Source organism: Drosophila willistoni, chromosome 3R (assembly GCF_018902025.1).
Source record: "Drosophila willistoni isolate 14030-0811.24 chromosome 3R, UCI_dwil_1.1, whole genome shotgun sequence".
Taxonomy (NCBI): domain Eukaryota; kingdom Metazoa; phylum Arthropoda; class Insecta; order Diptera; family Drosophilidae; genus Drosophila; species Drosophila willistoni.
In genome coordinates, this window is record NC_061086.1 from 7,085,632 (window position 1) to 7,228,439 (window position 142,808).

General features: G+C 37.0%; 5 protein-coding genes across 6 annotated transcripts; all 5 read right to left on the minus strand.

The window, feature by feature from the left end:
- Positions 1-683: 683 nt before the first annotated feature.
- Positions 684-53,995, minus strand: LOC6651283 (ABC transporter G family member 20). Its single transcript, XM_023180132.2, has 9 exons — positions 53,964-53,995; positions 32,293-32,551; positions 15,555-15,714; positions 14,799-15,061; positions 14,621-14,714; positions 6,928-7,355; positions 6,641-6,860; positions 1,870-2,047; positions 684-1,799 (listed from the first exon to the last, which is right to left on the minus strand). Exons 2-9 carry the CDS (start codon positions 32,526-32,528, stop codon positions 1,045-1,047), a joined length of 2,334 nt encoding a protein of 777 aa, XP_023035900.1. The 5' UTR covers positions 32,529-32,551; positions 53,964-53,995; the 3' UTR covers positions 684-1,044.
- A 43,515-nt stretch (positions 53,996-97,510) lies between these two features.
- LOC6651284 (degenerin-like protein unc-105) lies at positions 97,511-99,222 on the minus strand. The gene is made up of 5 exons (XM_002073099.3): positions 99,081-99,222; positions 98,774-98,998; positions 98,543-98,717; positions 97,805-98,490; positions 97,511-97,742 (listed from the first exon to the last, which is right to left on the minus strand). The coding sequence occupies exons 1-5, from the start codon at positions 99,212-99,214 to the stop codon at positions 97,511-97,513; spliced, it is 1,452 nt and encodes a 483-aa protein (XP_002073135.3). The 5' UTR covers positions 99,215-99,222.
- Positions 99,223-118,511: 19,289 nt separating this feature from the next.
- On the minus strand, positions 118,512-120,832 carry LOC6651285 (fructose-bisphosphate aldolase). The gene is made up of 4 exons (XM_002073100.4): positions 119,925-120,832; positions 119,654-119,853; positions 119,405-119,583; positions 118,512-119,337 (listed from the first exon to the last, which is right to left on the minus strand). The coding sequence occupies exons 1-3, from the start codon at positions 120,721-120,723 to the stop codon at positions 119,488-119,490; spliced, it is 1,095 nt and encodes a 364-aa protein (XP_002073136.1). The 5' UTR covers positions 120,724-120,832; the 3' UTR covers positions 118,512-119,337; positions 119,405-119,487.
- A 6,087-nt stretch (positions 120,833-126,919) lies between these two features.
- Positions 126,920-127,167, minus strand: LOC6651286. Its single transcript, XM_023180435.2, has one exon. It carries the CDS (start codon positions 127,148-127,150, stop codon positions 126,956-126,958), a length of 195 nt encoding a protein of 64 aa, XP_023036203.1. The 5' UTR covers positions 127,151-127,167; the 3' UTR covers positions 126,920-126,955.
- Positions 127,168-127,459: 292 nt separating this feature from the next.
- LOC6651287 lies at positions 127,460-128,680 on the minus strand. 2 transcript variants are annotated; one of them, XM_047009347.1, is made up of 3 exons: positions 128,053-128,077; positions 127,828-127,900; positions 127,460-127,715 (listed from the first exon to the last, which is right to left on the minus strand). In XM_047009347.1, exon 3 carries the CDS (start codon positions 127,701-127,703, stop codon positions 127,518-127,520), a length of 186 nt encoding a protein of 61 aa, XP_046865303.1. In that variant the 5' UTR covers positions 127,704-127,715; positions 127,828-127,900; positions 128,053-128,077; the 3' UTR covers positions 127,460-127,517. The 2 variants fall into 2 exon arrangements, with proteins under 2 accessions (XP_046865303.1, XP_023036343.1); XM_023180575.2 differs by lacking the exons at positions 127,828-127,900; positions 128,053-128,077 and adding an exon at positions 128,387-128,680.
- Positions 128,681-142,808: the final 14,128 nt, after the last annotated feature.

The window sequence follows — 142,808 nt, forward strand, 5'->3', positions numbered from 1 at the left end:
CCGCTCTCTGAATGTTATTAAAGCTTCACAGAGTACTGAGAAATTATGAAGTTGAAAAATTAATTCAGCGGCAAGTCGGAAAAGTTTGAACTTTCAATTATGTGAAAAGAGTGTGCAGTTGTGGAGGTGGACCAGTCAATGTGCAGGGAGGGGAGCTAAAGGGCGTTAGCAACACGAACGTGAACATGAACATGAAAATGAAAATGAAAATGAGATTTTTCCTTTGGCTGCTGAATTTTCCAATTTATGTGCCCGAGTGGCGCCGTCAGCCACACTCTCGAGTAATCAATGATGGGTGACGACGGGCTCAAGACAACAACCTTGGCATATCCAATGCGGCAAATCTATACCAAGCTGTAAGTCTCATGGTGAATGAAATAATAGCAAATGCTGGTGTTGAGATAATATCGATTGCCGACGGAAATTTAATTGTAAATATACACACAATGGAAACAAAAGACTTGAAACATTCGTCAGATGACATTTATGCCAATTGAATGAATTGTCACATTCGTGTTGATGAAGATATTAATAATTGTTATTTGTTTGGTATTTCAATCGCTTTGTCTCTTTGATTGGCTCTTGATTCCAATCAGCATCTTCTTTTTACCTTTATAGAAAGATGAATTTTGTTTTACAAGCCAAGAGTTTGCAAGTTCGACCTTTAGTTTAAAATCGTTAAATTTTTATATTCAAAGTTTTATTTTTCGTTAACTTAATTTACATTCGATTTCGTAAGAATAAATGTTTGTGAGATAGAGATACGATATCTGTTCTCCATTTATGATCGATTGATTGTTTATAAAATCTATATGAGTCACGTGAATATAATGTGTGGAGGGAAATTAGATTATACGTAACTTATGATAAAGGCACAACAATTCCATGCATATGAAAAATACATATATTATATCCAAGACCTATACTAAGGACTAACAAAATGGGGAGAAAGAGACATACTCATCGATATTCTAGTTGTACAATCTATGCACTACCCTAAGAACCTAGTAAAATCATCAGCAGTATCTTCAGATGGAACACCATTTAGCCCTTCTTGAACTTGATCAGCAATATGGTTAGCACCAGGAAGACTAGAACCCATGATGAAATCGATATAAATCCATTATAGACAGCGGGATTATCAATGCCCCAACCCCTCTGTAGAATGGATCGCAATGATTCCGTTGGCTTGGTTAGAGGCAGGAAGGCAGTCACAAATTGCAGCAACGGGAACATGCCCTCAATGGGCCAAATAATGCCACACAGCATCACAATGGGTAAGAATGAGCCCATAGCTACGTAGGTGGCTGTTCTCTCGGTGTCCACAGCGCAAGAGATGACAAAGCCAAAGGTCATGCCGCACAAGCCATTCAATATGCAAAGGGCAACCACCAGCCAAATGTCTCCCACAAGAGTCAACTCGAAGAAATAGAAACTAACAATGAGCACGAATACGGTTTGGCTCAACATCACAGTGAACTGGGTGACCACCTGGGAGAGCAAGATTTCAGGTCCTGTGATGCCTGCCACAAGGCAACGCTCTAGCATGCCCTCATTCCTTTCAATCAACATGGCACCCGAGGTAATGGCAACCGAAAGGAAGAATATAATGGTCAATATAACACCGGGAGCAGCAAAATCGGTAAAGTTGGGATTGCGATAGCCATAAATCGGTTCATTGAAATCTACAGGAACACGTCCTAGCTTGGGATTCACATCGCATTCACTTAACATATTCTCCACGAAGCTGAAGAAAGTGAGCTGCAAGTCAGCGTAAAGCATCTGTGCGATTTGTTGATCTGTTAAGGAGAAGACAAAAAGGACCATAAGTAATGGACAAGTGCTGAAATGATTGTAATGAAAACTTACTCGACCCATCCATGCGAACATTCAGATCGGATGCCTCTAAAGTCTCGTTTTCGGCATATCGTCCGGCTTCCACTCGCTCCAACAATGTTGTGGTATAATTAGGTTGTATAACCAAAGCGGCCCAGGCATTGCCACGTCGCACCTGCTCATAGGCTGCCTCGTCGTCATTCACATAATTCTGTGTGGGCGAGAAGATGGAGGGAAAAGTGGAGGATTCAACATTAAATGCCAACAGTCAATCAAATGCTCATTCAATTAGCTTAAAAAGCCATTGCACCTTGCCAGACGGACAACAAAAACCGTTTCCATTTGTTGGCAATTTCAATGCTCTTTCATAGGGTGTAATTTTCATTTTATTTAAAGACTTCTGAGGAGGAATGGCAATTTACATGAATTCTGTTCCAGTGCTTTACCATTTTATACCATTCATAAGACTAAGCAATATGTAGCAACAGTTTCCCATCTGCTCCTGTGTGTTTGAGTTCTTTTTTTTTTTGGGGTTTGCCACAAATTTGAAGTGTCAAGGAGGGTATGCAAATTTCGGCTAGGTATGTGCATTGTTGGTGCACAATTAAAAAGACCCTCTGAATTATTGAGCAATGTCTGTCAGAGGCTTGTCTGCCTACCGCCAATTCTCCTGCGCTCTGTTTCTCTTCATTTTCCTGCCCTTGAGCACTTCCTTTCCTTTGGGTTCGCTTTGTGAGTTGACTGTGCTACGCTTCATTTCCTGTCGCATTGTTTGTTGCATGTAGCAACAATAAAAGTAACTCCCTGTAATTAATGTGCGTACTTTGCGCCAAACGATAAATTCAGGCCGGCAAAGGCAAACATGAGCAGCACCATCAACAAAAGGCAAAGGCAAAGGCATTGTCAACAATATGTTTATGTTATCTTTTACAATTTCATTGCGCAGTTGCTTACGCATCCAAAAAGCGCAAAAAAAAATAAACAAAAAAAGGAAACTGAAATAAGAACGGAAAATAAATAATGAAGTGAAAGCCTCCCCCATCCCTTTCTTAGCACAAATGATTCTTCCACTTATGAACAGTATGTACTACATATGCGTGCACATATACATACATATACATAGCACATAGAGCGATCATCATGTCCTTGGGCCTAAGCTAGTGGTAGTCATACATTGATGAAGTTTTGGTTACAACAAGAGGGGAAAAGTTTTGCCTAAACTTTTCGCCAGCCACTTACAGAGATTCCACAGGATCAAGGTGGAGGGGTATGAGTTGGTATGGTTGGTTCATGTATTGGCATTTGTATTTGGGCTAAGCTTTGGCAATTTTGTGGCCTCGATATATGTAGTTATTTAAACCATAGAAGACAGGCTGGCACGCAGGCACGCAGCAGGGCGGGCAGAATGTAGGGACAGGACAATAGGGCGTGAAATTTACGCAATTGCCGTATTAATGTTGAGACAAATGAAGGGATTCCATTTGAAGGGTTTTGGGTTCCGGTTTTTTGGGTTTGAGGTTCTTGCGGTCTTTAAGGGCTTCATTAGATTTTATGGCAAATGTGCGAATTTGCGGCCAGGTTGCAAATGTATCAGTACCTACATTCATACATACATACATACATACATACATACATTTATAAACAACAAACAGGCAATCAAATCCACAAAACTCCAAGAACTTTTATGCTTATAGTTTAACCTTAACTTCAACATTGTTTATGACAAACTTCAACCACACAAACTATGCGCAAATGAAGCGTTGTCTCTTCCTCCGTCTTACTCCTCGCTGTTTCTTTTATCCCTCAAAAGCATGCAAAACTTTTTACTTCTCATGGCTACCTTAGCAATTTTTGTTTCAACTTGGCCGCAAGTTTGCTCATAAAATCAAAAAACAAAAATAAAAAAAGAAAACTGCTTCACTTCAAGCTAAAACTTATGGCTAATCAAGTGCAACAGAAACAACTTGTCGGATGAGCATGAAATCTCTATCATTTTTCCCCATCTCTCCCACGACAGTGTCTCCTTGATGAGGCAACGTTGTCATGCCTAATGAACTTTTAATTAAAAGCAATGACAACCCGACCAAACAAACTGACCACAATACGAGGTTTTTCTATCCTATTTATTCTTTCTTTTCGTTCTTCAACGGTTCCTTTTTTCAATTTTCGTATAAAACAAAAAAAAAAAAAAAGAAACGCTAAGCCTTTTATATATTTTTGTTCTTTTTTTGGAGATGCCTGAAAAGTTTGTAAAATTATTGCCAAAGGCCGTTTTTTGGACAATATTTGCCCCTTGGCAACGCATGGGAAACAAAGGCCAATTTTTATGTCATTAAGATGAGGGTAACCGAAATTTGTTTGATCTAAAGAAACCACAAGGCACAACTCGACCAAAAGATGAGGCCAAGAGCTGAGGACATGATATTTGGTATGAGAAGGAAAAGATGTGAAGCTTTTCCTTAAGGCCTGCAAGGCAAATACATGCATAGCTTATACTGTTACCGCTTTTGTTGTGATGTCAACAGTCATGAAACGGTGAGCAAGAACTAACTGCCAACAAGATCAGGAATTTGAATACACCCTGTAATCCGTTTTTAAGAAGTAAATTAAACTTGTAAAGTTAAAAGAATTGGATCAGCTGTCATCAGGTTCACTTTACTAAAGCCAGGAGGGGTAAGTGTTAATAGTTAATACAATGATAAGTTTATTCATGTTTAAATCTTAAATACATAAGCCCTGAGAAATCTTCTTTCCTCTACCTTAGTCAAATAGCTTAAGCATTTGCCAAAGACAAACCAATCCCTACTCACTACCATTTAGTAAAGGAGATTTGAAGATAGTATCTTACACCATTAAAAGTAATTAGAACCCATTAAATTTGTTTACTCTTGTTAACTTTAAATGACTAAAGTGCTTATATACTCCATTTCCTTATGGGCTGAAAGAAACGCGAGGCAATTGAAAAAAGAGCAAAAGCGATGCGTCGTTTCACGGCAAATGGCAAACGGGCAACAGAATTCAAATTTTTCCATTGCCTTTAGCCTCTTCATTTGCGTGGGGGTGTCTTGTTCTCTGCACTGTCCTGTTCCTCTTATCTGTTGGCCTTGTCCCGGCTGTGTGTCCTGGCCACGTGCTGATGGCCACGCTGATACGCTCTGTTCATTGACCAAAATTAACTTTGGCTCTTTTCAGCTTTCCTTCCTTTCTACTTTTTTTTTTGTTGTTTGTTGCGGAGGGGTCAGAACTGCGGTCCACGTTGCGTATTTCTTTTTCTTTATCTTTATCTTAGTTAGAATTTGCACAAATTAAGCGTGATAAGGGGAGCAAAAGCAGAGGCAGATTTTCAATTTTGAAGGTAAAAGAATGAAGGGAAGGTGAACAAAGAAAGTTTTTCCTTACAAATTGGCCAGTTGAGGCCTGTCGATTGCCTTCATTGTGGCATATTTCTAAGAATTGTTTTCCCATTCGATTACAATAAGGCTTCAGTGAAATTGGAAATGAAATGCCCTTTGTTTACTTTTACCCTCTCCCTATCTCTTAGTGTTTTGTCTATCTCATTTATGACGAACAACTAACTAACTTAAGTATACCATTTTTATAAGCTTAATAATAAAGTCTATCCCAGTTGTTTATCAATTTTGCATGTAGTTTGTAGTCGACAACAACTTTGCCTGAGTTTACGATTATTATGCGAAACTCTAATGCAAAATGCATGAAAATTTAGCAGGAGCAACAGCAGAAGCAGCATCAATTCAAACTTAAACTCAAATTAGGCTACAAAGAGGCTTTGTTTTTGAAGCATAATTTGCAATAAATTGCCACCAGGGCCAACAGGCTCTCTCCCCTGAGTTTCTCCCCTCTTACTCATCGCTTTCAACTAGTATTTTTGCCCAGCAGCTGCGAGTAAATTTATTGATGATCTCGACTCTCTCTTTCTCTCTCTCTCTGTTTCGCCATCCCTGACCCTGTTCCTGGGTACTGTTGCTGTTGTTATTTTGGCTGTGCCAAAGATAAGCAGCTGTAATTTGTGTTCACCCAAGAGCAAGCCAAAGCAAGACAATGCCAAGTAGGAGGCATCGACGGGTTGATTTAGTAGTGCGGCAGGACGAAACGATGTGTGCAATAGATTGAAGACTCGAAGAACCCAGACCATCTAGAGTCCCAATACCATGGCACACGTTGCCTGCCTGCTTGCCTGTAAGCCTGGCAGCCTGGCTCTAGCATCTTTGCTGTCCACACAAATTGAAATAAATTACAGGAATGGTCAGCAGAGATGAAGGGGAAGAGGTCCTTGAATATCTTACAACTACCAACATGAGTGGTTATTGTAAAGTTCGCACTGCACAATTTAAACACACCGAGAAAAATTTAAACAAGCAGACGAATTCTGGAACTGATTATGTTTTAGTTACATATCAAGAATTAATATATAGTGAGTAATTAAAACTTTATCAAACTTTGAGAGATACCTGTAATAAAGTTGATGAATTTCATTCTTTTAACAATAACCGAAATGATAGAAACTATTATTGAAATTTAGTTTAATGTTAAAAAATATGTATATATGTAATATACATATGTCAAAAGATATGTAAATCTTTTTAAATAGTTTTCTAAAAAACCATCGTAAAGAACTTTGAAGTCTTTTTAGTTAGAAGTCAACTTGGGACTTCGTATTCAATTTCAATGTGGTGTTAGGAAAATTTGAAAGTTTTGTTGTCTGTTTTCCCCCAAGTGCATTCAGGGCTGCAGTTTTCTGTTGCCACTGACTACTGGCCAGGTAATTTACATTCGGACTACTTACCACAACCATGCTGTTGTTCTTGACCAGCATATCGAGATAACGGCAGCTCAACATCGTCTGATTGCATCCGGTGTGCACTGGACAGAACTGTTGCATAATCATTTCCTCGGACATCTCGTGATTTGCCACAGCCAATTTGATGCCAGTCGGATTATGGCCAATGGCATAACAGAATAGCAATATTTGCACCACAGGCAGTCCCACAATGAAAAGCATTATACTAAATCGTTCAGTGAGAAATAAGCATGTATTTAAGAACCATAAATAGAAATGCATTGCCAACTTACCCCACATTGCGCATCATCCACAGAAAGTTCTTCCAGATAAGTGCATGTAAATGATGCGATTGCATCACATGTAAATTGTACCAAAACGATGTGGGTATCTCCTGGGCTGGTGGCAATGGTGGTGCCGCCAGAGCTGTGTTACTGATCGGGTCTCGGGCAGCCGATGACATTGAAATATTATCCCCAAATTCACCAGATATTTCGGCCGCATGCTGCTCATCGGACATATCCAAAGCGGGATTAGAATTGGCTGGCACTGTTACTTGTTCAACAATTTCCTGGGCAATTGATGAACGTCGTCGTTTACCCATGTTTTGCATAACAGAAAGTTTGAGAAAAACATCCTCCAACGAATCGGCATTATATTGTTGTCTTAGATATTCGGGTGACTCTTCAGCCAACATTTTGCCACCACGTAGCAGTCCAATCTGAAGAAGAAAATATTCACAAAGATATTACAAATTGATATGGTACAAATTGTTGTTGTGAAGTCGATGAAACTTTTCAACTTCATTTGTCTGGTCTACTTGTCACGTCACATGGCTGACAATCTTTACTGGTCAAAGTTTGTGCCTTGCCATTTGGTCATTCAGTCTAGGAATATGCAACAATTTGTTTTGGCCGATGAAAAGTTTTATTGACCACCAATCTCCTTGGCCAACCCCACTACCAGCCACGTTTTGTGCGGAAATTAAGTTAATTGATTTCTCTGTTCGCACATGACCAGACAAACTGAGTTCGCATTTCAGATAGGAGATGGCTTCATTAGGCATGCAGCTCCATGGACTTCTTCAACATAGTTCGTAGTCGTTTCTACTCTACTTTCCCGCAATACCCGCCAATAAGCTGCACATGGAAATTCTATGCTAAATAAGCCACACACACATTCACACACACACATTCCCGAAAACTTTTGCTACTTGATTTGGCTTCAGCTTTTGGTAGGAAATCGTTCATTTCCGTAGGCATCACTCTTTCAGCCTTTTGGTTTTCCCAGAAGCCAATTAACATCTTAATTGAATGGTAATGCCAAACCAAATTAGAAACTTCCTGAGACAAGAGCAATTGTACATAATTGTGTTGGCCACAAATATCTCTGTGATATGCATTATTATTTCAATTTCTTTTTTGTCGTTGGGTTTTCTACTTTTTTTTAGTTCTTTGGCTTTTTCATTTTGCCATGCCATAAATATACATTTAAAATTTTCGGTTTTTTGCCGCTTGCATGTAGAGGAAATTGAAAATTTTACATGATATATGGAAGGCGTGTGTGGGAGTGGCTTAAAAGTTATTTACAATTTAAATGGTTTGTAAATGGAAAACTGATTCATTTTTTTCCGCCAGATATTTTTGAAGTGTGCATAAAACGTATTCTGCTTCAGCTATGTAGAGTAGATTTAAAGCGGACTATTTCAAGCTTTAGTAAAATGTAAATAATATGAGAAAAGAAAAGCCAATTTGATCGGAGAGTGTAGAATGAGTAAGTCTCTCTTCGGCTGAGAACTAAATCCCGTCACACTTCAGTTCACTAGAATGATTTTAAACTGCTCATATTATTAACTGGAATGCTAAGTGCTAAATGTCAATAATGTTTGCACAAATCCAATGGAATTTAATCAAGATACTCTTATATCAGAGTTGAAGTGCTTTAGCTAATTTAGGTTACATTTTATATTAAGACTAATTGCCTTATGAATGACAATAAATTTTATGAGACGACCTTCGAAGTTAAAAAAGATTCGATTTTATTTATACTTATAAATCAATTAAGATCAACGTTTTTTAATGCGCCAATGAAGTGCCCAGTTTCTGCCGTTAGTTTTATTTTTAAATTTTAAGGCGTTAGTTTGTATTTCAGTAAGTGGCGGGTAATTGTGTCGATAGAAATAATCAGCTGAGCTTAGAAGTTCGATAGTTTTACTAGTGCAACCCTAGCGAAGTAGCATCATGCGCGATCGCGTGCATTGGTCACACTCTTTTCTGACGAACTTTCGCCCTGGCTAGACGCCTAAACCACGCTGCTCCTCCAGAAAATATATAAAAATTTAAATCTGAAATTTTCTTGGCCATCAAGCCGAATTATTAATTAAATACTAATCTGGAGCATCTAGGACAACAACTATTATAAAGTTTTGTGAATCTTATTATCGTAAGTTAATTTTTTGTAGATATTTGAATTCTTGGAAGTTTCTAATAAGTTCTTTCGAAAACTTAGCCACAATCAAATTGAATGCTGAAAGCCTAAGCAAGGAATTTTATATTTGAATTCCGAGAATTTGCCATGGATAATTTTTGAGACACCGTGGGCTCAAAAGCTGCACACCAACAGCTGCCCGAATCGGATACGGGCAGAGAAAGTTTCTTCGTTGCGGATTGAGAGTCCCTTAGACCGTATTTGGACCTATCATGATCGTTCTGGTATTTCCCTGTTTGTATGCAAACAGAAAGCGAGTTCGGTGTCAAATATTCAACAAATAAGAAAAAACTCTCTCAAGTACCGTAAAGCTAAAACAAAATATTAAAGAAAAAAGAAAATTGCCAATCAGTGTTGAGAAATTAAATCGATATTAAGAATCGCCTTTGACTGTGTGAGCGAGCCTACAGTTATTTATAATTAATCTCGTAATTTAAGTGGAGACTTCCAAATTCCAATTGACATTTTCATTTTTGAATATCTATGAGTTTATATTTATCCACCTTACAATTAAGATTTCACAAAACAAGACATATTATCCCTAATTTGGCTTTTGGATGCCTGAAATGATCCAATTATTTAATTTGATTACCCCGTATATTATAAGAATCATCATTTTAGTTTAGTCAACTCGGATTATGTTTCCGACTTATTGAAGTATTTTGGTATTCCGTAACCCTCGTGAATAAATATCATTTATAATGTTTGAGTAAAAGTTATGTGATCTTCCTTGTAGCGAAATGTGAGCGGTGAGCTGAATTGTATTGGGATTTTCCAGAATCTTGCGAAAGGAAAATCATTGGTTGGGAGGGTTTAGACGCGAAGCTATAATAACATCCCCTTAGCTTCCCTATTCGTGCGATACTAATATACTCTTTTTCTGTATCCTTCTAGTTTATCTCTTTTGGTTAAATAATTGTGTAATATTCGTGCTCTAGGGACTTTGTTTTATTTTATGTACTACGGGTGTATTGAGTAATGCTGGTCCAAAGAACCCCCCCAAAGACTGTTTGCTAGCCGACAGCCAGAAGTCCCACCCGGACCAAACTTCTCGATACACTAAGCCCGTAGAAGTGTTGGCTTTGGCCTAATTTGTGGTACTCTTGCCCATCATAACATCTGATGATAAGGGACTGCGAGAGAGACTACCAATATAGGCTGAACCTGACCTCTTCTTAAATCAAAGAAGATTCTTTGACTAAGAGGGGATGTACATGATCTGGATTCATTCCGGGTTGTGTACATTACACCAATCAATGTTAATTATAATCCACATATTCTCAAACGTCAGCACTCACAATCAGTCTTTGCTTTGCTTTCATTTATTTGTCATTCATCAGCTTCAGCAATTATTCAACCGTCCATTTGCATTTTCGGCTTTTACTTTTCATTTGTATATTCTATATTTTGTACTTTTTTTGTAGTACTTGTTTTTTTCTTCATTTCTTGCTGTACATTAAAAGGCAACATGCGGAAAATTACGCGACAAAAAGTGAAAAGGGAAATGCAAGAGAGACAATATCTACTATTAAAAGGCACAGGCGAGAGAGGCACTCGTAACAATATATCCATCACATAATGTTACGCTCCCTGATTTCATTTATTAGAGCAGAAAGTGCTGCATGGTACAACTGGGGACAGAATAGGAATAGATACAAAGAGTGAAACAAAAAAACCCAAAAGGAAACAGAGTCAGTCTGGTGGAGTCTCGTCACACTGTGTGTGTCCATGTGGCGTATACGCGATTCGCTTTTATTCATTCCACTTTTTTCCCATTCTTTTTTTTGTAAGCCAACAATTTCCCTTGAGTAAAGGCAATGCTGACATTAAATTTGGGGGAGACATGTCAGTCAAAAGGAAAAAAAACGCACAGATATAACAGAAGAAACGAAAAAAAAAAAAACAATTGAAGCGCTGCACTGCGTTAGGAAACTGTTGACCTCAGTTTTTGTTCTGGATGTAAAGGAAATGTGCGGCGGAAGGCGGTAGATTGAATGCAGGGGCAAAGGGTCTGCGCTTGGCTTGGATGTTGTAGTAATAATGACACCATTGCAGGCGTTGATGTTGTGCCATAATGTTCTCATTGCTTTGATGTGGGTCGACTGTCTGGTGTGAACATGTTGGACAAAGTGCAAAAGCCAAAAGGAATAATGAAACTAAGAAATGAAAGGACAAGAATAACTAAAGCTAATGCACAAAGATAATTGAATTTGTTTGAAATCATAATTTAAAGCTTATAATGCATACAACTTTGTTAACAAGCTTTTTGTATGACATTTTTGAGTACCTCTTAGACTGGATATCCTTTCTCACTGAACTGAGAATAAAATCAAAGGATTTTGATTCCAGCTCTACTTTTAATGATTAAAAGTGTTTGTTTTCTTTTGTTGGTTAAAGCCTTTTGAATGGTTAACTGACAAGTGCTGAAATTTTTAAATTCCTTTTTTTCGCTGATTCGCTTAACTACTGCCGATTTCCACTTGATGAAAATTTTAACTACCAATTTTAAATGAACATAAATAATTCTGAATTAAAATAAAAACTTTTAATCGCACTTGGATTTTTTAATGCAAAAAACTTTCAACACTGAAATTCCCAAACACACTCACAGACACTGGCGTGTGAGCACACACGCACACAGTCATAACACACACCTACACAAATGCATTTAATGTACGTTTTTAATGCTGTTTTACTCCCACTTTTGCTTGCATCACCAAATACATATACTAGTAAATATATATTTTTATATAAAAACTAAAGCTATAATTTTTTACAGTCACATGAATTTTCAGCTTAAAATAAATCGCAAACAAACAACAATAATTTTTTAACAATCACCCAACTGGCGAATAGATCAAGAGCCGTCTGCAACATCTATATACATAGGTGTCAATTCGAGTGCCTCACTCAATCAGTGTTGGGGGCTGTGAAATTTATGTGGCCTTTGGTAAAAAGAGCCTTCCTCTGGTCACGCAATTCTGTCGAGTCAACAGAACACTGACATCGGAAAAACAAGCAAAAAGTTAAGGAAAGAAAAGACCACGTGACGTGCAGAATTGGCGGAAAAAAAAAATATGTGCACATACGTAACTACCTTGGGCTAAACTGGTCTGGACTGGATTTAGGAGAGGAGCCATCCAAAAACGAATTAGAAACAGAACCAAAAACCAGACTAAGGCGAGCAAAGATGAAGGAAGACAAAAAAAAAAAACGTGACACGAAAAAGTGACAAAGCTGAAAAAGCAATTTGTTGCCCATGGCCATAATAGTCAGCTTTAGCTAGTTGGAGCCGAAGTGCTGTTCTTTAGCTTGGAAAATCCACACGTGTTCAATATGAGCAATTAAACACTGTCACCAAAAGTTGCCTTCAAAAAAAAAACACCCAACTGAAACAGAACAGTCAAGTCTCTAGAGAGTGGGTGAGTTGGGCGTTTGCATATAGAATTGTATGTCTCGTTCCTTTTTTATAGACCCCCCAAAACAAAAGGCCATAAACCATAAATTTGATCTAACAATTCGTATTAAATTCACATTTCGACAGTTGTCGTTAGATTAACTCTCGAGACTGGCCTTAACTTTTTGGTCGATTGTTTTATGGACTGAGGACGCAAGGCAACTCGAATCGAGTCGATTGTTTTGTCCATAGCCTGAAGACAAAAGGCAATGCTTTCTATGGCTGACGGTGATTTTGTTTATTGGCCATAACTCTTTACCGCAATGACTTTTGCGTGGCATCCGTATCGACAGTTCGTTTGTGACAACGGTTTGGCATTGACCCTTGTTGCCTGACATAACCAAAGCAAAGCGAAAGCAAATGTGTTGGCCACAGTGAGGTGTAGGAATAAGTGGAAGTCGTTTCGACACTTGGTTTTAGGATAATCTTATTTATGGCATAATATGTAAAATATATCCATGTTGCTTGCTAAAATTGATTTTAAAACAAAATACTAACAAAAATAATGATGTATGAATTTAGAATACTAACTTTTGAAGTTCTATTTAATATCATATTTTATTATATCAAAAATTTCTCAAGCATTTCTTAAAAATGTATCGTTTTATTGATTCCCCAAACATGTTTGAGAAATCCTTTGCCAGAAATGTTTGGAAGTAGTATTTAAATTTCGTTACGTTGGTTTTCAATTGCTTACCAAAAAGCTTAAAAACCTCTGGTTTACCATTCTTTTTTATATAATTTCAAAAAGGAACAGGTAATCCTATTAGCTTAATAATCTTCTTTGCTTGACACAGTCCTTGAATATTGTAACAAGAGTAAATAATTTTGACTAGACCTACCTACGTTGGTTTCTTACTTACCTACTTCGACTTTATTATATCACATATTAAATTGACATTAAAGAAATGTTAACAAATTTTAAAATTTGTCTGTATATTGTAAGGAAATGAATATGGAAGTTAGTTGGGAGAACTGTTTGTATAGGAGCTACATCAATCATTCGATTTATAATCCTATCTTTAGTTAACTGACTGACCACAACTTTCTATCTGTTTCCTTAACGCTTTTGCACCACCTTTACTGCGGTTTGCTGTAGTTTTTTCGTTTTGTGCATCAATCTTTTGTTTCATATATTATTTCCTTTTATGCTGTGTGTGTGCGTGTGTGTGTGTGTGTGTTTTGGTTTATATGTCTGCCTGTATAGGCTGACCTAATAGAATGAGAGAATGGTGTTTGTTTTATATGCGCCTATGCGTGCTAACAGAGTGTCTATGTGTGTGTTTTTGTCGTATCCGTATCTATGTATATCTGTCTGTATCTGAATCTGTCTATCTAACTGTCCATTGTGACGGGCATTTGTTTGTGAGCTTTGTCACGCTTTATTTCTGTACTTTTTGTTCTGTTGTTTCATAACCAAGTTCATTGTTTGCTGCACGCATGGACTGGGAGCGGTGGGTATTAAATGACTAACCCCACCCGGCACCTCTGTCCTCTACCCACGCACCACATAAATAAATCTGAAGTAAATTTTGCAATGTGTCTCGCTCGGAAATGCCTCGTAAATCGTGTCCATGGGCCATGGGTCAACAGAGACAGCTGGATGTAATATGGTATTCGGGGGGAATTTTTTCTCTGAATTTTCTGTGCTTTTTTATTTGAGACAGGACACAGATTTGTTGCAGCTATCGCTGAAACAGCGCAGGATACAAATTTGCCATTGGAAGAGGAAACTGATGATGAGACAAGGGGAGGAGGCGGAAGCACTTAGCACCGCATGTTGACAGCGTTCACTTGAGCTGATAAGCGCGCTGGTTCTGTTGGTGCTGGCGCTGCTGCTGCTCCCAACTGACAGCTCTGAACTTTCACCTTGGCAACAGACACAAGAGCCAAAACCGAATATTACTCATACGACGCATATTACAAGCTGTGACCATAAATCAAGTCGAACAAACAATGCGTGGGAGCCAAAAGCCATTGACTGGCGCTTCTGCTTCTGCTGGCATCTTGTCCAGCAATCTTTCACATCCCCTCTCACTTACCATATGAGCCTGTGCACATTCGTCTATGTAATGTGTGGTGATTATTACAGTCGTGTGACCATTTCTTGTAATGTCCACCAAATGATCCCAAATGCTGTAATCAAAGAACATTAAAAAGGTGGAGATATAAATGAAAGAGTTGTGCTAACAAAAAAAAAAAGACAAAATGATTACTCACCTTTGACGCAGCACTGGATCCACACCCACTGTGGGCTCATCCAATATGAGGAGTTCTGGCTCATGCAGCAAGGCTACAGCCAAGCTCATTCGTCGCTGTTGACCGCCACTCAAATTCTTGACAAATTTCGAACCATTTGGCAAATTGAGCAATTTCAGTAGGAATTCGGTGCGATCCTCAATGTCGCTACGGGCAATGGCCGAAATGATACCGAAATAGATTAAAGTTTCGCGCATTGTGAATTCTCCATAAAGGGCAATCTCCTGCAAATAAAAAGCAACAAGAATAAGTGCTGAAAAACTTAACCTCTAACAACCCGACGTTGATATACTCTCTATAGATGGAAGTATGCAAAGTATTCACGTTTTAACATTTGACGAGTGGTTTGAACTTCCTTTTTGTATATTTTCCATGCAGAAATTAATAGTCATATATTTACTTCAGCTACAATTATCTTGTGGAATTGCTTCAACTCTCGCTTAAGTAAGGGTATCACAACTGTTGCCTTAATTTTGCGCTTTATTGCCTCAGCTTGTCCAATTCCAACTGGGGAATCTTATGGCCCTTTGATGAAATTAAAAGTTTTCTGCTGTGGCATTTAAAATTTCGACATTTCATTTCATTTCATTCTCTTTTGGCTTATTTCTTCTTTCGCTCTGTCTCCCTTTTTTTATTACGTTTATTTAATTTAGTTGCGCATGAGGCATGAGGGCAATAAAAACCGTATGAAAAATTCAACTGTCGAGGTCAACTCACCTGTGGCATATAGCCAATTCGCGGTCCTGGCACACCGGAACCACGCGAGCCCGGTCGTCCGCCAAGTACCCAAATCTCACCCGAATTGAGACGACGTCGTCCAACAATGCAGCTGAGCAGAGTTGTTTTGCCGCATCCAGAGGCGCCCAGTAGGCCATAACTGAAAAGGAAAAAAGGAAAATAAGGTGAAAATGATATTAGAGCGGCATGGTTTGCATAATAAAATGCAAATTAAATAACACATATGCACATATGTATGTATATATAAATTTACCATGGGCCAAAATCATTTTGTTAAACATACTAAAGTTACAATAGGTAATAATAATATTTCGATTTCATTTAATTGGTCATTTTATTTGGTCAATTGCATGCGAAGACAGCTTAGTTTACTAACTATACATCTATTTAATAAAGTCATGAACTTTAATATTGATATTCAAATGACAAGACTATACGTTGACTATAAACGTATCTAGGATACGAATTCTAATAGAATATTTCTTGGAAACCTTATTAGATATAACGGTTTATTCATATTTTTATGAAGGAATTTTTCAATTTGTGTACATCCAACATCTATCGATTCCTTTGGAGTTTTTTCTTTCCCCATTGGAAAAATTTCATGGGTCTGCCCTCGTTTGCCATGTTTTATATGGCAGCTGGCTTCCTGCCTGCATTTAACTTGAGCACCATAAAAGCGAAGCGGCCAGACATTCCACAGCTTCACTGGCAGTTGGGCAGACAAATATTTTAAGCACTTACAAATACACACATGCACACACGAATACACACATACTACATAGCTAAAGGTGCACATGCACAAGTAGACAAAACAAGTATGAAAAGCATCAGGTGAAAAATCAACTGTGAATAGTTTTGCAAAAATATTCAGGCGCAAAAGAAGTTTCATTGCTGCCTAGGCAGAAGTCGCGTTCCTATCCTATCGCATCCTTTTCTCTGCTCATGTGCGACGCTTATCTCGCTCCCACTTGCATCTATATAGCTGTTTGTGTATGCGTGTGTGTGTGTGTGAAGGAGCTGTAGTTGTTGCAAAATATATTTAGGGAATGTTTAGAACAGCTTAGCGCTGGCGTCTCTTCTATAGTTTCTCTTTTTCTATATTTATTTTTTTATTACCTGCACAGTGCGCGGGTTTAGAAAATTGTTGGTCTGGCAGTTGGTCCCTTAGTGGGTCGGTGGTTGCATATCGCGGTAAAGGTGGCTGTGTTTTCTTTCTGTTCGTCTGTATGTGTGTGTGTGTGAGTGTAAGTGTGTATTTGGCCATGAATAACATGCAGCTCGAACAAACTCTGTGTGTGTGTTTGGTAAAAACCCAAAGCCATAGTTGTTTAAGCCATAGCAAAAGCCAAAAGGGTTAAATAAAAAGACCAGCTTTGGCCCAGCCATGACAGCTTTAGGATACCAAGCCACGAACACCGCGAGCCGAATAAAAAAGAGCACTGGAAACCGAAGATTCTCTACTCTTGTTAACTAAATGTTTCTATACCTTGGATTTAAAGATATTGCATCAAACTGTACAATAAATTTCTTAATCTGATTCATAATGAATATATGAATGTAGAAATAGGTATTCAGGAGTCAATATCATTCATTGTCTAGCTACTTTAGCTTTATCTAGGGTATTAAAACAATAGCCACAGCTGTGACTAAACTTTAGCGATAGTGAAAACTGCCAGTAACAGACAAATAAATTTGTTCAGCTTAAATTAATAGTTAAACAAGTGCAGAACAAACTATTTCAAATAATATTTTAAGGTAAGAAAAATAAAAATTTCGAGACTTTAAAATGCATTTGAATAACTGGGAATTTCAATCGGCAAGGCAGATTGTCTGAAATTCCATAATAGTTTGCTTATTACCAATGCTGATATAAACATTTGACTTATATCCATTCGGCCCTATAATGTATGCTACAAATTTACTATAAAAACTTTTCATTTTGGTTAATTTTTTGTTTTTTCTTGTCTTTCATTTATGATCCCTTCTCTCTTTTTTTTTTTTGCTTTTATTTTTCAGTTATACCTTCTATAAACGGCATTCTTAGGTTTATTTCAGTTTTCCTGTGCTAAATTTCATGCTCTTAGCCAGCCAATCGCAAAGGTATTTTTCATCCTTTTTTTGTTGCTTGCATAAATCCCATTTGCCATAAAGCGTTAAATGGGCGAGTGTCGTGTTAGGGTCGACAACAACAAGAAAATTCTGCAACAAAAACTTTGCAAATGCAGCAAACACATAGACACATACACAATCACAAAGGAAAATAGAGGACATTTTGAGCCACAAATTACCAACATTTACCTGCGGCGTGCGCATATTTTAGCCAGCTGTCGCCTTTTTGCTGCCAAAGCAAACAATGCCAGGACTACAACGACCAAGTTGATGTTGATTTTTTAACCCATTAACCTTTTTCTGGTTTCATTTACCTTCTGGCCAATTCTACTTCCACTTGCCATATCTTGTGGTGCATTTCACGTATTATTATATTTTCTGCAGCCCGTTGTGATTGATGTTTTTGTTTGTGGCAGGCGCAAACTTTCAGTTGCAATGATATATGCACTAATTAATTGTCATTTGTACAGTCATTTGTCATTAAAACCGTTTACCAGTGTATATGTTTGGTTTAAAAATTATTCTGCCCCCCTCTTTCAGTATCAATCTGTCGGTGAGGCCAAAGTGTCAGTGGGTAATTAAATTTAATGTTTACTTATTTTCAGACATGATATATATATTGACGATTGCAGGCAGCAATGAGAACTTTGGGCGAAAACTTTGCACTTGACTTAAACAATTAGGTACCCCAGGTTGTTGTGAATGCTGCTGCCGTCGTTGAGCAGCTCGTCACAGGCAATTACAGGGGCGGTAATGCGTATTTAATTAACAAGCTTTCTTAGTAGTTTTCCATGGAAAATTAAGGGCATTGTTTGCAACTGAGTTAGGTAGTTAGCCAAACAACCAACCAACGAACCAACTGACAACAAACTGACTGACACTTCTAGACTCTTTTAGTCAACGAGTCAGTCAGTAGTCTTTGTCTGCATATTTGTCTGTCTAATTAAACGGTAAACTTTTCTTATGGGCATTCGATTCTCACACTAAACTTTCAAAGGAAAATGTTTTCGTAATAGTTTTCCTGTCAGCCCTTGTCTTCTTCCCCTCGTTTTAGTTTCGGGAATGTTTAAGTTTTATCAGGAATTTATTTCAACAAATTTTACTAAGCTTCGGTACTAATTGGGCAGGTATACAAAGTGGTTTATGTTGAATAAAATTATTATCAAATGTCTCTTTTTACGCAAGCACTCTATGGTCTATAAAGAAAGGCAACTGCATTGAGTGTTGAGCGTTGATTAAAATCCAAATATTGACTTAATGCACATTCAAATACTCTCAGCTGCTAGGAATTTGATCAGAAACTGGGGCAAATATCAATAGATACCATTTGTTCAAACAAAACAGTTATGCATACCAAAGAGGTACTTTTCTATGTTTGCAATATTTTTCAGAAAAATCAACTTTGAAAGGCAATACGTTTTTGCATCAATTATAGTCATAGTCTGGTCAATCTTAAATTGTGTCTTCGTATCAAAACTTTGTTTGCCAAAGGCCATATGCGTGTGTGTGTGTGTGTGTGGAATGACAGCAGCTGCATGTTATTGCCACTCAGTCGCAACAATGAAAGCAAGCATACATGTCGTATGCTTGATTCTTTTTCAATTAGACACAGGCCTACGCATTACGCATACGCAAACACAGAGAAAATCAAAATATGGTAAGGGGTAGAGCAATCAAACTCATAAAACTCAGGCAACTTGCCCCTTTTGCTAATAATTAAAATTTGCCTGGGTCAAAAGATAAAATCCCAAACAGAGACAGAAAGAGAGAGAAAGAGAGAGAGACGTGGTGGAAAGAAAGGGATGAAGAATAAAAAGTTATGAAGTATAACTGTTGGTACACAGTTTCTAGTTGCCAGTTCACTTGCTACGTGACTGACCCAAAACATTTGCCACAAACCGTCATAACAAGGCATAGTTGGCAAGGCGGAGGGGTTCCTTACCCACAACAAAGCAAAAAAAAAAACAAAAAACATTTTTAGAACAAGCAGCTGTCCATTTTAATTTCCCAGCTTGTGTAAATAATTTAAACAATTTCATGTTCAACTGTAAAAAAAAAAAACAAAAACACTTCGCTGTGTTTGCCTATAAATTGCGTTCTTTTTTTTTCTTCCTCTGCAAACAAATATTTTCTGCTAGTCAAGTGAACTTGCTCTGTCTCGCTCTCTTTATCTGTTTCCTTCTCTGGTTTTTTGGTATATAAGGGTGCAACTGACCATGCCCTGTAGAAGACCTTCATGTCCATTCAATGCTTGTGGTTGTAGTTGTTTTAGTTTGTTTGTTTATCTGTCTGTCTGTCGTTTTGACTGTAACTCTGTGTGTGGTTGGCAGCATGTCTGTTGCATATCAGTGGCCATTGCAGTGTTAAGCTATTGTTGCATGGCTATAATTTTAACCCACATACTCTTCGTTCTTTGCCAACTCTTCCATTTTCCATCTCTTTCAGTAATATTTTAATAGTTTGTCTCGGTTTTTGGCATGTTATTTTGCTTTTAATTAACTTTGCTTGGATTAAAAGCCAAACTTGAATTGAGTTTAGTCTGAACTTTTAGAAAAGGGCATTTTTTGTGCATCTTTATTTGCCCCGCATCTTACCCCCCCGGCCAATCCCCTTGATTTTCTTTTATCTACAATTAGGTTTATGGTAACTTTTTTTGACCAAATATTTGACTTTACTTGCTGGAAAATATTACAGAATTTTTAGAATTTTTCTATTTGCTTCGTTAACCGAACACAAACCCATACAAACAAAAAACTTTGTTTGCTGCTCTTCGTTGGCCATTATGCTAAACTAAACTTTCTTGCCAATTTTTTTTTAACATTTTTATTTTTTCTGTTTTTTGGTTGCCTTCGTTTTTTTTTTGTCAAATGCAGCACAAACCAATTATAAAAGAGCAAAAGAGATAGAAGAAACAAAAGTGGGGCACACACAAACACACACACAAACACACACACACACAGACAGACATTAAAACGAGATAGAGAGCTAACAAAGTTAGCTAGCAAACAATTGCAATTTATTAAGCCAAGAGCCAATGCCAAAGTAAAGCGCTAACAATGTCCAATGCGGCCAATGGACGTCGTCTGCTGTCTTCCCTCTTAGAGCATAATTAAAAGTAAGTTCAATGTGCCCAGGGCACAACGGCAAGGGCATTGCTTTTGAAGTGAGAATTTTAACTAGAGAAGCTAGTGTATTATCGACTCAACAACAATAAGTTGTGAATTTTATTGCATGCGACAAGAATCTATTCAGAATGTTTCCTATAGTGATAATTATTGATGGAATCCAAAATATGAAGATAAGTACAAATATAAAATTTAAGCAATAAGTATATGATTTTATTTAAATGAAACTAAACATTTTAAATTTAAGCCCCAATTAGGGCTAACTATACATTTTTGCCATCTCTAATTGAAAGCTGAAATCACTCATACGACACGCTGTACAAATTTATTATGCACTGCCAACGTTTACAACTTGTAATTCTGTTGCAATAATTTCTCCTCGGTTCGATGAACCACCATTCGAACATTTTCACAAGGATTTAGTGTTCGAAATACGGACGGAGCAGAGTGCGGTAGGTGCTAATATAAGCTGGCATTTTCATTGAGATATCATAAAAAAAACGACCACACAGAATACGAGAGGGAGATAGATAAAGAGAGAGCAAGAGAGCTAAACAATGGGACTACTGATTAGTTGTGAATTTACTGCTGATTAAGTTGCTTTTTATAAAAACGAGATTTTCACCAACTTTCCAAACAACTTTTTCCCCACTCGTCCCTTTTGCCTTGTTTATACATATGTACATATCTATAAATGTATGTTTGTATGGGTCTGTGTGTGCTTACCAACTTTCTGTTGAATTCGCAGTTTATGAAAAATTCAAGGACAGCATTAATTTTGCTCTCAAATTGTAAGATATTCCCTCTTGAAAGTTTTATTGATACAATACATAGATGACCATATCTCATCGATACTATAAATATGTGAGTTTATCACAAACTGTTAGTGTAAAGGCATAAGTTATTGGGTAAGTACAAATTCGTTGAACAACAACCAAAATCAATACTTGAAATGAGCAAACAAACCCAAAATGCTGAATTTGCGACTCTCTGTTCACTCGGCACGTGGTCGCAATTTTTAGTTTGAATACTTTTCTTTTAAACTAATGAAATTCTTTTAAACTTTACTGATTAATATGGCTTGAATTCATTCTAGTTCAGCTTAATTGAACAAAATATTTCTTTTTATTAATATTTTGTTAAGTATTGCTAGTATACTTTCATGTAATTTTAAGTAATAAATAATAAAATACATCTCATTTCATATCATGTCTAACAATAATTTCCACTTAACAATTATGGATTGAAGTTAATTTTCATATAATATAATTCTCAAAGTAAAAAAATTAAATGAATTCGTCTGGAAATAATTTCCATTTTGCATGTATTCATTATTTGAGTTTCAGTCAATTGACATGCCATTGGCTATATACATATGTATGTGTGTGTACCGTAAAACTGACGGTCTCACTTAAAAACAGAGGCAAGAACTTATATATTTTATTTTATATTGAACTCTAGTGAATATGTAAATATTTTCTTAATTTTGATTGTATAAAATGTGTTGTTCACATACAGTTTGAAAATGAAATCACTGTACAAATGCATTTTAAATGCTTTGTTATTTTGGAGGGTCCATTGTTTGCTGGCTAAATGAAATCGCGTGAATCAACACAAATTCGATGAGATACAAATTGTAGGCACACACACAGAGATATATACATCAGACATCTGTCAATTACAGTTTTCTTTTTATTGTTCGTGTGGCTGGTTGACCCATTGACAGTCTAAATGTTTAGTTTTACAAATTTATTTAAATTTCAACGCATTGGAAATTCGCATGCCTAGCGAAAATTCGCCTTATTTGCTGCTGTTATATTTAAGTGTAATTAACAATTTAACGCAACGGCAGCCATTTTATCATACAGACATGGAAATGGGAAAATATCGAATAAACTAAAATGCAAAGTTCAGGTTACCTAAATCCTAAATCACCAATCTAGATATTCCATGTGCATACCAATATATTGAAGGGCGCGGCTTAATTGATGTACGGGTTAAACAAATTTGAAATTAATGCAAATTTATTTCAATGCACAAATGAGTCTAAATAATTTATTTTTCATTTGACATAAAAAACGAAACTGAAAATAAATGAATTACCTGAGGCAATGCAGTCATAAGTAAGGATGCAAGCACCCCACATATGTACATCCTTCCATATTTTAATTGCCTATTTTTACTCGTTTCAGTCTATGCGTTTCCACTTATGCAACATTTTCTAACGGAAGTTGCGCATATGCCATGGTAAAGAAAAGGTCAACTCGGTAGCTAAATGGAAAAAAAAATAATATGGGGTTGCCTCCAGCTCAGTTGATGTTTGTTAGAAAGAAGCGGATGTTAGACTGCCAGGTACAAAGACACAGAGAGAGAGAGAGAGAGAGGGCCAAGTGGTGATAAGGGAAAAAGAACCCTTTTAGTAGCTGCATTGTTACACTATTTGCAGGGTCATAAATAGCTAGAGGCTTTTCAACTATGCTAGTTAGAGCTGCCAACCAAAACACCGACCTATTTGGCTTTCTATGGCAGTGCAATCGCCATTTATTTAAAGAAAATGTAGTTTCGATAAGATAGGATTTCGAGAGAAATATTAATTGTTATTAGATTACATATTATTTTTACATCTTCTTTCAAAAACACATATCGAACCTAAATAATGCCATTTTTCTCTTTGCCGATGAGGCCTCAATAGAGACTACTAAAATCATAATTATTTTTCAATAATTTTCAACTAGATAGTTCAAGCTTGTTTTTTTTATTTTTATTTTTTCAATGTCAGCATTCAAAGGCTTAGAGAGCACTCAAACTAATTGAATATGGAAATTAAGTGTATTTGGAATTTCAAAAAGTTTTGTTTTGGCAAAAACTATAATTTTCAGGTTATATGTATGTATATGTGTACGACTACAAAGTATAAAAAATATATTACATAAGCTGGGCTTTGCAATAAAGATGGTATGAAAAATCAACAAGCTGCATATGTGTTAGAGTGTGTGTGTGTGTGTGATGTGTGTGTGTTGGAGGGGTGGTAAATGCAACGCTTAACTTATTAAACGTGCACACTCTGTTTTAATTACTCACACAGTGGTAAAAAATAATGCTCAAACACATAACATGCATACACACACACACATGTGCTAATTGCGGACACACACACACATGCTAGCAGGGCACAATTTTAATGCGCACTTCCGTTTCCGCTGTAATGCCTGCACCATAGTTATTTTTCTTTCCTCAGTTATAACCGCCAGCCACCCTAGTAGCCGCCTTTTGTGGTTAATTTTCAACTGCGCACACTTTGAATGATGAACGACTGACGAATGGACGGGCCGACTTACTGACTGACTGACTGCCTGACTGATGCATGGTCAGGACACAGCTGTTTGGAGTCAACAAAAGCAACAGCAATAACAACAACATCAGACAACCGCATGGCTGACATTTTGATATTGCTGCGTTTGCAAATTAACAACATTTTAAGTGCGTGGCCTTTTGTGGTTATGATCAGGTCTGAAAGTGGAAGGGTGGATAAAGGATTGTGTAAGTATCCTGATAGGGATAATGAAAAATGTCAACACGAGTAAACATTGAGAAATGAAGTGCAGCTTCAGCAAATTAATCGCAAAATCACAGAAATGAAGATGGAAATGAAGCAGAGTCTGAGTTTGTGATTGAGACAGCTGCAAGAGCATTATGCATATTGAAACAACAATAACCAAAGAAAATTGAATACCAGTCAGTCCAGTCTTTCGTTTTCTTTCTCTCTCTCCCACTCTCTCTCTCTTTCTCTCTCTCTCTCTCTTTAATTGAAGCCAACAGAGAAAAGCCGCGCCCCATCACGTAATGTCCTTGATGAGAAAATTCATTTCAATTTCTTACATTTCTAACTTTGGATAATTGCTGCTTGAATTTCAATTTGAATTTGCGCGGTTTGCTTAGAGTAAGGGGGGTTGGTATTATGAAGACCAAAGATGAAGGGAGTTGAAAGAAGTTTGAGGGTTTGTCACAGTTTTCATGTAAATTTAATTGGAATAAAAAGTTCAAAAAAAAAATACGTTCAATGTGTCGAAACTTAAATATGCTTATAAAATATTTTACTAACTAAAGAGCGAAATTTTATTGAAATTTTATATATCACAACGAATTTAAAGTCTTCTTAGTCAGAAATCTGCAATCCAGTTCGAAAGTTGTTCTTTAATGTACATCATGTCGCAGCTAATACGCTCCATTTGGATGTTCGGAGAATATGGTAGTTAAATGAGCATTTTACCTCTTGGGCAAACTAATTTTCTATGCCACTTAACCAAGGGGAACAGGGTGGGTCGGTCATACCAATCGTAATTTTCTCTTCTGGCGCCGACCAGTACTTGAATTTCTTTCAATCAATTAATTATTGTTTTATGCCGCTTTCAATCCTTGAAAAGGGCAAACAACAAAAAGGAACCATGAACTAAGAACTGAGTACTGTGTGGGCACTGAGGGTTGTCGGCAATGGCAAATGGGTCTTCTGGCCACGGCGAAGGCAGAAACCAAAGCAGAGCAGAAATGTTGGCATACTTTACAATTTACAATTAATTTGCCATTATGCAGGCTAACGCGAGGACTTTGGCCACTGGCAGCTGCTGTTCGCCGGCATTTTTAATCGATTTTCATTACCGCCAAGCCACTCGGCTTGTCCTTCCGTAAGTCTGTTGGTCGTTGGGTCTGTTCGTCACTCACTTGACGCTTCAATTGGCCTCATCCAAATGGGCAAACAAACTCTCAGCTCTTGGCTCCCGGCATCTTTGGCATCTTCATCCGCAGTTGGTTGCCTAATTTGACTAATAAGCTGGCCATTGCAACGGCTGTTGAACTTCCGGATTGGTCTCTACGCGGCCGTAGTATGGGCCACTTTGGTAATTATATGCCAAAACAGTTTTAGGTCGTTGAAGCGGGTTCCACCATTTTCCACATTTTCTTATTTAACCATTTTACATTTTTCCTTAGCCACTTGGTGGCCTTTCGTCTACTCACTTTCCGTTGTTTTGATTCTTCCTTATTGGTTAATCATTTGCCATAAAGATTTTAATTTCCGCTTTTTAAGAGGTCGCCTCAAAAACTCTGGGGCCTAATTTTGCTTGACTTTCAAATAGAAAAAGTGGGTAATTTTATGTAGCTCACAGAGGATGAGAGAAAGAAAGAATGAAAGTGAAGGGACCGCCGTCAGTTATGATTAAGTATTTGAGCGTGGAAAGGGGTTCATCAGTTTAATTGGTTGCGATTGAAGTGGGATTAATGTGAATATATTTTTAAAATATTGTTTTAAAATGAATTAAGTAAATGATTCATCGAATAGATAGTACAATTGTACAACAATGAGGAGATGAAAAAGGTCAAAAGTCTTAAGTAATCTTAAAATGAGGTTTAAAAATGGAAAAACTGATAGATAGAGCTACTCCCATTATCTATAATTAGTTTTTGATAGAGTTTTCATTTGATTGTAATCATTGTGAAATAAATTTGAATACTGAAACCGACAGAGATTAAGAAAACATTTCGTTCTTCATCCTAGAGTATTACATTTTCAAATTTTCGCAACCTTTAAATCATATTTCCATCTTCTAAAGCTAAAATTGTGCGGAAAAGATCAAATTTAATTATCTTAAAACAATAATAATCGGAAAATGACTTCCTTTCTGGTTCTGACCCATTTGTGTATGTTTGTACCTAAGGCATCTGACTCCTGGCTCAAGGTTTGCATATCGACACCGTCTCCAATAACGTACACAAATTAAGCGAGTGTTATGATTACTTCCCCCCGTACCAGCGGCAAGAGGTTAACCTAAACGATACACCCAGGCCAATTGAATTTCAAATCGAAGGCACACCAAGGCATAACCAATACGATATCGGCATTGCATGGCCTTTTGTTCAGTGCTCAATATATGTATAGGAACAATATGGGTAAATATGATACTCGTAAGTATACTCAAATCGTAGTCGCACACGCATATCGAAATATCAAGGTAAATGGACAAACAAAATGGGAAGGCGGCTATTGATTGATAGAGAGGCGCATTCAATAATTTACTAATGTGGGCATAGCAATCACACCAGCAGTCAACACTAAAATTATAGTACACCGTTGTACGTATATGTATGTACATATGTACATATGTATTTATTTTATACTAAAACCGATACTAGTGCAGCTGCCTTAACTATGATTATTTTCAACGGGAGTCCGACATTTGCTTACGCAAATAAGGCCAATTTAAAAGGCGTTTCGTTCTGTACGTCAACAATTTGCTGTTGTTGGCCTAATGACTGTAGTAGTTCGGGTCGGCATTTAATCGCTGATTTGTGCATATGTACGTGCATATACATACATATGTATATACCTACAAATAGCATACGAGAAATTGTGTTGTAATTAGTGGCTAATGCTTTTAATATTGACCTCAAATAAATAAACAAATGGCATAAAGAAGCTAAAACTCAGACACGTGAAGGTAATTCCAATGATATCATAATTACATATATTTACAACCTATATATACAAATATATTATATATCTATTCCCATCATATCACATAGCTACAGATCTAAAACATGAGACTTAAATAAAAGTCAATTAATTTAAACTACATTAGTGTCTTTTTTTTGTGCTTTGTTTTTTGTTTTTAATTAATTAGAGTAGAAAATACAATTATTAAATTACTTAGTTAATGAATTTCACTGATATTTGAAACTTAATCGCTTTTCTGGTTAAACGGAACAATTATAAAACAAAATCACATAAACTAAATGCAGGCAACGAATGTTCTACATTCTTGACAAACTCATTTATTTCTTACTGTTTTTTATTTGTAAGTAGCTTGATCTGACTGCTTCCTTTTTTCTGACGTTAATAATAATCTCTGATAATAATCTATTACTAGTCTTATAACCTTAAAGCAAATTTACTTGTTGACATTTTCATTGTAAAAGTTCATAAGTAGTAAATTAAATTTGAATAATTCTCTTATAATGTGAAATTCTGTGGTGTGTTTGCCAAGCTTATAAATTAAATGTATTTATTCCACCAAAGTGTCGAATATTCTGTTTGAAAGTATATAAAATACAAAGGCATCAATTGAATTTTGCTATATAATTTGCAAAAATTTTTTCTTTGTAACTAAAGTTAGTAAAATATGCAACATTTCTGACCCCCAGAGAATTAATTACAAATTACTCAAGTCCATTTCACACACTCACAGGCAAGGTAATGAATCTCAGTCAATGAATTCTAACACAGATTAGTTTAGTTCTCCTTCAAATAATGACGGCAATTCGTAACTTGACTTGATCAAATTGATGGCTTTCTGTTATTAATATGCGAAAGCAACAAGAACGGCAAAAAATTATATTAATAATAATAATAATATAAGTAGCAATTAGTGGCAGACCTCAATGTACATAACGAGAAAATGGGCAAAGGGATTAGGTTCAGGTCAACTACAGAATTTAATGCAATGCTTTGTACTCTAACAAATTTTGTCTATTTTAATAGAGAAAAATCTTCGGTTTATTACATCTTACTGTGTGTGTGTGTCTGTAAAAGGTCAATTTAGCGTTACTCATGCGCCATTAATTGGCCATTTTCATGGCAGGTGCAAAGCAAAGCAAGTCGACAACATTGCAAGGACCCAGAAAAAGGGTCACTTCCACAAAGCAAAACTCACAGCAACAGCAAGAACAAGAGCAACAAGAGCCAGCGACCCCTCTCAACGGCCAATTACAACTAAACAGCTTTAATTTAATTTGGAGTCAGCCTACCCTTCTTTCCCTCTTTCTACCATTAGTTCGACTGCGGCTGCCACACCCTCGTTTCTGACCTCCGCCCACCGTCCACCTCCTTATTTTGCCTCTCTCTCCCTCTGCCACCAAAGAACAATGGCGCGGATGTAATGTTCGCATTATGCTCGTTCACAAATTGTAAGCAGCCATTATGTTTCTTCATGTTGCCCATGTTGCTTTCTCCTTCCTCTTCCATTGCTCTCCCTCTTGCCTCTGTCATCTCATTCCCCACGTGTTTTCAGCATTGTAATGTACGGCCTGCCCTCGTCGGCCATGGTCCAGGGACCGCCCTAACATCAGATTCCATCGGCATGGGCTTGGTACTGGGCTTTGCCGTGTTTTCCATTGTTCCACAGACCGCCTTTGCTGTCGTATGTCAAAATAATGGCGGCAACCGGCAGTCATTGTTATTACTGCTGTTGTTTTTGTTGTTGCTGCTGTTGCAACAGCCGCCAGCAATGTCTCGCAGTGGAATATAAACTGGATTTTCTAGTAACTACCTTTTGGGCCATCTTTTCCTATCAAATGACATTGCAGGCCATACTATTTGCAGTTTATCGAAACGAAAAACAAAAAAAAAACAGCCAGAATTGAAACTTAATTTGCCTTGAAACTTCTACAACAAAAATGTTAAACTATTCTAAATTAAATTTCAACACACATTACTCTTCTTAATTAAAGTCTCTATACTAAAATCTAATGATTTTTCCAAGTGTACCAATTATCGAAAAGTTACTTCGAATTTGACCACAAAATAGCTTGTCAATTTACTAAACTTTTCAATTTGCATTTGCAAAACAAACATCTTGCTTCAAACAAACATTCTATTGTAGTTCTAATTTCCTACTCAATTGGTTTAATTGAAAATAATAAAGCATGTCAGCATGGCCTTAACCACAAGAATTATTTAGACATCAATTTGTGGTCAGGAGCAAAGGCAACAAGTTCTACCTGAAGCAAAATATTGTGTGAAATGGATAAAAGTATTATTAAAGCCACTTGAATCATTTTATGATGTAGCTTCTTTAGGGCAATTGCTTTGACTCAACAAGACATAAATTAATCGTTTTTATTCCTGTAAAAGAGGACAATAAAATGGAATTTGATATATCGTAAATTGGTAACAATCTCCAGTTGGCACATTCTTCGGATAACAAGTTTAACAATCTTTTTCAAACTTTAAACTTTAAGCCATAAGTGGCCAAAATGATGACTAACAAATATCTGCGTTAAATGATTTTGATTAACTTAATGACAATATAAGTAAAAGGCCATTGAGACAAATGAAAATTAAATATCGGCTTACTTTTACGCATGAATTTGGTATTATTTTTTTCATTTGTTGGTCATAAATTCATCAACTGCAAAGTCCTAGCAAAAAAAAAAAGAAGAAGCGAATGGAAACCAGTAACCGCATAATTTCAGCGCTTTATTTATGCATCAATGGCATGATTTATTTGCAAACCAAATACACTTTTGGCCAGACCACACACACACATATGCATAACACGCCCTCACACACATCACTTCTAGTGTTCATTGTTGTCTACACTTGTCTTGTTTGTCTATATATATGTACATATATACATATATGTATATATTCTTCAATCCATGTATATATAATTTCTGCAGAAACCACGTCGAGCAAAAAAAAAAAAAGTAAGAAAAAACTATAATTCATTGCAAATAAAGCCAGAAAAACACAATTATTTATCACACACAGAGACAAAACAGGCGCAAAACAAACAAAAACATAGCAGAAACTCAACAAAACAAATGTCAGTCAGTCAGACAGACAGCCAGACAGACAAAACACTTCGAAAAACTGTGGGAAGGGGCCAAAACGGAACTCGAACTCAGCCTACCAAAAGCCGCTCAAAGTTTTCGTTTGGGGGGTAAGGGAAGTGATAAAAAAAAACTTTGTACTACAACACAGAGTTTGAAAGAAGATTTCTAGATACTCTTTAACAAATATAATTTAAAATTTGTACTGTTAGCATTGTCCAACCCATCAATACATTTAAGATGAGGCCAAACAACATCTGGGAGTTTTTTAAATGAAATATGTGTATAACAACTGTGGGAAATTCATGTTAGATCTCTAAAAATGGTAGACCAAACAAGTTTTTATGCCCTCTGGACTACAGGGTATGCAAATCTCCGAAACAAAAAAGTAGGCGACAGACATGAAGATTTTCATTTTCTTTTTTTTGTTATTTTTTCGCACTGACAGGACAGACTGCGTCCAGAGTGAAAAGCGGCTGGCTGGGCGACATATTTTGTGCTAAATCTTCTTGTTCACACTAACGCCCTGCTGACAGTTTGTTCACCCTCTTCCATGGCTTTTCCTTCTACTTTTACTTCTTTTAGCCAGATTTTTTTGCGGCTCCTTTGTTTGTTCTTTGTTTTGGTTGGAGTATTGTTGTTGTTATTGTTGACATTTTTGGGGATTTTCAAGTGTGACAGTCAGTCAGTCATTCAGTGAGTCTGACTGTCAGACTTGAGAGTTGTGTGAAATGTCTCACTAAATGGTCAAAACAAACACCCGCCTCAAGGCAATCCATATTACAGTTCGATCCGGTAACACTCATCGTGTTGATGGCCGGTTTGTGTCTCGGCTTAATAAACTGGTTTTCCCCCCTCATTTTTTTGTTGTTTTGATCATTGATCGATGCCGCTGCCTCTGACTCTGTCGCTGCTTCCGTCTCTGCTGATGCTGTGTATGTGGATATTAAGTCACATACGTTTATTTTCGTTTTTGTTTTGTATTGTTGTTTATGTGTGTGTGTGTGTTAATTTGGCAGTTTTTTCAACCGCTCAGCTGACATTGACCCACTTACTGTCTGACGTCGCTTTTGTTGTCTATCGTCTTCGGCATTTGCTGCCTCATTTGCCGCTTGGCAACTTCATATTCAGCTCCAGCGATGCTGCGAGTGCTAATTGCGGTCAATAACATTTTGGCGGCCATTCACAGCATTTTATTCAAACTCCCCCAAATAAAATCCCTTCCTTTAGTCGCAACCATTTTGACCCATCACTGAGAATTACATTTGCATATTGAATTTTCGGATTTTCCATTTGCCATCTGCATTTTGATTTTTGTTTGCCCACGTAGTTTTTGTTTTTCAAGTTATAATATTTTATAAAATTGAAAATGTATAGTTTATTTTGTAAATAGAAAAAGATTTTTTTTTCAGTTTGCTGATAAATTAGAAAATAAGTGATACTTTCTTTTATACGTTATAAAAAATGCATTAAATTTTTGTCGTTGAATAACAATATTAACTATATAATCCGTTAAATGAAAGCTTATTTGACTAATGAAAAACCAATAACGAGGAGTTCAATTTAGTTTTAGTCTATTTGGTAGTCTAGATAATTAATTGGTTCACATTTGACATAATGTCAAAAGTAATTCTTTAATAGATGATAAAAGTGATAAAATATGAATTTAGAGAACTGATGAACTCCACCTTTAAAAATCAAACTAATATTACCCATATTTATTTGCATTACAGCTTCACAACAGATTAACCTAATTTCTTTGTCGACTTATGGCTTTTTAAAAAGGCAACTATTAACTTACAGCTTTCAACTAAATATTTAATCTTTTTTTGTATGTCATATGTATATAAAAGATTTTGCTTATTGCATGTACTCACATGGAACCCTTGGGCACCGTCATATTCAGGCCATCGAGTACAATATTTGGATTCTTGCCACTGCCATACATTTTATGGGCACGCCTTACACAGACCGCCTGTTGGCGTCGCGTTGCCAATGTTGATGGCTGTGATATGAAGAGACGACGACGTGCCGCCAAGTCCAGATCGGTGCTGTTAGTTGCCGTTGCTGTTGATGTTACAGCTGGCGGTATACCATCGGCTTCGGCATCCATATTTATATTTTTAGTTCTGTTCACTGTAAATCGATAGAAACAGATTAGATACATATATTTTTATATATAGTTAGATATATATATATAGAAGTTTGAAATGAAAGCAAAACTTAAATTGGCGCTACTCCTTTTTGTTATTATTATTGCAGATGCCCATGTTTTTGTTGTGGCCATTGTCGTTGTCGATGGTGTTGCTGTTGCCGTTGCTCTTATTATTTCTGTGCACTGACAAGGAAAGTGAATCGATGGCCCCACGCAACGACAGTAGCTGAAAGTTAGCGCAGAAAATTGCGCTACATTAAGTTTACTGCGAGTGTCAATATAAATCAGAGTACCATTACTTTGGCATTTTGCTTGAACTTTTGAATATTCATCACTTGAAACTTTTTGCTGGTCCTATTTAAAATTGTCACTTGGACATTTTTGCTAGAAGCAACGTGTGCTAGTTACTATAGTTATTTGTCGTGCATTTAAATACTAAGACTAAGATAAAATTGAAATTCTGCAGCTATGTCTATATGAAATAAGTCTGTTTTAAGAGTATATATCACTTCGTGTATAAAAGATTCTAATCCATCTATGTATGTATATATAGTTGACATTGCCGTTGGTATTGTTTTTGTTGTTCTTGTTAGTGTCCCTGTATCTGCTTGTGTTGCCTGTTCCGACGCCTGTCAATATAAACTCTGGCCACGATTGTCGCTTGTTCTCTTGTTGTGCTTGGCTATTTTAGCTAGTGTCGTTGTCGTTGTCGTTGTCGCTGTTGTTGGTGTTGCTGTTGCTACTACTGCTGCTGCTGCTGCTGCTGCTGCTGCTGCTGCAGTTGTTTCACAGTTGATTAAACCAATTTTTGTATATCGTCAATAGCTGAAACTGAAGCTGATGCTGATGCTTTAGCCATCGTGATGGATATTGCTGTCATGTCCTGGCCTTTGCCTCTTTCCTGTTTCCATTGCCTGGCTCATCCCTGGCCATAGCCAATTTTACTTTCTCTCGTTTTTATTTTTTCCCTCACTTGTTTTTTGCATTTTTTTTTCTTTTGCTGGCTCGGAATGAAATCAAATTTTGAAAATGGCTCAGTGGTAACCTTCATATCCCCTCTAGCCGCTTGTCTCTATACAGTTTGCCCAGTTAACGACAATTTGGCCAAGTGCTTTGGTAGTTGCTTTTTATTTTCATTTGAAATTGACATTTTGCTAATCGAAAATGCAGCAAACAATTTGCCCGGTTTCTGTGCAAAAGTTTCGCAATTATTTTGTACAAAATAAAAGTGGCCGCCAAACAGGGGGTAAGACCCACCTACCAATAGAAAAGGGGTGGGTAAATAAGAGAACATAAGAACCTTAAGACCCGTGCCATTTTATTGATTTACTTTTGCACCAAAAATGGGCAGGCCAAATAAATAAAAATAAGCATAACAACAACTAAGTAACGGAAACAACAACTGACAACCTGTGGTTGGGAGGTTTCAAGGGGGTTTCGAGGTTTGTTGTTCTTATTTTTGCCTCTATTTCTGTTTTGGTTTGGTTCGGTTCGGTTTGGTTTAGTTTGCCTTTTTGCGTTTTTGGCCTGCAAGAAATAAACTTTCTTGATAAATGACTTCAATGTAATTAATTTCTGCTCAGCTCGCAGCTCTTGCGATACCAACGAAAATAAGGCAACAAGGGGGAGTGGAAAAAGCTGGAGTCAGAGTCAGACAATGGCCTGGTACGACGAGAGTTAAGGAGAGAAGAAGGCATCCTTGTTGTGGCAGCAGCAGCCACATACCAACACCAACAGCAAGCCTCTCTCTCTCTTCCTCATGAGCTATGTCCTGGTCCTGCTGTCATTGCTAATGTTAGTTGGTTTTTGCCTCACAAGTCAAGAGTTACCTTGCAGCATTTCAATTAAGAAATATTGTTTAAACACTGTGTAAGTAGCCACATGAGCAGACTGAAACTGATATAGGGAATGTAAGAAACGAGTCGGAAACTGAGAAACTAAAATTGTTTAACAAATTGCATCAATTGAAACTATTTTCTACTTCATGTAAACCAAGAAAATTATGAATGAAAATATTTCAATCAGAGGACTAAATCAATTAAACGTTTAATCCAATTAAAATGTAAGTTTTTCTTTAATATCAAATTAAAAGCCTAAGGTTTTTGAACTTGATTGATTTTAAAATGCTAAATATTTTTCTTCTGATAATGGGCTTAAATTTCTGGGTTTTTATTAGCTCTTTAAGATTCTTATATCATCTAAGTAATGAGCAATTAAGGAAAAAAGCACACAAAATGTTTTTAATAGACAATAAGCTTAGCATCACTAAACTTTTTTTTATCTCTTAAACAGTAGATGAATAAACATATAACTTATAAGTGTAGCAGGCTTGCTCACGTAAGACGGTAGTACCTCTCTCTCATGTCTCAGAGAGAGAACATGCTCGTCTCTAAATGAGAGCGAAGTACGAGAGAGCGTCGAGTCAGTCTGGGTTGAACGAGCTTGCGAATCGGTCGTGCTAACGAGGATAAAAATCATAGATCACATTTACCTTTAATAAATATATATGTAAACAATTCAAACGAAACAGCCTATTACAATATCAGAAGTGGTCCTAACCCAAAACTATGAGTAACGCAGTTCAACTATCCGATTTCACCCTCGACCAACTAAAACAATGGCTATCAACTTTAAACATGCCAACAAACGGCTCAAGAAACGAATTAGTGCTTCGTCTGTATAGTGTGCCAGTCGAAACACGTGGTCTTGCCCCACCTGGTTGGAACGAACATGATAATTCAGAGCATAATTTAGACGACATCCAATTGATGCCTAACCCAGACCAATTAAATGAAGCGTCAATTGGCGACGCAATTCCGAGAAGCGTACAACAAGAAGCGGTAAACTCCAATTTCAACAACAACAACGATGTCGCGTTGGTTCAACAATTACTACAACAACTTCAACTGCTGATTCCTAGAATCGAGCATGGCCACGATTTGGGCAGATCTTTCCAGAATTCGGAAAACAATGGCAACGCCACTGGCAATGTTATCGATAACAACGTAGCTAATGAGAATATCGATGACAGCAGCATTCCCATCAATGGCAACGCCACAGTCGAAGCCACCAACCAATACTCTGGCAACTCAAACGGCGAATCGATGGGTATAGCTTTTTCACTGGCGAAGGAAGTATTGATGGACTTCAATGGCGAATCGTGCTCCAAAAAGTGGGTGGCTCAGCTTAAAAATATCGGTGAAGTGTATAACATAGGCAACACTCACTTACGAATGCTATTCATTTGCAAGATGAAAGGCAAGGCGCATTCATGGCTTCATTCGGAGGTTACACGTATTCGCGAGCCAGTAGCAGTACTATGCGAACAGTTAATGGCAGCTTTTGGAGAGAAGATGTCCAAGTCACAAATGCGTCGTCATTTCGAACAGCGTAATTGGAAGTTTGGCGAAAAGTTTGCAGTTTATCTGGACGACAAACTAATGTTAGCCAACAATATTAACATCGATGAAGAGGAGCTCCTTGATAAAGTTATCGAGGGTATACCTGACAAGGGATTACGCACTCAAGCACGGATCCAATGTTTCGCCAACCCTAAGCAGATGTTAGCTGCTTTCGCTGAGATACATCTAGAGGACATTCGACGCGCAGCTAAAGATGAAAACGAAACTGGCAGAGCAAACAAGCTCCAAGAGATGCGCTGTCGTAGATGTAACATTAGAGGACACCTGGTGAAGGACTGCAACAGGCCGGACCGTGTACCAGGCTCTTGTTTCATCTGTGGATCCATGGAGCATTGGGCGGCCAAATGTCCAGATAGGAAGGGCAGCCGTGAAACTAATGGACTCAACCGTACGAACCAGAGCAGCAACAATTTCGTAAGAGAATTCATTATACATTTTGTAGATTCGCCAAGTAATTCCTTTATTGCAGCGTGCCTCATAGATTCGGGGAGTCCAGTTTCCTTAATCAAGAAGAAACATTTACCTAATCATTCATATCTTTATTCTGTCGAGCAATCTTATCAAGGGCTAAATGGAAGTCCTCTCATTACATTTGGAAAATTACTATGTTACGTTGTGAAAAATTCAATAAAGATTTACTTTTATTTACTCGTTATCCCAGACGAATCTATGAGTCGCGATGTAATTTTTGGAAGGGATTTTTTGACATCATGTAATCTTAAATTAGATTTAGATTCTTTTGAAAAAAGTGCGCTACTTACTTCTCAAAGCCACGATAACGTAAGAAAAGTTAATTTTAAAGAAATTGGAATGTTGACGTCAGAACATATGGAAAATGAAATTGTTAATATAAGTGTAACGGGTAATACAGAAAACGGAAATATTAGTGCAAATGATAAAATTAATACAGAAAATGTTAATGCAGATAAGGAAATTATTGAATACAATGTTATTAACAAAAGGACATGCATAGATAAAGAAATGACTTTAGAGTTTGAAAAGAATATCATTAAAGGTACAAATGAGGAAAAGTATAGGATTGAAGAAATTAAATTAAAGGAACCCCGTAGTGAGTCTGAAACAAATATGGAAGATAACTTTGAAAGGAGAATGTTAGAAATTTTTTACATCGACAATGAAAACCCAGAACCAGAATACGTGATCGGTGAAAACATAGATTATAAAAAGGCTAAGAGTTTTGATAAGCTAGTCAGGGATAGGTATGTGAATGCGCAAAGACCGGATAAACCGAATATCAGATGTGAAATGAAATTAAACCTAGAAAATTGCAAACCATTTAGTTACGCACCAAGACGGTTATCATATTCTGAAAAGGAAAAACTACAGAAATTGTTAGATGAATATATAAGAGAAGAAATTATCAGACCAAGCGATTCGGAGTATGCGTCTCCAGTAGTGTTAGTGAAAAAGAAAACAGGGGACATCAGATTATGCATAGATTTCCGAAAACTGAACAAGATGATTATCAAGGACAACTATCCGTTACCATTGATCGACGATCTATTAGACAGACTAGTCAACAAACGTGTTTTTTCCAAATTAGATCTTAAAAATGGGTATTTTCATGTATTCGTCGATAAAGAGTCAGTAAAATACACGTCTTTCATCACGCCGCTTGGTCAATACGAGTTCCTAAGAATGCCAATGGGGATCAAGAATGCATCACATGTTTTCCAAAGGTTTATAAACCGAATTTTTGAAGACATGATCAGAAAAGGGCAGGTCCTAGTATACATGGATGACATAATGATAGCCAGTGCAAATACAACCGAGCACCTACAGACTCTAGAAGAAGTTTTTGATAGGTTAGTAAGAAACAAATTAAGACTACGAATGGACAAATGCGAGTTTTTCATGTCAAGTATAAAATACCTGGGATATAAAATCACAGAAAACAAAATATGTGCTGACGATAAAGGTTTGGATGCAGTAAAAAACTTTCCAGTGCCAGGCAATGTACACGCAGTGAAAAGTTTCTTAGGTTTGTGCTCCTACTTTAGAAGATTTATAAAAGACTTTTCCATAATCGCTAAACCTATGTACGACCTGATGAAAAAAGACAAAGAATTTCAATTCGGAAAAGAGGAATTAGAATGCTTTCTCAACTTGAAGCAAATACTATTGGAAGCACCAGTATTGGCGATATATGACCCCAGAGACGATACAGAGCTTCATTGTGATGCAAGCGCATTAGGTTTTGGGGCGGTCTTATTACAAAAGAAAGCGGATAAAAAACTACACCCAATATTTTATTTTTCGAAGAGAACAAGCGAGGTTGAGTCGAAGTATCACAGTTTTGAACTCGAAACGTTAGCGATTGTGTACTCCCTGCGCAGATTTAGGATTTATGTCCAAGGAAAGAAATTTAAAATTTTAACTGACTGCAATTCTCTGACTCTTACACTAAATAAGATAGAATTAAACCCTAGGATCGCGAGATGGGCCCTTGAACTCCAAGAGTACGACTACGAGTTAGCGCATAGATCAGGGAAGCAAATGCAGCACGTAGACGCGTTAAGCAGATGCACCAATATCATGGTAATAGAACCGAATAGCTTCGAGCACAACCTAGTTATTTGCCAAGCAAAAGACTTAGAACTAAAAAAAATAAAGGAAATGCTAGAAAAATCAGAGCACAAATTGTTTGAAATGAGAAACGGAGTATTATACCGAAAGTCCAATGACAAGAAAATATTGTTCTACGTTCCAAAAGAAATGGAAAATCACGTTTTATACAAATACCACGACGAATTAGGCCATGTAGGTAGAGACAAAATGTTGGACGCAATAGGCAAAAGTTATTGGTTCCCAAGTCTTAAGGATAAAGCAACGAGACATATAGAAAATTGTCTGAGATGCATAGCATTCTCACCTAAATGCGGCAAAGGCGATGGATTTCTGAACAGTATACCGAAAGGCGATAAACCTTTCGAGTTAATCCATATCGATCACTATGGACCAATAGAAGCTGGAAGGTCTAAAAAACACATATTTGCAGTAGTAGACGGTTTTACGAAATTCGTTAGGCTATATACAACAAAAACCACAAAAACAAAAGAAGCAATAGATGCTTTAAAAGCGTATTTTAGAAGTTATAGCAGGCCGAAATGCATAATATCTGACAGAGGGAGTTGTTTCACTTCGTCTGAATTCGAATCTTTTTTGGTTGAACAAAAGGTGCAGCACGTTAAAATAGCAACGGGTTCCCCTCAGGCCAATGGGCAAGTAGAAAGAATAAACAGGAGTCTAGGGCCTATGCTGGCAAAGTTGACAGATCCAGATAAGGGGAATTACTGGGATACGGTTGTCGAAAACGTAGAGTATGCTTTAAATAATACAATTCACAGAAGTATAAAACAGTACCCCAGTATAATGTTATTTGGCATAGAACAAAGAGGAGTAGTTACAGACGAACTGAAAGAAGAGATTAAAGAGCTAAGAAATACAGAAAATCAAATAAACCTTGAAATGATAAGAAAGAATGCAGCGTTAAACCAACAAAAAGCACAAGCATACAATGAAAGGTATTACAATAGTAAAAGAACAGGGCAAAAAGAATATAAAATAGGGGACTATGTCATGGTTAAAAATTTCGACAGTACAACGGGAATATCTCGAAAATTAATACCAAAAAACAAAGGACCATATGTAGTAGATAAAGTCCTGAAAAACAACAGATTTTTACTGAAAGATGTAGAGGGATTTCAACTTTCCCGTAACCCGTATCAGGGAGTATGGTGTGGCCAAAATATTAAGCCCTGGTTAAGAACTTGAAATAGTTGACTTTAATGTAATCATAAGCTTTTGTTTTAATAATTGATGTAAGATATAAATAAAAGAAAAAATGTATGTAATAGCTTGTAAAATATAAACAAAAAAAATGTATAGCTCGTAAGATATGAAATAATGTATACCACCCAAGATCAGGAGATCTTATTTTGTCAGGACGGCCGAATTGTAGCAGGCTTGCTCACGTAAGACGGTAGTACCTCTCTCTCATGTCTCAGAGAGAGAACATGCTCGTCTCTAAATGAGAGCGAAGTACGAGAGAGCGTCGAGTCAGTCTGGGTTGAACGAGCTTGCGAATCGGTCGTGCTAACGAGGATAAAAATCATAGATCACATTTACCTTTAATAAATATATATGTAAACAATTCAAACGAAACAGCCTATTACATAAGGCATCTTAAGAGATTGTTCACAGACGGCCTTAATTATATTTTGATTGTTTTAGACAATCGGTTAACCGCTTTTGATTTTGGATTGGATGAACTTGTAATAAAGTTGTATTTTAATTAAATTTTTCTTTTCTTGTTTTGCTTCTAATTAAAAACTTTATATTCTTACCGCAAAAACCGCAAAATTTAATCCAAAACTAAAGAACTCAAAAGATAACCAGAACTACCTTACCAAAATCTCCTTAGTCTTCCTGCCCCCAATTTTTTGAGGTAGCTGCAAATTAGAAAACAAAACAAATAAAAGTTTTGTGCAATAATTTTTCTACCCAAAAGAAGTTGGTCAGGCACGAAAAAGAAGGTGTTGTTCGACAACGAAAAACAAAAAATAAATCCAACAACAAGCAAACTGGGGAAAAGTATCCTTTAATGTAATAAAAACAGCAAACAGAAGGCAATCCCCAAGCCCAGGAAGCAGAACAAGTGAATCTTTAAAGTTGCGTATCTGTGAGATACTTGTGTATCTACATCCTTATTGGCTGCACAGATTTGTATTCGCTTTACTTGAAATCTTTATGGTCTTTTGTAAGAGTTTTGGATTTGGGGCCAGAAGGCAAAGAGAATGACAGAGCTATTGGGGCGAAATAGGGAGAGATAGGCGGCAGAGTGAAACAGGTGGCAAGTTGGCAGGCAGGCAGGAAATAAATAAAATCACACAAGCAGCGCTCGCACATGCACGAAAAGTAAAATATGCTTATAAGTAAAATACATACATATAGAACCAAAAAGAAAAGAAACACAAAAAAATGAAAAGGAAAAAGAGGGAGAAATGGAGCCAAGTTTGAAGTTCAACAAACATAAAGAAGTGCAAATTGTTGCGTGTTGCGATTGTATCTATCGAATACAAAAGGTATTTCCTGCCAACAAATATATTGTATGTTGTGTATAAACGCCGCCATAAAAGGGAAACGCAAACAGAACGATAAAGCAACGAAACGTTGCGACAATGAGCCGAAAGTGAACTTCACACACACACACACACAGAGACACATACACACACATAAGTTTTGGGGCAAATAAAAAAAAGTTGTAAAATGAAATGATTATCTGCCGCCTTTGTCTGTCCTAAACTGGCATAGACATTTTGTTGCTATCTCTAGCCATAGATAGATATACACGTAACGTATCTAAAGTATCTAGGATTTGCTGTTTATGTCGGACTGCGAGACAGGTAAATAAGTCTATAAACACAGACAAAACAAATAGTCTAACTCATTCGAGTCACATATTTCTAGGGCATTCGGTTTACTGCCATTTTATTTGCCTGTGCGAGATGTGCGGCATATATTTATGATCTTTATGTTTTTATGGCGTCAACTATTATGGATTACTGTCCAAGGATAAGATTTAATACATGGAAGTCAAAAAAAATTATTGATTTCATCCAACCAAAAACCTAAGGCAGAAAATTATAAACAGATATGATGTATTTATCAGTTTATTTTGAAAACGTGTGACTTACATGTCAACCAAAATAAAAACTAAAACATGCTATTCATGCTATATATTTTAAATTCATTATAATCTTATTAGTCCATTTGCTTTTGTTTAGCTTTTGTATTATTTTATTTAAGAACGACCAAAAACATAGCTTCTAATGAAATGAATAAAAGAATTTATCAAACAACATAATTTTGCTGTATCTATCGAATTGATATTTAACCCTTGTAAATTAAGTATTTAATCATCATAGCCTTTTTATTGAGATTTTAATTTAAAATATTTGTATTTTATTGATTATTAAATTTTTAGCAAACTGGAATCTGAATAGGCAAAGTTTAAAAGATTCCCCCTAAAGCATATCGGAAGTTTGAAGTATTTGCCACTTGAGTGCTTGGTTTTATTGCTTTTAGCTGAATTTACTTACAGACCGATGTTGTCTCGAATTGGGATAAAACGGGTCAATGACAGCAGCAAACTAAACTACACAAAAAAAAAAAACAAAAAACAAATTGCAAAATCTCCAAAGCTCATTTACATATGCAAAAGCCTTTGAATACATGCAGAAACACAAGAGGAGAGAGAAAGAGAGAGGGCAGAAATAGGTAGAGGAGGACGCTTGAGCGGAAGCCAAACAATGCCCCTTTTGCCAAAGTAATAAATATTTATGTTTATTTTTGCACATACATATATGTAATACTTAAAATGGGGCCTACTTTTTATCCCACTTTGTCGCTTGAGCACAAAAATTTGCACAACATTTTACGCTCAATAAAATTTCACAACAGCAACCAAAAATCTTTTCGACGGTCAGCGCCAAAAGAGTGCTCTCATGTGTTAGTAATGAAGCTGAATCCTTAACAAAAAACAGAAAAAAAGAGCAACGAGGGGAAGAAACAAATCGAATAATGAATGGCTAAAGAATAGTTACAAAAAAAGGAATTTATTTGTCTGTATGGTATGCATTTATCAATGTAAATTATTTTGAAAAATAAAATACCACAATTTTATTTAAAGGAGTTGCAAGCTTTGAAACACGAGACTCTCTTGTTAGACTATGATTTTCGCTTCTTTGTTATCCTGCTCGCCATTGATGTTAGTCTCTAATATTATTTCATCCTGCACGTAGCATACTTTTATGCGTTACGAGTTTTAGCACAACATTGTTGGTCCCCCACCACCCACAAAACTACACTGTAAGAAATCACATATCGTATGCAATCAAATATGCATAATGAATATTTTACAGTTCATAGTTAATTTGATGTGATTTGATACAAATTAACCTGTCATAGCGCATAAGTTTCAATTATTGCATTAATCAATGACTCGTGCATTTGTGTTCTTTTTTCTGCCCTGTATGAGTATGCTTGTAGAATTTTGCAATTTGTTGCACTTTATGACTTGCACAGGAAATTCGCTTAGTACTCGCTTAACCCCTCGCACCCCCATCTTTTCTGTATACGTATTCATTTAGCCAGCTCGCTAGCTTCACTGTCTCTCTTACATGTTTGCCTTGACTCAGCGTATTTGTTGTCAATGTTAATTGAAAATTGAGAACTCAAAATTCTAGTTTACAGCTGCATAAGCATTGAAATTGCAATTACAAAATGGTCAATTTCAAAATGAAATCGAATCGTTACAGAGCATAGCAGAGCAGCAAAATACGTTTAGAGAAAGTAAATGTGAAATGTGCACTTACACACTGTATGTATGTATATGTATGTAAGTACATTGTAGATACCATTAATGAGAAATTTTACACATATTCTGTAAATGAATAGTTGGAAATTGTAAAGTTGGAAATGCAATAAACCAAAAACTATGCCAAATTATCGTATCAAACACAACAACCTAATATTCTTTCAAATTGTTAAGAGTTATGCATAAGAACTGAATATGGAAACATTACAAAGGCTATTTTAAAATTAAAATCACAATTCTATTTTGGTAGTTCTATATTTACATATGAAATATATAATGCTTGAGTAATTGAGCATTTAGAAGAATGCGGAATTGTCAGGGGTCAAATGACTTTACGACATCAGAAGATTAAAACTCATTATTTGAGTGAATCAGGCAACCATAACTAGCATTGCAGCTGATAAAATCGCAAACGATATATCACCTTGAACTAAATCTTTAATCATAAACCACACTACTTAAGTTTGCGTAGAAAACAATATAGTTTACTTACATATAACCATGAATACATGCCATAATGACTTTAAAATTGTTAATCTTTAAATCTATTTAATTGCATAACTTCAACTTTGTCTCAGTCGTGTCTAATGACAGGACAATTAACTGATTTTTTATTGATATATAATTAATCATATCTATTTGGTATTCTCTAGAATCTAGTTTAATTACTACCTTGAATATGTAATCCGCAAACTGGTTTAGTTTTATCGTTGAAATTTTATGTCCAATTTCAGATTATTTGGACATTGTACTTCCTTGTAAATAAGCAATTTGTAATCATTCGCAAAGTAAATAAATGAGGTAATAAAATAAATGGCTAATAATAACTATGGCAACTAATCTTTCTGAAGTGAACTTTCGCTGTGTTAAATAATTTATGCACTCTAAACTATAGAAAATTAGCAATTGTCTGTAAATTACAGCAAAGTCAGTGAAACCTCAGACTTTGCACATTCACAAATCACTTGATTCAAGTGGCAAGTTAATGGCTCAAGGAATGTGCATCCTCGAAAATATGGCAACGCGGAGAACTCATTGAATTGTTGGCTGCCAGCAATTGTTTCGCACTTAGTCACAGTTTAGAAGCTGAGTCAAAAACCGGATTCTAGTTAAATCTTAGTCGCTAATAAACTTGCCTATAACAGAACTTTAGCACAGAGGTCGTCAACTGAACGCCACCGCCTAGGCAAACTTTGTTTTTATTGCATTTAAATGAGTATTTGAGTTTTTTTTTTTGTTTTTTGCACCCCTCTCCATGTTTTGAGTATCTTGGACTTGCGACTCGAACTTGGCAATGAATTTTTTTTTAGCTGTTGTTTACTATTTGTGTAACAAATCAATGCGAGATTACAATCCATACTGCACATGCATAGGAGTATAAGCTTACAGATGGCTTTGCATGCCAACAAAACACTCAACACATAACATACTAACATTCAAATGCAAATGATTGCAGCTTCTCTATATCAGAATGTCTGTAATTTACACATAAATTAAAATAAATGCCAGTGCTTGAAAATCTAGAAATTTTCCGACCCCTTTCTTCTGCTTTATTCCATATGATTCAATTTGAAATTCAATCTGAAATGCTCAATGTGTGAGAAATTGTCTAAGGTCAGTTTGGGTCATGGCCTAATAAACATGGTCTGTCGGAGATGACACAATTTGTGATCAAAAATATAAATTATAGACAAAATACTTTGCAGAATTTGTTTTAAGTCAACACTTAATTGCAAAACTAATACAAAACCAAATACACTCAGAATAACACTACTTCAAAAAGTACTAAATTTGACAAGGCAACTAAGTATAGTTAAAATATCAACTAAATAGGCTATAAAACATATGCAACAAAATCTTTTAATGTCAACCACAGAAGAATCGGTTTATGTAAGCCCTTAGCAATGATATCAGCGATAATAACTTGGAACAGCCTGACACTTTAAGCGTTAAACTTGCTAAAATTATATAGAAAACACATTTTGAAGGCATTCAAATATTTGCTTTATAAGAAAATTTTGTTATTGAGTTGGAAAAATAACGTCACTTTTAGTGCACCATCTTTGCTTTTGGTTTTTGCCATAATGAAACAATTTTCTCACTGAAAATTTAATTTTTTCTTAATTAGTTAAACTTAGTTGGGGGTCAAGGCGAGCAGAGTGAGTGTTTGTTTAGAAGTAAACCTGTTTATGTACCACATTTTAAAGATAAATCTCTTCTCCAGAACGACAAACAAGTGCATTCCAATACTGGCATACTATGTATGTAGTTACGCCCCCTTGTATGTCTTTACAGTTTAACATCATCCAGTGATTTCTTTGGATATCATGACTTTACCTCTTCACAGGGTGATTTTCACACATTTCTAACACATTTGCTCACACCCACTGAAATATTTATGTCTTTGCATATTTCACAAACACATTTGCACATGACAATAACAGCAAGGAGAACAAGAAGAGCAGGAGCAACCAGCAGCAGCAACAACAGAAACATTGCCATCAAGGATTAGCGTTCAGGGGCAGACAGCAGACACTGAACCCAATGATGATGATGATGATGACGATGCTGCTGATGATACTGACAACCACTGCAAAGTAGCAAATAGAAGCAGCAGACGTTGCTGCACCCTCTGACATCGCCGTCAACAGGACCGAAACATAAAGTGCATTGCGTCTGCTGCACCAAAGAGACGCCAGGCAACTCTGATGGTGGCAAACATCATAACGACACAGACACGTACATACATACATACATCACCCCATGGGATATGGGATGTTCAAGTGGAGAGGCACAAATCTCTGTGACACCGACAATCACTTTCAAGCCGCAACCCAAAGGCAAAACCCAAGCCAAACAAATAAAAACCAAACCAAATGCAGCCGAAAGTTTTGCGCGAAATCGATCAAGTATACGCCCCGTATAAGCGTAAATCTCATATATTCAACCGTCTTCAAGGATGCCAGACAAAGTCACGGAGATGACTTGTCTCCTGTTTAGCATCTATTTGCATATATGTATGATTCGACGAAAGAAAGGTTTTTGTTTGCCTCAGCTTTCTGTTTGTGGGTGTCTGTGTATATGTGTGTTTTTTTTTTGCCTGTCTGTTTGTTGGTTTGTTTGCTCTTTTGCGTGTGAGTTGTGTGTAAATATTTAAACACTTTTATTGCTTTTATTACGCAAAACAGAATAAAATATATCAAGAGTCTTGAGATTTCCTGTACCAGATATTCAACCCTTTAATTACACTTTTCAATTCCCCTTTGGAATGAAAAAGTTTCTACACTTTTGCACATGTCAGACATTTATTTTTATTCACCAGGGTTAAGGGAATGTTTATCTCATAGCTTTGTGTTACTTGAAAAAATATATATTTACTTTAATTTGGCCAGAGAAATTGTGTAGCCGTGTGTTAATAAAATCAATCGAAATGGTCCCAAAAATTTAATTGGCCTAAAGAAAAATAAATAAAACAATAATATAAAAGAAAAGACAGAATGAAATAAATAAACGGGCCAGTAAACGTAAAACGAATGCAGTCCAATGCACACACACACTCATACACTCACACACACATACACACAAATGGAAAAGTCAAAAGGCGTTTTTGGAGTTGTCCTTTTATATCCTTACAAGAAAGAGCATATAAGGCATCAAAAGCCAAAACTATCCTATTAAAGAGAATAAAAAATTGTTGATTGACTGACATTTAAATTAATTATTCCAAATTTAGTTGGTAATAGAAGAATAGACTAATTGAAACTAGTACAGCCTAATGAGTACACAAATTTCGATCATATCCATAGTTTGTCTCAATTTTATTATTTCGTTTCGAAAATACAAATTTTTTTGACTCTGCTTCATTTTTCTCATATTGGCATATTGATAGAGCCATGACAAACGTTGCCCGTTATTCTCCATATATCTTTATAACATATCTATAGATATCTGTATATAAATATATATATATATATATATGTATATATGTGTGTTTGTATATTCGTTTTTACAATTGACTGTCGCCGGCAATTGTTTGGCTATGATTTAACTAACATGCAGTTTTTCTGGGTCCTGCATAGGGTCCTGCAAAAGCTGAATGCATGGGAATAAAGGCCATTTCAATATTTGTCTGAAAAACGCATAATTCATTTGTATTGCTCGCAGGCGCATCGTGCATTTAATTTATTTTTATTCATATTATTTTTAGGTTAGTTTCGTTTTATTGGTTTTTAAGTAAAAGCAATTAAACAAACATGTAGAGGATATAGCATGGAGGTGGGGTTGAAATAAAAGCAAACCTCATAATTAACACGGTCTGGCAAAATTGCGCAAACATTTTCCAGCCAATTATGCACAGATTTTTCATGCTCATTTTTCCAAGGTTTCCCACCAAATAGCAACCGAACAACTAACTGACTACTTTCAGCTAAAAATTTAGTCGACAACAATAACAATTAAAAATGAGCCACCATTGCATTTTATGCAAGTTTTACAGTTGAGCGGATTTTCGGTTGAAATAGAAACTACAAAAAAAACAAAAAAAAAAATAAAATTAAAACTAAAGCAAACCAAGCTCGAGTCTTGGTTTTCCAGTCACAATGACGTTGATAATGATAATAATGTTGTTGATGTTGATGATGCCTCTTCTGGCTTAGTGCTTAGTCAACTTTGTTTGCTTTTCCAGCTGGTGAGTAATCGCAAACTGATTTTGTTCAGCCGGAGACAAAACGCGAAACATCCAACTTGGTCTGACTTGTACTTGTAGTGAGGTGGTCGGTCGGTAAGCGGCTTTTCTGTTGTTGTAAGTGAAGAAGTCCGCATCTTGACTTACTCTGCTCCGTTCTCCTTCAGTGACCAACTAAATGACTAACAGACTGACTGACTGACTGGCTGACTAACGTGCCTGATGTGCCTTCTAGTGTCAGTTGCTGGTACAACAGCATAAAGAGCCATCAGCCCGAAATAATCTGTCTACAGCATATTTTCAATTTGCCCGCTTTAAGGGGATTTACTTTAATGACAAGCAAACAACAAGATGGGCAAAGAGTTAAGATCAAGGCGCAATGACAAAGTCTCTTGCACAATCATCTCAATTGTATGAAAATTTAAAGCAAATCATCTAACTGAAAATCCAATCAACACCTTTTTCATTTGCTCTGATTACTTAAGCATTGTATTCAAGTATCCAAATGTTTGCATTCTGCTAAATATCTCTTAAGTCTAAAAACCCATTTTCTTTGATGTTCACTTTGATAAAAGTAACTCGACCTAGCTTTATTGTTAAATATTGTTTCCCTTTTGTAATTAGAGAACAAGTTTTTGAAGTTTTACAATATAATTACTTAATTCATTTCAGTTCTAATCCTGATTCATACAATTCATATGTAATTGATTTAAATTTAATTTACATTATTAAAAAACTTTTAGAAATAATTGACACAAGCGAGTTCTTTCACCCTTATTATACCCTTGCAAAAAGGGTATATTCATTTTGGTCAAAAGTGTGCAACGCATAAAAGGAAGCATCTCCGACCATATAAAGTATATATATTCTTGATCAGCACGACGAGACGAGTTCAAATAGCCATGTCCGTCCGTCCGTCCGTCCGTCCGTCCGTCTGTCCGTCCGTCTGGATCAACGCAAACTCCTCCTAGACCGTTAAAGCTACAGAGCTGATTTTGCATGTAGGCTTGTATATACTGCAGGCGTTGTATATCTCGGATTCAGCCGGATCGGATCACTATATCCTATAGCTCCCATACAAATGGCAAAGTCACGAACAGTGACTATTCTTAATACCTTCGTTATTTTCTGAGCTATTGTCGTAAAATTTAATATTGTCAATTTCACATATAAACGACTACGCCAAATTTGATCAAGATCGGGTGACTATATCATATAGCTCCCATAGGAACGATCTTTCGAAAACAGTGACTTTTGTCAATAACTTCGTTACTTTTGCCGCGATTGCTTTCAAATTAAACATTTGTTAGTTTAATATATCTGTTAATGACTGCGCCAAATTTGATAAGGATCGGGTAACTATATCATATAGCTCCCATAGGAACAATCGGTGGAAAACAGTGCCTTTGATCAATATCTTCGTTATTTCCTATAAAGGCCGTCCTTTCGGAAACATTAGCCTTTTTAGCTTAAACGTGTTTCCACTTTGATGGCTATAAGTAAGGAAAGAGTTACCAAAAAAATTGCAAGGGTATACAAACTTTGACGCGGTCGAAGTTAGCCCCGGCCCTCTGGTTAATTATAAATTTGGTGCTTAATGCAGTGACTGTGTTTTGGATGGCTCCGCCAATTAAAGACCATGCCAATCGCAGTGGAGTAAATGAAAATATGTGAAAAACTCATACTCAAACTCAGGCACGAGTTTTTATGTGCATATATACATTCGAAAACATTCATATATATGTGCCCCCAGGTTGGGCAACCTTTAAAACGAAATGCAAATAAGTCAAGAAAGAAGAACAAAACATTATACAACAAGAAAAAAAACGTGAAAAGGAAACCACGTTGCAACATCAAATGGCAAAAAAAAATCAGTTACATATGCCTGTTTATATGCAAATATCACTTGTACATATGTGCGTAAACATTTGGCAATTACGCGAGGCAACATTTTGGTTGCTTTTTCTCTTTTGTTGGCTCTTGGTTGTTTTCGCCGCTGGGCTACTGTTTGTTGTTCTATTTGCTGATATACAATGGGAAAAAAAAATCCAAAATATGCGAAAATATTGGGAACAAGGTCTTGCTTTGCTTGTGGGGATTTTCAATTTAAATTGTGATTAAATTTTGTGCACATCAATGGATAAAGTCAAACACACAACCAACACACCTTCAATATAAAGATAGCTTCCCAGTAGATATATTCATATTTTTATTGATTTGTTGTAGACTCTAGATTTCCACTTCTTTCTCAAGTCTCACTTTGAGATTATTGCTCATTTTCCCTGTCCCATGCGCTTAGCTTGGCATTTGTTATGCAAATTTATTTTCGATTACTTGTTACCAAAGATTTGCTTCAGATTATGCAAATATGCCAAACGTAAGACAGACACACACACACATACACACGCATACACACAAACAGAATGGGTGAGCAAGTTTGATGAGGAGAGGGTGGGCGGTGTTATAGACTATATCTTCCCTGTCGATCTGCCTTACAAGTGGCTTATTACTGTTAAAGCCAGGAAACTGTACAACAACAACAACACAATTTTTGCATATTTTCTCATGTTATTGTTATTTTTTTATACTTTGCTTATTTAAGGCATAAAAAATGATGACTTGGAAAATCTATTTTCATATTCGATGATTGTTTATCGTTTTAGTTGTCAATTGATTTAATAGGAAGTTATATCAACTTTGGCAGTAACAAAGGCAATTTACCATAATTAAATCTAACTGGATTGTTTGATTTTATTGATATTTATTACAATAATGGCAAATGGTTGAATACTACATCAATTTTTATCTGAAATGAAGAAAACTTTTGCTTTTCCTCAATTTATTTTAATTCATTCAAATGGTTTTCATTTATTTTAATATGTAAGAGAAGAAAAATATTTTCATAAAGTGAAAGAGTAAGAGTACTAATATTTTGGAAAGGCTCCTGTTATTCACATATTTTCAAATATGAACTTCTACTTAGCAAGCATTATCTTTGCGTGGTATTGATTGCGTTTTGGATCTGTTCAGAGAATAAGAACAGAATTCATTAAGGGTATCTATAATTCGATGGGTAGGTCTCTCTTTTTCTGGTAAAAATTAAATCACAGAGATAAATTAAATGTTGAAAGGACTTTTGGTTTGGCTCTTGCCATAACGTACAACTTTGATTGCAATTGTGTGGTGGCGTCTCATATCCGTTTTACATATCACATTTTTCAGGATTTTTTTTCGGTCTGTATATATTGTCGCTACCTTTCAGTTCTTTGTATTTGGTTGACTATTTTTATTGGTGGTTGCCTTTTGTATGTGTGGTCGTTTAATTGAATAATTGTATATACGCCAACATATTATGTATACGTATATGTAGGTATATATTGTAAAATGATGCTCAATATTTTTATTTATTTTCGCTTAGTCTGTAAATCAATTGGCAATACAAATGGCATCCGCGGCGGATACAATAAAATACAAATATAACAAATAACCCCAAATGTTCCACCCATCACGACTTTAAAAACTTAACAAAAGGAGGAGAAAATGAGAAAATGCGTTGACAGGCTGACGACAAACAAAAAATAAAAATAATAAAAAAAGGGGGAAAAAAAGGAACGCGCAAAATTAAAAAATTGCAAAAATACAAATAAAATTCCATTCAATTTGCTACAAAATTACAAAAGGCTACAAGGAAATGAAACGACTTGGCATTACCCTGCGAAAAAAATACGATTGGATGTTCTAAAGACATCCTTTGGATCATCTTAGATGAATTGATGAGCATGTGTGCATCGCACGGGAAAACAGAGAGAGACAGAGAGAAAGAGTCCCTTTTAATTATTTAGTGTAATGTATATACCCCACATTAAGTTATTCGATTTACCGGGTATTACAACAGAATCGTTCAGCTGTTGTCGTTTTGTCATTAATTGCACTTTAAAAACCCCAAACAAGTGCCAAAATGTTAAATGCAATTTATTGCATTCAAATTACGAGTGCGTTTGAATACATATAACTCGGCAAGAGCGATAAAAAAAGGATTCACACGCACACATACACAATCAATGAATGAATGTGAACGAGAACGCGTTTAATATAACATAGTCAAACACTAATTAGAATTTCTGGGTGAAACAATTAGCACTGAACATTCGGCAGGAAAATTATTTTCAATTTGCTGCCATCAACAACAAAAATTTGACAACAAAAACGTAAACGAATAAAAGACAATTTAATTTTTCTTTTGCTCTATTAAAGCATCTTTCACACGGAAATTTTTGCGAATGTGTTTGCTATTAAAGCAAGAGATCAAAGATCTGTGATACACACGAAAATTTACATTTTTTAATGGGAATTCACATCATAAAAGAATATTATTTATACATTATATTGTCGAAGCATGACTTGCCCATCTGTGAAGGAGAGCGATGAATTTCCAATTAAAAGTAGAACCGAATCGATGACTAAGTTATATTCTTTTTGGTCATAATGTTGAAGGTCATTTTCATTGACTGGAAATTCACTTGTTTTGGCTACTTTATCATTTTTTCATTTTTGGCAATTCATGTGAAATAATTAAAAGTCAGACGATGTCCAAGTTGGCAAGTTGGCCAAGTTAAAATGCCTCATAATTGTGTTGCATAATTTAATTATGATGAAATTAGTCAGAATTAATGCCTACCACAAACGGTACTCAAATTGTGACCTTTTCGCATGCATGGAAAACCTTTGTACACAAACCTACATATTTTCATGCCACAGCAACTAAGGTGTGGAGGCGGGGGCAGCGTGGGCAAAGAAGGGGGTAACGAGTTAACTACAAAGTTGAATTGTTGTTTATGCTGCTGCCTGTTGGGTTATTTTCTTCTTTTTTTGCGGTTTTAATTGTGCCAAGTAATGCGGCCACCTCAGCGGTTTGCTCTCATTGTTGCGGTTTGTGTGTAAACTGAAAGGTTAAGTACCCCTTTTTCAATTCCCCTTTCACACCGCTCCCCCAAGTTGTTTGAACCAACAAATTAAATCATTATAAATGACTCTGTTGTAGACGATGACGATAAGAAGTTGTTTTGGAATTGATCAAGTGTTTTTTTTTTGCTTTTGCTTTGCGACTGCAAAATTCGAATTGATGGACGACTGATAAGCCAATAAACTTTACCAAATGAATTAGTTGCAAATGCGAGATTTAATATTCCCTTTTATCATTAGTTTTTGAAAGGTGCAAGTTGAATTACAAATTCCGTTCCTTTTGTATTACATGACCTCCAACCCCTTGAGCCCATTTCATTGACTTTGTGTCATTTAAAAATCAATCAATGGAGTTTTCAGTTTAAAGCTAATTTTTAGGCTCTCTTTTGTGGATCATTATAATAATTTATTGATTCATAATTCCTTCATAAGATGCGTCTTTAATCAATGTCTAAGTTGCTTCAAATCTATGCGTTAACTCAATGAACAAACATAAATGCCCTTCTACCAAATATGGCTGTTGTTTCTTTTCAGAGTTCAAAAAACGCAAAAACGGCAGAAGCAACAACTGAGGCTATGGGCAGAAGCAACAGCAACATCCACATTGACAGCAGCAGCTTCAGCTTATGGCTGAGTTTGCATTTTAAAGCTGTTGCTGTTGACCTTGGGCTGCATAAATCGAATTGGAGCAGGTCGTTGACGAAGTTGCTGCTGTTGCAGAGAATGTAGAGCTCTGGCTCTGGCTGTCATTATTGTATTGTATTTTTATTTTTTTTTTTCTTCTTCTTTGCGGTTAAGGGAATCCTTGAAATTAAGATGAGAATCTTGTTGTATGTGATTATTGATGTGGCTGGAAATGCCAGCATTTAGCTTCTTTTGAAATAATAATGTGGTCTTTGTTGTTGTTGTTTATATTGTAGATTTACCTTGAAGTTCTTAAAGTGTGCTGATGATTTTCCACAATTCACACAGCTAATAAGAATGTTAATGATTTTAAACAATATAGAGAAATACACAATTTTTCCTTTGCTTGTTGATTTACTTTTTTCTCTTTTTTATTATTATTATTATTATTATTATTTTTTGCTGACTAACTTTTTGGCTTTGCGTTTGCAAAGTAAACAAAAAAACACACAAAAAACTGTAAAGAACACGTTTGCTTTTAGTTAACTAGTTTTGGCAATGCCCAAAGATTGCGATTGAGCAAAAGATTGAAAACACAAATACACACACCTTTACACTTGGACAGCCAAAACACGCACACTAAGATAGACAAATAGCAAGCAAACTAGGTAAACCGAACGTTGCTTTTGTTGTTGTTATTGTTGTTGTCGTTGAAGTTGCTGCTGCTGCTGCTGCTGCTGCTGTGGAATGGACTACTTGCACAATTAACTCTAGCTAATATTGCTTCACATGGAAAATTATATTTTATTTATTTCACGCACTAATCAATGGATATTTATTTAAAATACGTTGGACAAGTTGTTTTTCCTTTTTTGTTTTCGCAGCTTAAGTTCTCAACGTTTCCGCGTGTTGCTGCTGCTCGGCTCAGCGACAAAAGTTAACTGATCGCTTGTATTGCTGATGGTGCTGACAGATCGACAACCGGAGACTTGAAGCTAGAGCAACCAGCAGCAGCAACCAGCAGCAGCCGTAGTTGTTATTGGCGTCGACGTTGACGTCGGCATCGTATTATAAAGTTGTCTAAAAAGATTACAGCAAAATAGTAAGTGGTCTACCTTCTGGCTTGTTGCTAGACACCTGCAGCAAAGTATAAAGCCCAAAGTCTACCCACATATGGGAACAGTTTACTTCTGACGGGAACACTTTAGGCATAAAACTCGAGCTTGTACTCAAACTGGTTTGTGTCTGAACTAAAGCTTGAAACTGATCAAGCTTCATATAAATGGAAGTTTCGTTGTGTAAAAGGGAGAGAAAAACATAACAACAAACTGATATTACTGACACTAAGTAAGATCGTTTTTCCTTATTTAAAAACAAACAAAATTGCAAATCCTACTTAAATCTTAATATGCAAGTCAATAAAGAAATCAGTTCATATACATATGTAAAACGAGATAATTCTAAAGTATGTAAAAAAAGGGTAAAAGGGGGTAGCCATTGTATATCGTTACCAGGTTAAAAAGGGGTAGCCATATATTTTTACCAAAATGGTTTTTGTATACCTAATACAGAATTCTTCCCAAACGTAAGGTCGCTTTTATAAAGAGATATAAAGATACAGCTGTTTTTGTTAATATTAATATTAATATATTGGCTTAAATTTAGCTAGGAATACGTAAACACACAAACCTAGTTATTCTTCCTTGGCCAGTATCGAGTCCAAGATTCATTGCCAAGTCAAACGAAACGTCAGCTTCATATATGGATATATGGATTTAGCTTGAGCTTCTAAACTAACATTCATTCTTAATGGGCACAATGCACGCAAATTGGTTATTTACTGTAATAAAATAATATAAATAAGTTGTGTACACTTTTATCCTTTAGATATCTCATGCATGTCTGTTGGCCAGCTGATAAAACCATCGCTCTAACAATTGAACTCTCTCAGGGCTATTGCCAGCCAGCCTCTTCTCCGGAGCCCTTTTTGTGGTGGCTCTGCTCCAAAAGATAAGCAAGACCATTCCATGGTTCATTCCAGTTTGTGCTAAAATAACTTGAACTAAAGCCACAACAAATAAAACGCCTATTAGTTATTGTTGTTTGATTTGCAAAGCGCTTGTCATTTGTTAAATAAATTGATGGCCATTGCGGTTCCAGGCAAATATCATAAAATGGAGTGCAAAGAACGAAATCATCAGCAAACAAAAATAAATGGACAAAGCTGAAAAGTTTGCAAGTAAAAATTTAATATTTAAAATATTTAGAAAAAAAGAATAAATAAAAATGGAGAAGATGTCGGACCCACAATCAGCAGCTGTCAGAGCAATGAGTAGAGCATTCAGCAACGTACTCAAAAAAAAAGGAAAGGGAAGAAGCCAACAAAAAGTATGAAATGACATTGCCATTTTGAATAATGACATAGCAAGGCGTCAGTCTCACACACACACACACAGACAGACACACAAAAGTCTTAGGAATGGAAAATGCCAAAATGGTACGCTCAGCAGGGAAGAAATGTGCTTATCCAGCCTGATGACAGAGATAAGCACCAACAACTACTACTACATTTTTGAATGCTTCCCCCAATTGAGAATTGGCCAACAATTTTGCTCCCATTACTCTCAAATGCTAATGAACAATGTCAAGGTGTTGTCAAGTGCATTTTAAATTGAAAGCAACAGCCCCAAAATGGACTCCCAAAATGCAGTGGGGTACTTACGAGAAGCTGGGTTTTGAATCAAATAAAGTTACTGGAAATTGCTCTGATATATATTTAACAATAAAAATTCATTGAAATATTAATTTAACCTATCTATTCTATTTATCTAATCTCTTTATCTATCTAATCTATTTAACATCATCATCTCATTTAGTTTTACTATATATCTACATATTTTCTTTAAAAAAGGATCACTTTTGTATCTGGACTGTTTCTTTTTGATGATGTCAGGCCACTGTCGTTTGCACTACCCTTTAAATGACTTAATGAACAATGAATCTTCTGGTGCACCTATTCCCAGCCATGAGGCCATAATCACAGAGGTGCAATTTCTGCAGTAAGCAGAAGAAAAAAAAACTCAAGAAATGCTCTGGCAACATCATCAGCAATAACAACATCAAGAAATATAGGGCATTTTCTCTGGCAAAAGTGGCAAGTAGACAATAAAGACCCAACAACGCGGCAGAATAAGAAAGAAGGCGAAATAGTTGCAAAAACTAGAATTAAACTTGCTGCCATTGCTGGTGCTCGTCCTGCTGCTCTTGTTGCTGCTGCCACTGCAGTTTTTAATAAAATTTCTTCTTTTTGTATGTCCCCTTTCTTCCTATGCTCAGTCACTCCACGTCTTAGCACCCTCACTTTCTTGAGTGTTGAAAAAACAACTTGAGATTGTAATTAGTTTTTGTTGCTACTGGGTTTAACTCCTGCGGCAAAACGGAAACTTTCAAATTGAACTGCCAGTTTCTTCACCCTCCTTACCCTGTCATGAAAATATATACCAGACTATATACATATTTATTTGCGGTCGCTCCAAATTATAAATATGTAGGCGCAGGGTAAAATAAAAACCTCATTAAATATGCGAAATGTTATACCCACTCATAAAAAAAAACAGAAAACTTCCACAAAAATCTGCAATTGGAAAACGTAAACGGGAATACGAGGAATAGGACATAGCGGACAAAGTACTGTAAATAAGAATTATGAATGTCCTGTAAGCCACAAGACCTACAATGAGAAAAAAATTATTTAACTTGGTCTTAAAGCCAAAATAAACAGAGAAAGAATTTCTTAACTTGCAACAGGTAAATCTCTACTCAGCGATTTGATTCTTGCTCCTTACATAAAAAAAGTCTAAGACCAAAAAATGAGGCCAGGACCGTGGCCTAACGAGCCATTTGGGAGGACATTTGGCGTCCAGAAATGAGTTCTATAATATGCGTAATTTGCCTAAAATGAACTTGAGACTTCTTCGAGTTTTATGGCAGATTTGATAGCTTGTAAAAAGAAATCATTGTGTAGAAAATATAAATTGAAAAAAAGAAGACTGCAAACCAAATATATAAATATTTGACTTTCTAATTTTTGCACTTTGCCATGTTTAATTACAGCGTAAAGCTAAAAAAAAAGTGGCTCAATTAAAATGGCAGCACGAAATGGCAGCAGCACACGATGGCAGAACAAAATTGAAGCGGAATTATTTCATTTGAGAGAAAAGTCGAGTCAAAGTCAAAAACGTTTTAACTTTTTAAGCGCCAACGTAATGCGACCTAAAGCTGAATGGACCATGGCGCAGGGTAGAATAGTGGTGGAACAAGGGGCAAGGACATGATGGAGAGGGAAAAGAAGGCAAAAGTGGAGGCCTCAGAGATGAAATAGAGCGCTGGCTGCCAAGGACATGCTACTGATTCTCTCATACAGATTCTGATGCTGATGTGTTTGCAACACATTGAGGTTACGCGAAGCGAAAGGCAGTCCGACAGACAGACATTTAGACAGTTGAAATTCGCCAGCATCAGTAAATGTGTGCGTGTGTCTGTGACTGTTTGTGTGTGTGTGTGTGTGTGTGTGCGTATGTGTTTGTGTATGAATGTATCTCAACGTTACGAGTTACTTCACTGAACTGAGATTGTGGCTGCCAACTTGACTATGACTATGACTCTCTGACTATGGCACAAGCTGTGGCAATGGTAGTAGGCTATGGATATGTGGCCATACAATGATTCAGAATCCGATTTCAGGCGTAAGCCTGACACTCGGGTCATTCACACAAAAGGAAGTGGAAGAAAACCAGGGGGCCGGGGTGGGTAAAAGTCTTTCATCAATCTCCCCTACTGAAATCCAAAGGCCATTGCTAAGATACATGTAGGAACCGGTGATGAGGTACCGATAGACAACAAAAGAACCAGAAGCGGTCATCGTTTCTGAAGCCAGTTCGTGGGGCTAGGCCGGCATAACCTAATAATAAATGACGGTCACACTGGACTTGGAAGTTTGCAACGAAAGCGAGCACACGCTTCGGGACAGACCTGGAGCCAATTTCTTTTCTTTTTTATATCAAAGCCATAATATTCAATTGTCAAACTAACCGCCAATAAAAACCCGTAAAATAAATACCACAAATTGGGGGCTCGTCCGGGATGGCAGCTTAAAAGTGAAACAATTGATATTGGCTATTGAATTTTACAAATTCGTTAAAACTTGTAAAATTCTAAGAAGGAGGGAGACAGCAAGTGACGCTGCCTCGAAGAAACGTTCACGTGAGAGGAAGAGAGATAGCTGCAGTAAAAGCGCGGTATCGGCGAGCAACAAGAACTAGAAAATTTGGCCGACGAGGGAGACAGCAAGTGACGCTGACATAAGGAAACTGCAGAAGGAGTGAGAAAGCTGATCAGAAAGGTGGTTCTGGAATTTTCGCAGCACGTGACGAAATATTCGTGAAGTTTGGCCGAAGAAGGTACCATTGAGGTACACCAGCAATAATAAGGCAAGGCAGGAACGGATCGAAGGGCAACAACGATTCCGGTTGCAAGATTGATTCAAGGTTGCAAAGGCGATACGAGGCTGCCACAACGGAGGCTGTGTAGATTGCTGGAGAAGTGTACAGTAGTTTACCAGTGTTGGTGGCAACAACGTTTCAAGGTTGTGATAACTGCTGGAGAAGTGTACAGCGGTTAGCCAGGGCTGGACGCAACGAATTTGAAATTCTACAGAGACTAGCGTTGAGTTCTAGGAGTGAACTGCGTTAGTAGTGGACAAAATCTGGTGGTGACGGCGTGAACAACGGAGACTAGCGTTGAGTTCTAGGAGTGAACTGCGTTAGTAGTGGACAAAATCTGGTGGTGACGGCGTGAACAACGGAGACTAGCGTTGAGTTCTAGGAGTGAACTGCGTTGGTGGCGGTGGTGTGATCAACTTCTGGTGGCGGCGGCGTGAGAAAATTTTGGCAGCGGCAACAACTCAAAGGTTGGCGAGAAACTTCAATATTGTTGCTGAGAGAGGATTTGTGAAGGAATTTGGCGATAAGACTAATCAACATCGAAGACGACGACAAAGCAGGACGACGTGGGACCAACGAAAGACGGGAAAAGCGTATGTTATTCAGATCTAGCGAAAACTGATAACAATTTTCAAAGCTAGAAAATAATACTAACATAGTATAAGAAGAATTGTACGTTATTTTAAGTTCTTGTAATTGAGATGGAGCTTGCAGAGATTCTGTCTCTAAGCGTGGTGGCTTTGCGATCGAAATTATCCGAACTAGGGCTACCTACGACTGGCAGGAAACGGGATTTGCAGAATAGGTTACTCACCCATTATGGTGTGCAGGAGGAAGATGAGGAATCAGACGATCAGTCAGTGGTAACAGCGAATGGGGGACTAGAGATTGCAGCAGAAAACGTAGTTAGACCCGAGAGATCATGGTTTACTTTGAAAGATGTTGAGGACAGTGTGTCACAGTATTCTGGTTCAGATATTCCTAACATTGCTCAATGGATTGAAGAACTAGAAGAATGTGCAGCCACGGTACAGTGGAATGAATTACAGTTATTTGTGTATGGAAAACAGTTATTGTGTGGGGCGGCAAAATCTTTCATAAGGAGTCAGAGAAATATTAAAAACTGGAGTTCTTTGAAAACAGCTCTTCAGGCTGAGTTTAGTGTAAAAATATCTTCAGCTGCAGTACATAAAAAGTTAAATCAGCGCCAACAGAAGAAAGGCGAAACTCTAAATGAATACTTATATGCATTGATGGAAATTGCGAAGCCGGTAAACGTAGATGAGGAGAGTCTGATAGAGTACTTCGTTAAAGGTATTCCGGATACAAAAACCAACAAAATGATGTTATTCCAAGCTCGCAATATTTCAGAGTTAAAGTTTCAAATCGAAGTTTATAAGAAGGGGCGTGATTCATACAGGGCAACGAACAGATTTGAAAGTAAGGCATATGGTTCAAGTGAAGCACAGGCAGTACAGGCTCGAGAGAGAAAATGTTTTGGTTGCGGAGAGGCGACTCATTTAAGAAAAGATTGTCCTAAGTTCGATCGAAAGTGTTTTAAGTGCGGTCAGCCAGGTCATCGTGCAGCTCAGTGTAGTATCGAAACGCAGATTAAACGAGAAAAGCACGCGAATGTTGTTCAACATGACAAAGTTGAAGTTAGTTCGAGTACGTTCACTCCGTCTGGGTTAGAGCTAAAGAAGGTTAGCTATGAGAATATTGAATTTAAAGGGCTCATAGATACAGGAGCAGATATGTGCTTGATTCGTCGAAGTATTTTTTGGAAGCTAGGAGTTAAACAACTAACAGGTCCTGGAAAGTGTTTGGTAGGAATAGGAGATGCGAAAATTTTAACGTTTGGTAGTTTCTCTTTAATGGTGATCATCGACAAAATCAAAATAGTAGTTGAGTTTCATGTAGTTCCCGATGAGGACATGGGGTTTGACGCTATTTTGGGAAGAACGATTCTTGATAGTGTTGACATGAAGGTAACAAAAAATGGCACTCAGTTTTTGATTAGCAGTAAGCAGAAGTTAGAAGAAGAAAATACTGAATCTGTTGAGGATTGGATGAAACAATTTGAAGATGTCTGCACAGTTTTTGAAGGGAAGGACGAAATCGGTTTAGAGTTGTCTCATTTAAGCCAAGAACAGGCTAAAGAGGTCGAAATGATAGTTGAGCGATACAAGCCAAAACGCAATCCTGATGCGAAGATTGAAATGAGAATTATTTTGAAAGATGATATTCCCGTATACCAACACCCAAGACGGTTGGCCTACTGCGATCAGCAGATTGTAGATAATCAGATACAAGAATGGCTTGAGGAAGGAATTATTCGAGATAGTACATCAGTGTATGCATCCCCTATAGTATTGGTAGCAAAGTCAAACGGAGCTAAAAGGTTGTGCTGCGATTATAGAAAATTGAATGAAAAGATAATTCGCGATAATTTTCCGATAGTATTGATGGACAGTGTAATTGATCAATTGCAAGGAGGAAAGGTTTTTACTACACTGGACTTGAAGAACGGATATTTTCATGTACCAGTAGAAGCAAGTTCGCAAAAGTTCACGGCATTTGTTACCCAGAAAGGACAGTACGAATTCTTATATGTACCGTTTGGTATCTCAAACTCTCCAGCGGTCTTTACGAGATTCATGATGGCAGCAATGCAGGAGTTGATTCAGAAAGGTATAGCGATCGTATATATGGATGATATCATCATTCCAAGCAGGGACATTGAAGAAGGTATGTCAAGAATTAAATTAGTTTTGGGGGTAGCCGAGAAGAACGGATTACAGCTTAACTGGAAAAAGTGTCAGATTCTACAAAATCAAGTCAATTTTCTAGGATACGTGATTAGTGAAGGGATAATAAAACCGAGTGAAGAGAAAATTTCGTCGGTACACAATTTCCCAAGACCGCATGATAAGAAAGCAGTGCAAAGGTTTCTCGGTTTAACATCGTATTTTCGAAAATTCATTGAGGGATATGCCTTGATGGCGAAGCCACTTTCCGATATGCTAAGAAAGGATAGTAAATTTGTGTTCAGCGAGATTGAGGAGTTATCATTTGAACGATTGAAGGCATCGTTAACTAGTGAGTCGGTATTGAGGTTATATAATCCGAAAGCGCAAACAGAGGTCCATGCTGACGCATCAAAATACGGTTACGGAGCAATTCTAATGCAGAAAGATACGGAGGATAATTTGTTCCATCCCATTCAGTACATGAGCCGGAAAACAAAGCCATGTGAGCAGAATTATCATTCATACGAACTAGAAGTTTTAGCCATAATTGAGGCTCTAAAGAAGTGGCGAGTTTACATTCTTGGCTTGCAGTTCACTATAGTTACAGACTGTAATGCATTTACTATGACCATGAAAAAACAGGAAGTTCCATTAAGAGTAGCCCGGTGGGCCATGTTTTTGCAGGATTTTAGTTACAGTCTAGAACATCGGTCAGGATCAAGGATGAGGCATGTAGATGCTTTGAGTCGTGTCGCCTGTTATTCGATATCGGATAGTATTATTCATCGTCTGAAAGAAGCTCAATTGGTTGATGATTGGATAAATGCTATAAGAAGTTTAGTTGAAAAGGGCGGGTATGAGGATTTCTATATTTTGAATGAGGTCTTGTTCAAAGATGCCAATAAGCAGTTAATCGTAGTACCCGAGCAGATGGAGAATGAAATTATCTTGCTTGCCCATAAACAAGGACATTTCTCAGCAAAGAAAACGCAGTTATTGGTCGGAAAATCATATTTCATTCGCAAATTGAAAGGAAAAGTTACACGATTAGTTGAGAGTTGCGTACAGTGTATTATAACAAATGCGAAATTGGGTAGAAAAGAAGGGTATCTGACAGCGATCGATAAGGGAGATCAACCTCTAGTTACATATCATATTGACCATGTGGGTCCGATGGATCTCACTAAGAAGAGGTACAATCATTTGCTAGTAGTCGTCGATGGTTTTAGTAAGTTCGTATGGTTATATCCTACCCGAAGTACCGGAGCAGAAGAAGTCGTAAATCATTTGGAAAAACAAGCAATAATATTTGGTAACCCAGTGAGAGTAGTGACCGATAGGGGAACGGCGTTTACGTCACATTTGTTTGAACAGTATTGTAAGGACAATAACATACAACATTTATTAATTACAGCTGGTGTTCCGCGGGGAAACGGACAGGTCGAACGAATGCACAAGATCATTGTACCCATGTTAACGAAATTGAGTTTGGAAAGTCCAGTAACCTGGTATAGGCATGTAGGCAAGGTGCAACAAATGATAAACAACACTGAGCCAAGAAGTACAAAAGTGAGTTCGTTTAAGATACTAACAGGTTTAGATATGAGAGTTCCTGAAGATGCAGAGCTAAGAGAGCGTATTTTAGAATGCATAGTGAACGAGTTGGATGAGGAGCGAAAGGAGATCCGAGATAGGGCGATTGAAAATATTAAAGTCCTACAGGACGAAAATCGAAAGTCCTATGATGCAAAACGAAAGATCGAAAGGAAATACAGACTTAACGATTTAGTAGCGATAAAGCGGACACAGTACGGGGTAGGTCTTAAGCTTAAAGGAAAATATTTGGGGCCGTACAAGGTAGTATCAGTCCAGAAACACGGAAGATATAAGGTTGAAAGGATAGGAGATACGGAAGGGCCCACTACAACATCCACTGTGGCCGAGTTCATGAAACCTTGGGGATCTTCATTCGAGTCGAATGAAACGTCAGGAGGGCCGAATGTAGGAACCGGTGATGAGGTACCGATAGACAACAAAAGAACCAGAAGCGGTCATCGTTTCTGAAGCCAGTTCGTGGGGCTAGGCCGGCATAACCTAATAATAAATGACGGTCACACTGGACTTGGAAGTTTGCAACGAAAGCGAGCACACGCTTCGGGACAGACCTGGAGCCAATTTCTTTTCTTTTTTATATCAAAGCCATAATATTCAATTGTCAAACTAACCGCCAATAAAAACCCGTAAAATAAATACCACATACATACAATTTTTTTAATTCTTAAAGCATTAAGCGGAAACTAAACGGAACTCTAATACAATTTCAATGCTAATTTTTGCGAAATAATTCTTTAGCTCATTATGTATGTATATCATGTAATTAGTAAAGTTAAATAAGAATTGCAATTGAGCAGGATATATTATTATATATTATAAACAATTGACGTTAGCTTGGAAAATATATAAGAAAGCCTATCTAAAGACTTTAATTAGCTAAAAATTTAACATTTTTTATCTACAATTGTAGTTTCAAAAAACCTTTTTGCTAAGTCCTAGGAAGAAACTTTATAAAATTCCCGAAATATGGATGACTTTTGTTGTGAACCATTTCTAAACTTCTTTATTGAGCTTTCAGCTTAGTACCAAGATTAATATTTTTTTCTTGTATATTGATTTTCTAGTTTCTCTCAACAATGAAATCATTTTCCCCCGTTCAAGTGGATGTCATATTGCCTCCTGAAACAGCCACAAAGTTGACACCTCAGACAGCAAACAAACTGGTTGGTGGAAAAAAAATAAAAATCACAAGGATAACAACAGGAGCAACAGTAGCGGCAGTAGCAGTAGCAATAACAACAACTGCAAATGCTGTGTTCGACAACAATCAATCAATATTTTTGTCCTCAAGCGTTTAGTAGCTAGTTGTCAGTCAAACTTCAATACACACATATGTATTTATGAGGATATATGTATGTGTGTGTGTTTGTGTGGTGTCTTAGAGATGTAGATTTGTATCTTGGCAACAACGACACACTCTAATGATAATGACAAGAGCAATAATAATCACAACAACATGGCCCCAGAGTTAAAACAACTCCAGCTGGGTAGAATATTGCTGCCACAAAATAACTTTGCCCATTTACACTACACAGATTTATGCTCTCCGTGTCTCGTGGCGTTGATTGATGTCTCTCCGTCTAAGTTAATTACGTGACTCAAAAACAAAAGCGAAACTATAAAAAAACCAAAATACAAAAAAAATAACGCCCAAAAAGCAAAAACTCAAAAACTTTGCAGTCCTTGGCTAAGTGAAGCAATTAATTGATTTTCTCTAGGTAGTGTTTTCAATGGTGGTGGTGGTGCTGCTAATGCCATAGTAGCAAGTGGCAAAGTCTGTTGTTGGTATACAATAATGAGAATAATCTGAGTTGCTGTCATCATAATGATTATAAGATTCCAAGTCCCACAGACTGTCTGCAAGGCGTTGGCAGAGATTACGCATTAAATAAATCATCATCTTAGCTCGAGCCCATGCCTACTAACACTTCACTTCACTTCACTCCAGTTCAGTTCAGTTTAAGTCTTGTGTTGAGATTTATTGTAAATAAGCATGATTATCATGGCATCACGTATACGCCATGTTGAACTTGGCCTTCTATATTCGTTGAGCTCAAACGAAGTTAATGGCAAGGGCCAACAACAATAAGAATCACTGACAAAGACAGAGACAGATAGAGATGGAGAGTGTGAGAAAAAGCGGGCTAATAAAATGTGAATAATATACATTTCATTCTAGCCACAAAAAGGAAATATGAAAATGTTTAAAGCCCAACAGCTTTTAATGATCACTCCCACTGCCTCAATCATTCATTTGACATATACACACATACATAAAATTGCTCTCCTGTGGCCTACATTCCATTCATAAACCATTAATCTATACTATATACAATATATACTACATTTATATAGTTATGGTTGGCTTGATCGGCGTGCAAATTGCGCACATCAATCATGACATAAATTGTCAATAAATTTTTAACGACAATGCCAGGATATACAGGACATCAGCTACCTTATGTCGCTTAAATGCAATCAAATTGAAAATCAAACCCTATAAAGACATTTCTGTTCACAATTGAAGTCAAAACGGTCGAACAAGAGGGCACATTCTCCATCTGACGCCCTTCTCCTTCACCTTCTTCTCATATATTTTTGCTCTCCCCTTTGTTGCATTAGCTGCAGCTTAAGCAGCAGCAGCAGCAGCAAAAATAGAAAAGCAGAAAAAAATGCCAACTCAATGGGATTTACATTTTTCCAGCTATTGAACATTGGCGTACGTCGGTTGGTTTAAAAGCAGAACGAGAGCCAGGACGAAAATGGTTTTGGCCGCGGTGCTGCCGGAGATGCATGGTAAGTGGTAACCCACCAGTTAAGTCAGCATGCCCCAACGAACAAAGACTTTCCTCCAACACCAGACAAAAAAAAAAAAAACAAAAATGGGAAAGAGAGCATAAAGAAAAAAGGAAAATGTAAAAACTATTAAACGGCATTAGCCAAGCATAGAGCTTTGTATTTTTTTGTGCCACTGCCCTACAAATCATTCGCCGGGCATAAGCCGTGTTCAACTTTAAAAGTCCATTTGCCACAAGGATAGGATAATAAGTAAAAATAATATTGGTGGGAGAAAAGACCAAACTCCCAGATATGAGTAATTAAAACTAATTCAGATGTAAGCCAATTTTTTTTTAATTAAACCAACTAGTAAAAATATGAAGAGCATTTAACTTTCCATTTGATTTCTTTTAGAAGCGTCAATCCCACTATGGCTGCTGCTGGTGGTGTTGCTGTTTTAGCTGTTTCCGTTCGAACTTTTGATCGAATGTCAAGTCATTCCAGTCAATGACGGTTGCTTGCCTGGCTTAAACTCTGTCCTGACCAGCTGAATCCTTGTCCCCCGCCCACAATCGAGTCTCTGGTGTTTGGTTTCGCGTACATTAAGGGTTTTTTGTTGCTTTATTTTGCCCATCCTTGGCGTTTTTTTTTCCTCTTTGCAGGTCTCGTTGGTCGGGCAGCTTGCAAATCTAATTTCATATTTTATGAAGTGCCAAACCCCTTGCTTTCTCCTTCTACTCCTCCCTCTCTCACTCTCTCTCTCTCTGGCTCTCGCTTGGATGGAGCTTTCTCTTACTTTTCACGCCTTTTATTTTACCTCTGTGGTTGCATTTACCCAAGTCTGGGTCCGAAAATTGAACTGGAAAATCAATTGTTGAGCACATAAATTTGTTAGTACGAAAATTGCACCGTTGGGTAAAATTTATTTTAAAAAATGCACTCAAAAGCATTGAGAACCGCAAATAGTAAAAATGGTATTGAAGCGAAGCCATAGATTGGCATTTGACAAGGACCACGACAAGAAGCAAGGACCACATACATATATAGCAGATGGAGAAGAAGTATATAGTTGCACTTCCATTCTGCTGGTTGTCATCGTTTTTGAAGATGAAGCTGACGTTGTAGTGTTTGCCTGCCAGCATGAAGCTGCGGAAATAGTAGCAGTAGCAGCCTTCAACTTCATTAGTGAATGAATTGCAATCTCGGCAAAGCGTAAAAGGACAAAAACTGGATAACGCCTGACTGCCTTCTATCTGGGTTAATGCGATGCACAAATATTTTGTAGACACTTAAGCAGCTCGAAATTGTTGGCCATGTGAGTGGAACGAGTTGAGTGAGAATGGAATAGCAACAATTTATCTATATAAAAGCCAGTGAAATGGCAGGCAACATTTATGTATTTTGCATGGCACAGAAAGACGAGCACGAAGCACACGGAAACGACACGACCAGCGCCAAAGGTAAATGCATTGGCAATGGCGACATTGTTGAAAACATGTAAGTACGTGAAACTTGTTACGAAGAAATACAAGCAGCTATGCAGCTGCAATGCTACAAATGCAAGAAAATCCTTACAAAAGAGGCGGCAATTCATTTTGGCATTCATCCTGGCATCAACCAGGGTAGGACCCAACTGCAACTGCCACCTTCACCCGGGACTTGCTCATACATACATATTAGGTGAATAGCTGAAAATACAACATAGTTGGCCATTACTTTTACGTACCCAACTATCAGCCGGATATTTGACACAAGTTGGCATTTTGTACAGGAATTTGGAATCGGTGCCCATCTACCTAGTAATCTTTAACCGTATATCATTATCTTAATACATGTAAAAATCAATGAAATGCCACGTGTTTACAATGCAATTGCGATGCAATCGCCTTTTTGCCCTTTCATGTGGCACGTGGCACTCATTTATTAGCCCATGCCACATAATAAATAAGCATGAACATCAGCAATTCCACAAAAAAAAAAACATCGAAAAAAGGGAATTAAATGAAATCCATAATGGGATTGTGGCCAATTTTTAAGTGCGCATTCAACATATTGGTATAATCAAAATGTGCATATGGAATATTGGAGATTATTCAAGCGTTCGAGCAACCAATGAAATGTAATAATCTACATGATAACACAGCGAAAGGCATTCGCCATGGACGTAACATCACTTGCAATTCGAAACTAAATCCTACTAAAAAAGGACAAAGATACTTTGCCTTTAATTGAGTAGCTCCATAATCTTGGCCTTAATGGTGGTTAAGTAATTGCTTTTGAATGTCATGCTAATAGTCTGATTAGTCAGATAATTTGTTATATGTAAATTAACGTTAAATGAATTCTTAATTTTCTCTTCCTTTTAGGTTTTTTCCTTCAATAAAATAAGATTTCTATGTGCGATAAATGTTAACTATATATATATCTATTCTCGAGCTCTACGATTAGTTATGTAGGGAAAAATTAAATAAAAACCTGAAAAAATAACAATTTCTAGCAAATCTGAGATTATATTTGGTTGTCGGTTTTCATATTTATATTTTTTAAAACATTCAGAAAATCTTGATCAAATTATTTTCCCCAAAAAATAAAATGTTTATATTTATGAATTAAGAATCATTTTTAGTTTTTTTTCCTACTGTCTTGGCATTTTCGACTTAAAAGCCTACTACGCCTATGATGTCAAATGGCTTGTACTATGAACGTTTTTTAAAATCCCCTTTATGAATTTGTCGTATTTTATGAAAATAAATTGAATTTTTTAAACTCTGACTTGGTTATACCATAACACCTGCATTCAGTGTAAGATCATCTGCTTTGTATTGATTTTCTGGCATAATGTACGTGTTGTTTCTATTTGTTTGGTTTAACTGACCCAATTCAAAAAATTTTGTTAATTGAATTTTTGAATGCCATTGAATTGCCAACGAATTGCACAAAACTGCCAATGATGATTTTGCCGATGGCGATGATGATAAAGAGGATGTGGATAACTATGATGATGAAGCTTATCGATGCACATGATGCGCATGCAAAGCACTTTTAAACTATCAACAGAAATTAATAATGAACGGGAGAAAAAAAAAAGATTCGAAAAGGTATACTCATATTGTAAATGTGAAGAGAAGTGGGCCGTAGAGATTGAAGGACGTGCCAACGAGGCAGCCCCTTACGAAACTTTTGATTATTAAAATGTAATCAGAAGAATTAACTTAATTAACGGCGCAAAAATGCGTTGAAAATTTTATGGAAAATTGTTTTGTTACGTCAACAGCAGCGAACAACAATAACAATACATGGGGAAATGATAATAAAAATCAAATATAACGTATACGCAATGTGTGCCACCGAGCATGACAATGACAAGGCTGGCTGGTTGTGCGTGTGTGTGTGTGTGTGTGATTGTAAGTGTGTATCGTCTCATGCATAAAAATTACATATTAAAAGATATTAGTGTGAAAATTGATATAAAAATCAATGAAGCAGGCACAGGAGAAAGGGGTGTTGGGGCTGCTGATGGGGGTCTGTAACTAGGGGATAACTTTAAAGGGTCACACTGTCACTCACTTGGCCACTAGTGTTGTAAAACGTCGACATGACCGTGTAAGTGTTGACATAAACATTAAATTTGATGGCCCATGTTTTGTGTGTGTTCGTTCGTTCTTTTCTCCATTTCGTATTTGGTTCTCTGTCTCTGGTTGTATTTCCACATACTTTGCACTTTAGTTTTCATGTTGCGAATTAACGAGGGGTCCTACATCCACTCTACCCCAGTTCCGCACAGCTTCAATATAAATTAGTTGCCATCCGCACGCATGAGATGTCTTGAGGCGCGTCCTGTTGGGCAATAAAACGTATTTTTATGAGCCTTGCCATTTCGAGTGCCATCGCACACACATTTTGCATGCACACAACGAAAAGAGACAGACAGATAGAAAAAAAGAAAGATTGAGAAAGTGAGCGATACGTAAGAGTTGGTGGACAGAGACGAGATGGTGAGGGCGGTAGGGAACGTGCGATGCTTAACCATAAAGGGAGGAGTCATATGAACGACAAATAGTGCCACTAAATGGCCACGGATTATAATGATACAACCAACAGGGAGTAGCAACAGCAAACGAAGAACACGGAGTGAACCATTAAAAGTATGCCTAGTCCTGAGCTAGGCAGCAGGATAACCATATCTCCTTCTCCCCCCACACCACTCTTAAAAAAAGTCAACAGCTATAAATGTTAGATTTTACGAGCCTAGAGATACACACACGTCTGAATACGGTACCATATATACATACATATACCTATATAAAGCAAGTCCCGCTCCGGGATATGTGGCAATAGTTTTTGGTCTGGCAGACATCAATGTCAATTGATTGCAACCCTTCAACCCGAGCCAAGTAGAGACCAGTCGGCAACTGAGGCACATAGTCTCGTTTTCCAGCCTTGGTCTAAGTGTTTTGTGTTTGACCAGCATCCGCATGGTGATCCCATTTCCCCCATTTGCCAGTCACTGGAGCGCTAATTTTTTTCACTTGTTCTCTTTCTCTCTCAAAATGCCCTGTCTCTTTTTTTTTGCTTGTATGTGTCTTTGTATGTGTGTGTGCTTCTGCGCCACGGGATGCTTAAATAATTGAGCAGTTAATCGCAGCAAATTGCTTGAATAGAATTCTTCTTACTCGTTTATCCATGCCCCTTACTTTGCTTTCTATTGCTCTCTTTACCCAGTATTCTGGTCTTAGTACTGGGCCACGTGCATTATTATATGCCAGTCCATTGATTGTAGTGTATGCTTATTGAATTATGCAAATGCCAAACACAAAAAAAAAGAGGAAATTGTCAATGCAGATGTGGTTTCCATACATCGTTTTGTATGTAAGAAAATTAAATACATCGCCAGCATAAAAGAAAGAAAATTGATTGCCCTGAATCCAAACAAAAAAGTGGCTGACATGAATTCTTTTCAAAGACGTTTCAATTTCAGAAGCTGGGTAATTTAATCACACAGCTCTGAATTTACAAAAGGTTTTTGAAATTTTGAAAAGCGAAAAGGATTATGTTGCATATCTGATCAAATTTGCGTAGCTATCAGTTTTTGCTAATTAGTGCTATTGTTTCATATCTGGGATATATGATGCCACATTTTAAGCCACCCCTTTTGTGGTTAGCTACTAACTTTAACATGATGGTCCAACTCTCTGTCCCAAAACTGCGCTCACACCCCACACTCATACACACACACAAACACGATACATAAACCAAGAGCACTCGATATGCATGCCACCTGCCCATTCGCACTTACGCACTCAGTCAGGCCAATCACGTTTTATATACCAAAATCCAAAAATGATTCTCTACGGGAGTGGCAGCAGGAACAGCAAGAACAATTCAATTGAAGCCAAAAATCCAGCTCGTATTTGTTTTTCAATGATGGCTGATTATTGAAAATCTAAATTCCAAACGCTGTTGCTGCTGCTGATGATGATGATGATGCTGGGGATGCAGCTGTGCATGATCCTGGTTTTGTGCTGGTTTTCTTTTTTTTTTTTTTTTTTTGTTGGTATAAGTTTACTGCGCTCTTCAGCATTTCTTTTTGGTCATAAAGCTGAACAAGGGATTTGTCGGTAAAATGGGAAAACATCACAGGTTGATTGGAAAATGGCTGCAGGTGATTGAATTGGCTTAACCGTTTTCATTTTCATTTATGAGTGAATTCTGTTCGCGTTTTCACTCATGTGCTTAGGTACATATGTAGTAGGTACATGGCTTTTGCAATCATATTAATTAAAATGCCAAACCCTAAAAAGTATGCAACGGTTTTGATTAGATTAGATTATGCAGAGTTTCAAAGCCTTTTCGCTCTCGATTCTCAGCTCCTCAGTGTCTGGGAGTACAACGCTTTTGGTTATTATTTCATCTCAGCCAGTTCGTGTGTATAAAGCTGGCAGCATATCATTTAAAATTCGTGTCATTTATGAGACATGAGTCAAGCGAGCATAACGTGAGAGAAACTGCTCTTGCCTGTGTGTGCGAGTCCCCTACACAATCTGGGCTTAGTTGTTCTTATGAGAAATTCAAAAAACCATCATACTAGGAAATCAAAAAAACTTTACAATATATGTATATTATATATTTGAGAATAATGGCCCTGGCAAGTGTCTGCTTAATGTTGTCAACCAGAAGTTGTGGTAGTAAGCAGTTGCAGGTTATATATGTATGTGTATGTATGTATATGTATGTATATAAGTAGTGCATACAGAATGAAAGCCATGATGAACTGTGGCACAAGGAGACAATGTTGGAATTTTTATTAACCATCAAAAATCCGCGCTGACTGTGGCTGCCCTAAAGGAAGAACTAACCAAGGACCAAAGGATGCTTGGCGTGTGGCACGCACATAGCCCAGAGATTATCTCATGCAATGCCACTGCATGCCAAACTTACATACTCTCACATACACAAGGAGTGTAAGTAAGAGCGAAGTATAGAGGCAGAGAGAGAAAGAGAGATATCCAGACGCAATGCAGCAATCAACTTGCCTTGGTAGTCATCATAATGGTAGCAAAGCGACGGCACTGCCAGTCCCTGGTATGAGCTTGAAATAGTTAGTGGAAGTAGGCGTTTGACTGGGTGTGGCACTTGTGGTCTTAATATAAAAATCACTTTGTGTGTTGTGTTTGCCTCGCGAGCTGCTTTGCATTTCTAAACAGCAACCACAGCCATAGTCGTAGCACCAGCCGCCGCCTCCGCAGCCTGGCTACATTGTTGACGTTGTGCAAAGTACAAGGAAAAGAAAAGAAAGCAAAAACAAAAAGTGAATTGCAGTTCCCTTTTGTTTTGCGGCCCCGCAACGGAAACGGATGTAGAGCTGGAGCTAGCTGAACTTGTTCATCAGTCGACGAAAAGTGGGAAGAACCTGCATATGTTTCGCACTCTACACTTTTGCTGCACTTTAAGTACTGGACTCGCCTAGTCTGCCTCATAATGACAATGCCAAAGGTCAGCGAGGCGTATGAGTAATGTCATAAACAGCTGCGGCAATCAGAGTCAGAATCACAGCTAAAGTAAAGAGACATTTCTAAGCCACATGCAGTCAACTGAAAATGTCGCCAAGCAGCACACACCGACACACCCACACACACACACACCATAGACCCATTCATGTCCATAGAAGACAATACAGTAAACGCAGCAAGGCTCCAACTTTTCTTTAACCATTTGTTTCCCCAGTTGCCAGCCTCCATAGCCCCCAACTCCTGCCTCCGCTGATGGCTTAAATGGATAAAAGTTAAGTAGCTTTGAAGTTGGCCAGATTAGCGCGCATATCGCAAAAGACAACAAAAAAATGAAAACAAAACTTTAAGAAATAAGAAAAGATAGAACATGAAATACCCTTGCGTGGGAAATTACTTGGAAAAAGGAATCCAAAATTCATTCAGTTTCACTGGCCGAACTTTTTATACCAAATTATCGACGATATCAAAAATTATTTAGTTTCAATCAAAGTCTTTTTAAAAATAAAAAGAAGTACGCATTTTATTTTTACTAAAATAAAGTTGGAAATCTAATATAGCTTATAATTATTCTGACTTTAATAAACTAAATGTGAAATTTGTGCAATAAGTTAAAAAAAAAAATTATGGAACCCATTTCGATCTTTGAAAATCTTTTGCATTTTAATTTGATTTAATAAGAAACAAGCAGTTTCATAGTTTCTTAAGAAAGGTAAGTTGTTTCATACGTTAACAACCATTTATAATTATCGACTATATAGTAGAGACATCAGTTGTAAATTTATAGATGTAGGTACTTTTACAGCTCTACAAAGATGAAAAGCCATTTTTTTTTTTTTCAACAATAAATGTGCACTAAAGTTTCAAGCAACTAAACACAAAGCAAAAAAGAAAAAACAAAAACAAACTGAAGCGGGCGCAATCAAAGCATCAGTCAGTCAGTCAGTTACTCACGCAGCTAGTTAGTCATTCAGTCATTCTTTTGTTTTCTCTGTTGCCGTTGAAGCTTCACATTTTCTCTTGTTTGTTTTTGTATGTGTTATTTTTTTTGTTTTTTTTTAGTGTACAATTTTCATGAGCTTCATGGAAAGTTTTTCATAAGCCGGCGACTTGAGCTTCTGCTGTTGCTGCTGCAACAAAACCGAAAACAATAAACAATGCCACTGGGCGCTATTTTTAAAAGTGCGGGGGCATAGTGAGTAGGAGTTGGCAAAAAGGAGGCCATAAAGACTAACTGAATTTTTAATTATTCGATATTTCCACTTAATGGAAGGAGCCGACTAACAGCAAAATATTGTGTTTATGAAAAACTTTTCAATTATTTACAACAGCCTGAAACCTTGTCTAGAGAAAAGACATCAAAGTGTAATATCAAATGATTATGTGTAAAGGTTAAAATTCATAAAAGACGGAATTTTATCATCCGAGTCAGTCAAAAATGTGGAGGCACCTCATCAGGCATACTAAAAGGATTTACTAATCGCTACCAATCGAAAGCATTTTATTAGCCTCATTTGCAAACAAATTATTACCAGGACTGATCATGCGAGTGCATAAAGCTGATTTAGCACTGAGTACAAAAGTTATGCTTAAATAAAATCGCATAATTTGCATATTTATGCACTTGCAGCGAACCAAATTGCCAGCAATGTGTATTGTCAGTCATACATATATACATACATATGAAGTAGGTATGATATGTGTTTGTTATTTTAAATAGTTAAACAAAACTGAATTAAAATTTTATTATTTTCTATGATATATGTATAGTTTCTCCTATTACATTTGTTCCTATTTGACTTTTTCATTCACACAGTTCGCCTGAACTTTTACTGATAAAGTTTATTTTTTGAATTATGTTGACTGAACTGAAAAGTAAATTATGTAAATAAAGTGCGAAATTAATGGGAATTATTTCTTTATTTGTAAAAATAACGAAAAATATATACGCAAAATTTATGAGTAAGTTAGGACATCAGGAAAATTGCGAAGGGATATGAAACTTGCTAGTTGTTCAAACCTTTTTTTTTTGTCAATATAATAAGATATCTTATATCTATATGTTTTGTTAGAAATCAGGTTAAAGGGGCTTTAAGTAATGCTCCGAGAATTTCTTTTAACTTCCACTGACTTGAAATTTCATTTCAATTAATTTAAGCAATTGTTGATGTATTCTTTAAAGTAATTTATCAAATTTCCGATTTCGAAATCATCCTACTTGGCCAACTTCTTCTAATTGAAGAATACTAATTGTGCCTTTGTCAGATATTCGTTCATCATCATAACCACACCAAAGCGAATGAATTTCATATTATGAATTGTTCTTAGAAATGTCACCGAATTTGAGCACAGGTTGGAATTCTAACAATTAGTAACCAACAATCGGAGCATTATTAAATGCGACAATTCATTAAGGCTGCATACCTTTTCCTCTTACCCTGACATAGGGACTAACTTAATGAAGTTGGCCTACAAATACAAATGGCCAACAACGAAGAACAGGGAATAAAAGGAGTCAAATAGGGAAAAAGGAAATGTTTGCTCACTATTTGTATTTGTTTTCGTGGCTGTTCTGCTTGTTTTTGGCATGTTTGTAATTGGAGTAAAAAATACTTAAACACCTGCTGGGAGCAATGTATTTGTAAGTGTGTGTGTAAGAGTATGTCTGTGTGTGTGTTTGCGAGCAAGTTATGTCATTAAAAATGTTGATTTTACACGAGCAATGAAAGTAAATATTTTATATGTATTTGCATTTTTGACGCTAGTTTTTCCCCTTCAATTTTATCCCGTTTTGTATATTTTTTTGTTTTTCTCTGCCAACAACAAATTTGCATATTTTTTTGTCATAGTGAACGTTGATTTTTTCGAGTTTTTTTTAGAATGCGCGCTTAATGAAGTCAAGGCAGGTGCAAAAAAAAAAACAGTGGTATATTAATTTTAGCTAACGGAAATGCTTAAGCGTGCCGGAAAAGGGGTCAGAGCAGCTGCCACCTTTTGTGTGTCTGTATGACTGTAGTCATGATGTTTGTTGGCACAACTAAATATTTGTTATAAATTATGTTCTTAATTAAGTGACTAGCACACACACAGTAGAAAAACACACGCATACATACAGATAAGGCACTTGGAAGCAGCTACACCAGAGAAAGCCATTTCATTTGCCATACAAAACACAAACACAACCAAAAACGAGGAAGCACTCGTAGAAGGGTAACGGACAACGTGGTGAAAGGGTGGAGACGCATGACAACCGCATAAAGCTTTCGGAATGAAACACAAAAAAAAAACCAAAAAAGAAAACTGCAAGCCCTCAGCAGCACATGCGATACATTCAGAGCAAGGACCAGGTGCTGCTCCTCTGCTATTTTTCGACTCTAGATACACAGGGACTCGGACGCCAATTTTTTTTCCTTTTCGCTTAAAAGTAGGCACCATTTTCAAAAGAAGAGCCATAATGCTATACCCTGTTATGAAAGGGTGATAGGATAGGAGATAAAATGTCAACAGTTCGATAAGTATTTGACCAACAATAAACTATACATTTAGATTTCGAGAGAAGCTGTCGACATTGAAATATTGTTTTATGGCTTGGTTATTTATGTGTGCCAAATGAAAATTGGCAGCTTGGGCAAACCCGTGCTATTTATCCAGCTCATTTGTCAGAGTACATTTATAGTCGGTGTGTGGGACCAAGAGTACACTTCATTATTTCTTGTAGCCAAGGCTGGGAAACCAAATTGGCAACGTTTTCGTACCGGTACGTGCCGTAATGAGTGAGGAGCGAACTATTCTCCATTCAGCAGGTAGGTAACCTTCAATTAAGCTCATCAGTTTAATGTGTTCTCTGTCGCCGGGCATTAATATGTGTCACCCTTGGCCATTGGTCCTGGTCATGGGACCAGGCCCAAGACCAGGCCACGTAACAACCATGTCGACGCTCAGAAGTACGTGCTTGTGAGCTAGCCGGAGCAATAATAAGGGCAAAAAGAAAGGGGCAAGTGGCTTAAATTTCAGTTGGACTCGAATTGGGACTGCGGACTGGAATATAGAGAGTGTGGACTATTGACACGTTTAGTTGTAAACTTGGCATTAAGGAGGGAAACGCCAGGGCATTGCTCATAAGCCACCTAGCTAGCCAGACAGCAGCACATGGAACAAGCATAATCCTTTCGTATCCTGGTGCACACACTTACACTCACCCACACACACACACACACACATGTTCATGTACACATACACCCCACCCATACACATATGCATAGCAGATTACCAACGGTTGCCATGTGTGCGTAATGCAGAGATGGGAATTTTCTCTCTGCTCTCTTGTTTATTTTGCTACCCATTTTTAGTTGCTTTAAATTTGCAGCTTAATGGCAGTTCTTCGTTCTAGCAAACCAGTGTCCTCTCGACCCATCTAAAAAACAAGAACCTTTACTCCTTACTGTTAGACTTGTTTGTTTGTTCTCTTTGTCGTTTGTCGCCAGGCGGTTACTAGGTCCTGTTGGTCTTTGACAATTTTCTGTATATGTGTCTGTGTGCTCCTTAAACTCTACATTTTGATTAGTCAATGGCCTGATGAAAAATCAATTTCTCTTTTCGGCAACAGTTATAAATGTAAGTTTAGTCAGACTTTGATTTCCGTTTCCGAACTTATTGACTTTTGTTTCTGAATGGTAAATACAATTTGAATTCTTTCAAAATCTCTTCCTAGCTTTTTGTTGATGCAATTATCTTTTACTTAGATTAGAAGTTTCAAAATACATATTTGTTAGTTAAACCAATAATACAATTTTTTTTAATAAGAACGATTTTCTTTTTTATCAAATAAAGTAATTATAAAACAATCAATGAATTCTAAAATGAACAATTGAAATGATCTAAGTCATTTGTTATTTAACACGATGAGAAGTTTTTTACTTCGATGTGCATAAATGACGATAAAACATGGCTCGTTTATACAAAAAGAAAGAAAGAGTATTTTATTTAACTAATATTTATTAGAATCTTTTAATTGAGTTCCTTGATATAAAGTCTGAAATGGGCTAGATAAAAATCTATGAGTCTATAATACTAAATAGGTTTATAAAAATATTTAACATTTAAGTCGTAGTCGGGGATTAAAATTAATCAACGTTTTTGGCAACTGTATGCTTAAAAAATTAGGCAAAGTTCCCTGTTTATTTATATTCAATTCGTTTTTAAAGCTTGTGCTATTTATATATATACTTAAATCCCTTTTGTCCTTTTTGCTTTACATACCCCAGAGATTTGTGATATCTTCATTTGTTTCTCTTTATAATGCTGGCTTCTTCTTTTCTTTATCTTAATTCTTTCTGTGCCTTCTGCCACATCCTTGCCTATTAGGAAATTGAATTATAATTGCCCTTTCCTTTTCCTTTTGTGCTCTTTCTATTTTTTGTTTTTTGCCATTCCACACAGAAGACGCATTAAATTCATTAAATTTTCATCAAAATGCTTGAACATATTTAAAATTCTTCAAAAAATAAAAGAGACAAAAAAAAAAAGTTGCCGCTGAGTGAAAATGTTTGCCCGCATTACATAGATAACAATTAGGGTCTGGTGTGACTCTGACTCCACAAACAGCAGGGGCAGAAAGGGCAACAGGGCAATAACGAAACAACAGCCAGCAAGCGAACAAAAAAGCAAACGGCATTAATTCTCATTTCGCTTTTGATGGAAAAATTGTTAAAATTTGCAAATTTATGCATCCAACGGAGAGAGAAAAACAGTGAAAATATTTTCGTGAAAATTATAAACCAATTTTTAGTAAATTACAAAGACTCGAGCTCGAGCTAGAGCTCGATTCTCTGTCTACCACCACGCTTGGGCTTTTTGGCGGTTTAATTAGGTTAAATATTGGCGGGACAGAGGCCATTGCAAATGTTGCCCCGAAGCAAACAAATTACGCGGCTTTAAAGCTTTGTTCCAAATGTCGCGCTCCCTCCCCGCCAACAGCATTCTCGTTCTGCTTCTCCCCCAAGCGTACCTAAAGCCATTAGATCAAATAATGCTAGCGGGACACGTTGCAGCAGTCTCCTTTGTAGTATCTGGAACAATGGCATATTTATTTTTGGCCCACCAACAACCAACAGCAACAGCAACAACAACAACCAGAACCTTAGAGCAATGCCAAAGCGATAACGTGGCACAGTTGCTTATCCGGTTAAGTCACCAGCCAACCGTTCTGGGCCCCAAGCCCTTTTCACGTACAAATCAGTGAAATGTGTAGCTAAAGGAAAATATTTTCTTTGGCTATAAATACATTTGTGGCACGTTTTTGCGACATTTTTCAATTGTTGCCACAGCATTAGATAATAGAGTTCTGCCTTTTGAAAGAAAAGTAAATACATTTTTAATGATTTATATAGCACAACAAAAAGATCAGATGGCCAAAGAAAGTTGTAATTACAATTATACAATTTATGTAGATAATTTCCTTAATTTTCTTACAAATATTCTCATGTCTTCATGACCTCCCCTCGAATCAAAAAAACCAAAAACAGACCACGGGTTCAGACTCTTGACGACCATTTATGGCATCTCAACAATTTCAAGTAGTTGCCAAGAGGTAAACTCAAGCCGCAACGTTGTTGTTGTTGTTGTTGTTGTTGCTGTTGTTTATGTTGTAAACACATTCCCAGCATCAACAGCAGAGGCAGCAGCAAACGAAAAAAAAACAAGAAAACATGTCCTTTGTCAATGGCCGGGCGGCAAAAGCAACAACACGCAAGTGTCCTTGCTCTTCGCGAATGGCGTCGCGTCCCATTCTCCCATCCTTTACAAGTCTGTTAACTGTTGGTTAAAAAATTTTTGGTATGCTCTTTTTTTTTTGTTTTTTTTTGTGTTTTTCTTGCCCATTCCTTTGGGTTCCCTACTGTACTGTAGTCGGGGCTTTAGCTCCGTTTCCAACATTTCCCTCTCATTTTTATTCTTCTTTGAGCACATTGACGATGCCGTCGACCCGTCGAGTGTGTTTACATTGCTCTGGCACATCTGTGTTTTATAATCGGAGTCTAAGCCCAAAAAAAAAGAGAAGAAAAATAGGAAAGAGGCCAAACCAGAACTAAGCTTGAATCCCTTCTAGAAGAAGTTGCAGGATTAACGCTTGGAGACCTACTAGTTACATTCAGCGAAAAACATAACTGAATGTGCATACTTGTTAAATAATATAAACAAAAGAGAAATGCGATAAATATTTTTTTAGTGATAGATCAAAGTAATATAAGAAATTCTTGCAGTAAATATATTTAAAATTAGTCTAATATTTAATCAAAAATTCCTGAGAATTTCAGGAGCAACTGCAGAGGTTTAATGTAAGCGAAACATAGTTTTATTTATAATGAACTTTCTAATACGGACTAAAAGAAAAAAGAAATGATTTAATTAGCAAAAACTAAACAAATTATATACAAAACTCTTAAATTATGGTTTTACAATTTAAACACATTATATTTCCTTAAAAGATAGCCATAGAAAATTCTCTTATTTTTCTTGATAAGAAAAGGCCTATTAAATAATAAATTGTTTGTTTAGCTATAGGATTACCCAACTTGTAACTGTAAACCAACCTATGTTAGAATATATACCAAGTAAAACTCACTCTGTAGAGAAAAAAAATATGTTTCACCGTGGTAAAATTAATTTTGTGCTTGTAGTAGTCCGTTTACTAACATTCAATTTTTCAGTTGGCTAAAAAATTTATGCTAGTTCAGATCTCTGCCATTTTAAGCTTCAAAATTTGTGCAAGTGTAGTCAAACAGCGAAGTGGAAGAGCAGAAATATAGAGGAAAAAAACTAAAGTAAATTAGTGTTTTGGCACTTTCGGCAAACAAAGCGACCGAGAGGTAGAGTCAGAGTCGCAGCCAGCACCACCCACAACACCCCATGACCTAGCCAGGTGCTAGTTTATGCTGTCGGCCTCGACTGGGCGCTGAGTTATCATGCCGTCCATTCTCACTGTGCAACTGTGTAGGTCCACCATCCTGTCTGTGCCTTTAGTTAGTTAGTTTCTATGTCCTTTAGCGGTTTTTTTTTTTGTTCCGTTGTTTTTTGCTGCCTTTTGCTTTCATTATTTTGTTGCTGTTTTTTTTTTCTTTTGTAGTTGTTTGACTTTTGACGCTGGACATTTTGTTTGGGTTCTTGTTTTTCATTTGGCGCCTCAAATTTTGTTTTTGTTTTCGTTCGTTCTTTATTTTTGCTGCACTTTATGGCCAACAACAGAGGCCAGAATCACGTGCAATGCTTAGCAAGGCAAAGCAAAGCGATCCAAAAATATGCTTCAACTTTAGCTTAATGGAAGAGTTATGAATTTATAACTAATACGCATTAGCACCGTAGCCAGACCCAAAGTACACCCGCAGGCTCAACCCCAAGGACTTGTAAAATAAATTAATTAGCCAGATAAGGCAAAGATCCCAATGCCTACTGCTCCTTTAGCGTTTGCTCTCGATGCGGCCGCTTAAATTAATTTCAAATTAGGCGGCTGGCACAAAGAAAAAAATTTGAAATGTATAACAGACTGAGAACTGAGAACCGAGAACCTGAGTGCATAATTTTAAGCTTGCTGGGCTAAGCGAAGGGAAGAGCAATTAACAGTGAAGGTCCCTGGACCTTGGCACATTGCCTTTTGTGTGGTCACAATTAGCGATAAGCCACAAACCAAAACGCGGCCCAACTCAGTCTCAAGGCTTTTGAATAAAATAAAGTTTTCGAAAATCTAAAAGCGGTCAAAGCATCTGCTCAAATTAATGCGCAAAGGTGAAGGCATACACAATGGATTAGATATAAAACATAATAGATAAGAGATTTCGGTATTTAAACTGTTTTTGATAGTGTTAATGGTTCTAAGAGGCAAAATGAACCACTTGTTAAATTCTAATATAAATGAGATTAGGACTTGTTTGTTATGGAACAATTTTATAAATCCTAAGAGAAACTTATTAATACTTAAACTCCATATGGGGATGAGATAAATTCAGCACTGTAGCCTTATTCATTTTAAGGTGAAAATTATGCTTTACCCGCTTACGACTGATTCTTAGATAATCAGCTACTTAGCGAAGAGTATAAGTGTGCATAAACTGTGTCCTCGACTTCTTGGTAATTGGAGCACTTTCTTAAATTTAATACCTACCATCAGAAACAACATATGTCTTTTTTTAATCGAACTAGTTCAACTATCCAGCCCTCTAAAAAAGTGACGATTTGAAGTTAAAATTACAGTGAAACCTCGATATAACGAACTTCGTTATAACGAAAAACCCAATATAACGAATTTTTTGTTAAGTCCCTTGAAAGGACTAAGGTTTTACATTTCAGTACCTATAGCGAATCAATAGATATAACGAATAATTTTGCGATCCCCCTCAGATTCGTTATATCGAGGTTTCACTGTATTTGTTTATTTCTTGTTCCATTTAGATATATGTATGTATATTTATACCCTAGCAAAAAGGGTATATTAATTTTGGTCAGAAGTGGGCAACGCATAGAAGGAAGCATCTCCGACCATATAAAGTATATGATCAGCATGACGAGACGAGTTCATATAGCCATGTCCGTCCGTCCGTCCGTCCGTCCGTCCGTCCGTCTGTCCGTCCGTCCGTCTGAATCAACGCAAACTCCTCCTAGACCGTTAGAGCTACAGAGCTGAAATTTTGCATGAAGGCTTGTATATACTGCAGGGGTTGTATATCTCGGATTCAGCCGGATCGGACCACTATATCATATAGCTCCCATACAAACGGCAAAGACACGAACAGTGACTTTTCTCAATAACTTCGTTATTTTCAGAGCTATTGTCGTGAAATTTAATTTTGATGAGTTTATTATACATATAAACGACTGTGCCAAATTTGATCAAGATCGGGTGACTATATCATATAGCTCCAATAGGAACGATCGGTCGAAAACAGTGACTTTTGTCAATAACTTCGTTATTTTTAACGTTATTGCTTTCAAATTAAATATTTGTTAGATTAATATATCTATTAATGTCTGTGCCGGGTCGAGTAACTATATCATATAGCTCCCATAGGAACGATCGGTGGAAAACAGTGACTTTGATTAATATCGTCGTTATTTGCTATGCTAAGATTGTAGGCCGTTCCTTCGGAAACAGCTTTTTTAGATAAAACGTTTTTCCACTTTGATGGCTATAGGTAAGGAAAGAGTTACCAAATCAGTTGCAAGGGTATACAAACTTTGACGCGGTCGAAGTTAGCCCCGGCCCTCTAGTTTTTATATAAGTTTAATGATGGCGTTTGATTTTTAGCCTGGCTTGAAAATAATTAACAACATGATTAAACATAAGTTGTTAACTACAAAGAGTACACTTCCTACCCGTTTTAAAAGGCTTTAAAACTAGAAACTTAAAAAACTAGAAGGACGGGGCTAACTTCGACCGCGTCAAAGTATACCCTTGCAACTGATTTGGTAACTCTTTCCTTACCTATAGCCATCAAATTGGAAAAACGTTTTAGCTAAAAAAGCAGTTTGCGAAAGAACGGCCTACAATCTTTGCATAAGAAATAACGAAGATATTGATCAAAGTCACTGTTTTCCACCGATCGTTCCTATGGGAGCTATATGATATAGTCACCCAATCTTTATGAAATTCGGCACAGTCATTAACAGATATATTAAACTAACAAATGTTTAATTTGAAAGCAATCGCGTTAAAAGGCACGAAGTTATTGACAAAAGTCACTGTTTTCCACCGATCGTTCCTATGGGAGCTATATGATGTAGTCACCCGATTTTGATCAAATTTTGCACAGTCGTTTATAGGTGTAGTAAATCATCATCAATCATCAATATTAAATTTCACGACAATATCTCAGGAAATATCGAAGTTATTGAAAAAAGTCACTGTTCGTGACTTTGCCGTTTGTATGGAAGCTATATCATATAGTGATCCGATCCGGCTGAATACGAGATATACAACCCCTGTAGTATATACAAGACTATATGCGTTGTAGCTCCAACGGTCTAGGAGGAGTTTGCGTTGGTCCAGACGGACGGATTACTCATTTTGTTTACTGAAAAATGTATTTTATTTGCATTTATATAAACAAAAATATATTATAGCCATTGGTGTTTAATGGAATTTAGAAGCACAATGAGTCAGTTAGGTTAGCAGGTCCTTGCCCTCGTCCTTTGCCTTTGTACAGTCATTCACACCAGCCAGCCAGCAGCGAACGCTTGACAAATGCCTTTTTAATCCATTTGCACAACAATTACATGTAGCTGTCTGTTATAAGGGATACACAACCAAAACAAAAGCAACAAACGAGATGGGAACGGAAAAAGGGGAAAGTGAGCAAAATAGCAGCCAAACAAACAGTCCAACCAAAACTATAAATCCATGCATGACAAATCTGTGTGAACGCCACAAAACTGTCAGCCTGTTTTTTTTTTTTAATATTATATATATATATATAGAGAGAGAGAGAGATATATATGCTATATCTACATATGTCCGCCTATCTGTCTGTGTGATAAGCAAATGGCACACATTTAGTTTTCCCCGCTTTCCCAGTACTCTTTTTTTTCTTCTCTTTTTGTCCTTACTACAGCCTCTTGGTCTGGTCTCATGTGTTGGTGAATATTTATATAAATAGCGTGGTTTGGTGACTGCATGACAGACTGTTAAAATGTCAAAATGACACATTTGCCTAGCGTGTCATTAATATGCGACAGTTTTTCTTACCCCCGCCGTCCCCATCAGCAGTCCGCACCATCAGACCACTCCACCACTCCACTTCACCGCATCGCAGGACATGAGCGGTTTTAATTTGCAGGCATCGGCAACAGCCGCGTGGCACATTGACTGCTAACCGACTGACACAGAAACCAGCAAAATTGGTAACGATATTCGGCTAACAAACGAATAGACGAAGGACTCTGTTCCTTTGACTCTCTCTGGCTCATTCTCTTTTGTATTTCCCGCTCCTACACATGCGCTCTTCATATAAAATTTCCCTATATTTTTTGTTTTACTCAATTTCCATGTTGTTTCTCTTAAAATTAAAACTTAAAAGATACGTAGCCAGAAGAGGAGACCCAAATGGTTGAAGATGATGATAATTATGGGCCGAGAAGGGGGATAGGATGTTAAGGCGTTGCAATTTTTGGCAGTCTAAAAGCGTGAATTCTCTCAGCTCTCAATTGACACTTTTTGCATTTGCTATGTAAACTTATTAAGTAAACTGACTTACTACAATGGCAGCAACAACAAAAACAACAAGACTAACAAACATATTTCTCAAATGCATTGCAATTTCGGGTGCAAAATTAGAAATTATGTCAAGACTTTTTGTCTACATTACGCTGTGTGTGTGTGTGTGTGTGCCCTGTGAGTGCGTGTTTTCTCCAAATTCAATTTAGTTAATGACATCATCAACATTTTCACTTGTATTTGTTACCTACTTCCTACCACACAGGCTCATACACACACTCACACACAGCCAGATGTGAAGCTTGTATACTCTGCGAATGATATATATGTATTTCCTTCTAGATCAAAGAGTAACTGTAAACTGTAATGGAATACAACATACTTTAATATCCAATATGAAATTTATTCCTATATATCTATTGGTTCGTATCTAACACATAAATTTCATAACTACAATAATTTAGTATAAGATCAAATACTGAGCCACTTTTGTTTTAATTGTGATAATATTAAGTTGTCTCAGCAATGTTCTAGGGAAAGAAAATAAAACTTGTCAAATACATTCAAATGTACCAAAATCTTAAATTCATTTTATTTTATAAACAACAATTGTATTTGTTTTGTGAAGGAATTGTTATCCAAGCTCAATTAAGGTTAAAGACTCTCTTAAAATGGCCTATAGCTGGCTAATGGCTTTCAAATGGATATAGAATTTTATATTTTGTGAAACTTTTGTAACCGTATCATCAATCGATTTTGTCTGAACTCAAACTGATAAAAATTTGAAACTGATACAGTTTGTCATTTTGGTTTCACTTCGCTGATAAAAGTCGCCTCTTATTTTATTCCTTTGTTTCATTTCATTTGTCGTTTTATCATTCTAAGCACTCGAAAAGAACTCGTTCCCCTAGCACAAAGCAAATGTCAAAGGCAATTTTATTGGATTACCAGAAATGCACTTAACTTTTCCAAAACCAGGAAAAAAAAAATCAACAATTGTTTTTTCTTCAGTAGACGAAAAAGTTTCTCCGGTTTTTGTTTTGGAGTTTTATTTTTGTTGTATCCATTCTGGTTTGTTTTTTCCTTATTTTTTGTTTTGTTTTTTTTTTCTTTTTGTGTTAGGGCATCTGGTGGTGTGTGCAAACCCCAAAGACTAAAAACCCCAAAAGCCTCCTGTTGCCCCCAAGACAAAGCAACATTTTCATTTCTTACAGCCATAATTCTTAACAAGAGCAACAACAAATGGATGAAATGAAAAAGCGACGGTTGCCTTTCGGTTTGGTTGCAATTTCAACATAACGGCCGACTGCCAACATTTTCCATTTTGCCGTTTTTTTTCTTTCTTTTTTTTTTTTTTTTGTTGTGTATTGCGAAACGCTAATAATTCATTTTTAGCGAAATTTGCTTAGGCCCCAGAATTGGTTTTGGTGGCGGTAGTGGTGGTGGTGGCCATGGTCCTGGCCTTATCTTGGCTCTTAGACTCCACAGAACTGAGTTGGCTGACTCGCTTTGATCTGGCACACAAAACAGGATTACCATCTTCACCTTCACCATCATAATTTTCTTTTCACACGTTTTCAACGAGTTCATGAAATTTTTAAAAACATCCAAAAAACAATGCGAGTTTGCTTTTTTGTTGTTTTGCGTTTATTTTTCCTTTTTTTCTGTATTAAGCGCATAAGTAACATAAAGCTTAAGTATAATGCATGGCAAAGACACGCACACAAAACGTAGATATGGAATGAGAGTGGCAAGGAGTGAACAAGGGGCAAGTGCCATGGCAGTGGGTTGGGTCTGACAGATGGAAGTGGGGAGTGTGGAGTGGAGAGTGAGTCAAGGACTTGGGTACAAATTGCTTTTCAGCTTGTTTGTGTCGTAGTTTCTGCCTTTTACATTCGAATTTTCATAACAATGCCTGTCATTATAATGATTATTTTTCAAAATTCGTATACAGGTATGAAGATAGGGAGAGGTTCACGGCGTTGGATGCGGGTAACGATCCCGCCTCTTATTGTTTTTGTTCTTGTTGATGTTATCCTTGCACTAATCAACAATTTAAATCCATATCTTTTTTTTTTGTTTTGGTCTTTTTGTTTTGTTGCTTCTCGTCCTGGCTTGGCTCATCATTCATGGAAACACACGCACACAAACAGAAAGAGAGAGAGAGAGAGAGAGAGAGAGAGGGAGATAGACTTACTCGTGTATGTGCCAGCGGATATGCCGCTTTAATGGCTCCAAAAGGAAGTCACGCGTATTTTGTTTATAACGCAAAACTTGGCCTCACTCGTCTTGGCCGCGCTTCTGTTCTGGGGCCTACTGTCCTACTCTCAACAACTAATGCCGTAAGCATCCTGCATAGCATCATCGTCACCTGAGCAACAAGGATGAGACAGCAACAGCATTAGCAGCAACGGAAGGCACCCTGAATCACGAACGGATGTACAACGTGCCAGAGTCACAGCATCAGCAGCAGTAACTTCAGCTCTTGCCGCACTTTGACTCTATTGGGCATAATTAGTTTCAAATATTTGCACAGAGGAAATTTAATTTTTCCTTACGCATTTTCCTAATTTCCATTTTACGCGTAAAGTAACTTGACATTCCGCCCACACACACACACACACATACACATACACACTCTCTCGTGTGAGATTGAAGTGAATGTGAGTGAATGGGATAGGCAGGTTAATAGAGAATGTTACCATAATGAGTACAACATCACATTACTAGATATGATGTTGGCCTACACGTTGTGAGATTTGCCAATTTTCAATTACACACCCAGGGATTACACGCGCTTGGCTGTGGCATTTGAGAGATAAGAAAGCATCTAATGACACATGAAATTGAAAATCTACGAGTAAAGTATTTTAATTCATTTCCCCAAAAGTTGAAAATACAAATACAAATACAAATTAAATAACTTAACTTAAGGTCAGTAAACAAATGTCTAGTCAATCTGATCAGCTTTCACTATTTATCAATAACAACTGAATCAATAATTGATTTAGAAATAATTAGTGTGTTTAAATACGCTTATGAGGTATCATTTCCAAATTGCCACTGAAATTAATCTAAATAAATTGTTTGTTAGGCTCGATTAAGCTTACAATACAAAAAGATTATAAAATCTGACAATTACTTCGACTTTAAATTTATTTTCAATGGTATAAATAATAGATGTAATCAAATTGCAAGTGTTCATGTGAAAAACCATTAGTTAAATTGTTAAACAAGTTGTGGGTAAACCAACAATTTCATAGTCAAATTTAACCACACACACACACGTAACCGCATTACTTCCATTGACACACACACACACACACAGGGACAGACGCATAAATATTCAATCAAAACTACAACCAAAGAGAAAGAACTTTCATTCAGAACTGCAAACAACAATAAAAACTCTATTAAATACGCATAAATTAAGGTAGGGATAGAGTAAGCAGAGGGAAAGAGGGAGAGATGAGAGAGAAAGAGTTTTGTCAAACATCTGAGAACTCTGGATATCTCAGATTAGTGTCTGTGTTCACCTGAGTTTATGGCAAAACTGAGTTTTTAATGTGCCCCTCACTGCCCGCACAAACACTTCATGTCCCGTGACTCTGAGGCAAAAGTTCATGTAGGAGAAACTTTTATGCCTTTTTCGTTAGTGCCTCTCATTCGCATTCAAATCAAATGAACATATCCCTGTGAGCAAAGCCGCAAAATGAATGAAATGGAATAAAATTCAATGGCAAAACTTTTATTTTGGTAGGATGAGAAGGTTTTAGAAGCTTACCCACTGCACTTAACACACCTGGACAAAGCCACAGCTAAGCTTGAACGCCTTCTAGTGAGTGTCCGAATGGCCTTTTGTGGATCGTCGTAGGCAAAAAGTTCAGACAAATTATGCATTAGAGCGTCAGTTAGTTAGCTAACCCAGTTAGTTGGCCACTCACGAAAATTCGAACCAGATTTCTGCGGCTCTGCTTTTACTATTTTCACTTACTTCCACATTTTCCTTTTTTTTATATGTATTTTTGAGGTTCTTGTGGGAAAGGGAGCTCAAATTGCATGCATCAGTGGCTTACCTCTGGCTCAGATGGTATGCTCCAGTGATGACGCTGACGATGATGGACTGGCAGCTCCAAAGCGCCCTCAGCATGGAAAGGTTTTGAATGTTGAATGAAATTGGCAGCCATCAGATAGATGCATTAGGTTTTTTTTTGTTTGTTTGTTCAACAACTTGCAAAAACTTGAAACGACGTGTGCACCATTCGGAGAAACATTAATGTATAGGTTACCATTATTCAGTTGATAAACTACATATATACATATTTTATATTAGGTACCTAAAGAAAATTTTATGTGTAATTTCTATGCTTTGATAAACACTAGTCCTAAGCTTTTTACCAAAAAAAAGGGCTTCATAGAAGGAAACAAATATCTAACACTAAAAAGTTATCAAGAAATTGTGTGCCATTGAAAGGATTTATTACGCTTGTCCTTTTAACAAATTTTGCGCATTATTTACGGGTTGATTTTTCCACTTTTTCTGTATTTCGCCATCTTCTTTGCCATTTTTTTCGTTTCCTCTTCTTTTTGGTCCTTATTTGGCAAACCACAACTTTAGTACGTTTCATTTCACTTTTTATATTTTCTGTGTGTGGAGCTTAAACATTTTTTAAAAGTCACCAACACGCACACATTTGTCAATCTCTATCAAAAAATGGTGGTAGAGGGTTCCAAACTGAAGGGGGGCATTGTGGGATGAGGTGGGGTTGTAGGAGATGGGTGTGGGAGGAGAAAATGAAATGGCAGGGCAAGGTTGATCCAGCCAGGCCGCATTCTGTGGACTGCCAATCGAATCCTTATTGACAGGCAGCACACTTCCGCTTTGGCAGCCAAAATAGCTGCGACTCCCATAAATTAAACTCATGTGGCAGCACATTTTCTTTTTTCCTTATTTTTCTTCTTTTTCATTCTTTTTTTTTTTTGCCAAAGTGAAAAAGCGGAAGAAGTGAATCGAGTTGAGTTGAATTGAGTAAAGGAACTCAGCCATCACAAGTGGTGGCATTGCACTGGCCACACACACACAGGACGCACTTGGCATAAGTCCTCTTACAGTTTAGTATACGGTAATTGACATGTAATGCGGTTGCGATTGACAACAACAACATCAACAAGCACACAAACAACAGGAGCAGCAACAACAACACAACCACCGGCAAGTAGAAGAAGCAACTTCTCAGGACGAAGCGATTGGCAACAATGTTGCTGAGTTCCGGTTGCCCATTTTAAGTTGGCGGTCGCTTGAGCGCAATTCACTTTGGTTTGGTTGTGTGACAAAAATTACCAAAAAGCCGCAAAAACGTAAGCCCCATAAAACTGGAAGCACAGTGACTGCTAAACAAATTCGAACACATAACGTTAACTAAATGCTGTAGTCCTGAAGAAAGAATCCTTTATGTAAAGATCAAATTAATAATATTATTTGGTATATTAACAAAGAGGAAATCCAAATTTTTGAATGCCCAAAAGTATGCAACACAAAATATAAAACTATGCAAACAAAATGCCTAAACAGATACAAGAGAAGAGATTGATGATTGATTTTACCTTAGAGTAATATAAAAGCCCGTAGCAAATATAGTGCACTCACTGTACATTTGAGTTGAGTCTTCTTGGCTGGCAATAAAAAGCAACTCAAATGAAATGAACCCCATGAAAAATGGCCAAGTGTTTGCCAAGAAATGTTTGGTTAGGTCTTTCTCTCACATATTTTTTTTTTCTTTTGGTTGGTTGTATTTTTTGTTCGACCAACCAACCACCTGACCATTGAGGCGTGTACATGGCCCCACGACAGCAACAACAACAATAACAACAACAACAATGATGATGGTTACAACAAATATAAGGAACAAGCAGCAACAACCACAGCATGTCAACATAAATCAAAAGGCGAAGGCATCCCACAGACTGTGGGCCATAAGAAATCATTTCTAATCCCAAAAGTTTTGTACAAGGCAGCTATCAGCAGCACTCACTCTTTTTCTAGTCTCTCTTTTTTTTTTGTTGTTACCAATCTGGCATAAGGCAAAGTTAAAAAAAAGAAAGAGGAATAAAAGGCCAAACAACCAAATCACTACAACAAATTTTCTGTTACTCTTTCTTTCTCTCTCTCTCCCTCTCTATCTTACTCTCTCTGTGTGTGTATATTTGACTCACATTTACCCAAGGGGAGCGCATAAATTGGACAACCAATTTAAGGCCTAAAAACCACTTTTTTTGCGCTTATATTCGAGCCGCTCAGCTCAGCTCACTATAAATGCCGGGCAGGATACTTGCTGATCCTAGAGCCTGTCAGGGATTTTCGTCTCTTATGCTTGGTTTATGGACCAAGGTAAGAACGTGCTGGCATTTGTCGTGGTTGTTTTGTTTGGATTTGAATCGTTCTGTGTAGTTTACAGCCTGATGATGGGACCCGTCCTGACACTGATAACTCTGGCAACAAGAGTGTCCTGCCGAATGGCTGCAAAACAAAATGGCCACGTGTACACTTGGCCTTAACTTGGCTTTCTGCGTTTTCTTCTTCTTTTTTTTTTTTTTTTTTTTGATTGCTGCGTTAATAGTCGTGGCGATAAGATTACTCCTGCCTTCTATCTCTTTCTACCCTGACTTTGTTTATGTGGTGTGACAATATTTTCGTGAAAATCGCCAAGCAGATGGTGGCAGGGATGGCGATTAATGAGCCACAACATTTTTTGAGCCCTGAAATGAGAAGAAAGAAAAAAACACTACATTTTATTGATAAAAAAAATAAATTAAATATGAAACATTCTCAAATTCAGTAAAACTAACAAAATTGAAAGTATAGAAACATTGTATTTTTTCATTCAATTTAATATCAAACTATGGCCATACCACACATCATTTAAGAAAATTCTTCGAGTTAATCCGAAATTGTTAGTTCAGAAACTTAATTAATATCCTAATAAATGTTCTACCTTTCTTTCACTTTTCACAAGAGTTTTATCCTTCTCATTTCATTTCACACCGTTCAAAATGATTAGCTTCAAATGGTTGCCACTAAATTAAACCGGTGAAGTTGCTTGCAAGCTTAAAAAAACGAAGTTGTAGAAAACTAAGGATACTTTTTCCCCGTTTTAAGACATATATTCCTTTGTGCTTGCTTGCAGTATTTTATATATGGCTTACACCCTTTCTCCCTCTTGCAGTTTATGGGTTTCATTCTTGGCCCATCATAGTCACAGAGAGATAACAAGCCATGCAAGTCATAGACAAAGTTATTCATATGAGTATTTTTGCCAACTCTTTTATCCTCACCTCTTTTACAGGCATCAGAGGAACTAACTGTGTATACATATACATATATAATGCAGCCCACAAAGCACTTGCCACTTGCCAAAACAAGTCGCGCACTTTTGCTGGCTTCGTCTCAAGGATACCCAAAGCATGAAGCTGGCTACATCACTTACCATTACATATATTTGCGTATGAGGATTCACGTATGTCTCTGTGTGTGTGTGTGTTTTTAACAGCTGATATTTAACGCTGGCGTGAACATTAAAAGCTAGAGAGGCCGTCGAACCTGGCAACCTAAAGCAGGCAAATTGCGATGCATTTTGGCCCCCTAGTTGGAATTTCAAGTATGCTTTAGCCTATGATTATACTTCTGGAGCTTTTTTATTTTTTTTTTTTTGGCAACCTTCATCAACATATTCATAGAAAAGAAGGGTAGCTTCTAACAAGAACAGGGAAATATAGAGAGAAAAAACCGTTTTGCTCTGCCTTAATTTGAGTATAATAAGTGCTCCGTTTGGGCATGATGGCGTATGATGAATATTTATAATGCAAACAGCGGCGTCTAGCAAAACCAGATGCAGAAGTACAAGCATCTTTTTCTGAGCTAAGAAAACAGAGAGAGAGAGAGAGAGAGAACGGGATTTTTGAAACTTTGCACAAACAAATGAAAAATGAATTTCCTGCTTATGTTTATGCTTGGCATATGCTGAAAATCCTTTCACTCTACTCTATCGGTATGTGTGTGTCTCTGAGTGTGCATCAAGGCAGACAAAAGAAGAGCGTGAATAAATAAATATTACTCATACGAACTGCTGGAGCACTTATTGTTGTTGTGCAACATTGTGAAATGCCAGAGGCAAGTATTTACACCTACCTAGTGAGCACAATCAAAAGCTACATGAATGTGTGAAAAATGCATAATATGCATAAATATCTACAAGTATCTCTATCCGTGTGTGTATATGTGTGAGTACTGGGAATGCAGCAACAATAGCAGGGGCAGCAAAATGCCGTCAGCAACAGAAACAGCTGCTGCAACTATAGCTTCCACTCATAATGATTATCCATTGAAATGGAAATATCAGCCAAGGATTTAATATAATTCTCAATGCGTAAAGTCTGCAAAACTTTTACCCAGACCTTTACTCTCGCCCAAAGATGCATCCATAACTATACACCCACATGCATCTCACACTCACACACAGATGTACATACAGATCCACTTTACCTTGAATAGAATTCAATTTAAATAGATTTCCGCTTAGGGGAAATTTAAAAAAAAAATAGACTTTGCCAAGAAATGGCAATTGTTAACACTTTTACTCAGAAAGATCGAGGGAAAGAGTAAGAAAGTAGAACTTTGGTGTTTGTCATCTCATGAGCCTGTAGGCGAGGCTGATTGAAAAACTACTAGCAGTCTTCACATTGAAATGAATGTAAAAAGTCGAAAAAATCAACAATTTCCCTTTTACGATCTTTATCCATTGTATGGGAATATATATGTAGAATACATGAACTTAAAAACTTAAATAGGAAAAAAACAGTGCATTCTGCAGTAGCAATGAATAGGATATCTTGAAAATACTTAAGTTTTAGTTAACAAAAAACAGAGAAAAAAAAGAACAATGCTTTTCAGACAACTCAATTTGATTTCGAGCTGCCAGTCTTGCATTGCCTTTCCCGTGGGACTCAATGAGACATTCAAACAGCAAAGATACCGTGTTCTCCTTAAACTTACATTTGGAACAGAAGAAACTTCTTAAGACCAACTACTCTTTATTGAAGCCTCATTTAAGAATTTATAGACGAATTTTCAATAGAATAGCCATAGAAGCAAATTAATGTGTTTCGATCTGCTTACGTACATAGTTCAAATCATTTAACCTCAGTTGTTCGTATTAAAACTGATCAATTGTTACACAACAATTACACAAGTTTAGTATACCTTTTACCATATAACATACAGGGTATGACAAGTGCATAGAACCTGTCTGATGCACAAGGGAAATGCTAAGCAAACGTGCGTGCGAAAAAGGTAATTGAAAAATAGTTACCTTTCTCCTATCCTATCCTTTTTGCATTTTCCTTTCAATTTTACCCTTCGACTGTTTACTCAATTTAAGCCATTTGCCTCAATTCCATTGCCAATTCAAATAGAAATTGCATTGCATTTTCTTTTACTCGTTTCTTTAGTTTCATTGTGCACGTGGACTGCATGAAATTTTAATAAAGTTATTTTGAATTTTTAATTATATTTTGGCGCCACGTAAATCACTGACCGGAAAATATTATGATGAATAAAAATCGGTTTTTTATATGCATGTGCTTAATATGAATTTGCATTTAAATGCAAATGCCCGTTGGCAAATGATTTAAGTTGGCCTCGTTGCTACCACATGCTGCGTTTTGTCGGCTGTATGTGAGGCCAAAATCAGGGCTTTATAGAAACTGTCAGGGTAATAAAACATCATAATTAACATAGTGATAAATGACAATGCGGCGGTCTGTGTGTGTGTGTTTGTGTGTTGGTTGTTGCATTAAGCGTATATACATATCTTTATATGTATAGCATACTTTTGAGCGTTATGCTAATGGCTAGAAAATCTAGAGAAACGAACAGAACAGAACAGCGGACGGGCAAAAGGAAAACGGAAAAACAGAAAAACTCAACCGCAGACTGGCATGGGTAACTTTTAATTACATTTCGCACACTGAGTGTGACATGTGTGAGTATTTGTGTGTGTGTGTGTGTTTTTGTATGTAAGTATAGGTGTGTCCTTTCCTCTCTGTGTATTGTATGTTGCATTTGCATGAGACTGACTGTTACGAAAGCATATGAAGAAGAAGTAAAGAAAGACGAGGGGACGTGGACGGAGGGAGGCGAGAATATAAGTAATGACTAAATGCGCACTCTGACAGTTTAACATGACAAAAATGTTACTTTTTCTTCTTCCCTTTACATACCCAACTCACGCCCGACTTACACACCCCATACCCACCCGCTGAGCTTGATAAATGATATAAAACTGAAAAAAATGCGAATCAGAAAGGAAGGAAAAAAAGGAAAGCACAAAACAGCCAAAACAACAAACAACCTTTCTGCTGGACACTTTCACTTTCCGCTGATGTTGCACTTAGAACCTGCTTTGAGTGAATAAACGTTGGATTTCCATCATAAATACACAACACAAATATGAATAACTATGAACGTGAATGTGAATGCGAATATGAATGCATAAAAGTAAAAGGCAAAACAAAAAGTTCAACCATCTAACCAAAGTGAAATGAAAATAAAACGCTTCTTTTTTTTCTCCGAATGAAAATAAAAGTGAATAAGTACCACACATACAAAAATTTGGCCAACTTTGTGGGAAGCATCTATAAATTTAAAATTTTGTTCAAATGATGGTGATCTTAGCTTCCGATTGCAGTAAGATAAATTTCCTAGATATATATACAAAAAAATAAAGATCAAACAAAAAGAATATTTTGTTAGCAATAAGTTAATAAATTGATTCAAATATCAAGATAAGTTAATGCGTATTTCTCTTTAGCTAAAATTCACGTTTTCTGTCTTAAATTTTTAAACTTCTTTTTTCTAATATTCTCAGTGGCATTTCTTTAAGTGTACACAAATATAAAAATATGAGAGCATTATTTATGACCTTTTGTGTGAGGAAAAAGCTGACTTTTTTCTTACTTTGTGGCAGCGAAAAAGATTTGTCTCGTTTCTTGAAAATTTTTGGCTTATTTCTTATGGGTTGTGCTTTTCGGAATGAAACCGCATGCAAAACTTTCATACTTAAAGGTAGGTAATTTAAAGTTAGAATAAAACAGCATTTCATTTAATTTATTAATATAAAAATGTGTTTATTTAATGCAATTATTCAAACATTTGCAAAACTCTTTAAAAAAAAAAGAATTTACCTTTGAAATGGCATATACTAAATGAAAATATTTTCATCTTGTTTTGTTTGCATTTTAAAGTAAATAAATTAGATTTGACCATCAGCTTAAAAGCATATGCCCATTTGGCCAACTCCTTAATTGGTGTAGCGCATAATTAATTAACCTTTTTTGGGGTTTTTTGTTTTGTTCTTTGTTTTGTGCTTTTTGGTTGACCGAATAAGAGGAGAGACAAGAAATTAATGTGATTACATTTCTCTAACCTAGTGTGAGAGCCTACTTTTGGGAAAACTCATTCTATTGTTTCTGGGACTTTTAAATATTTAAAAAGATTGCAAATGAAATTCTCACATTAAGCCTGAAGCCGAGTTGAGTGCCAAAGTGCTAAATGGACAGCAATTGGAGTCGGAGCAGCAGGAAATAGTAGCAACAGAGGAGGATGCAGACGAGAAGAAACTAGAGAAATGCAATTGCCGTTGGGTCTCTGACTTGGCGAAATATTGTGAGTTTCATTGATTTTCGTTTCTCTTGCTTGACCTCTCTTTCTCTCTTTCTCTTTCACCATTCTGGTATCCTTGGCATCCTGATGGCATGCCACGGTTGCATTTTTAATGCGCATTGCAGTGACCGGAGAACCAACAAATATTTAATAAAAATTTAAAATTGCGCATACGCCACATGTGACCAAAGCGAATGAGTGAGGTCATAGGATACTTTTCTACTTAATTCAACTAAAAAATTGAATGCATTTAGCCAAATTCATAAATTTATGCTAGAAATTGCTTATTTCTGAACAGATGCTTTAGCCATCCTTAGAGTATTAGCCGCTCGCAAAGTGAAATAGTAGATAAATTCAATGGCGCTCAGTATACTGGCACCCAGAAATAGGCCAAGCATTCCACCCATGGTAACGACAACATCCAGACGAGTGCGCAGAGCCTGTCGTCGATATTGATCGGTTGGCCAAACTGGCATTGTCAATGTGACATTGCGAGCTTTGCTGCTAGAATTAAAGCTGTAAGAAGTTTTTCAAGTCCACATCATCACACTAGCTATAGAAAGTTATCTCATACTCACTCTGATACCGATTCATAAATGGTTTTTAAATCACCCTCACTGCACGAGGGCAAACAATAACATTTCTTTTTCCCTTTCTTATAGTTGAGCAACAGCTTAGCATCTGGCTTAACAATCGAATTACTTTCCAAACATAAATTTCCATTGTAATCGCAGTCGGGATAACGAGGATCGCCAAACGGATTCATTGTATACGACGAACAATTGCAGATCTCCATTTGAAAACGCCTGGCACAATCACTGATGCATGTTGTGAAACTATATGCTCTGAACACACTTGTCGCTGGCACCTCTTCGGTAAAATAACAATTTCTAGCTAGTGGATCAATTTCATGAACATCCGGATCATTTTCCATGGCTTCCATTTGAAAATGGAGTGTCTTATGCTGGCCGGGATCGCTAATACTAACTCCTACACCAGATAATGCCGTATGCGGTATATCCTCTTCGTTGTGTAAGGTTATTTGCATTGGTCGATGTGTTAGCAATTGCATAGTTGCTGTCTGTGTCGCTGGATCCAAAATCATGGGCAACCAATGCTCGGAATTTCGCTTGTTATTTTGTAACGAATTGAGCATAAAACATCGTCCGAAGGGTGTGATCAATGGTAGAAAATATTTGCAACAATCGAACATCTTATTCGATAGCTTACACTCAATAAACATATCTGTGCAGTTGGCTCCAAACTATGAATAAATCATTATATTAAATACTTAAAAGGAAAGGAATATGTGTTACCATAAGGACCATTTTTCTATAATCATTTCTCGGACACTTTGAACATTCGTCGCATTTCTCGTACGGATAGCAGTGTGATTTGATTGTCCCCTCATGATATTGATAGGGGAAGAACATTAAGGATATATATGTTTCCACATCATAATTGTATTCACCATTTTCATCGGTGCCCAGACTGAAAATACACGTTAAAATTGTTATTTGTTTTTCTCATTTGACCATTCATCATACCCTTTGACATACTCTACTACATCACGACCCAGATCATATTTATACACTATTTCACAGACACTCACTGTGGGAAATTTCCATTTAGCGAATGGAGGTAAACTCTCATAGACAATGCTTACAGCACGTATTGGAAAATCGCGTTGGTATTCGCTTATTAAATGATAGCAACCCATGGCCGAAAGTAAAACACAAAGTAACCAGAATATCCTTTCCGTTGGATGCAAACTGCGTGAGTTTGTGTGAGAGGAAAGATTGTTTTCATAATTTTAAAACAACCAATATAAAAAATAAAATAAAAAAAGTTTACTTGCTATTGGCTATATAGTTAAAGCCGGCCAAGGTGCAGTTGCTGCTGTAATCTTTTAAGTAGGCTACAAATTTCCAGGCCATGACGGTCTTGCTTCTTGTGATTTCCTCGTTCCCTTTGTTTGACTTGCTCATAGTAATGCTTGGTTGGATAGTTGGTAACTCGCACTGGTTTTCCCTCTCAACGTGGTCGTTCAATAAGCCGATCGCCAGGTAACTGTTTCGGGTACACATAAAGGACCGGCCATTTAAATGGTCTGTAGCTTGTACGCGACACTCACTCTTGCTCACTCCCTCACACACTCACACACACTCATACACACGTCCATGCCCACACTATGTATGTAAATTTGTTTGTCGCCATTGCAAAGTATTTCCAAGGTGGCAGAACAAGGGAGTGTGGTTAAAGCAGGCTCTAGACCCAGACCAATAACGTGGCTCTGCATGTGAAAAGCCTTTAATTGGTATTTGCTTTGTACAGGTGTCGCAATATGGATTTAAGCTCACCCAAAACATACAGACGCTTATAAATATATATATTTGAACATGCATACACTCAAATATGCATTTAAATATCAAATCCAAATGACAAAATCGTCCAAATGAATAGGATTGAAATTTTGATTCAAGGTCAAGTTTTCTACAAATTTAGCATTTTTTACTAACAAAATTTTCAATTTATTACTTGTAGCCAAATCTCTCCCACGTCCTTTCTTATACTTAAGTATTTCCAGCCCACCTAGTTTAACTCACTTATGGTTGCTTGGCTGTTTAACGACCCAGCAATCTTAGACTAACACTGAACTATCAAGTAGAGTATAGCAAAATGCAGTCCACTGTTTTAGAAACACCCACTTAGGAATTAAATATGCCAACACTTTCTTTGGTAAGGACACATAGATGTCTGCCTTTAACTTAGTAAGGAACTTAGTAGAGGTTTTAGTCAGAATTTTATGAAAAATAAATCTTGTAAGATTTTAATTTGTTGGAGATTATGGTAGGGTAAAAGTGGCAAAGTATTTAAGGCGGGATTTTGCGGTATTTGAAATACATAACATTACATAATATGAAGAAATATTACCAAAAGGCAGTTAAAATTAAGTTATTTAAGTACTTGATTTTTTTATTTCAACAGAAGATCATATTCATTTGTGGCAAAAAAAAAATAATCTTATTTAAAAACTCAGTTCTAAGACCAATACATTCGTTTTAAATTGTTAACCTGTCCAAGATGTTGCCTCTATATGTTTGTTTATATTTGTATACATTTTATTATCCTCTTCTGTTACGCCCATGTACATACCCATGCATTTGCATAAATTGTAGACAACATGTTTTTGGTGCTTAGAACTTGACGCTAAATTAGAATTATGCAATTACGGCTCATTTGCGTTGCAGTGAATTGTTGTTGTTGTTGTTGTTGCTGCCTGGAAAAACACTTAAAAACAATTAGAGTGCTCATTGAAATTTGAGCTGGCAACATGACTGAGCGAATAGGAGGTGGGTCGAAGTGATATAGAGAGTTGGCGAGAGAGAGAGAGAGAGCAACAACTAATGCGAACATTTTAATTATTTATGCGTCTAAACATGCAGGAAAATGTTCGTAATCGCACAGCACACGGCAAATTTGGTGGAAAACAATGAGCCATGACATGCCATGCCATTTGCCGTTATTCATTTGGGTATAAAATCAGTGTGAAATCCGTTATGGTTAGCTAAAGTCCAGTCCACAGTGTATATTCAATTCAAGTGTGGTTTTTTGTTTCTAACACTAATCTACATTCAAGACATCAACCTTACCCAAACTAAAGCACGCAGTAAAAGAGCATTCATTCAATTCATTCATATTCTATTCTCTGCGAAACTTCTTTATTTATTTTAACATCAAGTATTAAAAGCACTCAATTTAATGGGCAGCAAAACAAAACTTTGAAGTTATTTTACCACTAGCATCTTTTAATTTGTGCAATTTTTATCAATTTTTCCAATCGACATGACAGAGGCCAACGAGAAAAGGCCTTTTAGCATTTCAAACGTAACAAAATTTTAATTTTACAATTCAATTGTTTCCTGTGGCTTATATTTTTGTTTTTGTTGCCATTAGAGAAGAATTTCTATAACGAACATAAAATTTCTTGAGTCTTGTCTTCATTTTATTCATGTATTTTATCAATATTAAAGGGTAAAAAAATACAGATTTTAATTGATTTGCTTTTAAATAAAAGTTACTTACCATATCCTTTCACTGGAGGGAGTATTTTTGTTATCTAGGATTTTTCAATGACATTTGCAGGATATGATAGGGATTAAATGGAGCCATTAATTCAAGAAACTATAGAACATCTTAGATCGTCTCCATGTCATTATTATATTTTTCTTGCTTAAATAAATAAAATGATGATTTAGAATAAATATATTAGAGTATAGAAACTTTGGAATGATTCAAATCACTGATATTGCAGCTCTTAATTCTATTTAATTTTAGCTTTGTTTTCTGTTTTGTTATTGTTTAGACATTTCTGACTTTTGGCGTTTTCTATTTGCTATTTGTTATGTTATTTTTTTTTTTTTTGGTATATTTGCAATGCGTGGCAATAGAAAAATTGCAGGTGTAACGATAAAATGTCAACTGCAGCACAGCAGCAACCAATAACATCCATTGACAACGGCAACAACTAAACAAACGACAAGGCAATTTAAATACTGGACAAAACAGAATATTCAACAAACATGTGTATTGAATGGCGGAATTCGGTAGCCGATACTTGCAGCAGAAAAAAAGGAGTGAGTATCAGCAGATGGGGCTGATAGGGTGATGGCGTAACTGGGGGGAGGATTGGCGGTGGGTGTTAAGAGTTGACATCGACACACAATTAACTTCAAAATACTTGAAGCCATGTTGAGTGTCAATTAGCTGAAAACTGCTTAGTGACACGTCGCATACAAAGTTGTTCATCTGAAATATCAGAGTACATATATATACATGAATTATCTGCATATAATTTCTTTGTATAGATGCGAATATCTTGCAGTTGTATCAAATTATTGCGTATGCCAAATGAGTTTGAAGATTATATTTAGATAATGATAATGTAGACGACATTGAGCGAATAACAACGAATAAATTAATTGGAATAAGTATTTGAATAATGTTTAACACCTTCTTAGCCACTCTTTGCTATACAGCATACCTATGAAGATTAAAATACCTTTGGGCTACACAATGAAAACCGAAAAGTAAATAAAATACTTAAAGACATCATTCTCTCTATTTTAAAATAAACATTCTTGAGTCAATAAAAATCTTTATTTTTGGAAAAAAAAAAGGTTCACTTTTTTCCCCAGCAGATGATTTAAATCGATTATGAAGTCCTTATGCTCATATGGGCCCATTTTGCCTCAAGTAAGTATGTATTTGCCCATCTTAACTTTTGAAATGCCATTAAAGACAGCCGTAGCAGCAGCGACAGCCTCTGACATTCATTCAATATGTATGTATGTATGTAAAGACATACACATACGTGCTTTAACTTTTACATTTTGTTTAAATAAATATGCATAGAATATATTGAAAAACTTTTGCCTTTTGGAGCCTTCAACTCACAGCCATTAAAATGTGACTTTTTTGCCATTGAATTGAACTCACATAAACAATCACACAGCCAATTCGGGCAGCGCAAAACAAAATCGAAAAAAGAATCTTTAAATTGAAAATCAATACAAACCAACCAAAATAATATTAGGTAGACCAAAAATCAAAATTGAGCAAAATAAATATAAGCGAACAAAAAACAAAATTATTAAACACGAATTGCCCAAATATAATATGCGGACCACAAAACAATAAAAGTGGACAACCAAAATAAATAAAAACCAAACACAGAAAACAAAAAAAAACCTCATGTTCAAGTGCCACGCTTTTGTGTAAGTGAAGAGGCGGTGGGGGGCGTGGCGTACACAAAATGTTTTTACTTTTGCATGGGCAACAATAATGCATAAAAAAGCAAAAACCAATAAAAATTCTTTCAAGAGTCGACTAATGGTTATCCTCTATAAAGTGATGATATTCTTAATTTATTTTTTACTCAAATTTTTTTGATCTGAGCAACAATTTTAAATCTAATTTGAATTCTAATGTCTAATTTCATGATATAAACTGCTAATATTGAAACTGATTTCGTTTGTCTAGAATAAGAAGATTTTAAAAATCCTAATACATCAATCTGAGACTATTTATATGGGGTATGATAAGGGAGACAAATTATAGTAGGCTCTGAACACATAAACAATTGGAGGAATGACATTAATGTTTGTACACAGCGAGTACTATTTTCCATAGGATTCTACGACAAGAACAACAATAAATATATGCAAACGCTTAAAGCCTTAAAGTAAGCAAAGACACAAGAAGACAAAACAAATGCAAAAACAATAAAAAGCCAATAACAATGCCATAATCATAACAGCAAACCAGACAGGCCACAATGTTGCTGCCGGAAAGAGTACTAACAGCAGCAACTACCAGCAGCAACAACAGTGGTAAGTCGGCAACAGTTGCTGGCAATATCAGCAATAAAAGTTGTAACAATTATCATTTGAAAGTGCATTGTTCCAGTTGTTGTTGTTGTAGCTGCTACAGCTGCTGTCAGAGATGCGGTGAACTCAAGTAGCTGCAATTGCAGCTCGTGCCAAACCACAGCAACACAAGAGCAGCTACAGAAACATTGTCTACGTCAGCTGCTTGGGAAATTAATATGCATAAACTGCTGCAATTGCAATTTGTTGTTGAAGAAAACAATGAGAAGTGACGCCAGAAAACCAAACAAAAAAAAAACAGAAAAACAAAGAAGAAATATTTTACATATTGCCGCATAAATCTCGCAGCAATAATCACTGAAGAATATTAATTAGATATGAGTGTGGGCAATAGATAAGGAACGTGCGGGTAAAGAGTGAGACCTAAGTATTTGCTTAATATAGAGCAGTCAGACGTAATGAGTTATAGAAATTGTCTTTTTTGACAAGGCTTATTAAATGATAAACGACCATAGAGACGCAAGCACACAAAATGCAGTCTCAAAATGCGTTTTGCATACCAAACAAACAGGGTTGGAATTTGAGATCGATATGAGGCCATCATTAGAAAATACTCGAGACTTGTAAGCCATGAAGAAATTTTTTTGATTCAATTTTGATTAAAGTACATAATTCTCATATATAGAGAACACTCAAAAGTGTTTAAAAAATTATCAAAATTTAGATACTGGCAACGTATTCAGCGATAGCTGATCAATTTATCTAAGAGAAGTCAATTTATAATTTAAGGAAATAAAATTATTATCCTTCAGGGTATACTATGAAGTATGAGCCAGTTGCTAACGCACAATTGCAAATTACTGAGCAGAGTTCCATGTAGAAATGATTATTAACAGACTTTATACTTAATAAATATTGCCAAAGAACTTAATAAATAAATGTGGTTAGACAAATTTAATATTTAATTTAATAGAAATCATTTACTCAACTTTGATTTCAATTCCTAACTTTTACTTTACAACTTTATCGCATATTATGTACTTTCCCTTAAAGCCCCGCACACAAACACATCATTAAAGGCCAGCAGGCAATTAGACCAAAAATCTGTATGCATTTGTATCTACTTCTTTCCCCACTTTTATCCCTCCCTTTCTCGGTGTCATGATGGTTTTGCTCTCTTTTAATAATGCAACCACATAAATCTTTTCATTAAAGTTCAATTAATCAACATAGCTTACTCTCACATACAAACACACACTCACCCACAAAAACACACATTGAGAATGCAGTACAAAATGATGACTGTATTTGGAGGGAAACGCACGGGTAGGGTACGGTAGGGATTCTAGCAAACGTTAGGGTAGATGTAGACCCAATCCAAGTTATTTGTCACCATTTCTGGCTTTGCAGAAAACCAAACAGAACGTTCTGTTTAAGTTGCACTTGCAACAAAATTTGCCACGCCTTCAGCTAACGGGGCTTGGCAATCGGTTAGCCAACCTATTCTCATTTGCTCTAGTTGCATATCCATCCGAGCAGGTAATAACATTGCCGGATAACTGACAAAAACCTTAGAGATGATGGCGTGAGCTTTGACCAAAAAGCTTGAATAAATGAAATAAAGTACTATTTCAATAGTAAATACACTAGTCGATGTAAGTCTTAATTAGAATATTATTATTAGTTGTAAGATTTTTAAAAGGAAAAAGTCAGAAAACATTTGATAAAACTTCTTCAGGATCGAATAAAGTAAATTGATTAGAGAGTTTGAAAAATACAGCTTCCAAAGAATGGATTCAAAATAGGATATAGGAAAAAAGAAACTTTTCCAAAAAAGGACTGACACGATTTCATTTCTTACTTAATAAAGGATTTCCATACGTTTTCCTGACCACAAAATTCAGTCTACAGGCTAAATACATTTTCAACCATAACAACAACAACCACAAGTGCCACGGCAACACTTTAGTCCAGGCAAATGGCAGGAAAATACAGAAAAGTGGGCGTGTCATGGCATGGGCAGGTGCATGGCATGGGCGGACTCTGCTTGTGCTTCTGCTAGGCAATTAACAAGCAATAAAAGAGCCCAGAGAGCCAGAGAGTTGATAAATGTTTTGTCGCACAACAAAAGTGCAGCTCAACATGCAATTAACAAAAAGATTTCCACACGCCCAATTAAATTCACTTCAAGTCTTTTCAATCGCTTTCTATCTATCTCTATCTTTCCCACTGATTGATTTCACGTCTTTGTGAAAATGCACTTGCACTTTGAATGCCAAATGAGGCGGAGGAGTTACTCAACACCTGAACCAGAGACCCGAGCTTGTTTTATGAATGAAAACTGAGTCAACCGGTGCTAATGCTGCAGTGTGGGTGGCCTAACATGAAATGCAAATTACAAGCAACAACAAAGCAAAGGCAAAAACAAAAAAAATAAGAGGAAAAAACCAGTGTTACACGACTTTACGAGGCGCATTCATTGACTGCAAATCGAAACGTGCCCCAGCGTCAACATCAGCTCAACAAACGCCAACGCCAACGGCGAAGCCAAATCCAATGCAAACGCCAACGCTGACGCCAATGGCAATTACCAGGTGACTGCTAACTGGCAAGGTTATGGCTCTGAATCTGCTTGCTGCCACGCAAATGTTTGGCATGCCAAAAAACTTGCCAATTTTTCCGTTTCCCTTTTATTTTTTGTTGTTTTTTGTTCTTTTCGTTTCGCATTACGCATAGGCAAAAGAGCAGCTGAAAAACAAAAGAGATGGAGTGAGAGAGTCAAAACTCCATCGTTGGGTTTTTCTTCTGTGCCAGCAAATTTTTGCATTATTGAGTGTGAAAAATTTATAAATTTTCGAGTTCCAGCATCTGGCCCTCACAAAAAATGTTGGAAATATGCCGCTCACCTAGTACAATGGGAAAGAATAGACCAAAACGGAAGTTATCATATCAGCAGCAGAGTTTTTGTTTGGTATGACTTTAGAATGGCTATGGCTCAATCCATATTTTTAAAGCTAAGATTTTTAGTGAATTATAACAAAAGCGGACAAATATGATAAACAATATTGTGTCTATTTATAAGCATACCCTCTTGGTAATACATAGATATAAGAATTATGAATTAACATTTAACATCTCTTGGAAGCTTTAATTTAATAAACATTGTGCACATACAATCATCATCAAATTTCGATTACTTTTGGATAAGTATTAATCAAAATCAATTTAATAGAGCACTTGATCAACCACAATCAACCACTGTACACAAAAAGCGAATCGCTGGCATTTGAGTCAACAGTTTAAAATAATGGCCATCACGAGGAGGTTGCCACGGTTTACCAACGCCCCCCACCCCCCATAAGAACCTTTTGGTCGTTCAGTGCTAAATGTCACACGCACATAAGCGAAATTATGAGAAGCATTTTAACGACTGATATGCGCCAGGCCGATATGGACCAACAAGGGGGCAGACAAGCAGAGGCAGAGGCAGAGAGAAGGCCGAAAAGCCATAAAAAGCAACGCGAAATTGAAAGCGTACTCCACCAGTCCTTCCCACAGGCACCCCAAACCAGGCCCTCTATAAAGAGGACAAACGCATGGCCGATGTACGTGAGATTGCGCTCCTGTTAATTGGTAAAAATTGGGCAACCTCCTCAACTTCAACCTCCTCGCTTCATAAGTATTTATGCGATAATGCGTAAATTTTTCTTTTATGAAAAAAAAGAGCAAAGAAAAAACAAAAAGGCGAAAAACGAAAGGAAAAAAATGAAAATCATTTACTTTGCGGCTCGTAAAGTTTCTTTGGCTCTCTGTGCAATCGCCTGGAAGTTGATTTAATGAAGATTTCTACCCAAAAATGGCGTCTGACATGTGGGGCTATATCTAAATGAAAATTTGAGCTGGAGCTACTTGAGAGGGACCAGGAGTACGTGCTCCAATGATTGAGATCTCATTGAATGTTTGCTAGTCTTGGCATGACGAAGAATTTTTAAAGTTAAAATTTTGTTGTAGAATAATAAAAACTTTATAAATTTAGATGGCTGGGAAACTGAATCTGAAAAAAAAGAAGAATTATCTAAACTTATAATTAAAATTGTCAAAGTCTATAAATGAGCATCTAGTCTACAGGAATACTAAAGAAGCTCATTAATTAAGGAAAGAGTTCTTCAAATTCTAACTGATTACTGTTCTATAATCTTCTAGTTCTCTCGTAAAGACGGGGACTAAATTTTTGAAATTTTCCGTAAGTTCCATAGGCGACAAAGAAACATAGATTTTCATTTCCCAAACATAATTCATCTAATAGGATGACACACATACAGATACACACATACACATACATGCCGCGCTCGACTGCTGACTCCTTACTCAAGATGGGAAAAATAGCAATAGGATGGACGCTCTGCCCGATTCGGGAACGGCAATCAAAGCAAAGATGCTACAAATGCTTAAACTTCGGCCACACGGCGGCAAAGTGCAATAGCTCAATAGATCGCACCAATTGGTGCCTCAAATGTGGGGCGACAGATCACAAGGCAGCCTCATGCAGCAACTTTCCAGTCTGCTTCAACTGCTTAGACGCCAAACGACAACAGGTGGGGCATTACACTGGCAGCCGACGTTGCCCAATGGCGAGTGCAGGAGCGAAGCAGCAGCAAACGCTATGAAGTTTCTACAATTAAATCTGAATCACTGTGCGGCGGCGCATGATTTACTAGCGCAATCAGTAAGGGAGCAAAATATAGACGTGGCGATTCTGAGCGAGCCATATAGAATTCGGCCTGGCAGCTCATGGGCAACAGACTCTTCAGGGAAAGCTGCAATCTGGTTGTGCGGCAATCGTACTCCGCCTTTGCAGCACATCTACGCAAATAGAGGATTTGTCAGAGCATACATAGGCGACATATGGGTGTACAGCTGCTACTTGGCACCAAGTCTTACTCTCCAAGAATTCGAGTCGACACTGGACCAGCTGGCTCTGGATGCAAGAGGAAAGGGCAAAACAATCGTTGCAGGCGACTTCAACTCGTGGTCCACTGAATGGGGTAGTGACCGAACAAACTCCAGGGGCCGCACAACTCTTGAGAGCCTCGCCTCACTCGAACTTGTTGTGATAAACACGGGCAACAAACACACGTTCTGCAGAGCTGGCTACGGATCAGTGATTGACGTCACATTTGCAAGCCGGCAGATAGCAGCACAGACCAACTGGCAATTGAGCAGCCACTATACGGCTAGCGACCATCAAGCCATTTTGTTCACTATCGGCAGCGGTCCCGCAGAAAACGTAACCACAGACCAAAACGCTAAAATGTTTAGAGTGGATACTCTAAATATTACAACATTCGAGGAATCCTTCAGAATCCCAGAATTCACTGGCGACGCAAATAAGTTCGCTAAAACGCTAGTAGACGCCGTACTAGCAGCCTGTGATGCCAGTATGGCTGCCCGTAGATGCCACAGCAAGCAAAAGGCTCCTGTCTACTGGTGGAACGCATCTATAAGCGAGGCGAGGAGGAGGTGCCTTCAATGCAGACGACAATACCAGAGAGCGCGTGGAATGCCAGAGTTCTCTAGCCTCCAGGCCCAATACAAGCTTAGGCGAAGAGAACTAAAACTCGCGATTAAGGAGAGTAAACGCAACTGCTTCTTAGAAATGTGCAACGCCGCCGAGAACGATATTTGGGGGGCTGCTTATAAAGTGGCCATGAAGAAGCTCAACGCAAACAAGCCCGTGACTCCAAACGAATCCCAAATGAAGCTCATCGTGGAGACACTGTTCCCGAACTGCTCAGCTATATCGCCAAGACCCACTCGGATCGCTACCACACGGGACGTATGCGACATTAGCCCCGATGAAATTCTGGCAGTCGCCGCAAAGTTACAGGATCGAAAGGCTCCAGGCCCCGACGCGATACCAAACAAGGCGCTAAAACTGGCCGCACGCCTCCAGCCCGGAAAATTTGCAGAAGTTTTCAACAAATGCATGCACGATGGCATTTTTCCAGACATTTGGAAATTACAAAATCTGGTGCTTCTACCAAAGCCGAACAAGCCAGCCGAGGACCCATCAGCATACAGGCCAATCTGCCTTTTAGACTCGATCTCTAAACTGTTTGAGAAACTGCTGGTGCAGAGAGTTGAGTCCGCCATCAAGCACTCTGGCGACCTCTCACCGATGCAGTTTGGGTTTAGACGCGCAAAGTCCACAATCGACGCGCTACAAACGGTAGTTGGCATAGCCAGCAATGCCATCGAGGGCCAGCGATGGAAGGGTGGCAAGAAAGAATACTGCTTGGTCACCACTCTAGATGTGAGAAACGCGTTCAACACCGCAAACTGGAGTCGGATCCTAAGCTCCCTTCGGGAGTTTCGGGTACCAGAGTACCTAGTTCTCATGGTGGAAGACTATTTCCGAAATCGAATCTTGCGATACAATACCCAAAGTGGCTGGCGCACCCATGTCGTCAAAGGAGGTGTCCCACAAGGCTCCGTTCTGGGTCCAATCCTATGGAACGTGATGTATGATGGCGTGCTTAGGCTTTCTCTACCATCTGGAACCCATATCGTCGGCTTTGCAGATGACGTGGCGATAGTGGTGGTAGCGAAGCACCTACATGAGACGGAGGACAAAACGGCCGTGGCAGTCGACATAGTCAAAGGATGGCTAAACAATGTTGGCTTGCAGCTTGCAGTCCAAAAAACCGAAGCTGTCTTGATCAGCAGTCGCAAAGTCGTGGAGGTAGCCGAAATTTCTCTGGATACGTGCAAAATAAAGTCATCCAGGGCAATACGCTATCTAGGCATTTTAATAGACACCCGCCTTAGTTTCAAGGAACACTTGGAGCACGCAAATATAAAAGCTGCAGAAATAGGCCGCTGCATTACGCGGTTCTTGCTCAACTCCAGAGGCCCAAGCCAACGGCAACGGGTACTACTGGTAAACGTCGTGAGATCAATAATGCTCTACGGAGCTCCTATTTGGGCAAAGGCTTTGCGGCAGAAATCATATCGCCAAGGGCTCGAGGCAACGTATAGATTGGGAGCCATACGAGTGTGTCGAGGCTTCCGAACAATGTCAGACGAGGCTGCGCTAGTAATAGCTGGACTGACACCTATCGATCTTCTGGCGAAGGAGTCCCAGTTCATCTACAATAGACGGCAAACTAGCGAATGGACGCCACTGGCAAAACAAGAGGCCAAAAGAGCAGCCAGAAGAGCGAGCTTAGAAGAATGGCAAGCAAGATGGTCATCCTCAACCAAAGGCAGATGGACGTTTCGGCTGATCCCGAACCTGGAGCTCTGGCTCTCGAGAAGTCACGGCGAAGTCACGTTCGAGTTAACCCAACTGCTAAGTGGGCATGGATGTTTCAGCTCATATCTACACCGATTCGGGCACGAAAGCAGCCCAGTATGCGTTCTATGCCAAAACGGCGTAGTAGAGGATGCCGAGCACGTGCTTTTCTGCTGCCCAAGATTCCAGAGTGAACGCCATGAGCTCGAAGAAACCTTTGGGGAACTACCTACGGTCGAGAACACTGTCAACAAAATGTGTGCTAGCCAAGAAAAGTGGTCTGCGGCCTGCTCATTTGCTAAAAAAGTTATGGACACTCTTCGCCGCCTGGAGAGGCAGCGAAACGCTTGAGGGGCATGAGGCCCGCCTTTTAAGCCTGCGAAGCAATACCCCCCGGCAGTCCCGCAGGTTAAATTGGCACCCAACACTTCTTCTTTTCCATTTCTACCTTCTCCACACTATACCCTTTCATCTTAATCTAACTTTGTTATATTATTGTTAAATAAATGAATTAAAAAAAAAAAAAAAAAAACACATACACATACACACACACATTTGGATAACGAATAATAACATACATACATACACATGTAGATACAAGCTTAGATAAATACTTAGAACGGATTAAAATTTTCCAATAACATACCTGAAAGTTATATAAAATTCAAAATGTCTTCATATTAATCACATAAACATATCGACAACTAAGAACGTTTAAAACTTCACCAAGCCAAAGAGAAAATAAGAATGCAAGAATTTGTATGATTTTATGCAATTGTTTTTTAATGCATTTTATAAAACAATTTGAAAGCATTCTATGATACATGCAATTTTCTTTATAGTTGAGAGTTTTCCTTGACTCAGTCTTGTTTCATTTGCGTGCATTCAACTTTTGGCCAAAACTAAAAACAAGATGGCGCTATTTGGCCTAAATGTGTGTGTGCGAGTCTGTGTATATGTATGTATTAAGCCTTAAGGCACATAAACTTAAATTTCAGCTATTTGCATGAGTTTCACCCAACAAGAGTTAAAATTATGTTATAACAAAAACTTTATCAGTGATAACATTAAAATTTTCATGGTTTATCTTATGTGTGTGAGTGTGTGCAGAAATGCTTTTAATGTGACATCCAAAAATAAAATGTTATTCAATGTGAAAACTAAAAACAGGATACAAAAATGTCACATCTCCTGCAAAGATTAGAGAGAGAGAAACGACAGCATAGATACTAGCTAGGAAAATGAAATACAACATCCACAAAATAATATTAATTAGTAAACAGAAACAGTTTTGAAAGAAATTCGATTCATTGTTTTTTGTCGGCGAACCAACTTCTTAGATATCCTTGATTTTTGCTCATTTTTGGCAAAAGACTGTAAAATTTCTCTATAAATTAGATAAGAGTAAGAGATATTAGCGGCGTGGGCAAATTGGTGGCTTAGTGCCCTGTCATAACCCTAAACTACAGTCTAACCTGTCCAAGTAATTACACAATTCGCTAATTGTCCAAGATTTGAACTTAAGCCAAGTCCTTGAGCCTTGCAAGTTTTTGCCACTTGTAAGTTATTGTTATATAAAGGTTAATGCGACTTTGTTGCCGTTGCCGTTGCCATTGCCGTTATCCTTGTGCATTCTATATCTACGTACATATATCTTTTTCATTCTCTTACCCTCTTCCTAATCCAACAAAATGCCAACATCTGCTTAATAATTGCAATTGCTATTATTTCATGTTATTGCTGTTGCACTTCAAAGATGCAAGTATCCTTCTTTTTTTTGTCACGACAACTTTAATTTAAAACTTTAGTTTTTATCTTTCTTTCGGTGCTAGACTGATTAAAAAAAAAAAAACAAAAAATATGAAGAAAACATCGCAAAATAAAGCAGAAAAGCCAAAGAAAATGCCAAAACGAAGCAACCAGAGCGAAAAATGAAAATGCAAAACTTTTTATATGCTGTGACAAATTTTTGAGCAGATAAAGCTCAAAGAAACTTGTGGGAAAATTTTATTTTTTAGGTGCATGCAGCATGCGCAGCCAGACCGCTCTTTGCTTCTTAGCCCCATTGCGTGGCCTTAACGTTAAATTAAGAAATTTCAGCTAGAACTAATGCCCCGCCATTAGTCAAATGTCACAAAATCATTTGCCAAGCAGGTAGAGAGAAAAGTGAAACAGAAGAAAATTGAAACACAGAACAGCAAGCGATGGCAATAATTGTTTGCAATATATATTGGTTTGTTGGTCTTCTAGAAATATTCTTACATAAGTCCTGTCACTTTTTTTTTTAACAAAGCATCCTTGACTCATCTCTAACCAAGTTGGGAGTTCATTAAGTCAAATATGCATTATTAATAAATGTCTGTTTGGATATATTCTCTTCATTTAAAGTTGCAGTGAAACTAAACGTAAACCTCATTTAGTTTCACTATTTGGTTGCCTAGTGTTAATTGAACATTTTTTGGCAGGTGCTGCAAGCTAAATTTCTGGACTTTATTGTTAGACCGCTTAAATTTTAGCCATTTTGTTGGGCATTTTGCATACGCCCCATTGCACATCAGAATTTTCAAAAGTTTTGCAAAAAACACGTTGCTTCATGTGTATATATGTATATATCTTTGACTGAATTTCACCATGCAAGGGGTTAGAGGTAGCCACATCACACCGCAACCAGCAACCACAAAGCGTCGTCATTGTCATACTGTGAGTTATGAGCCACCGTGTGTCGAGTTTTGTGTGTTGTGTGCTGTTGGCTTCTGTCGTTTGGCTAATTGTGGCTCTGGGCCTGTGTTTTTCCATTTTGTCTGTGTTTTTGTTTTTTTTTTTTTTATTCTCCCTCTGAACATAAATTTGTTGCAATTAATTGAAGCCACAAATATGATTTGCTATGAAATAGAAACATCAATCTGATTCGGTTTGACGTTGAGGTTTCGTTTCGTTTTTGATTTTGATTTTTCGTCTTGATTTATATTACACTAATTGATTTATTGACAGATTTTCTGCTCTTCTCTCACTCTTGGCCAAGTGTCTGAAGTTTGTCGCTTCGCTACGCGACCATTTAAGGCATATTTTATTTCATTTTGGCGCCTTATTTGATTAACGTTCGATTTTCACAATTTATGGAAACTTCATTAAAAACAAAAAAAAAAACCAAACAGAAACACACCAACATTGAGGCAAGACGAGGGACTAAGGGGAGCTCAGTTGAGTGGCTGCTGCACGTGCAGCATTCGAAAAATGTTAATAAAGTTTTTCCTTCGCTCTTCACCATTTTCGCACATATACATACGCACCAACACCTGTCGCCCTTACCCCAACCCACTCCCTCTTCGTGGTAGGGACGTGGCGTCGCCATCTTCATCATCGCCGCCATTTTTCATTTCAAATTGAATTCATTTGCTATGGGGGCGTGTCTTTATATGTATGTGTGTGTATTTTGTCTACCACTGTGTGTGTGAGTGTGCATTTTCCGGTCTATGCCTGGGCTTTTTGCTTATTCCGCGAACGTGTTGACTTGTGTTTTATTTATGTTTTAATATTTTATTTATATTTATGTATTTGTATTCCCTTTTTGTATTTCATTTAACATAAATAGAAAAAAGAAAAAGGCATATCGATAACTACAAATTTGACGTATATTAAAATAAAAATTATTTTAAAATTTTTCAGTTATAGGTATGTAATGAATTTATGTAAGTTTATCGATTTTTAGACAAGTAAAATCCAGTTTGGTATACAAGGCCTTTAATTGAAAGTAACACATACTTTTGATTATACTTATTGATTATACCTCTTAACTTTATCTCACACTCACAATTAGATCTATCGAAGATACAATTGTAGGATGTGTAAAACAAAGGCTATTTAAAAGAAAGAGCTAAGATTTCCATTCGTTCGTTGGGGTTTTCACAGCCCTTAAGTTTATCTCTCTTACTTCCGATTAATCATCTGTGTTGCCTTACTAAGCTCTACTAGCATTGTCCTTTAAAAAGAAAAATCTTGAATTGTTTTTTTTTTGGTATTTTGTAAAAAGCTTTCTTTTGTATATGTCATTGATTACTAGACTGCCTACTTGCATTGATAATTCTTCCCAAAATACATTTCTTTTCCATTTCTTTCTCCTTCTTTTCCAATTCCAATTTTACTTGCAGAAACGTCCTACATTTTATCTGTTTTTCTCAATGTTTTTTTAACAATTTGCATACTTTATACATTCACTAAAAGTATTTCATCAGTTCTGCCAAGACTACTGATTATTTAGTTCATAATTTAATTTGCCTCCTTGCCTCCTCATTCAAGTACTCATCTTTCTCATCTTAGCCTTTTGCTCTATATTTGCAATAACTTTCTCTTTCCATTGTTGTCGACATCTGATACTTTAAGGACTTTGATTTGCCATTGTTTCATTTAATATGCCATTTATATATATAAATATATGTATACGTATCTTTTGTGTGATGCAACCGGGCATCTGTCCAAGATGTCTTGACTGTAAGCTACATTTCAAAATGCCAGTTAACATTATTTAAATTGCAGATTTTCTCATTGAATTTGTCGAAATACTTTGGGTGTATAATTTTGAGGTTTTTTAGTTTTTTTTTTTCGACTACCGCACACACAATGCCGCTGAAAAATTGCATAAAATTTCAAATTGTTTTTTAGTATTTTATTTTCTGTTGTTTTTTGTGAGCTGTCAACATGCTTTGCCTATTGCATGTCTGAGACTCTTGTCAGCCAAAAACAAAACCAAGAAACACAAAAAAAAACACACAGGCAGAAACTTTTTTGTCAGCAACATTTGTCAGAAGTGTCGTATGTTCTGTCAACTAGACAGAAGAGGCTTCTTAAAAATCTTTGGGTGAGGTCTTTAATGGAGGGAAGAAATAATAAATATATGCAATATATCTATGTATATGTAACCCCCAAAAAAAATACGCTATTTTGCGAGTAAATTGCACAACTGTTTAACGAATACGAAATGCATTTCGCATTTGCATAAAGGAAAGGTAAATGTAAAACGAGTGACAGACAAACGAGCCTATGGCCTACACCTGACCAACTTGAGTCAAAGTTGGCTGCCACGCCTACCTGGTTACCAGCATCTCAGCCTTCCGCCTGCTGCCTGCTGCCCGGCCAGGCAACAGTCAATTGACCAAAAAGATATTTTATCTCACTGTTTAGCTGGCTAGGCTTGCTGACTGGCTGCTGTTGGCTGGCCAAATGATTTTGCTAAACGTTTTCAAATTGACATTTTGACATTTTTGGCATGGCAAAGGCAGGGCAACAGCTGAGGATGCGACAGTTAGACGGACTGACAAGGATGTATGGACAGGCGGATAGACAAGTTGAAAGCCAGATTATTTACATACATAAAAGTTAAATTGAAAAACGATGAGAGACAGAGAGCAAAGTGCAGGAAAAGTTCTTACATATATGTATAAGTATGTATGTATGTATGTATTTATACAACGTTTAGTAGCTACGATAACGACTCGAACTGTGGGTGGTATGGTAAGCAAAAGTCAATAGTATAACATGGACATCTCCATAACAAAGTGAGACCGACTTAAAGTTCAAATTTTGACTTCATTAAGTCGTGTGAAAAAACAAATACCCAAAAAAAGAAAAACAATGACACCACTTGTGTTATATATTGTAGTACAGTGGCTAAAAAAGTGTAAAAGTATAGAAAAATATTCCCAATGAGTTTAAAATTCTCTAAAGTAATAAATTATAATATCTTTATGATAAGTATAAGATAAGTATATATTATTTTATCCCCTCTCCAACTAACCTAATCATACTTAATTTATAAAATATAATGTCCTCTTTTATTTTAAAGATTTTTATTATTTAAGACTTAAGTTTCCAAATCCTAACCCACTGTAGAACCATGGGAAATGTCAGGCTGATGATCTAGACGTGGTACAGTTGCCATTGACCAAATTAGCATTTTAAACACCTCTTACTTATATTTTTTGGTTTTTTTTTTGTGATGGAAAGCGAAAACTGTTTTGTCATTTGGTGGTGACTTCCATGCTCCCATGGAGGAACTTTTTACAACTCTCCTCCTGCTTCCTACCGTTTGCCATCTGCTTAGGTAAGCGACGCGTGTGTTGCCTTTTATGGCCAGGACCAAGCAGAAGCAACTTTTTGGCTATCAGTCGACAAGTAAGACCAAATCGAAGACAGAGTCGTGTTGCGGTTATTTTGTTTTTGGTTTTTTTTTTTTCTTTGGCTACCTCACTTTATATGGCCAATCAAACTTTCAATTAACACAACCCAAGACACTGGCAGCGCATCCTCAGCTGGGTCTGTTCACGCTCCATGACCAAAGTTGGGCGTACAAAGCAGCATTAATTGCAATTGCAATTGTTGTTGTTGTTGTTGCAGTTGCTATTGCTGTGGTGGTGGGACAGGATCTTTTAAATCTTTGAATCTGTGAGGCAACGTTATTAACACCAAATTAATCAAACAAGCGTTTGACAGTTGAGTGATTTGTGTCGTGGCCAGCGATGTGAATTAAACTTTGGCGCCATGATCCAGACTGCTGCAAAATGTGTTTTGTTTTTGTTTTGTTTCCTCTCTCTCGCTTATTTCTAATTATGAAGACAACTTTGAGTTGGCCCACCACTCCCACTTGTTTGCATGGCGGCCAGCACCACCAGCAGCAACAGCAGCAGCAAATGAAGTAGAAATCTTGTTAAACGACCAATCGCAAATGCCCGCTTAAGTCTTAGAGGCGGCTTTTCCGTCTTTGATGTTAGTATAGTTTGTATTTGATTTTTGTATTGCATTTTGTTTTTGTTATTTTTTTCCTTTTAAACGCTTGCTGACGGCTATATGTTGGGCACACCCATAAATCTTCCGCCAACTGACTGAAGAGAGGCTGAGTCTGACGATGCATGTCATTAAAAATCGTTGCTATAATTTGGCTTTAATTGGCTTGACGCGGAGCTTCGCGTCGCGTCGCGTGCCCGCCCCGGAACTGAATTTCTCGCTGCTAGCAGTGGGTTGTGTGCCACATATTAAGTAAACATGAGCATAATGGCAATTTACACTCACAAGCAGACACACAGATACACACGCACACACACACAAACACGCTCGTACAGAGTGTGGCAATTAACATGACATGTGCCGTACACTCTGGCCTGATTGGAATTGGGATTGTGCCACGGTTACGATTGGCATGAACCGCAAAGCTCAGTTGACAACGCTTAAAGACCTCGACAGAGCAGCAGGTGAAAAGTAAAACAGAAAATTTGCATGGACGTAGCTAAAATGCATTAAAGTGAACAGAAAGAACGAGGTAATTATAATATTCTACTGGAGAGAACTAAAATTTTGGCTAAAGACAGTTTTAGATTGGGGCTATAAACGAAAATTTTCCAAGTCCCTTTAAATCGATTCATTTTAGCGCGAAACCATTTTGTTTCAAATGAACTGCAAGCCTTTGGCTAATAATTTTGTTGAATAGTTAAAATTTATATATTACATTTTAATTACACGAGATGCGGGTGCATTTAAATTTTGCCTTTGCCTTTAAATTTTTCCAATACGCTCATGCAAGTAGGCAATAATGATTAAAAGCGACTTTTTAAATACCCTAAATCATGACAATGAAAACATTTTAATTAGATGTCCTTTTCATGACAAAAGAAAGGAAATAAAGGTTTTAGTTTCCATAAATTAGTTTCAAAATATTTAAGCTTTACTTATGAGTGAGCTAGTTAGTTTGCCTAATTCTTTCCTACTGTTTTTCTCTTTGAAATAACTAAAATTGGATGGTTTTTTGGATGTAGTTCCTTTTTAACGTATTCGGCAAAGCAAGTGACAACCGTGAGCCAAATGGATTTTCTCTTCTTGCTTAGAGGCCATAACTTAGTCCCTGGTTTAATTTTAATTATTGCGATTTGTGCGTGTGGCACAGCCATATAAAGCACATATATACATATGTATGTATGTATATATAGTATATTTGTATGAACATACAACAAACATCCTCTGTTCACTCCGACTCCTGACTAATTTGCCAACAACATGACACTGACGCTCGAGTCAAGATACAGTGAGCCCAGTTGATTAAGTCGAAACACTCGACTTGAGTCAACTCGACTCGATTCGGCCTGGTCTTGGTCTCGTCGTTTGGTTTTTGGCATGCGTTTGGCTTAATTAAGCAGCACTGCAAGTACTGTTCCCTCTACCGCCTGCCGTTGGTGCTGGGGCTGATGACGCTCATGGTGCTGGCTATGGGGCTGCGTGTTGGTCTTGGCTGGATCTGGTAATCTCCGCGGATTAATGCGACACCCGGGCAAGTTACCCAAATGTCGTGTTGTTGCCGTTTGCTCTTTTGCACGCTTGTTAACAATATTTCGAGCTGAGCTATCGAACATGCGGCCTGCGGCCAAGTGTCAGCCACCAGAAGTCACTGTGGAGCAGTTAAACGATGACGATACAGATGCATATTAAAATAAACTGCAGTGGAAATTATTTACTTATTCACTTCTTTTTTTATATTATACTTATTTTTATTTATATAAATATTTTTGCAATATTTATAGGGGAAACGTATGTTTCGTCAATAGTCAATTGACTCAGCAAATAGTTTCTCATTGGCCGCAACGCTTTCCACAGATCCAGCAACATATTTACCAATGCTAGCTAAACTATTGGCCTAAACAAAGTGATAGACATGGTAAAGAATAATTACTTAAGGGCTTGGATTAACACTTAAATTGCCTTACCTTGGCACGTTTAATCAACTCGATTTGGGCATTCTGAACATTATCCTTACGCCCACTCCAGCATTTGAGGACAGAAGCCTGCATGGAACGCCCAAATGCAAAACTCAAAGCCCAAGGCTTACAAAGTGGCACATTATTGATGGCATGTAAATTTACAGATGACTCCTCTTCGGACATTCCACCGGACAAGAACATCACACCTGAAAGGACAACATTTGATCAATAGGATATGGTTGAGATGTGTTTGTTAGGTTTTAATGATTATCAGTACCCGGTACGGCAGGTGGAACAGTTCGACGTATTGCCAGCACCGTGGCCATGGCAATTTCCTGTGGTATATTCGTCTTGTTGCTATCTTTGCCAGCCGTTACCATATTGGGCCTCAGTAGAGTGCCCTCCAAGAAGATGTGATGGTCATGAAGAGACTTATAGAGAGCCGAGAGTACAGTTTCCATCACTTTCTGAGCTCGATCCATATCGTGATCGCCATTGGGTATAATCTCTACTTCAATAATGGGAACCAAACGTTGCGATTGACAAATCGATGCATAACGAGCCAAAACATTTGCATTCTCAATAATGGCCTGATGTGAGGGAGTATTTTTGCTTATCCTCAACGCACAGCGCCATTTGGCAAAATCGCAACCCTCTTTCTTGTATTGGGCACAACGTGTAGCCAGGTCATCTAATCCCTGGGTGGTATACTCATCCTCTGAGCCAAATAATGGCACACAGCTCTTGTCCACTTTAATGCCAGGAATGATGCCTTTCTTGCGTAAAACCTCTACGAAAGGTACTCCATCGTCGGTCTTCTGATACAGAGTCTCATGGAATAACAAAACCCCCGAGATATTTTCCGCTATCTTTGCTTCGGAGGTAAACAATAGCTGACGATAGTTACGCCGATTTTCTTCGGTATTCTCCAGGCCAATTGACTGCAGGTATCTGCCACAAACGGCAGTAGATTCATCGACTGTAAGAATACCCTTACCAGGAGTCACCAACGCTCTAGCTATACATATTAACTCCTCCTGCAGTTCCTTATTGGGATAGTGGAAAAATGTGGTCATGATGGAAACTTTACAAAAATTTTGATACGAAGCTAAAACTCCTTTAATTTAAAAAAACAAAAAGTCGAAACAATGAAGTTTTAAGCAAGGCAAAGGAATTTGATATGTGATATAGAGCGTACCTGGCAGGCAATTTATTCTAAGTGACAATAACTTAGATTGCCAGTTATATGCATCTTCCTTTGGCCCATGAATCTGGCTAATAAATTAACCTTAGGCTAAACTAATTGATCTCCACCATCTCCTATTCAACTCGGTAGTTAATTTATCTTAATTTATGTCCCAACTTTACCTTTATATTCGACACACACTTAACAAAACCAAAATGTATAACATAAACTTTTGGTAAATCTTTTTAAACGAGGAAATCCTTACTTTTTTCAAGTGCAGTGGACGTCTAATTGTTTTGCCATCTTAATGACATTCTAATGGGACTTTTAATTGCTTTCATTGTTGTTTGGGTCAAGTTTTCATTAGAAACGGCTATTCGATAAACCGAAAGATAAGAATTAAAACCAGCATAAATTTGGTTCACATTAATTATACTTAATTTTTGATGGCAAAAGTTTCTGTGTGTTTGAACCTGGGGCAAGACTTTGTGAAAATGTTTGAAGAAAAAAAAGAGGCAAAAATCCACAAATTAGAAATTGAAAAATTATTTAACAATTTGCAAAGAGTAAATTGAATTTAGTTGACAGCAAACGAGAAAAAAAAAAGAACAAAAACATTTTATTTTTACTGTTCGGTGTGTTTGTGTGTATGTGTCTGAGCAATAAGCCAATTATAGCACAAATATCGATGAAGTCGACTAATTCCAATTGGCGTGGGAATGCGTCTGATGGTGCTGCCGGTACTGTAAATGCTTTAAAAGGATCGCTGGCTAGACAGTTGCCTAATTTTGTGTAAATTATCGCACGAATTATGAGTCTCTCGACTGTCTGAACGTGAAATTTGCCAAAAATAGGCAACTTGAAAATTAAACACGATAAATATCGCACTTGGAGAATGAAACAACAACAACCACGAATCGAATCGCCATAGTCATCGTCATCAATATTCAAGTATAAAGATCTCCGCCAATTAGGCCAGACAAAAACTCACGCACACACCAATAGATACTTATGATATACTGCAAAAAAAAGAGAAAAAGAAAAAAAAACAAAACACCAACCACAACAAAAAATTAAGAAAATCAACCAAACAGTCTTTGCACCTAATTGAGCATGAAAACACAAGCTCTCTGACTCAGAAACGGCTTAAAAATTATTAATTCATTATCTATAAACGTTTTAATTGAAAAGCCACTGAACAAAAAAAAAACGATAAAATGTAAAAAATATGATTGGCTCAACGAAAAGTAAATACCCTATATGCCTATAAAAGTTGGATTAATTTGGTATCGTGAATGAATTTTACTTACCTCTTTACTGAAAATGTGTCTCAAGTGAGTCAAAAAATAAATAATTAAAATCTTAAATATATTGAATCTTAATCTATTATTAAGTGGTTCAGAGTCCTGACAAAAGTAAAACATTTCCACAGCATATAAAAAATCAAAAGCTAGATGATGTAACGTTCCGTCATATGCACTTATTTTCTTTCTTTAAATAATATTAAAAATCATATGCATAAATTACGTAAATTATGCCATTTGATTTGAAGGATTACTTACCTATTAATAACAGTTTGTAGCAGCTTGTAATGCCTTTCGATTAAAAGTAAAGGGCTCTCAGAGCTTTTCTTTTGCAATTTTTGTTGACTTCTCTTCGAAGAATAACCCTTTTAAACTATTGCCAGGTTTAGCTAACAAAGGCCAATCAAGTGAAAGCGATTTTAGGTAATTGTTATTAGACTACTTAAGATTTTATTGTCATGGTCACTTTTTCGCCCAACTTCTTATACTCTGAAATGATTTTAGGGAATTTAATAAACTGCTCGCCACTTGCTCACTTACATAGAGAACTTTGGCATTGGTTTTCGGTTAGCAGATTTTTTTTTTCTTTGTCTACTGCTGCTGGTTGCCGTTTAGTCAGTCAGGCGTAATTATTGTTATTACCAAATTAAGTAGCCAATTTTTTGTCGACTCTTTATCAGAGAGGCTACCGTCTTGTCTAACGAGTATAATCCGCCAACTACTTTCTGGCATAGTCATAAAAGTGTCTCTGTGTGTGTGTTTGTGTGCATATGTACATGTATTGCTGTTGCATTTGTTTTTTTCTTACGATTTTCATTTTCAATTTTCGAACACAAAGTCGTTTTGACCAAAAAAATAAAACAAACGCACAAACATATATACATGGAGTCGGGTGCGCTTGAGTATCGGCATCATTTTCAAGGAAAATCTCTTCATTTTTAATGTGCTTGGCAGCCGCAACAACTGGTCACATATGCTGCAAAACAGAATCAAAAAAAATCAATAAGAAGTATGAAGGAAAAACTGCATATATGCTCCAACCTAGCAACGACTTTGAGATACCAGGGGCAATAAGAATAGTAAAAGGTATGTATGTCCACAATGTTTCGTCTTGTTATTTTTTAATAAATTAGTAGGCTACTAAGAAAATGATGAAAAAGACTGTAATAGTTTGCATTATTCGTAACTTAACAGAACCTAAAGGACTTATATGTAGAAACTTATATTTAGCAATTAAATACCATTGTGACATTCCTGAACTTTAATGGACTTTATATACTCATTTGATTGGTATTTTGCAGGGTACACAAAAAATCGAAAACGATGGCAACGGCTTAAGTTAACTTGGTCTGGCCAAGTAGGTGTAGTGGGAAGGGGCAGTTTGGGGGTTAGGTGCTTATAAATCGTCTGAGATTAAATCGAGCGCACATAATCATATTTAGCTTTTTGGCCAACGTTTCGTGGATGTCAACTGCAGGCCATATCGTGGATCGTGGACTTCCATTCAACTCGAAGTTAGCTCGACCATATGACCAAAAACAATGGCTAAGCGCCACCATCTATGAATTAATCACGTTCATAATTTTACTGTCGTGTTCGTTAATAATTCTTTTTTTTTCTTGTCTCTTTTATTTTTGCTGTTACCTCTTGTGTGTAGTAGTTTGGTCTGTGCTTAATTTGCCTAAAAAAGGATATGACATTGCAGTAAGTGGAAGAGATGGTGGTAGGAATCATATTGCATACACATCTGCATATGCATTGTTCATTGTTGCATAATTAGGCAATGTTTCCTTTTGTATGGGGTGTTTACTATGGCATTTCTTGGCGCGAAAAGTCTTGTGTGTGGTCATGTTGTAACAATCCATTGTTGTTTGTTTTTCCTGCAGTTTTCCAAACACCATTGTTCATTATGTAGATGAGACTATGATGGGGTAAATGGGAGGAATTATGCATAGATAATATGATAAATGGGTGTATGGTAATCAAATTTATAGACAAATTCCTTTTAAATACATTTGAAGTAGCATAAAATAACATTTAGTATTACGTTTTTTAAATAATCTCACTCATTGTCGACCATTATCCTGTCTTTATCTCTTCGTTTTGTTGGCCAATGCTTCTAGCAAAATAAAGGGGTCAGAGAAGGGGACAGACTTTTAGAAAAAGGGTTACAACTACAAGCTTGTAATGGTTTAAATATTGTTTTATGTCAAGAATTAAAGAATTAAAGCATGCAATTTATTACATTAGCAGGACGCTCTCTATTACTATGGAAAATATTTCACTTCCATGGCTAAAATAAAGATTACATACTCCTAAACAATTAGAATCCTCAATGCTAGTGCCATGAGTCATGCATTATTACTAAAGGTTTTTTTTTTGTGTCAGATGCTTAATTAGAAATCTGTCGCTTACATTTATTAATCCTGTAAAACCGAAAAAGCAATTACCACCAAGGCGTGAGAAATAAAAAGCCTTGAGGGGAATGCATTTAAACAACTTTGCAAGAGGCCTAGCCCCATCATCGTCATCGTTGTCGTCGTCGACGTCGTCATCGAGTTAGTCAGCATCCATAGCGGCAAGGCAAAAGTTTTTCCACACGATACCCAAACCCAAACCCAAACCAAGATCCAACCCCATCCCAAAAGAAACACGCCAAAGCTGGGTCCAGGACAAGGAAAAATTATGGCCACACTTTCGTTTTTTAGCGGTGCCCAGAACAATGCTGAACGCGATAAGGGAGAAAGTGGAGCAATGTAAGAGGAGTGACTGCAACATTCTTGAAATGCAGCCAAAGGGGCACCATAAAGTTGAGCCATCAACCCAGCCACACAGACAGAGATAGAGAGATACCGTGAGGGAAAAAGAAACGAAAAGAGAGTGAGCAAGAGATAGTTTCAGTACAAAGTTTTTTGGCCAGCTTGTGTTTATAAGTAGTGGAAGTTGTGTGGAAACGTTGGCTATCAGTTGGCCAGAAACTTTACTGCTTACGTTCGTCATATTTACGCGTGGAGAAACTTGCCTGCCTGCCTATCGGACCCCTGGTAGACCGAAACATGCGAAATACGCTGCTGTTGCTGCAGTTGCTGCGGTTGCTGTCAGTTGTAGTCAGTCAGAGGCCACCTCAAAACCCACTCAAACCCCCTCACTTTGGACACTTGAGACAGTTTCGAAATTGTCCTACAAGTCCTATCTATATACATTTTATACATATATACATACATACATACACAAGTGCAACAGCAAGTACGTATACTGACTGATAAATGTCTCTGCTGAGGCAACAAAACTGTCTCGTTCTACTGCTAAAAAACATTTCCTTATTTCCTGCCAAAGCTCTAAAGGAAACTTTTCAACCAAAAAAGGAAACCAAGAAGCAAAAGCAGCGGAAGCATTCGGGTAGCCCTTATTTTTTTCTCCCTTATTTTTTGTTCCTATGCAAGTCATAGAAATTTACAAGCCCCAGTGACAAGGACGTTTAGTTTATGGACATTTACCCAACTGTGTTGACAATTTAGCTAATTTTCCAAAAGAAAATCATCCAAATACCAAACTTCACTTAGCTGCTTAAATATGGTTTTCATTGGTTAAGATTGCTCTTATCTTAGTGTCAATTTGCTCCTGTTTAAAGTAGGGAAAAAACTTACTAATAGAATATAGAAGTTGAGAATGTCGGCAAAGCTTTACAGGAAAAGATTTGAGTTGATACGTAATTCCCCGACCTAATTTGTAATCAGAATCGTATAATAAACCAACCATATTTTATATTTTAAATGTACATATATACACTCCCGTGTTTTGTACTTTCAAACTTTTAGCTATTTTTCCATACATTTTGAAACCTATAGTTGTCATCACTGATTTTTGTGTAGGAGGATGATGACGTTTTTGCTGGGGAAAACTTTGTTACATTGGCATATGCAATTGGGTTTGCAGCACATCCTGTCGACAGCTTGGACTTGCAAAAGTTTGAATTTGCCTCCTTTATTTTTTTTTTTGGGTTTTTTTTAGTATTTTCTTGTTAAATGTTGTAGGTTTGCTATTTTATTTTCTATTTTTATTATTCGTACATTTTTTGTATTAGTTTTAGTGAAAAGGCGAGCAAAGTTTTTAATGAATTTTATAGCAGCCGCAAGTCGGCTTACGTAATCGCAGTGGGAATGATAAGAGCAAGAGAGAGAGAGAAAAAGCGGTCAGGGGAGGGGGACAATTTGGGGTGAGGAAGAAGACCAAAGCCAAAGTGCAGGCAAGCCAATCAAGCTAATCATAGACAGAGGTACGGGCATACAAAGATTTGGGGGGGGGGCAACCAGGAGAAAGAGATGAAGGGGCCAACGGCAGAGGCAGACAAACCGCTTTGACTTTGATGTGCTAGTTGTAGTTGTTGCTATTGCAGTTGCCTCTGCCGTTGCCGTTGCCGTTGCCGTTGCCGTTGCCGCTGGTGGTGTTGATGTCAGTCGGTGTTGGTCTGGACATTAAATGCAGCGCATTAAAGCCGCAGGAGCCTGACAAGCGTTGAGTCAATTACATGGTAATAAACTAATGGCCCAACCTGACGACGACGTCACTCATCAACGACATCAACAGCATCATTATGTACCTCGTGACATGTTCGTTTATTTTCCACACTTGTTGAACTTTATGTCCAAAACAGAGAAGCCGTGGGGCCAATTTCGAACTGCATTATACAAAAGAGAATCAAGAAAATGAAGTTAGCCCTCTTTTCTTTACAAGAGCTCACTTCTTCTAACCAACTTATTAGGTCTAACAAAAAGACAATAATTTCACTCCATAATTCTTGATATATTTTCACTTTTCTTAGGCATGAACACATTTATTGATATTCAGCTGATAGTTTGAGCCCGGTGGGCAAGTACCATGGACCGGACGTTCCTTGACACAGCGACTATTTTCGGCATTGAAACCAGTTGGACAGCTACTGGCACTAGCCCAAGATCCGCCACAGAATAGGGCCAAAAGCACCATAAACAGACAGGTATAGTTGAACAACATAGTTGATGGATCTTTTTATTCCTATTTATAATTATATATGTAAATACATTACGGATGACATTCCCACAAAATCACTACTGCAACTTACCCTTTGACAACTGGCAAATGCAAAAATGCAACTATTTTCACACATGCCGAGCGGAGGCAGTTTTTATAGACATTTTTCAGATTACTGATAAGAAAGTCTGTCTAGTTTTAGTAAACAGTCTTTATTTATTTATAAGGTCAGCCCCCATCTGTATATAATGATAATTCTATTGAAAAAATATATATTAGCAAAACATCTGCTTGGGTTTGTATTTTATTTCGTTTTGTTTATTTTATTTTTTATTGCATATATTTTTTTTTTGTACAGTCCTTATCAACTTTAGTGTTTGTAGACACATTTGTTGATGCTTGCCTTGTATTGGGAACCTTGGGGACACTCGCCCCTGATGGTACGCTTGGCAGTGCAGTCATGACCCTCCGATTTGAATGGAGCTGGACAATGGACGGCAGCAACAGCAGCAAAAATCATGGAGAAGATGAACACAGCCAACCACGAGAAGTTCATGATGAAGAGTAGCTGTTTGGTATCAAATAAAAGTAAATTATTAACTATTAGTTATAATATTTGGGAACATTTAAACAATAATCAACATAAATCTTTCAATCTCTTATCACGTATTTTCTTACACCTAAAAAGTCTAAGACCCCTTCGTTTCCACCCAACAGAATTTTGAAATTGCCTGAGAATTGTTTGCAAGATTACTAAAATACAGGGTGATAAAATACATTAGTAAATGTTAATTTAAAAATTAGAAATTCAACTTAGCAAAATCAACTCAAATTAATAATTTTTAACATTTTTGAAGACTAAACTATTATTAATTGTCATGATCTTTGGGTAAGATCAAACTTACTATTATGAAAATAATTCAATTTAATAATATTGAAGCAAAATTAGTTTCATTTTAACTTCATAATTTAAAAATTCTCAAGAAAATTTGAATAGATATCTACATTTTTTTTAAATTATATATGTAACTTTTAGCATTTTTTAATAACACTTTTCGACTTTTTTATTAATCTAATCCAGTTATCTTTTACTTTTGAAACAATTTCAATAGTTATTAATCAAAATAAATTCTTTATCTTTTATCCCACTAAAAAAGTTCGAATAATTTCACTTTAAACCACTTTTTTTGAACACTTAACAGCAATTTAAAATTGTCTGAGAACTGATTGTAAGCTTACTTTGTTGTCGTTTGCACTTGTGAAAACTAAAATATTTTGGTCATCCGGTAGCTTCTTTTATAGTCTCCCTGAATGTCAGCCAAAAGACCTTATCATCCAAACACTCACACGCACACTTGAACCTTTGACACAATTAGCGTATTTAAACCGTTTGCCGATAAGAATGAAGCGTGAATAACAAAAAGAAACCCCAAAACGGAATCCAAAAAGAAGCCTTCTTGACACATGTTCGCAGCTTATCGCACAAGGCAGCATCTCGCATCAGAAATTCTGGCGCTATTTTGAACAAAAAAGAAAAGTGTTACAGGTGAGAGAGCAATTTGTGACACAAAAGGCATGGGCATTTACATGGGCTCGAATAAGCGCCGAAGTAGGCGTGAAACATCTGCAATAGCCATCCCAATGGCTGTTGGACTTCAAAAATTCCAATGACACAACTGACAGCAAATTGTCATATCGAGATGGTGAAAACTACGGCATAGGGAGGGATGGTAGGGAAGCCGCACTTTATCCCATTGTTACCGACATGCACAATTCACAATGGAGGACGATGAAGGCGCTTCCTGGTGGCCACCTACTGCCTGTCAATGGCAGCAGCAGCATCACAATGCTCATGGTCAGAGTGGGCTCTGATTTTGACTTTAACTTTGGCTTGTGGCGGTATCTTGCATATGTCATTCGTATACAATTACATTCACAATTTTGCCACACACAAATCACGTGTGTGTGTGTGTGTGTGTGCACTGCAAGAAAACTCTAACCAAAATGCAGAAAATTTCAACGGCTCCTTCAGGATTGACGCCACTTCAAAGGTAAGAATAAGTACCTCTTCTTGGCTGATAAGAGTGCTTTATTCATTTTAGCAATATCTTCTTTTTATTATTCTTTATATACCTTGTTTATTTTGTCAAGTGTATAAACATTTTGGCCATTGTCTATTCTTTTTCTCCCATCGGTTGTGCGCATAAATCAAATACTAACAAGCCATAAAGTCTCATTGTCAGGCCATCCATGTATAAATACAAGAGAGTTCAATATTTGTATGTTATAGTTTGATTTTGATGTACGACAAACTATATTCGGAGGTGGCCACTCGAAGCGTTGTGCGTCATAATTCACTCAACACTTATGTACGAGAATCGTCGTCGTTTGAATCGTCTTTCGATTGAGACTGGACTGGATTCGATTGGATTGGATTGAATTGTGTGAGGAGTGGAATGGGGGGGAGTAGCAAAACGATTGAGATTGTTAGAAAGATGGTTGCGTGTCTGGCAACAAAAGGCAACTTCGACAACGACTAAGACGACTTCTTCACTCGCCAGCTTGTACGATAGGTTTTCTTTCTTGGTTTTGGTTTTGGTTTTGGTTTTGGTTTGGTCATGCCTTGGCTTTGAATTATTGATGGGCGTATTAAGAAGATTAATGTGATGAGCTGTGTGCCATAGAGTTTTGTCGTCGTCGTCCACGTTGTCGTTGGTCATGTTAATGTCTTCATTGTCGGCTTAAAGCTTTACCTTTACCGTTACTTTGTTAGTCAGGCACCTTTTTTTTTTGCTTTGGTTTTTTTTTTGTGGGTGGCAAGTTTTATTCGAGCACCATACAAAGCAGCAATAACGTTCATCAACGTCCTGTTTCTTCCTCACTCGGTTTGGGGTGGAGGTCAGGTCGATTGGTCATTTGGTCGTTCGTTTGCTTGTTCGTTCGTTGGTTAGCACTCTCTCTCTCTCTATTGGGGTTTTCGGTTCTCCATGTGCTCCGATGCGCGTCCATAAGCCATTCTTCTTTCCCATAAGTTTTAAGCTTTGTGTAATTTATTTTTATAGCCATGTAGCCAACATAAAGATTGCAAATATCCAACCCACTAGGTATTTGGTGTCGTTAGTTGCAAATCAAAGCAAACAAAGCCTAAAACTGTATCAAGATGTTACCATTTTAGAATGACGTTTAAATGTACCGATTGCATGACTGCATTCAATAGATCCTGACGGTTTTTTTTTTGTGTCCTTTTTGTGTGTAGAATTAGCCTAGTTAGCTGCGATTCTTCTCGAGTAAGAAATTTACTTTAATAAATTCAAAATGTTTAAAGGTTTCATTTGATTTTATTTACCATAGAGCAATCCTTTATAAGTATTACGAAGGCATTTCATTTCGAGTTGTACACTTTCACTTAGAGAACGACCCAGCATGAATGAGGGAAGGCAAGGTAATCTTTTTTTCGTGCTACTTGATGCATTTCTCATTACTGTAGCTTATGTTAGGCCAACCTCAGGCATTGACTTTGGATAAAATTGTGGTATGTCGTATGCTTTTGAGGAGCATCAGTAATAAATACAGTTACATAGAGTCAGCTAACTCGCCAACCATTCCTGCCACCCCCTTCCATGGCACAAACTGGGCAAGGCCGAAGTCAAAGCTAAAGCCAAAGCCCAATGTTGTTTTTATTGCTTGCCGCAATGTTTTTAACTTTTGTGACCCAACCCACAACCCCACAATCCGTACATTGGGTCCCAAAACCACACAAAAACAGCATAGCAGCACAGGTTTGGGGGCTAAGTAGGGAATGAAGGGAATGTGTGTGTGTGTGTGTGTGTGTGTGTTGGGAGAGGGGGACCCTATAGGGGCAACTGTCGCGTTGCATGTTGCTGCTATTACTGCAGCATTTAACCACTCAGGCAACCAGCAGAATCAAACAACTACCGCCAAGCCAAACCAAACCAAACCACGCCATGCCTTGCCTTGCCATGCCATGGCAAAACGTGCTGAGTTTTCGTAATTAGTGCACAAGAGTGCAACATGATGGCCACGTGCAGTTCAGTTCAGTTCAGTTCAGTTCAGCGGCAGAAAGGGGGATAAAATGAAAACTCTAGGCTACGGCTATGACTTCCATCTATAGCCACCGTCCTATACCCCCCTTTTTTCAGCTTCACTCCCTCACTCTAGCATCAGTTCAAGCTCGAGCACGTTTGCCTTTGGGCCTTTTTGAGTGTGACATGGCCATGTCTGTCGTCTGTCTGTCTGTCGGTTATGTCGTCTATCGTCTGTTTGTTCTACTACTGTTGGTTTAAGTAAGTTGTAAGTTGTTAGTTGCATTCATTCCCATGCCATATGACACAAAAGTTGTCGCCTTTAAGCCAAGCCTTTAACAGTTTGATGGTAATATTAAATAGAGACCAACAGCAACAAGACTCCACTTGACACAATTTCGTTCTCCTTCAGCATCTTCGGTTTACGTCCCCTTTGCAATCTATAGATTATCTTCTTTCTCATATGACCCACTATTTTATTTTTGTCATAATCTCTCTCTGCCTCTTCGATCATCATTTCTTATACAATATATAAGAAAAATGACTTAATTTCACTAATACAACAACGACGCAAGACGAGCCTTCACTTGACTCCTGTCCATTGTTGTGGCTGGGCGGTCATTGGTCAGACATGGGTGTAGCAAGATTTCCACCCAAAAAGGGATATATGAATGTGATAATTTAATAATCTTCCAAAATGTTGTACTTGAAATTTAATTATAGTTGAGGAGTTTAAGATATTATACACATTTATTGTGCACCCTTTTAAATTATAAGTATTTAGCTACTTAATGATTCTCGTGCTTAATTACTTGATTGGAAAGGACTTTCTTGTTGAAAGCGAAAGCGATATGGCTATCTGCCCCAACCAAGATGCTGACTACGCTCTGGGGTTCGTGCCACTGTTTTGAGGACTGTATGAAGTGGACTAATAATATAAAAGGAGTAAACAAGTCCATATAGGGTTAAATCGGTCAGCAGTATCTTGTGCAGTGTTTTTTTTCTGTTGTTTTTTTTTTAGTGTTTGTCTCATCACATATGCATTTTTTTTAGTTCCATTTCAAAATCGAACTCCAAGTGGTGACTTCAACTTCGACTCGGAGTTGGACTTTGGGTCTCGGCACAAAGTGACAGGCGACGGCGGAGGCGAGCATTGCAAATTGTCAAACCGTTATGTGTATGGAGGGCTCAAGAGAAAGCTTTCGGAATGGAAAGGAGCCAGCGAATGAGTGAGTGCGCGTTGGCGTCGATGCGATTTATTGTGAAATATTGAAATTAAATAAACAAGCAAAGCCCAGTGAGAAAATGAGCAATGCGAATTGTTTGTGGGTTGTCTGCCAGGTTGCATCTGCATTTTTAAGGCCCCCAAGTCCCAATGCGGTTATCGCCATGACAGCTGTCAATCACAAGAGTGAAGGAAGCCACATCAACAAAGAAAATAATGAAAAAATAAAACAAAACCAAAAAAATCCCAAACAAACCAACAACAATTGCAGCCAATTGCAATTGCAGTTACGTGAAAGTTTTTTTTACCTTTAATTGTACCTGCGGCAGTTCTTCAATTAGCAAAACAAGTGATTTTATAGCGCCCCCCATTAAGGTCTTTCGGTTAGCAAGTAAGTAGATTCACTCCAAATGGTGTCCACTTTTTACCATTTTCGGGGTGTTGGCCCAGAAATGAAATAAGGTTTGCAGCATGCATTTTCTTTAAGTTCGACAATTACTTTATTTACGCACTCAATTTATGCTGATTTATTTTACGGACATCACAATGCCGGACCATTGGCAATGCCCAAATGTTAATTGCACTAAAATGCAGATTTTTTCGGCGTTCCCTTGGCTTTTTTCTCTTTTTGTCCTTTCTGCCTTGTGCACTTTGTCCAGCCAAACAACAGATAAACAGCGACACTAAAGAGTAAGACAGGGAGAGAGAGAGAGAGAGAGAGAGAGGAATGAGATTGGGAGAGTGGGAGAGAGCGAAAAGGAGAGACCTTGTTGCCTTGTCTGCCAAACTCATTAAAACGAATCTTTTTTAATGGCCAAAAGTTTGCCGGTTGCTGCCCATAATCAGTAAAATTAAGGCCATGGCAGCTGAAAACTGCTAGCTGCCAATGTCGTTAGCATGTTTCGGCCCCCAAGTTGTGCCCGGTCAGAACATAAATGGGGTGATTGCAATTTTTAATTTTTTTTCCCATTTTTAGTCCACCGCGAAAAAAAAAACTTTTATCTTTAGCATAGACAAAAATTGTCAAGCATATACATATAAATAACATTTTATACTATTTACTCGCATTTTAAAGACTTAAATCGTAGGTGTTTTGTTATAATAATGGCTTTAATCATTTGTCTATCCGTTATTTGGGTATATTAAAGTTATGTATAAGCCTTTCCGATCCTATAAAGTATATATATTTTCTTTTGCAATAATTACAGACAAGTCGAGAGACATGTTCTTCAGTCTCGATTAAGTTTAGCCAAGACCTTAAATTGGTTTTAACTACAACTAAATGGCTAATATGAAGTCAGGGCAATGACATTCTGTAATGTTGAATTAAATGTTTACAGTATCAATTTGCTGACTATAATCCACAAATCACTTTGCCATCCATGGACACTATAGCGTCTACTGTCCTGCATCGTCAGTGTCAATAGAGTGCTTTTGCGCTTTGGAATTGGTCTATTTGCGGTCGCTTTGCGCATTTCCACAGTCTATAGAGAGTCTAGAACGTCCACAACACGTTAAACATTTGTGAAATTTCATTTGCGGCTTTGTTGAATTGTTTGCGATGCCAAGCCGAGAATTCCAGTTCAGGTACAGGTACTTATATCATGACCAATTAAATGCGAGTAAGTAATCGATTTGAGTGAATGACTGAGTGAATGAATGAATGAATGAACGGTTTGATAGATAGATGAGGGAGTGAGAAAGCGAGTGAATTGGCTTACCTGCCGGGTATTTTGGTTTGTCATAGATTTATGACCCTCACAATATAATCAATGATTACAAACGAATCATGTGAAAACGCTAATTTCCACGCCAAGGCAATTAATTGAAATGAAAATGGCTTCGGGGCGTAGTGCCATGAAATGGTCTTTGGAGTGGGTGAATATTGTGACTTGTGGTGGGTGGCTTATATAGATATACATATATAGGTATATATGTATATCTGTTTTTGGCATTTGCTTTGCCTTTGTCAATCGCTTTCGCTCAATGCCTTTGCCACTGTAACGTTGTCTTTTTGCCTTTGCCTCTCACACACAGACTCTGAACCAGCCTCAGTCTCAGCCTAAGTTAATTAATGCGTACAATTTAATAAAAGCATAAACGATATATTTTACCCACACACTCCAACATATTACAAGCAATAAAATTAATCAAATAATTACGCCAAAGCCACTCTGCCCGGACCCATATCCCATATACCACATCCCATTTAGAGTTATCAGCTGGCTTTCCATGAGCAAGATATTAAAAATGGTCAAGAAAAATGAGGCAGAGTCATTGGCAGACCAACTGAAGTAAACCAGGCCCAATTCAGACTTCTTCTTATTTTCTTCGTTCCTGTTATTTCTCGTCTTCTGTTCTATTTTCACTTGAACGCAGCCAGGCATTTATCATTTTTAATCGAATGCGGAAACAATGGAGCGCATCTAAGTGGAGCACTTCTCTTCCATATCGATGTGAATGTGGACGTGGATGTGGATTCGGTTGGAGATGGGTATGTGAAAGTGGAGGTCTTTGTGGGCTGCTTGGATGTGCTGATAGTGGGCGATTTACTCAATGCCCTAAAGAAGCAGTCAATGAACAGCATCAGCAGCAGCGGCAGAAGTTAGTGCCGCAAACAAATCTATAATAATTTCATTAAATTGTGCCACTACTTGGCACGGAGCATGTTGAACTCTGTAAAGAAGTTGGTAACAGTTGGAAAACAAACTAAGCTAAGGACTCCTTTAACTCCTTTAACTATTCAAACAACATTTGTAGCTAGTACATTTAAGAAAAGTAAAAAGTCAAATATTGATAGTCGTAATTTAAGAATAACCTTTTGTGAGATCAAGGAGTTTTTAGAAATTGAAAAATGTTACAAACTGATAGTTTTGGCAATCAAAACTACTTAAATCTGATAATTTTGTCCAAAAAGAACATCCGATTATTTGGCTTATCGAAAGTTGGTTTTTGAAAGTTGATAGCTCCAAAATTTAGTTTGGAACCTGGCATAAATGTAGCACAATTTTTATATTTTCATATTCAAATTCCATAAATTTATATGATAAACTTTCTAGTTTATTTTCTCATTTAGGTATAGTTCTACCCATTCCTGTGTGAAATCTGTTTCTTAAGATTGTTAGTGTCTCATTATATTGCAAAGATAAACCAATAAATTCCTATTCTATGCTGAAAATATTCCAATGTCTTATATAGTAAAAATAGTAAGCAAATCACCTCATAGTTATTTATTCAAAGTGCAGAGTACTATTGTCAAAAAGAACTTGAGAACTTAAAATACAGTTCCTAATTTGAATAAATAAAATTCTCATTAAATCAAAACTACTATATAGTAAGCAGTTAGCACTTTTAAAAATGCTGAAGTTAAACTCTCTAAAAGAGATGTCGACAATTCTAGTTGATATATCTTTCTTTTGACGGCGAAACTATTTTCTTAGGGTAATCGAAGGTCGTCTGCCAAGTGTACTAGTTGATTCTCTCATTATTGACTCCACTCATAGAACAATTTTCTCAATATTTTCTACTTACATGTACACACATACATGGTACCTAAATATTTTTGCTCCCTTTGTTTCTCTACACAGGCACTGGAACACAAAAAACTAATGTAGCAGAAAATTACTTTATATGCACATGGACGAAGCAGCCAATAGATGGCGCTGCTGCAAATGTTGCTGTGGGTATTGTTGCTGTCGTTTCTGGGCCTCGCCTATCAGCAATCAGCCAATAATCGGCAGACTTGCCAGCTTTAATTTGCTTTAAATTGTTGTTAAATGCGAGCAATTGAAATTTATGCCAAATCAAATAACCAAAACCAAAAGCAAAACAAAAAAACACAAAAAACAACACCAGGCGATAATCTGCAGCAGCAGCAGCAGCAGTCGCCACCGTCATCATCATCAATTTAGTCTTTCTTGGCGAAAATTGGTGACGCCGACGTCGTCGTCGTCGTCAACGTAGTCATCGGTGAATTGGCGCCGTCTGGTGAGGCGCATGCGCAAATGTCCTTGTGTGCTATTTTCAGTTGATTTTAACATAATAATTTTTTGTGAAATGGAAATCGAGTTAAATTGCCGACGTGTCTGTCTGTCTCTTAATACGGCATGAAATGTCAATTGGGCTCTGGCAGCGGCTGCAGCCACCACATTGCATCTAATCGAATTCAAAACAAATTTGTGCTCACTGTATGGATAGTTACAAACACATAGAAACGAAAATTGGCAACAAGGCTTCACTCATTTTAGGAACTGGTTTAAAGTTATTGTCCATCTTTTGACTTTTTCTTGTCGTTTGTGTTGTTTGTGTGCCTCACTGTTCTGTCTCTCTGGTTGGCTGGCACTTGTTGTTACTTGCCGTTGACTCTTATTGGCTTTTTGGCTCGATGATTAGTAGGTCAGAGTTTTTCATTTCCAATTGGATGTGTTGCACAAGTCTACATACATACATACTTACAACTGCATATGCTAGAGTGTACAAGTGCCTATCCATGTGTGTGTGTGTTTTTGAGTGTGCGTGTGTTTGTGGTAGTGCCTAGTGGCCATATTAGGAAAGGGTACAGCCAACTTACTTGACATACAAGCACTAAAACAGCAACAACAACATTCATTCGTTTGTATGTAGTCAAAAAGTCCATGTAACTACACAAGTCAATAAGAACACTAAAATCAATTGCAAATCTTTGATTCATTTGTATTGTGGGAAAGTGTTCCGAGTCCAAGGTAGCTACAATTTTGCCATAAGCCTGAAAAAGTTCACAAACGTCAAAGATTTGAGACCATGTCATCAAAAGAGAGAAAAAGTGATTCAATCACAAGTCATTAGCTTCCTTTTATTTGGCTGAAATTTGTTTTCAAAGTTTTAAGTTCAGTTTTCTTAAACTTCTGATGAATCCTCATAACTGACAGAAACAATCTTTGATCTGAAATGGAAAAAAATATGTCAATATTCTTGGGCAGTACAAAAAAAAACCAGAGGGCCGGGGCTAACTTCGACCGCGTCAAAGTTTGTATACCCTTGCAACTTTTATGGTAACTCTTTCCTCACCTACAGCCATCAAAGTGAAAAATTGTTTAAGCTAAAAAGGCTAATCTTAGCGAAAGAACGGCCTACAATCTTAGCATAGGAAATAACGAAGATATTGATCAAAGTCACTGTTTTCGACCGATCGTTCCTATGGGAGCTATATGATATAGTCACCCGATCTTGATCAAATTTGGCATGGTCGTTTATATATATAATAAACTCACCAATATTAAATTTCACGACAATAGCTCAAAAAATAACGAAGTTATTGAGAAAAGTCACTGTTCGTGACTTTGACGTTTGTATGGGAGCTATATGATATAGTGGTCCCATCCGGCTGAATCCGAGATATACAACGCCTGCAGTATATACAAGCCTACATGCAAAATTTCAACTCTGTAGCTCTTACGGTCTAGGAGGAGTTTGCGTTGATCCAGACGGACGGACGGACGGACGGACATGGCAATTTGAACTCGTCTCGTCGTGCTGATCAAGAATATATATACTTTATATGGTCGGAAATTCTTCCTTCTATGCGTTGCACACTTCTGACCAAAATTAATATACCCTTTTTGCAAGGGTATAAAAAGAAGCATAGAAAATCAATCTCTTAATGTGTGATCAGCAAAGAACAAAGAACAAAACAATATCCAAAAATCAGCACAAACCTTGATGGTGAATCTGTAAATACCTTTCCCTTCCTTCTGAAAATAGCCTTTTTAATCCAGCTAGAAGCATTTTCTGTTGCCTTCCTTAAAAGGCTTAACTAATCTTCTATAATCTATATCGATAGTAAGTACATTGGACGTTATACATCAAGCCCAAAAACATGGGCGTAGCCGTGCCTCTCTCAAAGGGGAGAACTGCCCAATCTTTAGTAGTCAGCTAAAACTTTATACAGGGTTTATCTGCGACCATGCTTACCTCAAAGCAGCTTTTACCGCTTTTACTTTAAGAAATTTTATATTTGCAACACTTTTAACAAGAAACTTCCAATGCTTTCAAATAAATAATTCACATTGAAAATTTCATTAAAAAATTTATGCAAAACAAATATTAGCTCTGAGTAAACCCTAAAAAAGAAGAAAAAAAAGAGAATAAGTAAACTTTGTTTTAAATGCCAATCATCAAATTCGGGCTCTGGTTCAGCTCGGTCTCTAACCTCGCCAATGGCTATGGCAAAAAAACAAAACTTCAACGAGAAAGCAAGAAAAACAAATAAGTATAAATAAATATCATGTTTTTTTCTCTCCTTTTTTTGCGCTCAAATTTCGTTTTTACTTTGTGTGCGGGGGTGGCGCCTACCCGCAGGTACTTCTGGTTGGCCTCCAAATGTACAAAAATTCGCACGAGTATTTAACACCAAGCGAAATGACAGTCATAACACTACAGCAAAAGCAACAACAGCAACCACCACGACAAGCATTAAATACTGAAATAACAATAATACAAAATAAAAAATAAAAGAAAACGACAAATAATAATAGTCTGACTTGGCAATCAATTTGAAATTGAAACGCTCTGTTACGGGCACTGCGAGGCAGCCTTTTGGGTGGGTGATCATGCGTAGGTTCCTCAGTCCTCAGTCTTTAGTGCTTCGTGTGGAGCCGCAGCTAAGAGCCAAGTGGTGGTCCAAAACCATTTTATTTATATATTTCATAAATCGAAAATTTTTATTTACATCTGATTGAATCTTAATGGGCAACATCAAACAGACTGAGTGTAATTAATCAATTAAGGCGCTTTAAAGCATATCGCCTGTGTAAAATAATAATAGACCTTAAAATTTAAAAATAAAAATAGTATCTTGGGCATTGAAAATTGGGGTCTTGAGTTGTGCAGTGTGAAAGCTAACAGCACACTACTTGGATACTTAAAAATTTCAAATCAAGCAGAAAATTTTATGAATCTAGGCAAACTTCCGCGGGTGGACACGAATTGAAATAAAGGATTTCAGGAGCAAAAATTAATAAAAACAGATATATAAATAATAAATTTTTCATATTCATCCAGTGCAGAGAACTTCTTTAAAGCATTCTTATATAACTAAAGTTTTAAGATAAATCCTGAGACTATTTTTTAGCTACATTATTATTTTTAGCATACTTTTAGGAACTAAAAAAATGGTGCAAGAAATTATCGCGTACTTTAGGTTTGTGTGAATATTATTCATTGCGTAAAACCATCCAATTAATTGAGTCAAACTGTCTAATTAGTTGACTCATTGTTGAAATATTAATCCCTTATCCAATTATTTTATTAATTTTTTAATCTTTCAATTCATTAATTTGATAAGGTTGGCAAATTTTCAAAAATCTGACATAGACAAACAACAAAATTCGTTACACTTGAGGACCCCAAATAAAGCGAATTACTTGATTAAGCATTACAAATTTCTATATGTGCTGACATCTTTGCCCTCAATATTAGACCACGAAATATAGGTGGCATGGTATAATGAAATCAACAAAATTTAAGGCAACAAAACGCATTAGATATGACAATGATGAAATACCCTTTATTTCTAGAATCCTACAACTCGCAATAAACAAAGTATTTAGTTATCTCAAGTTTCTTATAATATCTGCTTTAATAAGGTATAGACATACCTACTTAGGTCATTAAATTGTACGATAAAGACAGAGGTCAATTTGCTAAAGAACCCCATTTTAATAGTTAGGGTATAGACAATCAACTCACCTGCCTCACACTCGAGCAGAGACACTAAACCTACTTTTATTTTCGAGTTCACTTGGTTATTTATAAAAACCAGACACGCACACATCATATATCACATAAAGATAAATAAATATAATGTTGAATATACTATATATATATATACATTTATAAGTATACCATAAACTTCGATGCGTTGGCGTTTTGTCAAATTTTTGGTGGTTGGTTCGTTGGGTGGGTGGATGGATGGATGGATGGATGGATGAATGGATAGATTGGCTGAAGCAGAAATCACTTTGATGAGCATCAGCATTGACATGTTGTTGAAATTATTGCCCTGCCTTGTCAGTTGGCATCCACATTTATACACTCAACGGGCTCTTCGCCATTTCGAGTGGCCTTTTATAATTGGCAATCGGATGGAGAGAGTTTGTGGTGAGGAGACGGGGACAACAGAGATATAGGGGATACATGTATGTATGTATGTATGTAGGATAGGTGGTGCTGTTTGGTTTTGATGGAGACATAAAACCGACTGATCCCAATCAATATTTACACACATTTATGTTTGTATGCCGTCTGATTTTGATTGCACACACATGCATATCCCGATGATGAGTTAATACCCCCAACAGTCGTCAACCATTAGCTTTACCGCACCCGCATTTGTCACTAGACCCCAACCCACACACACATACACGAACACACACACACACCATGTCCATGCCTTACTTCTCCTCCTGTCTCCTGTCATGTACAATGTCCATTTCTGTTGCTCATGTTACTGTCCATTGAGATTTGCATTGGTTATTAACTCAAATGAATTCTGGATGAGCAGGAGGGGAGGAAAGCGCCTCATTCTGGCTCTGGCACTGGTTCTGAGTCTGGGGCACTGGTAGGGATTTTGCCTTTGCCTTGTTGACAATTTGTAACGTAATTAATTGAACAGAAATTAATAAAAATAAAAATAACAACAAGAGACACAACAACCACAGACAGCAGACGACGATGACGACAGCTCTGTGTGTTTTGGGGATTACAATTGGCAGCACACACAAAAAGTGATACATAATGTCATTTTTGGGGTAGGGGTAGTGGGATGTCGGGGAGGGGAAGAACACTCACGTTTCAGCGCCATTCGGCAGCAGACGCCACAACAACAGCCATAGCCATCGCTCACGATTAGCCACGATCTTTAGAGAGATCTTATTTGAGTGCCATTTGGCTGATATTAGATTTGTTGTTGGATCTCGCTGGCATTGGGTTCATTGCTTTGGCCTTTTGGCAGTTTCACTTTTCGCCTGCTTATGATTTGTTATGCTTTGTGTCACTATGCATTATTCATTATAAACTTTACACACGATTTGGTTTTGTGTAATTTGGTTGTAATATGAATGTATCCAAATGTGTGTGTGTGTGTATGTGTATGTATTTGAGCTTAGACAGTGATTAATTTAGACATTTAGGATAAATACAATTGAAATTGAGTGAGTATTAATTGCAATTTACATTTGTATGGCTTAAATAGTCAAAGTGTACACTTCAAATGGAATCCCCTTTAGTGGCGGATCCAAAATGAAATAATTAAGGGAGAGTTTCCCTCACTATCCCCTCAATATCCAATCCTTATACAAGAGCTGCTCCAAGGAAATATTGATTACAAATAAAAATGCTATATTCAAATATGATATTCTGATTTATTCTCATAGGTCAAGTGGTCATTAACTTAGCCCATTATCAATTAGAATGCAAAGTAATTAATACATATTAAAAGCTTAGTCAACTAATGTGCAACTAACATTTCTTAACATTTGGATTTTATGGTAGGTTAAGTACAATAAAATGGCAAAGATCTTGGTCTCCATGTTATTAGATAATTTGACAAATTAATATAAGAAATAATTAAAGAAAATAATTATGTACATTTTATATTAGATTAAATTTTCAGACGGAGATGACCCAAAAATTAAAACTAAATTATTGTTTTTGGGTATGAAATGTTTGTAGTATGCGAATAATATGTTTCAATGATAATGTCATCCGATTTTAGAAGAGAAACGAAATTTTTTATAATCAATTAACAAACTATACTAATAATTGAAAAGTAATTATGACTGATTATTTGACTCTAAGGAAGCTACAGGATTTTTTTCTTCTAGGTATTATCTCGGAGTATAATGACTAGACGTTACATAATTTTTTTTCTTTAAAGTAAGATAAGCAATCGTCGTAGGCCTAAAATGTTAAAACCTTCCAACTACTCTATGCCAATCAGATTTAAAGTTTAAACAACCTGCTTAAATTTTGTCTCATACAATACTAAAACTATTTCTAAATTGTGACATTTAATTTCATTTTATCAATCAACTTGTAACGCAAAATTCATTTGTCATCCAATTTCAACTTATTCACACCAAAATCAGTTTGTAATTCGACGAATTTAGATGAGACAGTCGACAGGCTTGCTTCGCTCTTTAGATGAGAGAATGATAAATGAATTACACAATGCTAATCACATTTTTGTTTTGTTTTTGTCTGAATGAAATTTGTTGTTGCCTTTGTTGACTGATTGTGAATTCAAAAACTAAATATTGGTAGCTTTACGCCGTCATTCATAAATAAACCAGCTGATTCATATGCCTTACACCCACACAGACATTTTTAGCCAAAGACAATTTTCTAAGCGGCCGTC

What these genes read in the sequence shown, in the direction of transcription:
- LOC6651283 (XM_023180132.2), bottom strand. Translation starts at nt 32,528, where the DNA reads ATGGATGCCGAAGCCGATGGTATACCGCCAGCTGTAACATCAACAGCA. An exon ending in GAATTGGCTATATGCCACAG is followed by an intron (nt 15,062 to 15,554) that starts GTGAGTTGACCT and finishes TTTTATTTGCAG; the next exon opens with GAGATTGCCCTTTATGGAGA. An exon ending in AGAACAACAGCATGGTTGTG is followed by an intron (nt 2,048 to 6,640) that starts GTAAGTAGTCCG and finishes TCGCCCACACAG; the next exon opens with AATTATGTGAATGACGACGA.
- LOC6651284 (XM_002073099.3), bottom strand. Translation starts at nt 99,214, where the DNA reads ATGAGCAAGTCAAACAAAGGGAACGAGGAAATCACAAGAAGCAAGACC. An exon ending in ATAGAAAAATGGTCCTTATG is followed by an intron (nt 98,491 to 98,542) that starts GTAACACATATT and finishes ATTTATTCATAG; the next exon opens with TTTGGAGCCAACTGCACAGA. An exon ending in ATTTATGAATCGGTATCAGA is followed by an intron (nt 97,743 to 97,804) that starts GTGAGTATGAGA and finishes AACTTCTTACAG; the next exon opens with CTTTAATTCTAGCAGCAAAG.
- LOC6651285 (XM_002073100.4), bottom strand. Translation starts at nt 120,723, where the DNA reads ATGACCACATTTTTCCACTATCCCAATAAGGAACTGCAGGAGGAGTTA. An exon ending in TGTTCCACCTGCCGTACCGG is followed by an intron (nt 119,854 to 119,924) that starts GTACTGATAATC and finishes TTGTCCTTTCAG; the next exon opens with GTGTGATGTTCTTGTCCGGT. An exon ending in AGTTGATTAAACGTGCCAAG is followed by an intron (nt 119,584 to 119,653) that starts GTAAGGCAATTT and finishes CACTTTGTTTAG; the next exon opens with GCCAATAGTTTAGCTAGCAT.
- LOC6651286 (XM_023180435.2), bottom strand. Translation starts at nt 127,150, where the DNA reads ATGTTGTTCAACTATACCTGTCTGTTTATGGTGCTTTTGGCCCTATTC.
- LOC6651287 (XM_023180575.2), bottom strand. Translation starts at nt 127,703, where the DNA reads ATGAACTTCTCGTGGTTGGCTGTGTTCATCTTCTCCATGATTTTTGCT.